Below are 144,179 nucleotides of genomic sequence, written 5' to 3'. Positions count from 1 at the left end.
GTGCGACCCTGGGGTGACGGCGGCGTTGTCCACGCTACGCAAAAAGCTGCGGGAACTTCTGAAACAGAGGTGGGACGGCCTGCGAGCAGTGGCCCGTGCCGAGCGATGGCAGATGGAGAGCTGGTGCTCGCGCCAGCTGCTGCGTAAGCGCCTCGCGAGGAAGCACGTGTCGCTCTCTGCAGTGCTCGACCCAGCCTCTGGGGACACTATAGAGCACCCGGACCGCGTCCTCTCGGTAACCAGAGATTTCTACGCAAGGCTGTACGGGCGGGAGGAGACCTCACCTCACCTCTGCCCTCTGGATCCGCCAGACGAGCCGCCGAACATAGCGGGAGGCCCCATCCACCCAGACGAGTTGCTGGCTGCTCTCAAGAGCGCCAACACTGGCAGAAGCCCGGGTCCCGACGGCCTTCCCGTCGAGTTTTACGTCAAGTTTTGGAGGGTGCTCGCCGTGCCGTTTGCCGCCATGGTGAACCGGGCGATGAGCAGAGGTGGGCTGCCCAGGTCGCTCTCGAAGGGCCTGATCGTACTGCTCTGCAAGGACGAAGTAAGACGCACAGATCTCCGTGCGTGGCGGCCCATCACCCTCCTTAACGTGGACTACAAGTTCGTGGCGAAGTGCCTAGCCAGCCGCCTAACACCGGCACTGGATGAGGTGGTAGGGTCCTACCAAACCTGCTGTGTTCTCGATCGGTCTGCGCAATTGCACGGACTGGCCCTGCGCGACATTCTCACCTGGGCGGAGCAGCGCCAGCTACCCGGCATGGTGTGCTCCTTCGACCAGGAGAAGGCTTTCGACCGCGTTGCTCACGCCTTCCTATTCGAGACACTCGAGGGGGCGGGTCTGGGCACAGACTTTGTAAATATGGTGCGAGCCCTGTACAGCAAACCAGTGTCCGCCGTTGTGCTAAACGGGCGAGTGTCGGAGGACATCAGGATTGAGCGTGGTGCCCGGCAGGGCTGTCCCCTGTCTCCCGCCCTGTACGTCCTCGCGATCGAGCCTTTACTACAACGGCTCGCCAGGGATCCAGAGATTGGTCGTTTCCCGCTACCTGGAGGGGTCGCGAGCGACGTCCCGCTGTTTGCCTATGCAGATGACCTCACCGTGGCAGTCCCAGACGAAACCTCTCTTGAGAGGGTTTTGGCTGTCATGGAGGTGTACTGCCGGGACAGTGGGGCGCGACTCAACCGCTCAAAGACCAAAGTCCTCTGTCTGGGGGGGACACCTCCATCAGCACAGGTAGCGGGGCTCCAGGTCGTCCCTCAAATCAAGGTCCTCGGTTACCTTTTTAACCGCCAGGGCACTGCAGCATCGAACTGGAGAACGGCAGCGAACACTCTGGACAGCAGAGTTGCGGAGTACGGAAAACTCCTGTGCCCGCTAACCGCCCAGGCGAACATTGTCCGGTCGCTTCTGTTCTCGGTGCTGACGTACGTGGCCACTGTCATGTCCGTCCCCACCGCCCTGCAGAAGCGGCTTGATTCAGTCATCTTCCACTTCCTCTGGAGTGGGAAGGTTGAGCGGATCAAGCGCGATGTACTGAGACTTCCTAGGGATAAGGGAGGTTTGGGAATCCCCAACCTCTCAGTCATGGCCACCGCGCTCCACATTCGCTGGACGCAGGTGGCCGTTAACTGCGACGTAGCCTTGACTAAGCTTTTCGCAACCTACTTCCTCAGTACCCGCCTTAAAGTTTTCTCTCAAAGCACCCTTTCCAACAGTACTGCCAGGGCAGGGTCACCACTACCGTTCTATGGGGATGCAGCGAGGACCCTGGAGGATCTGCTCCGCGTGAAACCAGGGTTCAACCTGCTTGGCACTCCCCTGAAGGACCTGGTGGAGGCCCTGACCCCCAGCCTCCCCCCTCATCTTAGCCAGTACGAACTCTCGTCTGCTAAGCCGTACTGGTCCATGATAACTGCCGCTTTTCTCGATAGCCGCCGCGCCTCGTTTATGTACCGATTCGTGAGAGGGGCGCTCCCCTTTCGCAGCCGGGCATTCAGGCGCACCACTTGCGGCCGCCGGGTGTGTCCACTGTGCAACAGTGTAGAGGACACCCCACACACCTTCCACTCCTGCCGTTAACCCCGAACCCTGCTCGCCCGCTTAGCCGAGCTTTTCGGCTTGCGGGAAATAGAATATAGGACAGTCAGATACTTGAACCCCCTACCTAAAGAGGCTACTAATCAGTTTGTGCTCTGCCTGGTTGAGATTTCTTACCAGGTATGGCGAGCCCGGTGCACAGCAGCCCACGGAGGCGAGACCCCTGCAGTGGAGACCTTGAGGGAGCGAGTGCGCACGGAACTGTGGCTGCACCTGCGGAGGGAGCAGCAGACGCTTAACAAGTTTGAATTTACCCGCAAGTGGTGCAGCCCTAACACTGTATTTTCCATTGCAGACTCGCACCTCACTGTCCTCTACTAGACGTTGGACGAAGACGCCGGGGCGTGTGGCGAGCAGAATTCCCTCGGGACTCTGATTAGCCCATTGCCTGGGTAGGGCCGGCAACCCGAAATCAAAAAAACACTCGGGGGCCCTCGGGTCCTTGGAGGAAGCTGCCTGGGGTTGTCGTTACTGAAGTGATGACGGACGCATAGCGAAAGCTATTTGAGACACCAGTCCAATCTGACAAGGCAGAAGGGAGCCCCGAAGGGACGGCCGCCACCCCGCGCCGAATCCCGGGCAACCCCCCCTTACCGCCCATGCCGGCAGTAGCCCCTGCCTACAATTCCGGTACGGCGTTCAGCAGCGAAGAGTTCCTTAAGGGTGAGCAGAACTATCCGTTTTGTAAATAGCCTGTACTATATAATATGGATATATTGTTTTTTTGTTGTTGTTGTCTTTGTTGGGCTCAGGGAAGAGCCGTGCTCTGAGATGGAACGAGGTGAACCCGAATCATTGACAGGCCAGGAAGAGCCGAAAGTCTGAGGAGGGGGGCGGCGCGGCCGCCGTGGTGTCCGCTAACAGCTCGTATTGATGTCGGCGCCGAGCACAAAGCAGTTCGTATTGCTGCAGGCGCGTTTATTTGTTGGTTTGATTGTTTTGCTTTTCTTTGTTTTGTGGTTGTTCTTTTGTCTGGTAGGTTACGTTTCTGCTCAACCTAAGGGGAACTTCTGCTGATTTACATCGAAGGAGGCCTCTGACCCCTTCAAGGTGGTTTTCTCGCGCAGTCTGCGAAGAGTGATTTTTGAGCTCTTTATGCGACTCGCGGGCGGCCGGTCACGTGTGCGGCCTAAGGCTTACATTTTAAGTTCTGCCACTCCGTGATTTGGCATGGTAACCTCGAATGTAGCGTGTGATACCGGTGGCGGCCTTCTGCCCTGAGCACACGAAATTTGGACCCGTAGCTAAGCCCATTATGCCCACAAGCTGAACACACCGACGGACACGGTTCTGGCCAGGAGGTCGGCCGCAGTCCCCGCGAAAGCAGCAGATGCGGCTTACGCGCGGCGCGGCGCTTGCGCGAGCGTTTGGCAGAAGCCATCGAGGAGGCGAACCGCAGCCGCGGTAAGGCCACGGTCGACCAAAAGGCGGCCTATGACCGAGCTCATCGAGACGTGGCGTACCAAGTGGGCGACACTGTCTTGAAACGTAACCACGCGCTGAGCGATGCCAGCGCAGGGTTCGCGGCCGGTATCGCACCCAAGTGAGTAGGACCGTTCGTAGTCGCCGAGAAGATCTCGCGGCTGAATTACAAGCTGAAAGACCCGAGGTCTGGTCGAATCAGCGGCCCCATTCACGTGGGCGAGCTGAAGCAGTACTTTCCAAGTGGAGAAACTGCCGACGCTCCCACTTCGGACTCGCGAGGTCGCGAGCTCGAGGGAGGCACGGAAGGAAGGTTCCCGACGCACCGCTTCAACACCCGCAACCGGCGAGATCGCTGACCGGGTCACCGCCCTCCAGAGCGCAAAGTTGCGCACAGGAGGGGTTGCCAGAGGAAGCTCCTCGAGGCGCGCCAACGGAACGCGCAGCCTACGCCGCGAGCACGCTGGAAGAATGTGGCCGCGAGGTCCAGCAATGGGTTGCGCGGGGTAACTCCAGAGGGCGCCAGCCGGCACGAGAATGTTCCCGTGGTCCCGGCAGGGGTGACGGCTTCCCGGGCGAGCCAACCGGTTTCGCGACCGGGCACGACTCTCCCGATCCGGTCACTCCGCAGCCCCGCGCCGACGAGTGACGATCGAGAAATGGCCCCCCCTGCAGTCAGCAGCCGCGTGTCCCGCGCCTTGGGCCAGCTCCAGCACCGCCGGACGCGTCCGCACCATCCTGCGGACGGCCCGCACCTCACCCCACGGCCGGCGACTGCGTCCACATCGCCAGGCGAGCAGGGGCCAAGCAGACGCCGCAAGGAGCGGCGGCACCGTTCGTGGCGACCGGCAGCCACGGCACCCCCCCGGGCGGAGACACCGTCCCGTCCGAAGGAGGGACGAAACGTGGCCACTTGGACGTCCCAGGAGGGGCACGCGCAGCCGCGCTGTTATTTCTCCGCTGCGGCGTGGGGCCACCAGCTGGTAAGTGAAAGGGACCTGGCGCCCAAGCAGGTGCCCTGGATTTTCCGCGGCCGCACGATCAGCGAGCAGCACGCCCGGTTCCCGGACGGCGTTGCGGCCACGGAGCCCGGCGCCGGCTACTGCGGGACTTGCGGGCTGCTGGTCGTGGCCAAGGACCACCACGAGGCGTCTGCGCGGCACCGTGCCGCCACAAAAGCCAAGGGGCCGGCATCGTCGCGCTCCAAGGCGGCGGCCCGCGTCGACCTCGCGGCCGTCCAGGCCCAAATGCGGGCCGATCCGACCTTCGCGGCCGCCATTTTGGCTTCGGCGGCGGCGGAGGTCAGCCAGCCCGTCAACGTGGCATAGGCGGCACCCCCGGTCGAGCTCCGGGGCCCGGGAGGGAGCGGCTTCTCCGACGGGTCGGCCCTGCGGGCGGAGGCGCTTCCGGGGGCCGACAGCCCTGCCCACGCAGCTCCTGCAGCCGAGGCGGCTGGTTCATGGGGCCTTCGGAGGGAGGCCTTGCCTCCGTTCTCGAACCGCGGCCGGCGGATCCGGCGGCAGCGACCCCCATGGAGCAGAGCATGGAGGACCAGGGGCCGACCCGGGACCTGCTGAAGCTGCTGGACGAATTCTCCAGGCGCTGAACGGTGAGGTCATCGTTCGCCGGATCCCTCGAGGTCGAGCGGCTTTGGTCAAAGGGGGGAGGGATGTGGGAATTGCGGAGCTCCGCCATCTTTCCTATCCCTCTCGGCCCGTCGCGGGGGCGAGAGGGGTGGTACCTCTCTCTCCGCGGTCGCGCGCTTCCCCTCCGGGAGGATGCCCGTGAGAGCGAGGGGGGGGGGCGCGGCCGAACCCCTCACCGTGCCTCACGTGACAGGTTTGCCCGGAAGTTCCGGCGGCCTGGTCCGGGGCGGCCGACGGAAGGGGGCTCTTTGGAGGCGAACCATCGTCGGGAGCGGCCATAAGTCCGACTCGCTCCTTTTTGGCCTTCCTTTGTCCGCCCTCGCGCCTGTCTCTCCCGTCCTGGCTAAAGTGGTCTTGGCGGTGTAGAGCGACGCGCCCGACGTCCCTTTATTGCATTGCAATAAACGTCGGAGTGGGCGAATTCTGTGTCCTGTGTTCCTTGCTGTTCACTGCCGCTACGCCAAGTTGGCGACCCGTGGCGGTGTTCAGCGGAGTTAAGGCACATTCCCAATGGCGATTTGCCTCGTCGCGCGACGGCGCGCGTCGCGCGATGAGGCGTTGAGGTGGTGTTCGCACTTGCGATGAGCGATGATGCGACTGCGTTCAGCGCAGCTGCTTCCCGACTTGTACGACCTCGTTGGTGCGTCAACCATTCGCAGTGAAAGAAAATGATGTTACGCGACAAAAGCAGGTAGAAATCAAACTAAAACACATGCTACTAACCTGGAGCAATGCCGAAAGCATTTGCGGGAGGAGCAGAAAATAACAAACTCAAGAAGGCGCTTTTCAACATATTATTGCACGAAGAAATGCACACGCTTGCTTTCACGCCAAAACAGCCGCACCACGGCCCACAAATGTCGCTTCTTTTCACAGGCGCAAAGTTCTGACGCCTCCGAACTCTACGCGTGTTTACCAGTCGCCGATAGAACGAAGAGGCTGCAAGTCAATCTACCGTCTCGCTGTCCACCTAAGCTCTATACGATGATTACTTGCTTTTACAATCCATACACGCTTCTCCACACTGAGTTCCACGCTATTCGTTGATTAGTGCACGCGTACGCGGAAGCCACTGACCAAAGAACCGATGCACTCGGGAAGTTGCTTGCCGGCCCGACCCGGCATGGCTGAGCGAGCCAGCGGCGGTGGCGGCGGCGGCTCGTCCTCGCCCGCCCGCCCGCAGCGTTTGCATACCGGATGTAAAGAAACGTTTCGTTTCCGGCTACGTCAGCCTACTCCACGGCCGTGATTGGCTTACCGGTTTTGCGGGGCCGTCGCGCGACGAGGGAATTCGGACCCGAGTCTGCTCCGCGGTCGCAAAGCGACGAAAAAACTCCCAAGCATTTCCCCGAGGGTGAACATGGTTAAGTGCGAATGCACGGGGTGATGCTATGAGGGGGAGTAAAGTTAAAATCCGTTGGCATTCGCCCGTGAGCGCGCGCGAGCCGACCCACGGAGGTCTGGCAGTTTATCGCTGCATATATAGGGGGGTACCCCGCGCCGAGCGCGCCGAGCCAGGTGGCTGAGAGAGGAGGCGAGCGTAAGGGGAGAGGGACAGCGGCGCACGGCAGCTGCAGCCGAGCGAGGGGGAGAGGAGAGAGTGTGACGTCACGGTGGAGAGAGAGGCGCGCGGCAGCTGCTGGGGAGAGGAGGCGCGCTGTGACGTCATACCATGACGTCACGGCGCGAGGAGCGGTGCGGGGAGCGGCGCGCACCCGCGCAGCCACGGCGAGGAGGCGGAGCGAGCGCGGTCACGTGGTGAAGTGACGTCACCGCGCCGTTGCTACCGACGCTCCTCTCCGCTCCACGCCGTTGCTAGGGAGAGGAGGACTGCGGACGCCGCCGCCGCCGGCGGTGGAAGGTTTGGGGTCGCTTATAAAGTGCATTCGCACTTAAAAGCGACGGCCGGCTCGTCGCTTTGCGACGTCGCTTTTAGTCGCGCGACGAGGCGAAGCGCCAGTGCGAATGAGCCTTTAGCCTTGCGACCGAATCTCGAGAATCGAGCTAGGCCGCCGTAAGAACCCTGGTCCCCACAACACACTGCCGTCGCTTTCTTTTGCATTGATCCATTTTTTCCTCTTTTTACTTATCTGTTGCGACACTTGCCTAAACAATGCAACCAGGAAATTGCAGGCGTGAATGCTGAGTGAAGTTCTGTAGAAACCCACGTCTACTTGATAAGACGCCGGGACAGCTGCGGTGTGCTCGCTGCACTTTCGTGAAACGGCATTCCCGCGGCCCGGTTTCTGCGTCAAGATGCAGTGCCTAGTTTTTTTCTCTTGTTTAGAAGTAGTTCTGCTGTTCAGACTTTCATTGCTCATAGCGCTATGTGTTAGGGGTAAAGTAAAATTTTCAGCGCGTAAGGAAAATCATGTAGTAGTGCCCACGAACATTTCGTACTTATTGTATACGTGCTGATTTTGTACAGTGTGGTAAAGTTGTTTTATGTTTATCCTGGAATAAAATTCAAATGTCTTGATTGTAGCATGCCTACGCGTTATTTCTTCTCTTAGAACAGAAGTACACAAACCGAGCAAGCATTATATATAGCCTTGATGTATACCACGACCAAAGGCACGCACGCAACCTGCTTATGTGCGTACAACCTGCTTATATGTGCGACGCAATTAAACCCAGCTGTGGTGTTGGTAGAAATTTGTATCGGGATGAGGAGTGGGCGCATTTTTTATATGAACGGGGGGAGGGCGGTGAGAGTGGTCAAGTGTCATTTTGTGCTCTGTATCCTATGGCAGAAAAAAATTCCGGTGGGGGGGGGTTCGTGCCCAGTTCTCGGTTCGCCACCTACTGCAATCAAAATAAACAACTGATTGCTTTTATACAGCAGTGGAAGGCATGAATACAGAATAAAGGTTCAGAGAAAATGCAAGATGTTTTTTTTATAAACACCGAGGCGAATCATACACTCTAAGAAAAAAGGTTAGAAAAAGGGAGGAAATCGAGGCTTTTCTCCCCCGGACCAGCGAGATTCTCCCTTTAGCTAATTACACGTAGTGCCCTCTGTACGGCCTCTGCGAAACACCGAAACGGGGGAGGAAATATTCTCCCCTGTCGTCTGCAATCTGCTGTCGGTGCCGACGCCGAAAACGAAACCGTTCATCGTTGCAATGTGGCTTTCGCCAACCGGGCGCATACGACGACTATGAGCAACACCTCCCCTGCGGTGTGCTGCTTGCTCGTTTTCTCGCTGTCTTTCTTTTTATTATTACTTCGTGCCCGCCACGCTAACGCACGGCTCGCCAGCCGTGTGTTTGAAGTACATTCTGTGGGCACCGCTGCATGCTTGCTGTGGGCGGGCGACTCGCCTGCGCCCTGTTCAACTTACCACTGCATTTGTGGACGTTTTATACTGACGCCCAAGAGTAAAAGAGGTCAGCGATGATAGCAAACTGCCCCTTTTTTCGTCAACGAGCACGGACCGCAGCATATTGCCGCATCAGTTACCAACAACAAAAGGCCTCCATTCGGTAACATTAACATCTTGGCTGAATGGTTGCCAGACCAGCGGTGCTCTCTACGGTAAAATAGCGAAGGCGGGGCAATGAGTGTCATTACACAAACATACCTGCCATACTGTTTCGAGAAACGTTTTCTTCTTCTTTGAGCTATTAGGGGCGAACCTCCTAAAGCCATGGGTCTGTCCATCCCTTGTGTCTCGTGGTACGTGACCGCCGCATGCTTTCGGAGATGTCGCAAAGTGGGCCGCGTTGCACGCGCAAGAACCGGCTGCAACCGGCAGCGCAAACTCGGTACCGGGAGCGCGAGCTTGTCTGTGTTCGCCAACGGAGGCGCGAGCGCACGTGCACTGCGAGGGGGAGATCACGCAAGAGATCACGCCACGAACGCAGGCAGTCGTTCTCGGAGATCGAACGAGACGCAAGGACCTTTGCTCGTTTCCTCTAGTCTTGTTCGGGCACAAGTTCGCCCTAAATAAAAGTTCTTTCTTCAAATACGCACTCAGATGTATCCATATGAACCCTACCACGATCCGAGGAACGTGTATAGACTTAGTGTTTGCAAACTTCCCATTGCAGCCAGTACAAGAACCTCTCTCGCTTCATTTCACAGATCATAAAGCCGTCGTAATGAAGGGACCTCGCAATCCAGTCATGACAACGACGAAATGAAAAGAACAAACGAAGAAACGAAACAAACGAACAAGAACAAAATAAAAGTTGATTTGTACAATGTACGCACACAGTCTTACGTCTTTCTTAAAGGGGCCCTGAAAGGCGTTTTGAGCACACTAAATTGACTAGCGCAATCGTTAGATTGGGTCGTCAACATCATCTGTGCCAAGTATTACTCTTTTACGCGCAGCGGAAAGCTCACACTTTTGTTGCAAAGTTTGTCGCTTTTTTCCCACCCTTTCCTTCGTGTTTTTGGACGCCGCCATCTTCACATGTCTACATCATCGATTCCCAGATGTTCGTCATGAGCTAGACATCCTGCTATTGGGCGGCTTTTTCACGCACTTCCGGCAAAGAGATGAGTCGTCTGCTCAGCGTCGACTCGCCGGCTGATCTGCCAGCGGAGTGCCGGAGTGCTTGGACATTTTACGACAAACGAAACAAGTGTAAACAAACGCTTAACCGTTTGTATTGAATGCAACAGGGCCATAACACGACATGAATATTCTCTTACTTGAGTACGTTCCATAAAGAAAGCGTTGAAGCCCCGTGGCACTTCTTTCTTGCAATTGCAGAGAACGCCCTGAGCAATCGCAGAGAACGCCCTGAGCCCGGGTTTGACGCATACATTTTATTCAACTTCCAAACAATCCAGAGATACGTTTCGAACGAACACAACGTCACAACATGCGTTGCAAGTCCGAACCGCGATTGACAGACGATGGGTTGCCTCCTCCTGCCCCTCGTAAATTCGGCACTCACCTCGCACGCGGTTTGCGGGGACGAACAGCAAGTCACTTAACTCTGGCGCGCATGCCGAGATGGCTTTTAGCCACGTACACTGCACATACCCCATGCGAGGTTGAGTCGTACGCCGCTTGAGAAAGATAATCCAGACCATGGGAAGCACCATCCACCCGCAGAAGCACAACGTCGCATTTCATCGCGAAACAAAGGCGTCCACAACACACACACCATCGCCTCCTGTAATGCCAAACGCATCTCGCACTTCCAAATGGGAGTGAGTAGTATGCCTGCAGTGCCCATATGCCGCGAGGTGGGGCCCCAAGCTGAACCGGGATCACGCAACCGTAACTGACTTCTAGAGCGGTTTGTGCCTTGTCTCCAGGGCAACCGATGTTTGATATTGTCAAAGAAATGGTGCTCGCTCCAGCGCTAGAAAGCTCAGAGCCGCGGAGGAGCATGTTTTGCCAACGTTGCTGCTCTCCACCACGCGTCGCCCCAAGCTGAACTGGCGTTTTGTGCACGGGTTCTGTATTGGTTTAAAATGTCTTTTTCACATGCCGCCGCCAGGAATTATCACCACCACAAAATAAGACCCGGCACCAGCGGGGCCACATCTGATACGGCGCTTTTTGGATAAACAGTGCGCTGTGCATCCATGCACTTAAGGATATGCACTTAAGGATAAGCAAGGCAATGTCATCACAAATAGGGATAAAATAGTCACAGTGGCCGAGGAGTTCTATAGGGATCTGTACAGTAGCCGGGACATACAGGATAATGCCGAACGAGACAGCAGTTCAGAGGAGATAGACATCCCACCAGTAACGACCGAAGAAGTAAGGAAGGCTTTGAAAGAAATGAAAGGAGGCAAAGCACCTGGTGAGGATCAGATAACAGCAGACCTCTTGAAGGATGGCGGAGAAATTGTACTTGAAAAACTGGCAAACCTGTATACGCAATGCCTAATGACCGCAATGGTACCGGAATCTTGGAAGAACGCGAACATCATCCTAATCCATAAGAAAGGCGACATGAAGGACTTGAAAAATTACAGGCCAATCAGCTTACTGTCAGTCGTCTACAAGGTATTTACCAAGGTAATCGCTAACCGAATCTCTGCAACCTTAGATTTCAGTCAACCTAAAGAGCAAGCAGGGTTCCGTAAAGGTTATTCAACAATGGACCATATTCACACGATCAATCAGGTGATAGAGAAGTGCGCTGAGTATACTGAACCCCTATCTATAGCCTTCATAGATTATGAGAAAGCATTTGACTCGGTCGAAACCCTAGCAGTCATTCAGGCATTGCGGAACCAGGGGGTAGATGAGCATTATGTAAGAATACTAGAGAATATCTACAGTGGCTCTACAGCTACCATCATCCTCCATAGGGAGAGCAGTAAAATACCTATAAGGAAGGGTGTCAGACAAGGAGACACAATCTCTCCAATGTTATTCACAGCATGCTTACAAGAAGTATTCAGAACGTTGGATTGGGAACAGGTGGGAGTAAGGGTTAATGGAGAATACCTCAGTAACCTCAGATTTGCTGATGACGTTGCCTTGCTAAGTAACTCGGGGGACGAATTGCAAAGCATGCTTTCCGCACTGGGCGAACAGAGTAGAACCGTGGGCCTGAAAATTAATAAGCAGAAAACTAAAGTAATGATCAATAACCTCGGGACAGCACAGCGGTTTGAGATAGGTGGCGAGGCAGTGGAAGTGGTAAGCGAATATATCTACTTAGGCCAAGTTGTGACCCCAGATCCCAACCATGAGGCAGAGATAATTAGAAGGATCAGAATGGGGTGGGGTGCATATGGCAGACATTCTCAGATAATGAATAGCAGCCTTCCATTGTCGCTGAAGAAGAAAGTGTATGACAGCTGCATCTTACCGGTACTCACCTACGGGGCAGAAACTTGGAGGCTCACTAAGAGGGTTCAACTTAAATTGAGAACGACTCAGCGGGCAATGGAGCGGAAAATGATAGGTGTAACATTAAGGGACAAGAAGAGAGCGGAGTGGGTCAGAGAGCAAACTGGTGTTAAAGACATATTAGTAGAGATTAAGAAGAAGAAATGGACGTGGGCAGGGCATGTAATGCGAAGGCAAGATAACCGCTGGTCATTAAAGGGACACTGAAGTGAATTTGTCAAGCTCCCGTTTTTGCTTGCACTGCGTAGACTGGCTCAAATTAGCACACTTTTCATCGTTTATCCGGTTGACAAATCGGTAATTATTTTACAAAGCGCGAAAGAAGAAAAACTACCATGCGCGGTTTGCGGCGGCCGCACCAACTAAGGCTGTGACGTTGAGAGGAGGGGCGCCGTGATTGGACGATGCCCAAGGTTAGCAATCACACAAGTTTCGGTTTCGGTTTCGGTTCTGTAAAACATAACCAATGGCTTTGTTGGATGGGCATTCTCAATATCTCAGTAATCATCGTACCGCGCTTCTGCCATGTTGTCGGCTGTAAACTGCACAAGATAAGCCTCCCAGGACGGCTTGTAGTCGTAGCATTCACTAGCCGAGACCTACGCAGTGCATGAACGCCCTCCGCGTACCCGCAGACGCCCAAATGTCATGCGCTTTTCCCCCATATTTGGAGCTTGCCTCCCTCATGCCTGTATCGTAAAAAGCGTGTTCGCACCAGCCCAAGGGTCTGTTCATTCTGGCCTGTGCCCACTGCCTGCAAGCAGTCGGTGCTTATGGCAACAGCACGCCAACGAGAACTCGCTAGCGCGCCAGTGCCAGCCTGCGCGCGTTTTGTGAACTAGTTCGTGTAGCCATGAACGTTGCGGCCCCAAAAAAGGTGAACTCAATATAGAAAACATCGGCGGAAAACAAAAAAGTTAACTTACAAAAAAAAAAAAAGCACGTACCCGCGGGGATTCGAACTCGTGACTCGCAAAACATTTACGGTGAATTCCTAGCGCCCCAGACTGCTAGGCTACGGAGCGGGACGCGATAATCTTGCTAATATAGGGTATATATTGTACAACCGGTTTACACTTTTATTTAGTTTTGGCATTTCAAGCCGTTTAGGTGACTATTTGTTGTACTGCGATCGTGCAGTAAGCGTCGCCCGAGTTTCCACAGTAGCTCACGTCTAGCAATTGCATTTCGTAGACGGAAAAGCGTTCGCAGATGCGTAGTCGTGCTGCTGACCGCTGTGCTTGTTCGCCCAGCGCAAAAAAGTGCTTCCCGCGCCCTAGTTTTACGCTGTACGGTAAAAATATCAGTTGATTTTATTTGCTTAGTACCTATATTGACTTCGCTGACTCTTCTCCCGCCTTCAAGAGGCCTTATATTTTCCTACTGGCGTACCAGTCAGCGAAGCGTCGCATGTGCAGCGCTTGTGTGAAGCGACCTTGACTTGGAGCTAGATACAGTGTACAAACAAACCAAGTAAAGAAAGGCACATTCTTCCATTCACAAACGTGTCCTGGCTTCGTTTCAACTAAGCGAACGAATTGCGACCAAGCAATTTTTTTTTAACCTCCTTGATTGCGACGACTCGCCGGCGGCCGGCGGACGAAGGGCCGACTGACTCTGTCGGCCGGGGAGCCGTGCAGTAGCGCAGCCGTGGCGCAGCCAATGGACCTTTTTCCAGTAGCGATCTGCGCATGCGCGGGCTGCTGGTCCGCCATTCTTGGCAGTAGCCTCCGGCAAAATAAACAAAAGGGCGCCCCCCCCAGCTTTCTGTTTGGGGAGAGGCTATGCTGTCCAGAGCTGCGCGTTTTTATTTTTTCTCTTTCAACAGCTCGAAGTGGGTTCGTAAGTGCACACAAAAAGGGCTTTCTAGGGAAAGGGGCAAATACATTTGAGGCTGACACTGGAAGCACATACAAGCCAGTGGGGGAGTAACAAAAATGAAAAAAAGTAAAGAAAAAGGGGCGCTTCAACCACTGCGAATTAGTCACGGGAACGACGCCTGCTACGGTGACATTCACGTGAAAGGCACGGGTGACCGGTTGGTGCGGAAGGGGCTACAGTACCAGGATATTTTTTGTGGACGAGTTCTACGAAAGCTCGACGTTTTGTGGGCGTGCATTGCTGCCAATTTTAGTTCGGCTTGGCGGCCGCTAGGAGGATCGGTACTGGAAAAAGGTCCATTGCCAGCTCATCCCCTCCTGACGTCACACGAAAACGCCACAGAAAATGGGCGAGCGTAAAGAGAGGAGGACAGCGTTTTCGAATTAGTTTTTCTACTAAATAAAATCGCGTAAACGCGCCTAGAGTGGTCGAAACATGGCCTGGGGACTCCGGACTACAATTTGCGCTAGTAATCCCGCAATGTTTACATATCACTTCAGTGTCCCTTTAAGGGTAACAGAGTGGATCCCTAGAGAAGGCGAGAGTTGCAGGGGGCGGCAGAAAGTTAGATGGGCAGATGAGATCAAGAAGTTTGCAGGGATAAATTGGTCACAGTTGGCATAGGACCGAGGTAATTGGAGAATAATGGGATAGGCCTTTCTCCTGCAGTGGGCGCAGATAGGCTGGTGATGATGATGATGATGATGATGTGCATCCAAGGGAGCGAGCGCAGGATCCTCGCCGTGCGGCTGTGAGTTCGCCGCCGATAAAGAGTCGCGTGCCGCCGATAGCAAAGTTCTGCAGCAACGTACACCGCGAAAGGGCAAGGCCAGGCCGCCGCACACATGCGGCCAGATTTTTCGTTCGCTTTTCCAGCCTTGAGCGGAGAGCGGCATTCATGGTGTCAACAAAGCTTGCCCGTAGCAGACGGCTGTGTGAGCAGCGCAATAGCGGAAGTACGTCACCGCCGAGGAGCGCAGCATCATGGGAGGGAAGGCTGCTCGCCGTCAACAGCGGAGAGTAAGATGAAAGGAGGAGGAAACGCGGCGCGACGATAATACGCGGTTTTTGATTTACGATTTCTCAGCTAATACTCATCGCTTCAACAATATTCTTGCGGGAGGAGATTGCTAATACATTGCTTTATTTGGTTACATGTACATCCACGCATCGGCGGAAGGTATTTCAGGACCCCTTTAATGATGTAATGGGCGAACTTTCACGGGAGAGTTACGGTTCCCGATGATCTCCCCCTCTCGAGCTTCGCCCCACTTATCATCATTCATTACGTGGATATGGCGTGATTTTTTTTACTGCTTCTTACAAAACCTCAAATTAATAAAACTTTGCAATTGAACGGGTTACATTTGATGAAATAACAAAACCCACCTAAGACTTACGCACTGCAGTTGCTGCAGTGGGTTATCGAAACAAGCAACGATCTCACTGTTCATACCTGCATTCTCGCGATCAGGGTTATAAATACTTTGTCGCCGTGTCAATGTTTAGTTGTGGCTTGTGACCATGCGGACATGTGAAAAGTGTACTATATGTTGTGGTGTGTATCCGTGTATTATGCTTGCGATGTTGTGTGTTGCGTGTATTGTACGTTGGCAGTGCTTTTAATGAAGTGTATGTCACTGTGTTGTGCGTTTCTTCCCAATATGTGCCCGCCCACATGCGGCCTCCGTGGTGTTGGCCGCATGTTATCCATAAAGGAAACCAAGGTTTCGCCTTGAAGTAAGTGCCCACTGATGGTGATGCTTCGTAGCTGCCCGTCCCCACCCCTACTTTTTTTTTTGCGTCATCTATCGGTCATTTTAAAACGTTTACGATTGCTTTCCTTCGAGCACGCTAGAGGGCGAGCATTGTCAAGGATGCGACAGCTACGGATACGTTTTTCGTGTTGTCTGCGTTGCCTTTACGATGAGATTTCCGATTGCAGACGATCCGCGTTCTGATGCATCGGTTGTAGCAAGGTAAGGCGACTAACAACAACTGGTTGTTCTCAAACGGCCGCATTGGATGATTGTGATCTCGTGTGAGGTGAACGGCGGGGTAACGAGCCTTTCGGAAATAAAGGCGGCATTTTGAAAGCAATCGGTATGACTTCTACTGTGTTTACGGCGGCGCGTTCGCTCTGAACGCGTAGGCGGGGCGCGCAGCGAGACGAATGCAAGAAGTCGCGCATATACGATTGGCGACATCGCTTGCTAACCGCAGTTCTGGTGCTCGGTAGGTAATTTCTTGGTTATTTTATCGCATTTTGAGCGCACACAACCGCAGTAACCTACTTATTTGTACTTCCTCGATTCTCAAACCGATCAGCTCGCTAGGCCTTTATCGCATGACAAGCATTGCTTGGGTGACGCTGCCAGGGGAGGAACGCTTCTCCATTAGCTCACGAAATGGGGAAATCTTCCTCCACTCCTAGGGGTAGAAACGCGCTCCTCCCTCTTAAAGGGACACTGAAGTGAATTTGTCAAGCTCCCGTTTTTGCTTGCACTGCGTAGACTGGCTCAAATTAGCACACTTTTCATCGTTTATTCGGTTGACAAATCGGTAATTATTTTACAAAGCGCGAAAGAAGAAAAACTACCATGCGCGGTTTTCGGCGGCTGCACCAACTAAAGCTCTGACGTTAGGAGGAGCGGGCACCGTGATTGGACGATGCCCAAGGTGAGCAACCAAACAAGTTTCGGTTTCGGTTCCGTAAAACACAACCGTTGGCGTTGTTGGATGGGCATTCTCAATAACTCAGTAATCATCGTACCGCGCTTCTGCCACGTTGTCAGCTGTAAAAATGCATAAGGATAAGCCTCCTAGGACGGATTGGAATCGTAGCATTCACTAGCCGAAACCTACGCAGTGCATGAACGCCCTCCGCGTACCCGCAGACGCCCAAATGTCATGCGCTTTTCCCCCATATTTGGAGCTTGCCTCCCTCATGCCTGTGTCGTAAAAAGCGCGTTCGCACCAAGCCAAGGGTCTGCTCATTCTGGCCTGTGCCCACTGCCTGCAAGCAGTCGGTGCTTATGGCAACAGCACGCCAACGAGAACTCGCTAGCGCGCCAGTGCCAGCCTGCGCGAGTTTTGTGAACTAGTTCGTGGAGCCATGAATGTTGCGGCCCAAAAAAAGGTGAACTCAATATAGAAAACATCGGCGGAAAACGAAAAAGTTAACTTACAAAAAAAAAGCACGTACCCGCGGCGATTCGAACTCGTGACTTGCAAAATAATTGCGGTGGCACACCTACCAACCCAGACCACTCGGCCACGTTTTTTTTTTTTTGGTAACAATAACTTTATTTACAAATAGATACAGAACCGTATGCAGTAATTACAGTGGTTTCCGAGCACATCAGAACATGGCTTCACTTAAACATAAAAATGAGGCGATCGGCTATCATGCGAGGAGAGGGTCAGAATGCTTTGCCAAGTAACTGTAAGCCAATCGGGGAGTATTGCCCGCGAAGCCACGGAGCGTTTGTGAAACTTAATTAAGCAAGAGAGATCGCGTATAGGGCTACTGTGTCATTGCACAAAGTTTGAAGTGAACGGGATAGAGGGAAGGGAGAAAATAGAGCTCTTGGGTAAAGCCATTTCTTGGTATAACTGGGCTCCAGCGTTACCCGGAACTAGCCCTCAAATTGCGTCCCATCTCCTCTGCTGTTGGGACTTGAAATCCATGAGAGCTCGCGTTCCCCGATCCAGTGCGTCGCGTAGCTCGGAGTCTGCCTCAGCCCCGTCGAGGGCGGCAATTGCCCATTGTGCCTTTTGGACAAAGTGCCGCCACGCCGGTCGGGGGCGTTCAGTACATTCGACGGCGTCGACTCTCGCCATCCATAGCGAGTGGAGCCCTATTACATGGACACAGTCGCGAAGGAGCGGGTGTTCCGAGTCCGCATCTAGGAACTTCAAGTTTGTCCAAGTGATTCTCCAGCGCGTGTTGAAGGAGCACTGCAGCTCATCCCAGAAGTAGAACGCCGTGTTACAGTCCATGAATACGTGCTCGGCCGTTTCCCTCCCTCCGCACAGCAGACAGTTGGCCCCTCCCGGCAAAAAAAACCGCGTTCCTCCTGTCTTGCCTTTGTAGGCAGTATACACGTGTGGAAGCGGAAGAAAAAGTCCTTCGAGCCGGTCGGGATAGGGAGCTTCCGTACTCGCCGCAGGACGTCACTTTTCGGCCGACCAAGGGGTGGCAGGCGGTACATGGGCGGTGGGAGGGTCTGCTCTACGAGGTCCCAATACAGCTTCCTTGGTTTCACTGAGCAGAGGTATTCCCACGAGAAGCGCTCCTGTAAGAGGGCCACCGCCCCCGCCACTTCTCTGTAAAAACCTGTTGCACGGGCACCGCTTAGGAGCTCCGCTGTTGTTGCGAGCCAAGGGGCGAGGTGCAACGCGCCTACATTTTGCACTGCCGCCTGGATGGAGGAAGCCATCACGGTGATCTCGGAAGTACAAAAATCGTTGCACGGTTAGTTTAAGCTCTACATTAACGAGCCCAAGCCCCCCGGCTTCAGCGCTCCAGAAAACGTTGGTGCGGCGCATGGGCTCATACGTGGATCGCCAGACAAAAACAGCGAACAACCGATGTAACTTGGCCACTGAGCCTGCGTCAATGGTCGAGACTCGGGCCGCGTACAAGATGGCTGGGTATACCACGGCGTTGCAGACATGTGCCCTAGAGAAGAGGGCAATATGTCGCGCTCTCCAGGGTTCCAAGTTCCTTCCAGCAGCTGCCAGTTTCGTCTGCCACCTGGGGGCGGTGGCTGTGCGGTTTTCTAGGTTTACCCCGAGGTAGCGGGTGATGGCCTCCCTCCATCGAACTCCGTAGAGTTGTTGTGGTTTGGTGGGCCATTCCGCTAGCCATGCGCCCTCTGACTTCAAAAGATTGAGTTTGGCCCCCGAGAATCGACAAAAAACCTCAGCCAGTGTGACGACCTCCCCTGCCTGCTCTCTCGAGGAGCACACAAACGCAACATCGTCCGCATAGGCCAACACCTTGAGCTCTTCGTCGCCGAGAACCAAGCCTTTGGTTGACTTGGACGCTATTGCCATCCTGCAAAGTGGTTCAATATACAATGCGAAAAGGATCGGGGACATAGGGCAGCCCTGCCTGACTGACCTTCCGATGTCGATGGGCGCCCCCACCTCCCCGTTTATGATGATGCTGGTGGTGATGGCGGTGTAGCAGATTTTTATCCACTCGACCATTGTATCCCCTACCCCACATTGACCGAGGAGCGTGAACAGGAAGGCGTGGTCAACCTGGTCGAAGGCCTTTTTAAGGTCGAGTTGTAGGACAGCTAAGGGGTGAATGCCTGATTCCGCCACCTCACAGATGGTCCGCATGCGGTGCAGGTTGGTGTTTATGGAGCGTCCCTTAAACCCGCATGTCTGGTGAGGGCCCACAACACTACTGAGGGCTGTCTCGAGGCGTTGGGCCAGGATGCGGGCTAGGATTTTATAGTCGGTGGAAAGAAGACTGATAGGCCTGAAGTCTTCCACGTTGGGTGGCGTGTTATGGTAGGCTTTTTTGGGAATGAGTACTAAGTTACTGCTCCGCATGGAGGGTGGTAGCAGTTTTGTGCTTTTGATGTTTTCAAAGACCGCCGCCAATACCGGGCTGATCTCTTCACGAAACACCTGATAGAATTCCGAGATTATGCCGTCAGGCCCCGGTGACTTATTCCTTGAGAGCTTCTTGATCGCACGCTTGACCTCTTCTACCGATATGGGTTCGTTTATTGTGGCCTTTACGTCCTCTGCAATCGTTGGCAGCGCGCCTGTGACTTCCGGTGGAGGAGCCTCAAAATGAGCGTGCGGGGAAAACAGCCTTGCGTAGTATTCACTGAAGGCCGTCTCCACCTCCTTGCTCCCAATAGCAAGCCCACCGGCGTGGTTCACCTCGGGAATCCTTTTAGTGGCGGTCTTTGCTCGTTCGAAGGCGCCGAAAAGCTTCGATGGCTGTGCCTCGGACTCCACTCGTTGCTCCCTGCTCCGCACAAGAGCCCCCCAATACCGTTTTTCGAGCTCAGCGCGGATGTCGTCTTTCACGTTACGGATGTCTTCAGAGAATTCCCCCGGCCTCTCCTCGTCCGCTTCTACGAGGGAGCGCAGGCACTCCACCAGTCGATTTACTTTCGCCCTTCTGTCTCTCGCCTCCTGTCGCCCGATTGTGATTGCTGCATCTTTGACATGCTGTTTGAAGCGCTCCCACGCAGCTCCATCAATGGGCGCTGTGCTCATTGCTTCAATTTCGCCTCTTACGCGATCGACGAAGGACGCGTGTTCGAGGACCGTGGAGTTCATCAGCCACCGGCTGCCGGCTTTTTTTCTGATTTCACGCTCAGCTCGGATGGTACATGTCACCAAGCCGTGGTCCGAGAACGCGACAGTAGTGACGGCGTAATCGATCACTAATGGCAACGCGTCCCCCGTCAAGTAAACCCGGTCGAGGCGGGCCTGTGACGTGCCTCGCCATCTAGTGAAGCGGGTGGTTGACCACCCACGCTGAAGGGCCACGTCGGCCAGGTCGCCCTCTCGAAGGACCGCTTTCAAAATCCGCGCCGACGCATCCACTACACCCTTAGCACCTGCTCTGTCACTGGCGTTTACAACGCAGTTAAAGTCGCCCGCTAGGACGACACGGCCCGGAACCACTAGGATGTTCCGAATAGAAGAGAAGAAGTCGGTCCGCGCCTGCGTATCATTAGGCGCATAGACGCATACAGAGCGTGTAAGCTCCCCTCCCACCAGGACGTCGACGGAGCAAAAGCGTCCGTCCTTCGCCAGCTCGCAGTCGATTACTGTTAAGAATTCGTGTTTCCGGATTAGAATTGCGGTACCACCCGCTCGGGTGGGTGTGAGGGTGTAAAAACACCAAAACTGGTGGCCGAAAAATCGTACAAAATTTTGAGCGTCCTCTCGAAGGCAATTTTGGTTTTCTGTAAAAAGGCCACATCTATTTTTTTTTTTCATTCAGGAGGTCAACTAGCCAATGTTTCCTTTTCTGTGAGGTTAGACTTACCACATTTAAAGTGGCAAGCGTGACTGCGTTCTGGTGTGATGCCATCGTGTGCAAAGCGCTTACCGGTCAGGACGTCAAGTCCGTCCGTTAGTCGAGCTTTCGGTTTGTTGGTGACTGCCGAGCCAGCTCCGCTGGCATTGGTAATATAGGGTATATATTGTACAACCAGTTTACACTTTTATTTAGTTTTGGCATTTCAAGCAGCTTAGGTGACTATTTGTTGTATTGCGCTCGTGCAGTAAGCTTCGCCCGAGTTTCCACAATAGCTCACGTCTAGCAATTGCATTTACTAGACGGAAAAGCGTTCGCAGATGCGTAGTCGTGCTGCTGACCGCTGTGCTTGTTCGCCCAGCGCAAAAAAGTGCTTCCCGCACCCTAGTTTTACGCTGTACGGTAAAAATATCAGTTGATTTTATTTCCTTAGTACCTATATTGACTTCGCTAACTCTTCTCCCGCCTTCAAGAGGCCTTATATTTTCCTACTGGCATACCAGTCACCGAAGCGTCGCATGTGCGCTTGTGTGAAGCGACCTTGACTTGGAGCTAGATACAGTGTACAAACTAACCAAGTAAAGAAAGGCAAATTCTACCATTCACAAACGTGTCCTGGCTTCGTTTCAACTGAGCGAACGAATTGTGACGACCCGTCGGCGGCCGGCGGACGAAACGCTGGGCCGACTGACTCTGTCTGAAGGCCGGGGAGCCGTGCAGTAGCGCAGCCAATTGCCAGCTTATCCCCTCCTGACGTCACACGAAAACGCCGCAGAAAATGGGCGAGCGTAAAGAGAGGAGGACAGCATTTTCGAATTAATTTTTCTACTAAATAAAATCGCGTAAATGCGCCCAGGGTGGTCGAAACATGGCCTGGGGACTCCGGACTACAATTTGCGCAAGTAATCCCGCAATGTTTACATATCACTTCAGTGTCCCTTTAAAGGGAGAATCTTTCTACCTTTTAGGGAGCAATATATGATGCATTCCTGTTTCACCCTTAAGGGAGAAACTACCACACCCTTTTTTCTTAGAGTGTACGACAGTATGCTTAAGTACGTTTCTCTAGTCACGAGTCTGTACTAGTTAAGCTGGCGTTGACTTGAAGCACACACGCCAAGGGCTCGCCAACTTGCGTCAGATGGCGATGACGTGAGCCCTCAGCGATCAGAGGGGGGGGGAGAGAGAAAAAACTTTATTTGCACAGAGCCATGGTCGGGCCCGCTAATCCGGGGCTGCCAATGGTCGACGAGTAGCTCTCTCAGCCCGGTCCGCAAGCCATTTCTGGCAAGCTGGATGCGGGTTGAGCAGGGTGGCCTCCCATTGTGTTGTGGATCTGTTGTTCGGTGTGATGTTCTTCATGTTGGGGTTTTGTGTGCAGTGCCACATCGTGTGGAGTAAATCTCCCGTCTGGTCGCAGTGCGGGCACTGTGGTGTTGGGTAGATGTCCGGATAGTATTTGTGTAGGGTTGCGGGAATTGGAAGTGTGTTTGTGGGAAGTTGTCGGAGTAACACCTTCTCCATTCTTGTGAGCGAGGGATGAGGGGCTGGAAATCTCCTCCTGCCGAGCCTCTGTTCAAGCAGTATCTCCCTGTAGGCGGTACGCAGTGAAGGGGGTGAAGGTGATCGGCTGGCTCCCTTGCCTGGGGGGCAACCAGCGGGGGTGAACGCCCGGAATAAGGAATCGCGGGCTAACGCGTGCGCGGCGACATTCCCCCCGGTCTGTCCCTGATGACCCGGGAACCATATGATCTGTGCCCCCTCAGGCGGCTGATTCGTAATTATGCGAAGGGCCTGGCGACATATCCTGCCTGTGAGGAAATTTCGGCAAGCCTCTTGGGAATCGGTTAGTATAATGGCGCGAGGATGGGCAGAGATGGCCAGGGCGATGGCGACCTCTTCCGCGCGGGTCGGATCCGTCGTTTTGATGGATGCCATTGCAATGGGGTTACCACTGGACGAGCAGGCTGCTGCTGTGGTCACCCCATTGGTGGGGCCGGCACCGTCCACGTAGATTGTAGCAGGGTGGGAGTCCCACGTTTTGGAAGAAAGGTATTGGGCCCGGAGTGTTCTGCGTACTTGATCGTGTCCCGGGTGCATGTGTCTGGGGAGGGGATGGATGTGAATGCGTTCTCTTATTTCTCGAGGGATGTCGAATCGATTTTGCACCGTGGTCGGAGGGGTTATGTCCAGTCTATTTAGGATGGCTCTGCCTGTTTTTGTCCTCGTGAGGCGCACCTGTTGCGCTATTCTCTGAGCATCTATGAGCTCTTTTGTGGTGTTATGGACCCCCAGAGCCATTAGGCGCTCATTGGACGTAGATACTGTGAGGCCCAAAGATAGTTTGACGCACTTGCGAAGAGCCCGGTCTAGTCTGTCCTCCTCTCTGGGTTTGAGGTTCAGAAAAGGAGCGACGTATGTGTATCTAGAGACCACAAAGGCCTCTACCAGCTTAGTGGTTTTAGTCTCCTTCATTCCGTGGTTTTTGGAGGTCACTCGCTTGATCATTCTGGCTACCTGGTTGGCCGCCGCTATCAGGCGACTCACCGCTGTGGTATTGTGTGCCATGTTGGAAAAGTGCACGCCGAGGACACGGATCTCCTGCCTGGCGGGGATAGGCATGAAATCCACGTGCAGCTTGATGGGGTCTTGTTTCGGGTATTTGGGCTTCTTGGGCTGGACCACCAGTAGTTCCGACTTATCCGGTGCACACTCCAGGCCACGGGACCGGGCGAAGGTCTGCACGATTTCTATCGCTCGTTGGAAGCTGTCCTCTATGTCGGCCCTAGTTCCTTGATTTGACCATATGGTGACGTCGTCCGCGTACAGTGCGTGACAAATTCCTGGCACCCGGTTCAGTCTGGGCGGCAGATCCTTCATCGCCAAGTTGAAGAGCAAAGGGGAGAGAACTGCACCCTGGGGTGTACCCCGCGATCCCAGCTCAATTAGATCTGACTCGAGTCCCCCTATAGAGAGCTTGGCCTTCCGATCTTGTAAGAACGCCTTGATGTAGTTGTAGGTTCTGGAGCCGCAATTAGTCTCCGCTAAGGTGCGTAGTATGGCCGAGTGCAGGACGTTATCGAAAGCCCCTTTTAAATCAAGGGCTAGCACCGCGCACGGTTGCATGCGGTCTGGGTGAAGGTATACGTCCCTGTAGACCTGCAAAAGCACACATCGGCAGTGCCTAGGTGTGGTCTGAAGCCAAACTGTGTGTGCGGAAGTTGGTCTGTGCCGTCGAGAAACCGTTGCAATCGAGTGTTGATTACTCGCTCGAAAAGTTTCCCCAGGCAGGATGTTAGCGAGATGGGCCTAAGATTCTCTACCTTCAAGTCCTTTCCCGGTTTCGGGATAAACCGAATTTCCGCTGTTTTCCACTGTTGCGGTAATGAACCGGCGATCCAGTACTCCCGATTGAAATGGTCGACCAAAGCTTGAATGTCTGCTTCACCTAGGTTGTAGAGGGCTCTCGCTGTGATTTGGTCTGGTCCCGGGGCTGTGGTCTTCTTCATGTTGGCGAGCTCAGTTTTGATTTCGTGTATAGTGACGGGTTCGTCCAAGACTTCGTTGGGTTCTCCTTGGTAATCTGGGTAATCACCCCGGCGGTCCGTTCGGAGATACTTGGCCTTGAGGTCGTCAATAAGTTCTTGGTCCGTCCTGGGGTATTGGTGCACCAGCTTAGCAAGTCGATTGGCATGCTCAGTCCTCGTGGCAGTCGGCTCCATCATTGCTTTAAGAACCTTCCACGTCTTCGCCACGCCTAGCTGGCCCGACATGCTGTCGCAAAACTTTCTCCAGTTTTGATTAGCAAGCTTTATGGCGTAATCTTCTGCCTCCTTACTGAGCTGGGCCACTCGGCGTCGTAGCTTGCGGTTGAGGGGCTGTCTCCGCCATCTCTTGGTGAGTGACTCTCTGGCATCCCAGATATGGAGAAGGTGCGAGTCGACAGCTGGCACGCCGTCTGGAGCTTCGATTTTTCGCGTGTGGTGTTCCACGTCCAATAATAGCTCTCGGGTCCAGAGCTCGATGTCCACTATGTTGGGTCCCCCCTGTTCCCCAAGCCGTCTTTCTCTGGCTTCTCTCCACTTGTGCCAGTCGGTTAGTCTGCAAGCTCGACGTCTTCTCTCCCATCTGCCACAAGCGTCGTCCATGCTCGTCTGTAAAATAAAGTGGTCGCTTCCGAGACTCTGCCCTAAGTTTTCCCATTTCTCCTCCCTAACATTTCGTACGAAGGTCAGGTCCGGGCATGAGTCCCTGCTGACGCTATTTCCTGTCCTAGTAGGTTGCAGTGGGTCGGTGAGTAACGTGAGATGCTCCCTGGCTGCCAGTTCTTCCAGCTTCCTGCCTTTTGCGTCCGTTCGCTTGTAACCCCACGCCACATTGTGAGCATTGAAGTCCCCCGCCACCATCACACGGGCACCACGGCCGGCCGAAGTAAGGAAGGATTCGATTAGATAGTCCAAATTGGGGTTACGGTTGCTCGGGCTGCTGTATACGTTCAGGATGTGTAGACTACGCCCTCCCCGTTTGGCTGGGTGTATCTCCACATATTCGTGAGGGGTATCCGAGTCAAATGCATCATGATGGCACACAGCTAGTTCCTTTTGCACGAGAATGGCGGTATTTTTGTTCGTTTGAAAAGTGTTGTATCCCTTAAAGGAGTACTGACACGAAATTTTTATGTTACGTTTTTTTCGCTGCTATGCGTGCCTACCAGCCCACTAATCATAGAATGACAGATTAGACGGTCGAGCGCAGCGTAAACATTCATTTACGGCGTCGTTTATTCGTGCCAGTTTCGGTTTCGACAAAAAAACGCCGAGCGGCCGCCATGACAGCATGTATGACATGGCGTCACCATTCTTGCCGTATCGCTGCCTCTCTGGAAGCGCGCGCGAGCGAGCGCACGCGCGCGCCCAGACCGGCCGAGGTCTTCGCCGTCCCCACAGGCCCGGGCAGCATGACGTCAGTCCCAAAACCATGACGTGTACACACGCCCGGGCAGCGCGCGCCAACCACAGCCAGCGCGTCGGCTTCGTCACGGGAGCCCCGACGTCGGCAGTTTGGGGCACGTAGCAGATGATGTCACGTCGGCCCGCTCTGGGCTTTCTCGTGCGGGCGAAGATTAAAATGGATTTTAAATATGTTTCGCTGAACGGTTGCTGTTGAAACTTGCTGGGAGATATCTCCTGATAAAAAGGAAGCGTTTTACATAGTTATCTCAGCTTTGAAATTTCGTGTCAGTACTCCTTTAAGCTTGATGGGCATTTTGTGCGCTTCCTGTATCAGCATGACTGCCGGGGAATGTACAGCCTTTTCTACATATAGTTGGAGGGACGACTGCTTCCGATTGTACCCGCGGCAGTTCCACTGCCAAATCCTCAGTTCGCGGCTGAATGGCATGTCGAGTCCGTATCTGACCATTGATCCTCTGTCGGTCGTCGCATTGCCATGCGCTTCCTGCGTTTTTCCTGCATCTCACGTCGAAGTGCCGTTATTGCTGTTTCAGTGTAGCGCCGGTTACCTCCAATTTGCTCGCTCATCTGTCGGAGTTGAGTTTGCACATCTTCTTGATGTTGCTTTGCTTCCTCTTTGAAAGCCTTGAACTCCTATAAGACAAGTTGGTACACGTCTCCCAGAAGAGGGGATTGTGAGGTATTAGGGAGGTGACTAGGAGTTGACGCAGGGGCAACGGGATCTCTAGGTGGTGACTGCGTGCGGAGTGGTTGGGATTTTGATAGTACCGCCATTTGAGCCTTTAAGGCTGAGAGTTCTGCTCGCAGCGCTCTGATTTCTGCCTTTTGCGATTGGTTTTCGGTCTGGAGTGTTTGTATTTCTGTGTGTACAGAGAGTGGGGGTAAGGGAGGCCAGTCCCTGCTCACCTGACTGTTCTGTGCTTTGGCTTGATCCTTGGCCTGAAGAGATTGCTGGATGCCTGAGGACGTCTGCTTCTTTTTCGTGTGCTGCTGCTGCAGCTGAGTGTTGCCCGGCAGAGAGCTGGCCCAGGCCCTGTCCCGGGTTTTCGCTCCGGTCCCTGCAGTTGCCCACTCGTGTGTGCGGCCGCATGACGTCGACCCTTTGCTCTCTTCACAGCAGGTGCTACTCGCTCCTGTCGCCAAGGGTGTATTCTTATTTCCCCGCGCCAGTTGTTGCTGGGATCCCGGTTCTTGTGCACTACCGTGATACGGATTTTGAACTACGTTCTTGTTTTTCCCCGGTTTGTCTGGCCTGAAGAATTTCTCCTTGCACTCACTGGAGTATGTCTTGTGCGGTCCCTTTCATAGTGCGCACGTGAGAGTGCACGAATGGTCTTCCATGGCGTTTTGTTGTCCGCAGTCTTCGCAGGCAAAGCCCTTGGGTTGCGGGCATACGTCCGTTCTGTGTCCCGCCTCTCCACAGTTGAAACATGCGGCACGCGTCTTCCGGTAGATAAAACACCGCTTCTCCAACCATGCGTAGCGCACCGTGTAGGGAACTCGTTTGCCGGAGAAGACGATCACGGCCGAACTTGCTTTACCCAGTCGCCTGGCGCCCAAAATGTCATATCCTGGTGCCAAAAGTTCGTGCTCGATTTGCGCGTCGGTCGCTCCGTCGTCCACCCCGTGAATGACTCCTCGGCATACTTCCTCTTGCATCGCTGAGTAAGTGCTGACTTCTAGGTCTTTTCCTTGTATACGCAGGTGTCCTATCTTCAGGAGTTCCTTCGCGTCATCGAGGTTGTTTGTGCAGATAAGGGCAATGTTTTGGCTGTCGTGCACTCGGATGAGCGGGCATTCTTGTAAGGGAGTTAGGCAGGCTGCTCGAACGCTGCGAGTCACCTCCCCCTCCACTTCACACAGGTTTATGCCTCCTCGTGGTTTAACAACAATCCGGTATTGGAATGGCTTGAGGCTAGGAAGGTGTCTTCTCACAGGTTTCCCACCTGTGTCAGTCGTCTTGCCCAGTGTCTCCGCTTCTTTCACGGGCTCACGCAGTCGCTCTCGACGTTTGTAGAGCCGAAGATTCCAGTCTTGGGTGTCTTCCCCGTCGTCCTTGACGCCACTAGCAGTGAGTTCGTTTGTTGGTGGTATGGGCGGTGTGGTGCGTCTCACCTCACAAAAGTCCATGGCCCCAGGGTCATACCCTCGTTGAGAGGTCCCTTCTGCCATTTCGTCGCGGTGACGTGCACGTCCGGTGCGTTCAGTAGTCTTCGCCGGGCATTCCGTTGCCTGAGTGCCGTTGTGGTGCAAGCACTAGGCCTAATAGGCCCAGCCCCTGCTCACAGGAGGTTGGAGTTCGAGGCCTTCTTGCCGGTAGAAAACGACGTCTTCTCTGATAAGACGGGTACCGGACGAATTCGTACACTTTGGGTCGTTAAAGCACCCCGCAGGGGGCACCTTGTGTACTCAAGGTGTTTTGGTGAGTAGCGCCACCACGGTCCCGAGCTCCGCAGGGGTGCCTACTGCTGTAGGCACTTGGTGTCTTGCAACACCACGGACCCGAGCACATGTGGGTTGGACCCACCCACGTCCCGGCTGTGCGTGGCTTTGCCGTGTCCGGGGAAAAGGGGAACCTGGTGGCTGAGCCAAAGTTGGGGTTGTTTTGGACCTTTACGGCCCCCCAGCAGCGGCAACACTCCACTTTGGCCCCCGCTTCTCGCAGACGGTACCCCTGGTCTGACCCGCCCGGGGGGAATCAGCCAGTCGCCTTTTCCTCTCTTTCTCTCCACTCTTTCACTTTCCTATCTCCTCTCCTACCCCTGTCCTGTCATCTCCTTCCTTCCTGATTTCTACATTTTTCCTGGCGGCAAGGGTTAACCCTGTGCAAGGATATCTACCTTGGTACCATGTATAGGGTTATAGCGGCAGGGTAACGGTTAGCGTGTACTTTAATGTCACGTTCCCTTGTTGGGCTCGGTGGTGGGCGACCGGCTCTGCCGCCGAATTGATTCCATGCTCATATGGCTTTTTCTATCACCCACCAAAAAACTGATCGGCCTTCGAAAAGGGGCCGCACCGAGGTAACACAATTGAAACCAGTCTCTCAAAGTGAAACTTTCACAAAATACCTTGTTATCCACTCCGAAGACGAAAATGCACCTCTTGCCAAAGAATCTGTCTTCCTCATTGCAAAGTGCCTTGAAAGCGTTGTCGGCCGGGATTACCAAGCAAAGAAACTAGCCTCTGGTGATCTGCTGGTAGAAGTGCAACGAAAGAACCAAAGTCAGAACCTACTAAAACAGAACACCCTGGCTGAACTCGCAGTAACGGTCACTCCACATCGTAGCCTGAATACAACGCAGGGCGTGATCTCTGAGAGGGAACTGCTTCACGAGACAGATGAGGATTTGCTTGAGGGACTGAGGGACCAGGGCGTCACGGCTGTGCGGCGGATCACCATGCGTCGCGCAGGTGAGGAAATTCGAACTAAGCATGTTGTTCTGACCTTCAACCGTCCAACGCTTCCTGAATCCGTCCATGCTGCCTTCATATCCTGTCCAGTATGCCCTTACATACCTAGTCCTCGAAGGTGTTTCAAGTGCCAGAAGTATGGCCACGGAACTCAGTCTTGTCGTGGCCGACCCACCTGTGCTCACTGCGCACGTGCTGACCAGAGTGCAAAAAAGAACAAGTGAAATGCCCAAACTGTGGTGAACCACACGCTGCGTACTCGCGTGCATGTCCCGCATTCAAAAAGGAAAAAGAAATAATCCAACTCAAAGTTACCGAAAACCTAACCTTTGCACAAGCACGCCTGAAGCATGCCCTGCGTTCAGGCAGAAGTTACGCAGACGCTGCTCGCCGGGGGGTGGAGCGTCGTCTGGTGGATGCCGGCACCCAGTGCAACCTGGTCCCGCCACAGCCCCCCGTTCAGCAGCAGAAAGTTGCTCCCGTGGCTTCTGCTGCTACACCCTCCTCCAGTGCTGTGCCTAAGGCCCCCAGTGCGAGCTCCAGTGCTGCGCCTAAGGCCTCCAGCACGAGCTCTGGTGCTGTGCCTAAGGCCTCAAGCACGAGCTCAGTCCAGATGAGTGATCTGGCTCCATCCCGGGCATCTGCAAAACAGCAGAAGGCTGCTCCTGCGGTCACTGCTGTTGCAGCAATGTCCAGTGCTGTGGCTGCGGCCTCTAGCACAAACAGTGTCTCCACTGACACTTCTCCTTCAGAAACCTTGGATGAGGCCATGGATGCCTCTCCAAGCACACCGCCTTCTGAAACACAACCGGAGCGCCGCAGCTCCGCTGGTCGGGGTAAATCAAACAAACCGAAGTCGTTCAAGATCACTACACCGGGACCTAACTCGGCGACCTAGGTAAACTACTGAAAGGTCCCCAAAAACAAAACTCCCTCACTAATGACCCTTTTAATGGAAAAAGAACATCTCATGATCTGTATTTCTCTTCTCTTGGTGTTTATGGCTGCTGAAAGTGTTATCCAGTGGAATTGTAGGGGGCTGTTGAACAACCTTGACGATATATATGATATACTCTCAAATCACAAACCAAACATACTGTGCCTCCAAGAAACACACCTACGCCCATCTCAGACAAACTTTTTAACACAATACACTATATTTCGTAAAGACAGACTGAACTACCACCATCCGTCTGGTGGTGTGGCAATAATAGTACAAAAATCTGTTGCCTGTCAACACCTGCAGCTACAAACTTCACTTGAAGCAGTTGCCGTTAGAGCCATAATTTTTGATAGACTAATAACAGTGTGTTCTCTTTACATTCCACCGGACTATCATCTATCCAGCGTCGAATTCGAAAACCTCACCAATGAGCTACCTGAACCCTACTTAATTATTGGGGATTTTAATGCCCACAACCCTCTCTGGGGAACTGCGCGAGCTGATGCGCGAGGGCGGCTAATTGAAAAGTTCATCACATCATCCGGCAGTTGCATCTTTAATAAGAAACATCCAACATACTACAACACGGCCCACAACACATATTCTGCAATAGACCTGGCAATTGGCTCCGCAATTTTACTGCCCACCTGTGAGTGGAAAGTAATTAACAACCCCTTTGGCAGCGACCATTTCCCTGTGAAACTACTAGCTACAAGCAATAACTCCCAAGACACCGATTCGCCTCGAACTTTTAAACAACATGCAGCTGACTGGAAAACATTCAAAGAACTTTCCAGGATAACCCCTTCACTAATAATAAGTCATTTAGATGTTGAAGCAGCCAGCTCACTTATTACGGCCCATATTCTTGACTGTGCTCAAAAGAGCATTCCAGAGACCACTCCTAAAACCCTCCCCAGACCTAGATCATGGTGGAATGAGGAGTGCAAGCGGGCACGTTCCGAACAGAATAAAGCATGGGCACTCTTACGCCGCTCTCCTACGGCAGACAACCTGCTTAAGTTCAAACGGGCAAAAGCCAAAGGAAAGCGGACACGGCGCTTAGCAAAAAACGAAAGTTGGACAAGGTTTATATCGTCTATAAACTCTTACACAGACTCTCGCAAAGTATGGACTAGGATAAAGAAACTAAAAGGCTACAATACCAACCCTACTCCCCTTGTAAATAGTGTCGGTAACACAATAAAAGACCAAGCAGATGCTCTCGGCAAACATTTTGAAAACGTATTCAGTTCCTCTCATTACACACAAACATTCTTACAGCACAAGAAAGCAGCTGAGCGCCAGCCCCTTTGTGTGAACAAACGCTCAAATGAAGGATACAATGCACCATTTACGATGCCCGAACTAATTACTGCATTGTCCACATGTGGTAAGTCAGCCCCTGGAGCTGACAGAATCAGCTATGAGATGATCAGGCACTTACACATTGACACATTTTACACAATACTCTCTCTCTTTAACAAGAAAGGCCGCTTTCCAAAAGCATGGAAAGAGGCAATCGTTGTACCTCTTCTAAAAGAGGGGAAAGAACCGTCCTTTGCTGCTAGTTACAGGCCTATTGCCCTGACCAGCTGTTTGTGTAAGCTCCTTGAAAAAATGATAAACCGGCGACTTTTTTACTTTCTGGAGTTTCATGGTGTTCTAGACAAAAATCAGACAGAGTTTAGGTCTGGGAGATCAACTACAGACAATCTGGTTGCGTTTGAATCGTATGTTAAAGACGCTTTTGTCCATAAACAGCACTGCTTCTCTGTATTCTTTGATATGGAGAAAGCCTACGATAGAACGTGGCGATATGGCATTCTATTGGATTTGCAGTCGTTTGGCCTTAGTGGCAATATACTCAATGTTATTCAAGACTATTTGTCTGATCGCACATTTCGTGCCCGTGTGGGGACTGCCCTGTCTAGAACATTTGTTCAAGAAAATGGCGTACCCCAGGGAGGAGTGCTGAGCTGTGCACTGTTCATTGTTAAAATGAGTTCTCTTAAAACTGTGCTGCCTCGGACTGTTTCATACTCTGCCTACGTTGACGATATCCAAGTTAGCTTTAAATCCTGTAATCTGTCGATATGTGAACGTCAAATCCAATTAAGTGTCAACAGGCTGGTTACATGGGCTGAAAGAAATGGTTTTAAGTTTAACGCTGATAAAAGTGCTGTTGTTGTCTTTTCTAGGATACGCGGTGTACAGCCTCTTCCTTGTATCACGTTAGGAGGTCAGCCCATACCAGTGAAAAAGGAACACAGGTTTCTAGGTATCTTGCTCGACCACAAGCTCACATTCATACCACACATTAAATTACTAAAAGTAAAATGCCTGAAAACAATGAACATTTTAAAGATACTATCTCATCAGTCCTGGGGTACGGATACAAAATGTCTGCTAGCACTTCTTAATAGTGTCGTTAGGTCAAGAATAGACTACGCCTGCATTGTATACCAGTCTGCAACCAAAACAGCACTCAAAATGTTGGACCCAGTATACAACTTGGGGCTTCGCTTGGCCACAGGGGCATATCGAACAAGTCCTAGTCCATCCCTTCATGTTGAATCAAACCAGTGGTCTCTAGGGTACCAGCGCGCCTACACTGCTCTGATGTATGCCGCAAAGATCACTTCCCTGAAGGAACACCCTCTGAAGACCATAATGAAAAATAACACAACTGATCATCTCTTTGAAAACCGACCATCCATAGCTCCACCTTTCCCGCTGGCAGTTTCACACCTCGTCAGCGAGTTCCAGGTTCCTCTCACTGATGTCTACTGTACCTCAGTTTATGATTTGGTCGCTCCGTGGGACACTTTCCCAATTCACTGTGACATGTCCTTTAGAGAAATACATAAGAAAAATGTACCAAACTTTGTCATCACTCAGCATTTTCTGTTCCTCCAAGACAAATACAAGGCAGTTGAATTTTACACAAATGCCTCAAAAACTACCACAGCCGTATCCTGTGCTGCAAATGGCCCCCTACTTAATGTGTCCAAAACGATGAACACGAACACAAGTATATTCACTGCAGAGGCGTACGGTATACTACTGGCTTTAAACCACGTTCTTCAAAACAAAATTAAGAACTCAGTTATATACACGGACTCTCTGAGTGTCGTCTCAAATCTTTCATCTCGGAAGGTCAGTAGAAACCCCACTTTTAATTGTGTTTTAAGAGCTCTCTACTCGGCTTATGGCCTGAAACTCGTTGTCACAGTCTGCTGGGTTCCTGGCCACTGCGGCATTGCTGGAAATGAAGCTGCTGACCGTAGTGCTGCAGCTGCCGCCCTTCGAAGCAGCATAGACGTAAACGAGGTCCTATATCAAGATCTGAAACCTTTTGTAAGAAGGAAGCTGCGGGACCACTGGCAGCAGCAATGGGACAGAGAAGTAGAGAATAAACTACATATCGTTAAGCCCAAAATAGAAAAGCCCCCTGCTGAAAAACATGACAGATTTGTAGAGGTAGCATTATGCAGATTAAGAATTGGCCACACACACATCACACACTCATACCTTTTAACAGACGCAAACAAGCCACAGTGCCATCGATGTGGGGGTCAGCTTTCTGTCCTTCATATACTTATTGAGTGTGACATGTGCATCACTGAAAGGAAACGTCATTTTAATGAAGCTTACACATATAACATTCCCTTGCACCCTTCACTATTTTTATCAGACCATCCAATGTTCCCATACAAAAAAGTTTTTAGTTACCTAGCAGATGTAGACTTTTTAAAATACATATCATATAGACCATAACCTCACCTCTGTTCATTATGTGTTTTAAAACAGTGGTGGAACCTGAGACTTTACACTTTAGGTGCTTGCACTCACTGTTTTAATATGACCCTATACACTATTTATCTTAGTATACTCACTATGCTTTAATTATGGCCCTATACACCAACCCCCTGAGTAAAGCTTTTTAAACTAGTGCCTCCTTTACAAATCTTTCTAATCTCTTTCATCATTGTCATGGCGCTCTTTGCCTTTGTCGGCCTTGCGCCATTAAACCCAAAATCATCATCATCATCATGGGTCGTTAAAGCAGCAGAGGGACACGCTGAAAAGGCATTTTAAACTGAACAAAGCGCAGAAAAACGGCGGAGCCCATCCGAAGTGCGACCTCTCGCGCTACGCATGCGCATTTAAACATTGCACTAGCTCCGATCAGAGGCCTGCTAAGGCTATTTTGAAGTCAAATTTTCCCCGCTAATGCCAGGCCTCCTAAGGCTATTTTGAAGTCAAATTTTCCCGCTAATGCCACCGAAATGACGTCACTTTCTGACCGGATCTTGCGTCACATCCTGTTTATTTTTTGTTGAGCCGGAAGTGTTCCCTCCTCACACAGACGGCGCTAAGCCCCATGAGCCATAGAGATAATATACTGACTCTAGAGGGAAAGCGCGCCGCTGAGCCAATCCATTGGAACCGTACGACACACAGTGGCAGACATGATACAACAATTTGAACGTTGCCAGCTGAGCTTTTGTTTACTAAAAACGGCGAAAGCGATGGGTTGTAATCTGGCAACGTGCTACTGTGGCGTTTCCGCGTCCGGCTAGCAAAGCATGCCGGGATTAATTGTAACATGGCGGACCGCTACCCAGGCGGATTTTCTTTGCGGTGTCGACAGCATTGCGTTGTTTATCTCCTGTGGGTAGGTAACCGACGTGTTTTCGGTTTAGCGTACGTGTGACTTTTATGTACAGTCGGTAAAACGCTTGTCTATAACAGCGATTTCAACTTCAACCAGCTACATCCGAAAACTGCCGAAACATACTCGTTCCAAACATGTCGGAGGCAAAAGCGAAGGGCTAATACTTCAGAATTCCGCAGTAGTTTAATTCAAATCCCGCTCCGGCGGGGCAGGATAGGGCTGAGAGTATGAAAGCTGTGTTATAGACAAGCCTTTTACCGGCTGTACTGAGACTATTTGAGCAAGGTGTGGCAACGCTCACACAACACTTGCGCGCAAGCTCGAATGCGACTGATCGCATGCACGAGGACGCCAAGGAATCAGCTGATCCGTACTGGGCGCACAGAAAAATGAATCTCCGTATGATCTGCGTGCATTTTTGCGCTGTGCCGCTTTATGTGCCATTCTGTGACATTTTGCGAGTCGCTCAATGCTTTTCAAACGAAGTGAAGTGGACTGTGGCTTTAGCTCAATGTAAAACCTTTATTGACGCACACAAAAAAACATCGCATGGGCCAACGCTGATATTGCAGGTGAGTCGCGGCGCTTTGAAGCACAGGAACGAAAGAGCGCGGTCGATCGCAGGCCAACGGAGTGGAAGAATGCATGCCAAGGGAGTATGCGAAATACAGTCCGGGGCGTGTCCCGTTTTCCTTTCTGTCTGTATTCGTCAAGTTCTAGCTGCTTTCCACCACTTCAAAGGGAGAGCTTGCGGGACTGAATGCGCAGTATTGAATGGGCAGATTGGGGGTGAGGGGGGTCAACGTGCTTTTTGCGCACATGCGCCGAATAATACATCAGAGTTTACTGCAACACCTCGGCTAAAAAAATTGTCGCTCATAAATGCTGCTATACGAGCAATGACGTGTTTTTAGAACCGCGATGCTCTGCCCTCTGCAGGAACTAACAGTCCATGCTGAACACCTGCCAGTTCGCAAAAAGTAGTTAATTGTCAATCGTCAGGCAGTATTTGGCGGGTTGCGGAGAACACAGGTGACAGTTCATTGACATTCAGAGGCACCCGCGCCAGATATAAAGCTCGGGGTGAATCAAAATCGTGGATAGCGGAACTAAAGTGCCTGCAACCAGAACGGCTCACCACATCGAGGTCACAGGTCTTGTGCTCGACCTGGAGCAGCAGTAAGTAAAGCAAAAATTACATTTGGCCGTTTAGAATCTTGCTTAGCTTCTGAATGCCTTTGAAAGCCGAAAGAGAACGCGAGAACATGATAGTGCAAGGCCAGACGCGTAGTCTCACTGCGCCAGACCAGCTGCGAAAGTATGCGAAAGGGCGCAATCGCGCCACCTCGCGGTGTCGACGCCAACCGGAGCGGCTCGGCGCCGCCGTTCGGGACACTCCCTTATTCTAGTTCACTCTAATTCGTACGGTCTCGGAGCTCGCTTTATCCCCCTGCCATGAGCAGCTTAAGAGCCGCCATTTTGTGAACGCATGGGCTTCTGTGGAAGCTTCGCTACCAGCAACGTTTTTAGATTGTCTAAAAACGTTGGCTACCAGTTACATTTACCTTGTCCCTCATGCTTAGATAAAAACTGGCTCAGGCCTCTTTATCGACTGTGGCTAGACTAGAGTGTGCTTCTAGTACACTCCAGCTAGACTACCAGGAGAGACTACGTGGCATGGAGGAAAAATGGGCCGCGAGAGTGTTTAGGTACCTGTATATGAGGAGCATGGACACGCGGTGGAGACGGAGCGGACAGCGATGGGAGTTTAAAGAAGCCATAAAGACAATATAAGTTTGTTTTATTCGAAAGATTTCGTGTTTTATAGTGCCCCCAGCGCTAGTCCGGATACAGACGATTCACTGAGAAATTAATCAATTTAAGTTAAAATTATGGTTTCCCCCGCTAAATCGTCTGTTTTCGTGGTCTGCAATGACATATACCGCTCTGCAGCCTAGGGAGCCTTGATTCACGCGTCCATCGTACAGGGTGGAGACACGTATACGCTGGCGCCGCCATGTTGGGCTACTCGCTCGCCGCCGAAACAAGACATTGTATCAAAACCGCGCTAAAATTATCGCCGCAACGCGGTTTACTGGCGGAGTTTGAATCATCGTATCTATTTCGCGTTGCTGGGTCTCGTGGGAAACGAAAAGAAGAACGCGTTGAGCACGCTGACGCAATGGACCTCTCCCGGGGTACGTCACGCGGCGGCCGTGACGTCACGGAAAGCGCACGTGCTGGGTGTGGCCGGGAGGTTGGTTGGCAAAACATTCGGACCGGCGCGCGGGGCGTATGCAGTGAGGCTGCATTAGACGCGCGCAAAAGTGGAGTTTTTGTTTATGTGTTGGCTTTTCTGATGCCGGTGGGCTGCTGTGCTCTCGGCTGCGCAAATCTTGCGAGAAAAATCAGCGGCATCAGACTTTTCGGAGTCCCCAAATAGGTAAATTCGGCGTGTATTGTGGATGCGCGCAATGTGCCGAAGAGGCTGGCAGCCAGAGCAGCGACATGGTCTGCTCTTACTCATAGCAACATTTCCCATTCTCGAACTTCTGCTGTTCTCCAAAGCGCAGTCATACCGTCTACATTGGCAGTCCGCGCTGATACGTGCCATGAAATGACGCTATTTATCAACCATCTGCTATCATGCAGGACCAGCAGAAATTTGGTCAAGTGAAATAGCGCCGGGGGTAGGGGGCAGACGGAAATTTTCTTGCTGCGAAATATTGTCATGTTTTGAGGGGGCAGAGTACTGTATTAAAAACACAATGAATGCCTAACCTGCTTAGACGACGCGAAATGAATGTTTCGACGAGGGATCCGCGATAGCCGCCTGCCGCCAGATCCACAACGACAAGTTTGGTCTTATGGGGGATCTGTTCAAGACAAACGAAATTCATTGCTTGTAAGTACAATAAATTTTTACCTTGATCAATTATATTCTGCCTTGGGGATGCGGCAAAACAGACATGCTTGCCGTGCTAGCATCTTGCTCTTGGCGCGAGATGGGCCGCTCACGCGACTCGAAAAATGGGTTTGCCCTAAGCGAACAGAGTCAGTGAATGTATTCTTTTGTTGCGGCCTCCCGACACTGGCGTATGCAGCGGGCGTGGACACTAACTTCAACTATCATGAAATAATGACTACCGAAAATTATATCAGTGCACTGCCGCAAGCTATACGCAATAACCATATGTGGCTGCTATATGTTACTCTCACAAAGACGATGAAGCGTTTCGCGATTTCACTGGGGGAAAAGGTAACAAAACAATCGGCAAATCACGTAGAGAACGACATCATCGCGATATTTTTATTGGAATAATTTTTGGCTGTAGCTCTTCATATTTTTGTTTCGTTGCTGCTTATTTTACCTTTTAATCCTTTCATGCTTTACCTTTCCTTTTTCCCCTCGACATGAAATCGTGTGTACGCCACTGTCTCCGGGCGACGCAAAGCGAACAGGGAGTGTATACGCTGCCTGCGGCACCGCGCTTAGCTTAAGCGGTTACCTCGAAAGCAACAATGAATTAGCTTTCTTTGGTATGTGTCCGAACACAAAGAATCTTAAAAACAGTCTTGGAATGCGTCGCAACAGCACCAACCTTCAGAATGACTCGTTTAGGCTGTTCTGTCGCGCACTGATTATCCGAAAGCGTCGCCCTTCAGTTGACCGAACGGTAAACGAAAGTGTTGCGGAGGTTGTAGATGCGGAAAGCTACATGGAGGTGCGACGGCCACAGCTAGGATAGCTAGATCTCCCACCTGCATATAATGTAGGCGGCCAGTGACGGACCGAACCAACGGCACATCGTTCCTTTCGGGTTCGGGCGCCGCGCGGCCAGGGCGGGCCGTCGGCGCAGGTAGGGAGCCTACATAAGCCGCGCCTTCGTCGTTTAGGGTGGCGACAGCAGAGTCCAAGGTTTCCTAACGGTGGCTGCGGCGGCCGCCAAACTTGACGGGCCGCCATATTGGTACCCCCAGTGCCCGCCCGACCCAGGGAGCCGGCATGCGCCGCGCCTATGGAGGCGCGGAATGGGCTATCTCTAGAACGACCTGCTTCGAAACGATAGTGCGTGGTTATCGCCAAGCAGCTTTCCAAAAACTTCCTGCTGCTGGGAACAGTTGAGATCGTGGGATCATTCGTTTAATCGCCAAGCAGCTTTCCAAAAACTTCCTGCTGCTGGGAACAGTTGAGATCGTGGGATCATTCGTTTAATGCGGCATTCACGTCCTTGGTAAAGGCTTGCCAATGCCTCCTTTGGAGGCCCTAGCTGTACGTAGAAGCGCGCGAATACGCGATTTTTTGTGCGTGGAGCTCGATGTGGCGCATAGCCGGTGTATCTTGTTTTTCACATGCAGAATCGTGCTACGGTGCAATTATTTTTCGCAGGTCAGTTCGGTGGCAAGCACGAAATATATCTCAGAATTATCTGCTAATACATAAGCATTCTTCCGACGCTTGTTGCACGAACGTTTCATTTCCTTGGTGGCATTGAAGGAACACGTCTCTTTTAGGGGCGAAGCCCCTTAATGGCTCGGGCTGTGGCCGTCTCATGTCGTCGTCGATGTAGTCATGGCACTAAAACACCGGGACCCTTGTTTACGCCTTAGGGTAAAGCGTAACGCGTACTAGGAAAACACACCAGGTCACTCGTTTTCCAATGCCTCGCGCTAGAACGCGCTGCGCTTCAAAGCTGTATCCTTCTACCCCCAACGGTTTCACCTCCGTGGCAAAAACGCCAAAGCGCCGAGGATACACTTGTACACCGCACGCTTCGCTTTTCCCCAGGTTTCACGTTAGTGGAAATGGTCGGGGATTTTATGTCGCCTTACCTCGCCGTCATTCTTAACCCGGGAAGGTTCTGTTTAGGTAATTGCACGATGACGCCCGATTAGAGAGACGGTAATTTCATTTTCAGTTTTTGGCTTTTATATCATTTTTTAATTGTTTTGGCACTATTACCCTTTTATTTTTTATGCACTATTATTCAATTGAATAGGTTGACTTTTCAAATTACGCATTTTTGTGCAGATACAAGGCACTACATGTTATTAGGGTACCCCGCAAATGCTATAGCATAGAAAATATCGGTGTAGTAGTAAAGTTTCCGATACAATAAAAATGGCCCGCACAGACTAAACCACTGTTGCCTATAGAACCTCCCCAGCCTATGCTTGAATCGTTCTGCCCAAACTGGGCATCTTAACGTGCCCAATGTGTAATTTAACACGTTTACACACACTAAAAAGAATATTGTTGAGGTGGCAACACAAAATATTACATCTATGGCTGAACATACACGTCATCATGCCTTGAAGCGTACTTTCATTACACGCATAAAGGAAGACAAACTTCACGTAAAATTCTTTTATTGCACTGCTTGCGTGACATGCAGATGCCCCCTTCTCAAACAACAGGCGCACATGGGAAATACAACAAAACACACAAAGTAAATGTGTCCGAGCTAATAAAGGCATCGAATTTCAAGAAGCACTTTACGTAGCAGACTAATGCATGTAAAAGTTACCACTCATTCGTGACTTTTTTCCAATGGAGCTGTTGAAAAAAAACTGAACACACAGGCAACGAGCAAGATTAAAGCCCAGATGGGCTACACAGGTGGACAATGCTGATGAGACAAACGCAGAGATAACTAATGAAGGAGAAAGCAAGTAGAGAAGAATACGGCTTGCTTCACTGATGACAGTGAGAAAGCATTTTACACGTCTGCATAAGTAGTACTTTGAGCAAGGATACATACATGAACCAAAATATTGGGGAATAAATCAATAAGAAAATTCCCCAAGCCCCACTGGGTTAATTTAAATTACCCCACTGAAAATTACATGACATCAGTCGAGAACAAAAACACGTCGTGAGCAACTGACACAATGGAGAGCAACGTCTCGAGAGAAAGGTGCAATGTGAACGAAGGCACACCACTGTTCTTGGTTTTGAATGCCTTTTTCGGGCTGGTACTGAGGAACAGCAAAAGAAAATGTTAGCAGTAAAATATTTTACAGCTATTTTGAACACACTATAATGTAAATTATACAAATAAGGCATCAATTTTCCTTTATCATCATTGTACGGCAATGAAGTTGCATAGAGTCCTTAACAAAGGCAGTCCTAAATTATGATTGAACGTACCACACCCAAGTCTTGAAGTGTCCTCACATAAAAAAAAATTTATCGCAGCTGCGTACGCTCTACGGTTCTAGCTGGCTGCTGAACTACTCCAAGTTTGCTGCAGCACAGGTTTTGCTTGCTGCCCCATTTACTCTGTGTTCATGCTGCTGCCTGAGGTAAATCTTTAGTCTTGTTCGGACATATTTTTCGAGAAGCAGCTTCTCTACAGTAGGCTTGTGCAAACTGCAACATCCCAAGTGCATTTTTACAGACTTCTGCAGGGCACTCAGAATGCTTGAAAATGGCTTTTTCACCTTCATGACTTCACCCATTTCAGCAAACGTTTTGAAGTTTTCTTCACAATCCATCAAAATTGTCATTACAGACATGCTTGGCTGGATCAGATTTCCAGCATTTTTCACGTACTCCTTCAACTGGATGAGGCTGCTGTATTTCCCAGGAGCACTGTCAGTCAGTACTGCTTTACAGCTTTTGCAGTTACCTATAGATTTTAAAACAGACCTCAGAAGGAAACCACCGATGTACGCTACGATGTCGCACTCTGCTTCCGTCAGTCCAATCACAAACAAGTTCTCTAACTCCTCAGCCTGCTGAATGGGGTCTTCCTCTAGCTTTTTTAAGCTTGGGTCAAGCAAGTCAGCCAGATGACTGCTGTCGTCAATGTTGTAGCTCGAAGTCTTAGGGGTGTGTACAAACTGGCTGACACAAATGGCCTTCAGTGCACATTTAACATCATACGCACTTGGAACTGGCTTCTTCAACCTCACAACTGAAAAAATATTTTCTAGGCAATCTTGGATCAACCTAGCAGTGAGGAGGTACAAGTACCCGCGCCTCACCAGGAGCTCCTCTGACAGGCGCAGCACAACAGTTGTAGACACCAAAAGACCGGCCTGCGATGGCTTCCAGTGTGCAGTTGCTCCCATGTTCATCCGAGTGAATGTAGCACATGCCAGCTGCAATGTCCCAACTGCTTCCTGGTGCTTTGCGCGGTCAAAATGACTTAAAGCAACGATGGGGTGTCGTGATGACATCAAAGTGTACCACTTAGTGACAAGGTCAAAAAACCAGGCAGTTGCTTCAGCTTCCGGCTTCAAGATTTTGAGCTTGATTAGATAGCGAATGGCAGGAGGTGCTTCACGGAACAACTGCACTGCGATGTTTACTTTCATTTTTGCGAAATGTCCATCGCTGACATGAATGTCCGACAGCTTGTTAGCGATTTTGAGGTCATTTTTTTTATCATATTCGAGAACAGCCTCAACATGTTCAAGGGTAACAGTTTTTCCTGGGATGCAATGCTCCTCTGTCGTCTCCTTCCCCAGGGTAAAACTTCCTGAGCGGAGAAGCTGCCCACGTATGTTTTTCAAAACGTGAGCAGGATCAGCCATGAAATACAGCTCCCTACCATCCAAGTGAGGGTGTGGTATAGAGCAGACAGTTTGCGAGTGCCTGTGGCTTGAAAACTCCAGCAGCTGCCACACTTTCCTGTTGGCACTTCCCATGTCACTTGTTACAACAAGAACTCTCAGGGACACCTCAAAACAAAGCGCAATTAAATGAAATATAAGCTCCTTTAAAAGGCTTCCGTCAGTAGAACGACCAGTGAAGTGGTAAGCGATGACCTGTTTCCACCTCGTGTTTAGACCTCCAATCATAAACACGAGGGCATGGTTTGCAACGTTGTCAGTTGACTCTGGAAGTGTCGTACCCCCAAAAAGGCAATCCAGAGAGCGGTCATGTTCAAACCCTTGACTAATTTCCATCTCATCCATGAAGAGGACGCAATCTTTCTCAATGTCTTCCATTGTTTCTGCCTTACGCTTTAGAACATCCAGCACTTCAGTAAGTACACCAGGCAGAAAGCGAATGTTTCGCATTCTTCGAATCAATGTCCGGTTAGATGGCAGTGGGTATGACAGAGACCTGAGCAATTCGTAGCCTGTTGTACCACATGCGTGCTTTATTTGGAGGGCTACGCGTATAGTCTGAACTGACCACTTGCGAACCCTGCCTTTTGTTGTTAGAGCCTTCGTTTGATCTGCAGCAAGAAATGTCGATGATCTTAATGCGTTCAGTTCTTGCTGAACTAACCTTAGTTTCTTGTTTAGACTACGTACTTTTGATCTCGTCTGCTCATGCAGTTTTACCAAGTTTTTACACCTTCTGCTTAAGTCGGCGTTTTTTTTCCGGAGCTCGGAATTTTCCCGATGCAACGTCGACAATGTGGGAGTTGTGCTGCCTCCAAACATAAATGCAGCTGGCATGGTTGACTGTTCTTGTGGAGGAGTGAGACCTGCATCATTTGCTACGGTGTTGGGAGGGAGCTGTTTCAGAATGGCTACGGATGAACCTGGAGTAGCGTTTGTGTCGCTTGCTAGATTGTTGGCAGACAGGTGTGGTGGAGAGGCGGCTACTGTCTCATGATGACACCCAAACTCACCAGTGCTGTCTGCGTCATTGGCTGGAGGAACAAATGGCAGGGGCACACGCACGGATGTACACTCACACCTGCACTCGGCAGCACTGTCCGCATCACTTTCTAGATTGTTTGTAGGCGGTAGAGGAAATGAGAAATCTCCCAATGCGTGAGCAAGCCTGGACTCAGGATCGCTGGTACCGATGCTTGCTGCCTTGTTGGTGGGCAAACTTGACAGCAAGTGGGCTTCTGGAGGATCACCTCTCGCGAATTCAGCAGTGTCATGAGGAAGAGCATCTGGCTGTAAAACGGCTGCTGAAATATGAGCACTCAACTGAACACCGTGCTCAAAACTCGTTATGTCGCAAGGATCCGTAGGCAGCTGTGGAATGTCTCCAGATGTGCAAACACGCTTGGTGTTAGACGAATTCGCAGGTTTCATGGCAGAAGTGCGCTTCTTCGCGGACTTCCGGTGTTTTGGAGCAGCTGGAAAAAATTAAACATACAAACATTACTACAATAACATGCTTGCCTATGCATTCTCACTCAGCAAACAGTTCCAATACTTATTTTCGCTTTGCAGACTAAAAATTACAAGCAAAATGTTATCACGCACTTTCTTGAATGGTCTGCACCACACAAAGCATATTACTATTCCTTATAGATGTTCTGAGTAAACAAAAATAAGAGCGAAATGCCGCAGTGCAATTGAAGCAATGCATTTAGATGAGTTTGTCTTTTCTCTGAATGACCCAAACTAGATTCACAAATTCAAAGGAAAATTAAATTTGTGTCCATTTTACGGCTTTATATAACGAGTTCAGATATGTTCTTACCACGATAGGGAAAGAGAGTTGGGACAGCATCCGGCCTCAACTTTTTCAGTCCATCTTGTCGGTGCTGCTCAAAACTTGAATCTTCAAAATGTGCCTAGAACAAAAAAAGTCAATCTAAACAATAATTGAAAACCACATAATGCATTTGAATTACTCGCTCGAGAAGCAGAATGATCGCTTTCGCGCGTTTTTTATCTTTTGGAATGGAAATTGATTATGCCCTCTAATTGCAGTACGGGAATTTTTATGGGGCGGCTCGCCACAGAAATCTTTGCAGACTTTAGTGACCCCTCATACGCCGTTTGGCAGTGTTGCATGAAAGAATCAGTCATATATTCCACCCCCGCACGGAATATCAGCACAAGCAACGCAGGGAACAATTGCCCGTCTACGGTAGGGGGGATTTCACAACACCTACGAGGCGAGTCTACGGTAGAGGGGGAGATTTCACAAAGCCTACGGGGGCGCCAGCCAATTTTTTCGGCGACCCGATGAATATCCAGCCCACGGCAGCTTCAAAATCGATTGCCGAACTCTGAATTGCAGCGCATTCGAAGATTTGGCAGTCGCTCAGTGACCGCTTTTGTCGCTTGGTCTCGACCAATTTTTGTCGCAGTGACGAGAATCGCGTTTTTTTTTTTTTTTTTTTTTTTTTTTGTAGCAAGCGTGAACGGTCCGGGCCTTCCGATTTCGAGGATGTTTTATAACCAGGCTTAGTTTTGAACATTCACGTTTCACGCATGCATAATCCGGCATAATCGAACCACGCAAAGCATCCACTTGCGCACACGCTGCATTCGCACGCTAAATTGCCGCTCGGCTACGCGCAGCCGTCGCTGGAAGCCATCAAAACAGCCATGGCCTCCGCTACCGGCGCGCAACGGCGCTGCGGCGACGTTGAGGACACGACGGCGCTCGGTGAAAGCGTTGCAGGTGCATAGCACTTACATAATAGAATATAGCTGCAAGTACGCGTGCGAAAAACATGAAGCGAGGTGCAATACTCACAGCGCAAACACGAGAAGCAGCAGTGGGCTCCCAGCGGTCCCTTTTCACTTGTACAAGCCAGCGCTTTCTTCGGTTCGGGCTGGCCGGGAAGCGGAACATCCGTGTGCCTTTTCTGCAATGATTCGTACATTGCGGAACGCAACAGCCGGGCATTTTTGGTGCTCACACAACTCCCCACACGTTCACCGAGCTGGCATGGTTACGAAAAGCTTCCCGTGGTCAACAAAAGTCACCGCGAGTCACGGGCGGCAAAGACGCAGCCTTACGCACACGGCGGCAGTGAGCCGACTGGGGAACAACATGGCGCCGTATCGGCCCCGTTGCTATGGCAACGTGTGCTGGCAACGCTGCCCGACGGCGGGAGGCGGCACGAGCTGTGTCAAAGCACGGCCTCCGCGATCGGCTGCCGGCGGCGCGCCGTTGCTCCGGCCGTCCCAATCGCCCGGAGAGAGCGTAATTCCGAAGAGGCCGCTTCGCCGTTTTCCGCCGCACCACGGCGCGCGGAGCCGATGGTTGAAACGACAGCCGGGTATGCTGCAACGCTTCTCGAAATGGCGCTTCGTCAACTTTCGCGCTTCGTATCGCAATAAAAAAAAAGCACAGCTGATTTTATGGATGCAAAGCGACTCATAGAACCTGATAATAATGAATTTATTTTACCTACAATTGCAGCTATGCGACTTCTTTAACATGTGCCGCATGACGCCTTCGACACACGGACAATATTCCCTACTACCAATGGAAAATTTCTGGTGCTTAAATAACGTTCGGTTCGCTAAAAGGTGATTATTAAGAGCGAATGCTCTTTATAAGCGACCCCAAACCATCCACCGCCGGCGGCGGCGGCGGCGGCGGCGTCGGCGTCCGCAGTGCTGTTTAAAGAAAAAACAGCATCCGGCGCCAGGTTTCGATCCGAGGACTTTGCGGGCCGCAGCGCGACGCGCTACCGACCAAGCCACAGACGCGACGGTGATATCAGTGTTAGACGCGCCTTATATCTTTAACGCATTCAAACTACGTCGTCAGCGGCGTGCGTTGGCGACTCAGCGGCGTTATAGCGGCTTGATAACTGCGTGGTGTACACGTGATACTACAAACCCGATGGAAGAGATGGAAGAGAAGGCGGCGAGGGGGTGGGCTGCGGGGGCCGAGCGCAAGCGCCGCAAGCGGGCCGACAACCGTGCATTCGCACTTTCACATTCTCCCCCTCGGGGAAATGCGGGGGAATTTTTTTTTCAGGTATTTATTATCCAGGCTTACCCACTTTATATAATCTGCATGGTCAATGCAGTTAAGCAGAGCGCGGGGCGTAATCGCGTCATTCGCACGACGGATGACTGCGCTCTTATCTGGCCTTCGAATTAATGCCTGTTGGGTGGAAGCACCCGTCATATTGTTAGGATTAACACGTTTAAAGAGTATTACGTTGAGCGATAGCCTCAAAGATATGGCAATCTATTCTAGACATGTGCGTTGAGCAAGTTACAGTTTCAATTTCAGTCGCAACAAATAAAACAACTTGAAGTCAGATGCACCCCGATAACATTGTATTCTTAAACGTATTTCGGTGACCACAGGCAAGCCCAATTTTCTCTATTTTGGACCCAAGACTGAAGGCATTTAATCTTTCAATTACTGATATCGAAGCCCATCCATGTGTAAAGCAATGATGACAGGTTTCATGTTTGCTTTGTACATGTACACACTGCAGCTGTTTTCAGAGGCCCGTTCTTCCACGCGAAAGTATGCGAGATTTGTACTGTATGAAAAAAAAAAAAGGTGGCGACAACAGTGTTTGCAAGATCATTTTAGTGTGACAGCGCACAACCTGCATACATAGAGATAATAGAGAGTTTTAGTATAGCGGAAAGCACCACTTTAGCGCGCCCATAGCGTTAGCGGGCACGCTAACCGTAGCATAACGAGGCGCTATCCGTTCGCGATTGCGGCCCGCAAAACGTTAACGATACAGCTAAAACGCTATACTAAAACTCCCTAATATACTCCTCGTAAGATTTTCTGCGTTTTGGGGGGCAACCGAATGCTTGTAATGCTGCTTTCTTTAGATAGTGACACTGTGTTTTTCGTTTAGAGAAAACTGCATAAAGAAGGAATACCACCATCGTAAACGGCGGCTAATTGTTATCTGGGTTGCACGCCGCAAAAAGCGCATATAAATTGAAATTTTGTAAATTAAAAAAGACATGTGTGTAAGAATATATTCAATAGGCTGCATAGCAGGTGTTCCTTGGACGAGGTATCAAGCAAAAATATACAAATGTTCAACTTCTAAAAATAACTGGCAAAATCAAACACGGCGCCAATATAAAAATGCAACCACTGCGCTCGATTGTTGTCCATAACCCACCCTATGCGGAAATAAAAATATAACTGCTGTTCCAACAAGCAAGCACCCGATAATTCTGTAGCCGAGAAGTTTTCGCACCCAAATATCCGCGCACCTGAATGTCCGCACGGAAATGTCCTGCACCGATCAAGCGCGGCAATCACAGCGCGATTAACTTTTCAGTGCTGTTCCTCGAAGCTTCTGAGACAAGCGGACTTCATGACCCAGTAGTTCGGTTTGTCACCTCAACAAAAATAAAGCTTCAACCCAGTAACGCGAATTCCGGCCGTGAAAACACGCAGCAACTCAGGCCCCACAAAGCCGGCCAGGGGAGTCGGTGCAAGCTGCCGAACCATCGGCTATCACCGCCACCTCACGGCGCGTTGCGGAGTTAGCCAAATTACATGTTTTTGCTGGGGGACGCGCCGAATGGGACGGCCGGAGCAACGGCGCGCCGCCGGCAGCCGATCGCGGAGGCCGTGGTCAAAGAGTGGCACCACCCTAAACGACGAATGCGCGGCTTATGTAGGCTCCCTAGGCGCAGGCAGCGCAGGCGCGTTCTGCCAACCGCCACCGCACTTCGCGGCCGCCAGCAGACGCCACCCGTCGCGCACATGCGCTTCATGACGTCACGGTGTTTACATACAGGGTAGACCTGTGCGCCGGTCAGAAATCGCCGGCGGCGGCGCGCCGGTGTTCCCACCTCCGGCGGCGGCGTGAAACGGCGCGGGGGTCCCCGGAGCGGCGGCGGCGCGGCGCGGAGTGGTGGTGGTGGTGGTGGAGGAGAGAGAGAGAGAGAGAGAGAGAGAGAGAGAGAGAGAGAGAGAGAGAGAGAGAGAGAGAGAGAGAGAGAGAGAGAGAGAGAGAGGATTTTGGGGAAAAGAAAATATGCAAAAACCGTGGGGGATCCGGACATGTGTAGGACAATTCGGTGCAGCAAGTCTCGCTGCGGACATTTCGGTGCACGGGATGTCCCAGGCATTTCTTTAAACATTTTAGCTTTAATACTTTCGTTTCGTCAGACGATATAATTTTACGTTCGAGAGCATTAGCGCCTAAAACCCAATTTCGAAATTAAATGTTAAAAATTAACGTTGTTAATATACTTCCCTTCTACCATTTTTATTTCAGCATTCATGTGAACAACTCTAATATTTTAATTCAAGTGTTATCGAAAGGCTTCGATTTCACTTCACCCACCGCTGCAAGATGCTGCTGCTTTTAGTCACTTCCTACCTCCCCCCCCCCCCTTCCCCGTCCGCCAAACCACCGCGAAAAGAAAGAAAGAAAGGAAACGAGCTAGCTTAAGCACGCGTGCATCCATTTTCATAATTCATAATTTTCTCTATCGATTTATTCCTGCAGTCGGTGTTGATTCTACTCGAAAACTAGCCATTGATCGCACGGTGGAGTGGCTAAACGGGTGGGGGTGGGGAGGGCTAAGTGCTTAGACCAGCCCCCTTGGTAGATAGAGGGGGGTGTCACTTGTGTTTCTTCAAAGTGTAAACTGGGCATCGAAAACGTGAATACGACTGTCGCGGCTCTCGCAAAACCAGCCTATTCAAAATTTTCCCCTCTTACAATGGAAGAAAAGGAGGAATGTCTGGGGTGTCCATGATATGCGCGACTTCAAGAGTTAATTGTAGGTGGGGCGACTGAAAGGAAAGAGCGATTCCTGGAGAGGGGCGCCTTCCGTGTGGCCGCGACGCGCGGAAGAATGCAGCCAACGAGCTTGTTCCTCGATGGGGGCGACAGGCGCGAACGATCCTGGTCATTGTGTCCTCAGCGGCTTTTCGGGTGGCTTTTTGTTGAGCACTACAGAGGTCATGTGAGCTCACGCCGAATGTATCGCTTTTTCTTGCATCAATGCGCGGACTCTTTGGAGAAGGTGATGGCCGCTTTGCCCGTAAGATTTCCACGGGAAATTGAACATAATACCCATAATATTACTGAAAAAGAAATCTGGGATTCTGGGAAGGCTAAAACTTACAAACAGACGGAGGGGGAGGGGGGGGGGGGCTGCGAGAATTAAAAGGAAATGAAAGTAAGCATGTAAAGCTAAAACTGAGGTTGGTTTGACCGACCAGAATTGGTGGTATTTGTACGCACAACCTGTACGCGCTTGATCAGCATTGATGAGATATAGAACCTGCAGCTGTTTTCAAAAGGCCCGTTCTTCCTCCGCGACAATATCCTAAACTTGTCCGTAAAAATAAAAAGCTGGCGAGAACAGTGTCTCCAAATTCATTTAAACATGACAACGCAGCCTAAATAAACTTTTCATAAGATTGTCTGCATTTTTAGGGGCAACCGAATGTTTGGAAAGTTGAGGATTGTGAGAGTGTGCATTTTATTTAGAAAAAAATACATAAAGAATGCGTTAGCCATCGAAAACATCGGCTAAATTGTCTTTGCTGATTAGCATGCCCCCAAAAAGCGCGAATATAAATAACGTCTTGCCGTAAATTAAAAAAAAACATGTGCAGAAGAATTTAATCAGCTGGCTGCAAAACAGGTGTTCCCTGAACTAGGTATTAAAGAAAAATACAAAAATGTTCAGTTTCTACAAATACCTGGCAAAAAATCGCGAACACGACATCAATATTAAAAGGCAATCGCTGCCCTAGATTGTTGTCCAAAACCCATGTTAAGCGAAAATAAAAATATAACGGCTGTTTCAAGCAAACAAGCACCCGATAATACGGTCGCCGAAATGTTCGCGCAAGGAAATGCCGTGCACCGAAACGTCCGTACTCCGATATGTCCGTACACCGAAATGGCCTAGACCTGGGACGACGCTGTGCGCTTCTTTGGTGGAGCTCCCACGGCTTCTAGTTCAATTTTCACCGATACTGATTACACCTCGCAGCGTAGAGCTTCTATGACATTCCAGACACTGAGAGGCTAGCTGTGTCCGACTAAGCTACTAAACCGACGGTTCCATGCTTCCTGCCTTCGCAATTGTTGTTTGTGTGGTTTTAATCCAACTACTTGCATTAAATTTTTTTATCGATGCTCAGCCCTACCATCCATCCATCCATCCACCCATCCATCAAACCGTCCGTCTGTCGACCCAATTTGGTTTGTTAGGTTTTAGCCTCCATGGCGTTAATTTGTGCCCCTATAGGAATATTAAAGCATTCCATCTCTTCCTCAACCCTTTGGCTAAAACGCAAAGGGATAAAATCAAAAGCGCAAAAAAGTTCAAATCTAACTTGAAGGGAAACACGTCGACTGGAGTATGGGACCATTTTTTCCGTTTCCGGGGTTCACCCATCACAGCCACGGTGGCTGCTTTTCAGATTGAGTGGAAAAGCGAAAATCCCATTGTGTTGAGATGTTGGCGCACGGTAAAAATCCACAGGGGATCAAAATTAATCCGAAGCCCCCCACTACAGCGCGCCTGTATATCCCCATGGGGTTTTTTTTATCACAGGTGTCAAAAAACACATGGGCTATGAGGCGCTTTGGATTAATTTTGATCCAGTGCGGACGACCAGCTTCGGTTGGTGGAAATGGCCGTCGCAGCTGGCACCACGAATGGGGTCTTGAAATGAGGACACTACTCCGCAATTTTTGTGCTGACGAAATTTATTCTCTCTCTGTCTCGCTCTCTCTCTCTCTCTCATAGCTCATGTGTAGCTTCGGTGCGCTAAACCCCACAATCAATCACGTTCACGTCACGCAGCACGCGCTATTAATATACAACTTTTACGTTTCAAAATCATAGCTTTCTTGCGGAGCGTGGACATTGCTCGTCGAAGCTCTGTTTGGGATAGCCTAATTCGGCTGTAAAGAACTCGCAATGAAGACAAGAGGAGTAAGAATGCATTCGTAGACAACCCTCTGAATTTCTGTAGATTTTCTTATGGTACCTTTCACCATTATTTCTGAATTCTTTTTCTCCAAATCGTCTAGTTAACTGGCCTCCAGCGACAAAGGGCAGCATGACGTACGCTCCTCTGCCCTCTGGGACGCTATTTTATCACAGTGCTCAAATACGACATTGGTTGTCTGAAGTTGTGCGGGTATTAGAATTTCCTTCCAATTTCGTGTTTCACATTAGTTTAAGTAATGCATTGCTGACGTTTATGAGTTGTGAATGCTTGTGCCAGGCTCACAGTTCCGGAGATCCTAGCTGCGCTTTCATTGACCCTTCCTGCGTACCTGGACAGTTCATTTATTGACCCACTTCCCGTGCACTCTTCCCGTCATGACGCTGCCCATTCAAGCTTGCGCGCTACTGCGGCGGTTTCTTGTGCACTGCTCCCGTGCTGATTATGGTGTTTCATATATTCTTCGATGTTAGCCGCTTGTCCCCTTGAGAGAATCGATGAGTGGTGGGAGGAGCTGGCGCACTGATTTTGGAGACTTGTGTACTTCGGTCGTTCTCTTTCATCCGCATTTATTCTTATCAGTCGCTCTGAGACCGCATCTTTTGTGTTAGTGTTTTATTTTCCTTGCAGTGTATACTTTTATCCCCGTTGGATGACTATGTTATTAATACGCCAAGGGACGGGCCTTTATTAAGAAGGAAGGTGTTCAAACACTTTTGGTCATGTTTGTACAGTAGAAATAATATGGCTTGAGGGGCTGAAGTTTGCGTTCGCTCCTGTCCTCCATCCTACTTCCCTTTGGAGAAGAAAGAAAGAGGGCTATTGACACAGAGAGAGTCGGTTGGGCCTATTTAACCATGGGGGCCTGGAGTAACATGGGTGCGTGGTCATTTTAGAGTTTCTGAGAAAGCGGATAAAACAAGAAACATGTCGTGCTTGCTCGGCAGAGGGAAAAGCTGGGATGCTTCAAGAGGATTCCGAGTCAAGCGCGTCGAGACGGTAGGCAATCACGCATTTATCCTTTGTTAACAAGGTCGCGGGACGCATTCAAGAGGCTTGGTATGGGGCGGACGGGCGGGAAGAAAAGGTATTCGGAGAAGGAGGAGAAGGAAGGGGACTAGAAGTCTCCCCACAAGAGCAGCAGAATGACTGATTCCAGGTTGAATGTACAAATAATCCGTTTATGCATGGTGGATCGCGATTATTTCCCGACGAACAGCACCGCTGAGAGAGGCATTTCTTGCAGAGGGAGAAACGACAACTTCCAGCGAAGCGACGTATTTTCCTTTCATACTCCTTCGTTCTTCAGAAGAGTCGCATAATAGGCGGGGCGCGGGGCCGGCGGCGCGCCGAAAATTTTGCCCGGCGGCGGCGGCGGCGTACTCATTCCCGCGACTTCGGCGGCGGCGCAGACGGCGCGACCAAAACAGGCGGCGGCGGCGGCGTGGCGCGGCGGCGCACAGGTCTAATACAGGGAGAGCGAAGCATAGAGTTTCTTATAGTATACCTACTAATAGCATCCTCGATTAACCGCACCGGTGCACACCGGGGCACACCGGTGCGCCTTTTCATCCTCGATAAACCGCACCGGTGTGCACCGTCCGTCCTCGATAAACCGGGGTGCACCGTCGCGGGGCAATTTTTGGTTGCACCGCCGCGCACCGAGAGAGTCGACGGTGCGCCAGCGTGCAGTCCCGAGATGCATCGCGGACGATGCCGGCGAAGGAGCTTCCTCCGCCGTCTGCTGCAGCGACGGCGCATCGCCGCACTCGTGTCAAGGCGGACGGACCTATGTATTGTTGCTGACAAGGATGGCGTGCTTGTGAATTCATCGGGCAACGATGCGACAGTCTCCTAACGGCGGTAACAACTACCAGTGATTGTAAATGAGGACGCGAACTTTGTGTACTTCAAAGACGGCTGCATGCATTGCCAGAAAGTTGGGGATTGACATTCGTTTCGTTCGATCGAATTATCATGAACTGTTACCGGAGTGCCCAGACGATGAAGACCTACTTGTTTTGCTGTAACGGAAGGGCGGAACAAAACAGGCACTCGCATTGTGGCTCAAACGAAGATGAGAAGCAGCTTGTATGTACCTGTTTAGTGGAAGCGGTGGCGGTACGTTGTTCCGCATGTGTGACGGATTTAAGTTGTGCGTACATATAATCATTGGCCTTCAATAAATACCACTTTCAAATAGCGCTGTGTCTCATTACAGTGCTGTATTGTTACTTGTGAACGTTTTTATGAGTTGATTTCTTAGATTAAGAGATGGCGCCTGTGTAGAACCGCCCCGTTTGTCCTCGATCAACGCTCCGTGCCGGTACGCACCGTCGTGGGGCACTGTGCACCGCGCCGGTTTTGGGGGCAACACCGGTGCGTGTTTATCGAGGACGCTATAAGAAACTCTATGCGCTGCCCCTCATGGCTATGCTGGCAACACTTGCAACGCGCCCGGAACAACGACCGTGTTGCGGGCGGGTTTTAGCCACGACCGGCTCCGGTCGTGGGTTTTAGTCGCTGCGGTCTGCTGTGATGCAGAGTTGTATAGAAGGCTCTGCTGTGATGCTGCCCAGCACGGCCCAGCACTACAGAACCTAGAAGCGGGTATCGCGCATCAGCCGATCTACAGAAGAAGCCCATCTCCACTGTGCATCTTGCTGGTTGCTTTCATCAAACTGCTGCTGAGTGTTCTCCGTGCGATCCTTGTGTGAAGTTGGCTCACCTTGGTGCCTTTGGTGCAGCACCGCCACCCGTTTGTGCCAAGGAATCTGAGAGTGGAAGGCGAGCTTTACGCTCCCTGCAAGCTTTCGACATTGGTGCCTGTGCTTCTTCGTGTATTAACCGGCGTGCTTCCGGCCGTCACTTTTATCTCGTAGTTGTGATGGAATATGCCTAGCAATAGTGACTAATTACTCAGGACTTCCATGAATAACCTAATTCTACTAGAGCCTGCAAGCTCCGCTTCGGTATGTTTGTAGTGTATCAGCTTGTCAAGTCTGTTTGAATTTGTAGTGTATGTGGGATCTTTAGTCGTTGCATAATTTGACGTGTGCCAGCATTTGTGTTCCGTTTAGAAGAATCTAAAAAAGCATGTAATCTTAAGTTAGTGCGAAGGGTGAACAAGGAAACGGACAATGCATTTTAACTGTACATAGAAGCTCTAGTTAGTGCATGTGGCTTGTGCTACCCACTATGATGCCTGCATCGCTTATTAATTTCAGCAAGGTAGCTACAAAGACATACACAGCAGAAAAGTGCTGCGCTGTTTTATGCTTGTATTTGGCGTTAGGATGAGGTGCTGTTTTATACCAAATCGCCCAGGATTGAACTAACAGGATGGACGCTACTTGCAACTGATTTATTTAGGGTATGTCCATCATGTATGAGAGAAGCAATAACAAAAGGCCACAAGCATTCGACCAGAGCACACACAAAAAGAACTTATCTAAGAAGGCACATTCCTTGGAGTAGATTGATAAAGAGCGGTCTCACTCACACATATTGTTCTTCTTCATTTGATACAAACTTAATGTGCCATTACACCACAGCTTCCTTCCGCTATTTTTGATTATCAATTTGGGTACACAATTACAACCTTTGCAATGAAACAGCCTGGGTAATTTTCTACCGAAAGTGCGCGTTTCCAAATGGTCCCTAATACATTAGGTCATTTGGCTTATGTAAACTTGTCAAGTCAAGGGTGTCTCATCACACACTTAACAAGGAGCTTAGCATGCTTCTTACGACAAACTGTTTGCTAGTGTGCTGAAGAATGGCACATGCCCACTCGAGGTTTCGCAAGGGCAGGGTATTATTAGTGCACACGCACTAGGGAGGCTGACCACGATATATTCATGCACGTGTCTGGTGCCTCAAAAGCCGAACCCCTCGGACGGAAACGCTTGAGTTTGTGCTAAGCATTTCCAAATTGGCCATTTAAAGAAAAAAAACTAAAGGAAGAGCAACTTATGCTGCGTCTCATTCACACACGCTAAAGACAAGCGGGTTCCATCTGGGCCCACTTAGTAAGGGCTGTAGCTGCACAGGATACACAGAGAACGACAGTAAGGAGAGCAGGGTAGAGCATATATACAGTAGATGCTCATTAATACCCGTCACACGGGCACTTTCAATCGCGATCGAGTTTTCAAGCGCGCTCGACGCACTGCCGCTGCTACACGGCCCGTTTCAATCGCGGTCGAACAGTTGCACCGGTTGCACTCGTGTACGCTAGATGGAGCTAACATTGTACTTGCGGCCGGCGTCTGGTAACTTCTCGCAGTCGTAGGTATACGTAACTATGTAAATGTTACCTCACGCTTATTTGGGTCAAGTTATTTGACGCAGTTTGTAGCGTTAGTTGAAGTTTTCACCTTCTGTGTCATTACTGAGCGGGGACGAGAGTATCGCCGCTTTCGTTCGATTGCGCTTGGAAGCCTCGATCGTGCTTGAGAAACCAGGATCGAGCTCGAACACGATCGAGCTCTATCGCGATTGAAACTGCCGTGTAGCATGGATCGACTCAATCGCGATTGAAAGTGCCCGTGTGACAGGGGTATTAGACAAACTCGAGGAAACCGTAAAAATATGTATTACCGGAAATTGTAAGCTGAGGTTTTTGCGTTGTGGATGTTACAAGCAAGCAAAAGTGTTGTTCATCCTATTCATGGAGTTCGTCTTGACCGGAGTAGAGGCGTGAAGGTTTGGGAAAAGAGAGCTGAGCACAACCAGTGGTCAATTTACTAAGACAGCAAAGAGGACAGCCGCCGACTGTGAGAAGCGGGGAGTTCAAGCTCAGTTTTCTTACAATATATATATATCCGGGTTCCGGCCTTTGCGGCTTTATTGCCTCGTATTCGTGCCGTGCATATTGGCTCTGCAAGCTAAATAGTCTCACGGGTGGACAGGCAAAGTATTTCAACTGATATCACTGCTCAGTGTCACACTCGTCAGTCTGAACAAAAAAAAATCAGAACGATATTCAAACTGTGCTTCCCCCGCTCAAGCGCTACTACTCACACAAGTCAAACGACTGCCAAATTCTTTTTTTTCTATAATGGAGGGTATGTAATTTACAGAAAAAGCATGCTGTGTGTGCTGCTTCAGATTGGGGAAAAAAAAACTTTCACTTCTTCCAAAGAAATTAGATTTACTACTCCTGCGATACACCTTTTTGCAGGGGTGTACAAATATCAAATTTTGTACCGCAAATCACACACGAATAGAAAAAGTGACTGCAGATGGAATAAAATATGTTCGACTGAATATCATTGCCTTTAGCGTGTTTACAGCTTTGAAAGCAGAGCTCAAAGAGAGAGAAAAGATAAATTGGTTAATCACAACCTGACATGTAGAGTTTGTGCACTGATTTAGAAATGGTACAAAAAAAAAAGATGAATAAGAGACAGTGGATTAGTGAAAAACGTTTGGCACACATTTTCTTGGAGACATGTGGGTTCTTCAACGTGCTCTGAATAGAAGTGTATTTGACGGGCTGCAGCCCCTCCAGTCATTGAAATAAGGCCCTTGCTATGCATGCCTACTAGGACCAGTATGCTACCGAGGCATAGCCAACAAGTAATAACTTAATTTCTTGTTCATGCCATCCCATTGGCCGGGCACTTCTTTCCGGCTTATTAACTTTGCACAGGTAACATTCCACTTCAGTTACTGTACACCAGAGTTACCACTCTGGCTTTGCTCAAGGTGTTGCTTGCATTAGGCTTTCTTGCAAGGCTTAGTCGTCGTGCAGAAAAGCCGACCCAAACAGGCGTTCGTTGTGGTGAAGCTTGAAGGATTGCATGTTGTATGGCAGAGCAAGCTTTTATAGCTCTGTTCGTAAATTTTGAATACCTAGAACGGTAAAATTGCACTTCGGATAGAAGAAGCGTACAGCATAAATCTGCCATTTGCTCTCTATAGTAGCAAAATAGCGTTAACTGAGGTATACATGCGTGGCACCTGTGATATCCAGCCGGACGTCACATTTGCAAGCTGGCTTTGCTGACTAAATGTGGCCCTGCCTGAGGCATAATCAAAATAGGAAAAACACAGCATAATTTATGCTAGGTCACTCACTTTAGAGGTGCTGTTAGAAGTTTCTGGGCTATTGCGTTCATGTGTTCCAGGGTATCGCATTTTCTCACTACTTACATTTTGAAAGCTCGGTCCATATAAGTTTGGATAACACATTTGCCTTAATCGTGGGTCTCTGTTTTGCGATCTTCTGAAAAACGTCTTCAGGATCTGCCATGTGTTCTATAGCTGGATACAACTTAAGGAGCTGTGCGTTCTGTAGGAAACCTTAGCAGGTTATTGATGCAAGCAAAAATTACCAAAAGCACTTTTTGATCTGTTTTAAATTACGTTTCTGCTAACAAGAAATAGATCCAGGTTAAATTAAAACCATTATGTACTACCCACTGTAACGGCCCAGCGGCTAGGATGTTTCACTGCCATGATCGAAGATGTGGGTTCAATCCCAGCCATGGCAGCCATTTTTATGGTAGAGGCGAAAAAGAAAACCTGTGTGTAGAGATTCTGCTGCACATTTCAAGGTCCCCAAGTGGTCAAAATTGATCCATAGCCCCCAATATGGTGTGCTTCAAGGTGCATGTGCAGCTTCGGCACACAAGTTGAACAAAGCCTCTCTCCCCCCCCGCCCCCCCCCCCCCCACACACACACACACACAAAAAGGGTAAGTTTCAGCTGTCGGGGTTGCTCAATTACATGGACCAATATAGGACCTTTACCTTCAGATTTTGTAATATTAAGACTCAAAAATTTACTGCTGCTTTGACAGGCCAGTGTTATTTTATTGCAGCCTTTCAGAATTAGGGATATTGTTTTCAACAGTGAGCAAACCATGGTGTACACCAGATATTGCCTTTTCAGACAAAAATAGCAGACAGGTAGGCAACGCTCTTTGTAGCAGTGCAAAGTCGTGCCACCTCTGTAAACATTTCGGTCGAGTTGTTGTCCCAGTCATGTTACGAATGGGAGCTCCTTCAATTTGTAATACTTCCATGGAGGCCTTTCCGGCCAGCTAGTGTACACAGACCAACAGACAGTTCTTCAGTGAAAATTTTCTGTATGCACTTAGTGAAAAATAAAGTAGGTTTGATGGCTTGCTTTGCTGCCATATTTTCATTTTAATCTGTTAGGCAGGACCTGGCGGTGAAGGTTACTCGTAGGACTGACACTTGGACAAGTAGATACAAACTATATTGAAAAGGTGCAACACAAGAAAAGGAATCGCACATGTAAATAAATTTTATTTACACAAATGCACTGTACACGCCATTTGTGTGGTTACAATGAGGTGTACAAAACAAAACTATAGGCACCAGAAAGAATAGCAATGGCCATGAGAGGTAAACACGTACCCATTCAAAATTATATCCTGGCATGCTGCAACTGCACTTCCAACAACAATACACATATAATCCATGCGGATTATGTGTATGGTCAGTTGAAGAGGATGAATGAAAGGATCTTTCGTCCTGCGCTGTTTTTTTTACTGCGCTGCGGCTAAAACCGGCTGGCTTCATAGATAGCGACCTTCCCATGTTAGCTGGCGACAATGAGGGCCAGCGTGCTGAAAATTGCTGGGTAGGGATGGCGCACTCCATCAGGTGGTGCTAAATAATGTCCAACCTCACCAGCTTCACTTTGCTCACAGAGTGACTGTTGGCATGAAATGCAGTGGCTGTACCAATAACAACCGACCGTTCTAGTTAGTATTTATATCACCGGTCAGCACCTAGAATACAATGGCTCGTCCAGACCTGACTCTCACCAATGGAAAAGTCAACGTATACAACTAAACCACACGGGTACCACACTGTCTGGCTCGACTACCATTATTAATTTTTGAGCATTCCCATTAATTCAAACATTCGTAACCTTTACCGACCTTGGCTCTACATGGAGAAGCTTTCTTTTGGCGTGACGGTCATTTGTGCACATGCGAAATTTGACAGGAAACGCTTGAGTTTGTGCAAAGCATTTCCAAATTGGCCATTTAAAGCACGGAAATGCCGTCATTCTTGCGCGGGAGCATAACAATTTTCCAGCTGCAGGAGCACTAGTTGATCCAAACTTCTTCAGGGGCTGCGGCTCTTTCACATAAACTGTGCCACTCATGTAGCACTGTCCTCAAGGTGGCTCGCCAGCCCTACAAATGGCAAAGTTGGGTATACGAGAGTTGGCCCTGGTCAGGGCCGGCGATGAGAACCGTACACAGTTATCTTCGTGATAAATTTTGAGCCACGCCCGTATACCAAAGCGATAAGAACCAAACAAAAAGAAAATGCTTTTGCCATGCCGCTGCTGGCCTTGCTCAGCTGTATGCAACAGTAAACCATCGGGTTGACTCAAAGCGCAACGCAAGAAAATTGCGCAGGATCTCATCATATTAAACAGGATGAGAGCGCGACAGCGTCTTTTATGGCTCGGTTTGTTGTCGAGCGTTCCGCCAATGCCGCCTATAGCCTACAATCCCGACAGTGCACTCAGTGCAGCCACTCATTACAGAATCACTATCCATGCTGCTGCAGCACTGCCTCGACTGAAGCAGAGGGCCAACAAAGACTGCGGGAGCAATTTATTTGAATGCACATTTATTTTTGTGTTGCACGTCTTACGGAGCGTGTCGCAAGGAAATCGGAATTGACCAAGCGCCAAATGTTTCTTTTTCTGCAGCAGTATATGCAACAGTGCACACCAAGTGCTTCTTGTTTATTTCTTTCTGGTCCACGCCATGGAACAACCATCCATGGAATACCATGGATGTGTGCACCATTCTGTGACGTGGAATGTTAGGAATGCATTAGGAAATTGTCAGCTGTTGTGGTAGCAAGTAATATTTTCGCATTTAGAAAGCGATTCCCTGAAGCACACTCTCGAGCCCACAGGTGTACTTGGCGCAGTGTCAATGAGCCTATAATAAGTGCAACAAACTGAGGAGGAGGCGAAATACCATTGACAACAGGCTGGACAAATCGTTCACAATGCTTCAATGGGGATCACAAGCAGCACAAGTTGGTGCACTGGCATAGGAAAGAACTAAAAAAGGCCAAACAAGGAGGAAAAAAACATTTGGCATCGGCGAGCATGGGAGGTCACGTATATAAAGTCGGTCGGAGCAAAACTGTTTATCATAAACCCCCTCTCAATTTTTTTTAAAACTCATTCCTCACTCCGCCGCTGTCATTAAAACAATTGCACGAGGTGTGCATTTCTAGAGCAGCCGTTTTTCTTATGAAGGCAAACAAAATTGCCTTCGTGCGCAGTCTTAGACAACATTAATGCACCAACTGGTTTAATTAGCTGATAGTCTGCAACTACGGTATGCATTACAGCTCAAGTATGGCTTCCGTGCATTAACCTACAAATTTTAACTGCTGTACAGAAAAGAAAGCAAGCTTTATTAAATATACATGCTGACAGCAATGTAAACTTGAAATTCCTTATAACAGAGCTAGAAATTCTTTCAGAGCTAAAATGATAAAATTCAGTGCTGAATGATGCAAGGCACCACTAAGTACTGTCATATGTACACGCTAAGAAAAAAGTTTAGCAATGTCAGTAACTCTTCGTAAAACTTTTCTTTGTGCCCTTTGGCAGGGCATGAGCAACACAATGTCCCTGAATTGCTCCACAACAATCGCTTTCTTCTTGTTGCTCTGCAAGTGCCATGGCTCCAGTCCACCGCTCAAACAGATGAGACATTCTACCCCGCTGACCACGAACAGAAGTTCTTGGCTCGCTCCAGGGACACAACACCAGTGGTACCAATCTGCACCAAGTTTGTTGCTACCTGGCTTGTGGCTCCCTGCTGGCAAAAGAAAAAAAAAATGTGCAGTGAGAGTTAGACAAGGGATTGCAGGGGGAAAAAATCAATTTCTCCTTTTAAAGGATTGCAGGGCACACTGCGATTTCACGTATGCATAAGCAAACACACATGCACTCCTTAATGGAGGCTTCATGTCAATGAGGCATGGCTGACATAAAATTGCCCCTTTGGAAGGGAAGTGTGTTCTCTTCATCTTGCTGGATGGCATGGCCAGCATGACAAGGATGACAAGACCGAGGGAAGGAATGATGATGTGGAACAGAAACAGTGGCATTCTACTAGTTCGTAACTGTTGAACATAAGAAGCTGCACTACTTCATGACTTTCTTACATTAGTGAAGTCCACATCTTCTTGTAAGCAAAGTTGCAATCCCGCCCATTGTTCCCCACCCTCTCCTTAGCGGGGTGCGGCTCCTGCCCCGAGTCAGTGGCGGCTTTGACGGTGTGTAGTGATGCAAGTAGTACGGATAAATTTTAGCCCAAGCTTGGTAGGTGCCCTACCTTATCGAATCGCAATCTGTCATTTTATCAAAGTGTGGAGTCAATGGGCATGGAACAAAAAGTGACGTGCAAGACAGAAAAAAAGAGTAACAATGTTAGACCACACAGAAAACACAGTGCAGTAGAAACAAAGGACAAGGTGAGGCCAGGGCAAGAGCTAACTTTCGACAAATGCTTTATTGCAGGACCTGCACGTATAAAAAAATCTGGCTCATAATAGGAGAGAAAGAAAGGAAAACATCAAAACGAACAACGAAAGATGAGACAAAAACCACCACGCACCGCCTCTGCCAAGAAATAAATCTCTAGCTTTCGTAAAGCCATAGATGGTGTATTGATGCGTTGATCACCGGAACATGCCATCTCAGTTGCTTCCACAAGTTCTTTCGTCAGTCCAGACTGGTGGTAATGCAAAGCAATCATCTCGTCGTGCAGGGGATAACACAGGTATCCCGATACGCACTTTTTACAATGGTCAGCCCGCTGGCCGTCATTGGCAACGCTGCTTACTTTATTCTTGTACTCTTAAATGGACATTCAAATATCTGCTTGTTTGGCCAGTATAGTCGCTGCCACATGAGAGTGAAATTTTGTAGACAGCATGATGCCCACAGCGTACCAGCTTAGAGCAGACCGGTTTTTGCACACGCGTTAGGCAGGTTAACCTGCACAAGCCCAAAAGCGTGTTCGGGGCTGTGAATAAGACATTGATCCCACTAACAGCCACCTGGCTGCCCATTGTAAAATGTGTGTATCGGGAAACCTTTGTTATCCCATGTACGACCAGACAATTGTTTTGCATTACCACTGCTCTGGGCTGACGAGAAACTTGTGGAAGCAAGTGAGATAGCATGTTCTGGTGATCAGTGTGTCCGTAGACTGTCTATGGCTTTATCAAAGCCAGAGCTTGATTTCATGGTGTAGGCGGCATGTGGCGGGTTTCGTCTCATCTTTTGTTTATTTATTTTTTCTTTTCTCCTCTTATGAGCCAGATGTCTTTATATGTGTTGACCCTGCAATAAAACATTTGTTGAAACCTTGCACTTGTCCCGTCCTCGACTTATTGTTTTTACTGCGCTATGTTTCTCGTGAGAGTATGAACCAACACGCCCAAACATTTTCCCTTCTGTTAGACAGCATCCAGGGCATAACAAAAGTTCACAGAGTGAAAGAATGTTAAGTGAGCAAACGAGCTTTTCTAGGCAATGCCCAGGGGCATCGGGTATGCTAGGTACAGCAGTTGCTGCAAGAACCAACGGAGAGTGCAGTAACTGCACAGAGACGGCAGTAAGAGGAGGAGGCTAGGGTATATATAGTCAGGATCCAGCTTACATGGCCTTATCGTCTGGTGGTAGAGCAGCGTATTGCCTTTATCACCTTCCAATAGTTTCAGGGAGAGAGGTTATGTAATTCAGCTGATATTAGTGCTCATTATCACGCTTTTAGAACTTCGCAGAGTAAACAATGCCAAGGTAATCATGCAGTGTTGAACCCAGAATAGTGGCTAAACTAGTTGCACAAAACAAGATAAGTAACAGTCACTAAGCAGTGCTTAGTGACTGTTCGAGCGCTACCACATCGATTCACATTAGGTAAACAAATTTTTCTCATCCGGCATGCATTGCATTCTGTAAGCAGATATGCTGGTGCATGTATATATGTGTGCCAGCTTATGTTGTATACATATGCACTAGTGGCATAGGCAAGATACATAAACTTGTGTATAGCTTCCTAGCCAATGCATTTTGGCCTTGGCAACTACAACACACCCGAAGGTAAGACTAGCCAGATTAAATTGTGGTGGAGGAACTCCTGACGTTTGTACTGTGGATACAGGAAAATTTTGATATAGTCAGGTACACATCACATTTTCTGATAAAATGTGGCACTCCCAGCATTCAGCCGAGCGACAGTGGGGTGCTGGTACTGGATGAATTGCATGGACATTGGAACGTAACGAAACCCTGCAGAGTATGAGTATAGCATTCCAGGTTACTCCATGTGAAGTAATACGTGATAGCTTAAGCAAAAAGCACCATATTCGTTTGGTCGTGGAAGTCAACCAATGTGTAAGCAAGGTGCTCACTGCATGTTCCAAAACATGCAAACGTCTATTGCAATCTCGTCCTGTCTATTATGCTCGGCTATTACGCACGCTTTCATTGTTTAATGAACTTCTTATTTTCGCTACTTACGCCCATTGAACGCCCGCACCACAGCCACCGATGCCGTGAGCAATTTTTGCGAGTGTCGCCCTCGCCTTACCGCGGTCCAATAGGATCACACGTTAACACAAATTTACTCGTAAATTTTAACCCCATAAAAATCAGATTTAATCAAATTTAAATGTTTAGAGAATTATTCGATCACTGACTGATTCGCACCTCCATGGCACAATCGTTACTCGCAAGACATCCAATCGTCATCGCATCGTCACTGCAAGTTCTTGATCGGAATATCGGCACATCGTAACGGTCATTCTACGTAGTTTTTAACGAAATCGATGCCACAAAGCAAGTTACACTGGCTGCAAATCATGCCTGAACATCCAAGGAGTACTATCAAAACAACGGCGCAACCGCAAACAGTAGGGCTCTTTGATTTCCAGTCTCGGACTCGCCGCGGACTCCCCGAGAAGCAGTCCGGCATTAGATTTTCCCATGTATCCCTATGACTTCGGGGAATCCTCGGACTACCCGCGGACTACCCACGGTGAGTCTGAGACTGTAAATCGAAGAGCCCCAATGAAGCAACCAAGTTACAGTCACGGGACGTGCGACAATGCCGGTAAGCAGTTCGGCCTCTTCCACTGGCTAATATTAGTACTTTACACAGGTTAACTGTACAGAACCGCTAGGCTCCGAAGCTTTTCCGGCTTCGGGTGCGTCACTTAAGCTCAAAAACAGCGTAATATAGACCGTAACTAATGAATAAGAGGTATTTGAGTTCGATAACGCAATTGCCGTAAGCATACATGTAGACCTGTGCGCCGCCGCGCCACGCCGCCGCCGCCGCCTGTTTTGGTCGCGCCGTCTGCGCCGCCGCCGAAGTCGCGGGAATGAGTACGCCGCCGCCGCCGCCGGGCAAAATTTTCGGCGCGCCGCCGGCCCCGCGCCCCGCCTATTATGCGACTCTTCTGAAGAACGAAGGAGTATGAAAGGAAAATACGTCGCTTCGCTGGAAGTTGTCGTTTCTCCCTCTGCAAGAAATGCCTCTCTCAGCGGTGCTGTTCGTCGGGAAATAATCGCGATCCACCATGCATAAACGGATTATTTGTACATTCAACCTGGAATCAGTCATTCTGCTGCTCTTGTGGGGAGACTTCTAGTCCCCTTCCTTCTCCTCCTTCTCCGAATACCTTTTCTTCCCGCCCGTCCGCCCCATACCAAGCCTCTTGAATGCGTCCCGCGACCTTGTTAACAAAGGATAAATGCGTGATTGCCTACCGTCTCGACGCGCTTGACTCGGAATCCTCTTGAAGCATCCCAGCTTTTCCCTCTGCCGAGCAAGCACGACATGTTTCTTGTTTTATCCGCTTTCTCAGAAACTCTAAAATGACCACGCACCCATGTTACTCCAGGCCCCCATGGTTAAATAGGCCCAACCGACTCTCTCTGTGTCAATAGCCCTCTTTCTTTCTTCTCCAAAGGGAAGTAGGATGGAGGACAGGAGCGAACGCAAACTTCAGCCCCTCAAGCCATATTATTTCTACTGTACAAACATGACCAAAAGTGTTTGAACACCTTCCTTCTTAATAAAGGCCCGTCCCTTGGCGTATTAATAACATAGTCATCCAACGGGGATAAAAGTATACACTGCAAGGAAAATAAAACACTAACACAAAAGATGCGGTCTCAGAGCGACTGATAAGAATAAATGCGGATGAAAGAGAACGACCGAAGTACACAAGTCTCCAAAATCAGTGCGCCAGCTCCTCCCACCACTCATCGATTCTCTCAAGGGGACAAGCGGCTAACATCGAAGAATATATGAAACACCATAATCAGCACGGGAGCAGTGCACAAGAAACCGCCGCAGTAGCGCGCAAGCTTGAATGGGCAGCGTCATGACGGGAAGAGTGCACGGGAAGTGGGTCAATAAATGAACTGTCCAGGTACGCAGGAAGGGTCAATGAAAGCGCAGCTAGGATCTCCGGAACTGTGAGCCTGGCACAAGCATTCACAACTCATAAACGTCAGCAATGCATTACTTAAACTAATGTGAAACACGAAATTGGAAGGAAATTCTAATACCCGCACAACTTCAGACAACCAATGTCGTATTTGAGCACTGTGATAAAATAGCGTCCCAGAGGGCAGAGGAGCGTACGTCATGCTGCCCTTTGTCGCTGGAGGCCAGTTAACTAGACGATTTGGAGAAAAAGAATTCAGAAATAATGGTGAAAGGTACCATAAGAAAATCTACAGAAATTCAGAGGGTTGTCTACGAATGCATTCTTACTCCTCTTGTCTTCATTGCGAGTTCTTTACAGCCGAATTAGGCTATCCCAAACAGAGCTTCGACGAGCAATGTCCACGCTCCGCAAGAAAGCTATGATTTTGAAACGTAAAAGTTGTATATTAATAGCGCGTGCTGCGTGACGTGAACGTGATTGATTGTGGGGTTTAGCGCACCGAAGCTACACATGAGCTATGAGAGAGAGAGAGAGAGCGAGACAGAGAGAGAATAAATTTCGTCAGCACAAAAATTGCGGAGTAGTGTCCTCATTTCAAGACCCCATTCGTGGTGCCAGCTGCGACGGCCATTTCCACCAACCGAAGCTGGTCGTCCGCACTGGATCAAAATTAATCCAAAGCGCCTCATAGCCCATGTGTTTTTTGACACCTGTGATAAAAAAAACCCCATGGGGATATACAGGCGCGCTGTAGTGGGGGGCTTCGGATTAATTTTGATCCCCTGTGGATTTTTACCGTGCGCCAACATCTCAACACAATGGGATTTTCGCTTTTCCACTCAATCTGAAAAGCAGCCACCGTGGCTGTGATGGGTGAACCCCGGAAACGGAAAAAATGGTCCCATACTCCAGTCGACGTGTTTCCCTTCAAGTTAGATTTGAACTTTTTTGCGCTTTTGATTTTATCCCTTTGCGTTTTAGCCAAAGGGTTGAGGAAGAGATGGAATGCTTTAATATTCCTATAGGGGCACAAATTAACGCCATGGAGGCTAAAACCTAACAAACCAAATTGGGTCGACAGACGGACGGTTTGATGGATGGGTGGATGGATGGATGGATGGTAGGGCTGAGCATCGATAAAAAAATTTAATGCAAGTAGTTGGATTAAAACCACACAAACAACAATTGCGAAGGCAGGAAGCATGGAACCGTCGGTTTAGTAGCTTAGTCGGACACAGCTAGCCTCTCAGTGTCTGGAATGTCATAGAAGCTCTACGCTGCGAGGTGTAATCAGTATCGGTGAAAATTGAACTAGAAGCCGTGGGAGCTCCACCAAAGAAGCGCACAGCGTCGTCCCAGGTCTAGGCCATTTCGGTGTACGGACATATCGGAGTACGGACGTTTCGGTGCACGGCATTTCCTTGCGCGAACATTTCGGCGACCGTATTATCGGGTGCTTGTTTGCTTGAAACAGCCGTTATATTTTTATTTTCGCTTAACATGGGTTTTGGACAACAATCTAGGGCAGCGATTGCCTTTTAATATTGATGTCGTGTTCGCGATTTTTTGCCAGGTATTTGTAGAAACTGAACATTTTTGTATTTTTCTTTAATACCTAGTTCAGGGAACACCTGTTTTGCAGCCAGCTGATTAAATTCTTCTGCACATGTTTTTTTTTAATTTACGGCAAGACGTTATTTATATTCGCGCTTTTTGGGGGCATGCTAATCAGCAAAGACAATTTAGCCGATGTTTTCGATGGCTAACGCATTCTTTATGTATTTTTTTCTAAATAAAATGCACACTCTCACAATCCTCAACTTTCCAAACATTCGGTTGCCCCTAAAAATGCAGACAATCTTATGAAAAGTTTATTTAGGCTGCGTTGTCATGTTTAAATGAATTTGGAGACACTGTTCTCGCCAGCTTTTTATTTTTACGGACAAGTTTAGGATATTGTCGCGGAGGAAGAACGGGCCTTTTGAAAACAGCTGCAGGTTCTATATCTCATCAATGCTGATCAAGCGCGTACAGGTTGTGCGTACAAATACCACCAATTCTGGTCGGTCAAACCAACCTCAGTTTTAGCTTTACATGCTTACTTTCATTTCCTTTTAATTCTCGCAGCCCCCCCCCCCTCCCCCTCCGTCTGTTTGTAAGTTTTAGCCTTCCCAGAATCCCAGATTTCTTTTTCAGTAATATTATGGGTATTATGTTCAATTTCCCGTGGAAATCTTACGGGCAAAGCGGCCATCACCTTCTCCAAAGAGTCCGCGCATTGATGCAAGAAAAAGCGATACATTCGGCGTGAGCTCACATGACCTCTGTAGTGCTCAACAAAAAGCCACCCGAAAAGCCGCTGAGGACACAATGACCAGGATCGTTCGCGCCTGTCGCCCCCATCGAGGAACAAGCTCGTTGGCTGCATTCTTCCGCGCGTCGCGGCCACACGGAAGGCGCCCCTCTCCAGGAATCGCTCTTTCCTTTCAGTCGCCCCACCTACAATTAACTCTTGAAGTCGCGCATATCATGGACACCCCAGACATTCCTCCTTTTCTTCCATTGTAAGAGGGGAAAATTTTGAATAGGCTGGTTTTGCGAGAGCCGCGACAGTCGTATTCACGTTTTCGATGCCCAGTTTACACTTTGAAGAAACACAAGTGACACCCCCCTCTATCTACCAAGGGGGCTGGTCTAAGCACTTAGCCCTCCCCACCCCCACCCGTTTAGCCACTCCACCGTGCGATCAATGGCTAGTTTTCGAGTAGAATCAACACCGACTGCAGGAATAAATCGATAGAGAAAATTATGAATTATGAAAATGGATGCACGCGTGCTTAAGCTAGCTCGTTTCCTTTCTTTCTTTCTTTTCGCGGTGGTTTGGCGGACGGGGAAGGGGGGGGGGGGAGGTAGGAAGTGACTAAAAGCAGCAGCATCTTGCAGCGGTGGGTGAAGTGAAATCGAAGCCTTTCGATAACACTTGAATTAAAATATTAGAGTTGTTCACATGAATGCTGAAATAAAAATGGTAGAAGGGAAGTATATTAACAACGTTAATTTTTAACATTTAATTTCGAAATTGGGTTTTAGGCGCTAATGCTCTCGAACGTAAAATTATATCGTCTGACGAAACGAAAGTATTAAAGCTAAAATGTTTAAAGAAATGCCTGGGACATCCCGTGCACCGAAATGTCCGCAGCGAGACTTGCTGCACCGAATTGTCCTACACATGTCCGGATCCCCCACGGTTTTTGCATATTTTCTTTTCCCCAAAATCCTCTCTCTCTCTCTCTCTCTCTCTCTCTCTCTCTCTCTCTCTCTCTCTCTCTCTCTCTCTCTCTCTCTCTCCACCACCACCACCACCACTCCGCGCCGCGCCGCCGCCGCTCCGGGGACCCCCGCGCCGTTTCACGCCGCCGCCGGAGGTGGGAACACCGGCGCGCCGCCGCCGGCGATTTCTGACCGGCGCACAGGTCTACATACATGGGCGCCGCCATCTTGAATGTTTGTTTACATCAATGTTACCAGACCAGCATCGACATTTCGCTAAATTTAGCGGCCACTTACAATTATTGCGATCTGAGTACTCATTAAGCTTCAAAAAATATGAAATGGTAATAGAGAAAGCCAAATTAGCATGATATTACTCCACAAAAACGCGAAATCCGCTGTAGCAAATCATGGTGCACTTGTAGCAATTGTAGAATGTGCTTGTAGCAGTTGCTTCAGCATGTAGATTGGCGGCAAATTTTAAATGCATACAAGCAGATTTGTCTACAGTGTTCGACCTAATCTCTTGTTAACTATTGGTGACAACATATTGTTATTTAGGTACGCTGTCTTTCGGTTGGTAAGCGCGCTTTTTTCCCGTCATGCCGCTGCTGCTGACTGTGTGGCTTGCTGCTAGTTTTCTTTTAAGAAAGCCCCGCATTTATACGTTCCTTTCTGTGTGACCAGCCATTGGTAACAGACACGTTTTCACTGTCTTTTTCATGTGGTGCAAGCTATGTTCCATCAGGTGTATGTGACACCTGAGGTAAGCTTCCACAAATTTCTGCATTCTCCAAACGGGTGAAATAGAACAAGCTATGAATCTGACAAAAACAAAAAACCGGCGGGCAACCAAGAATAGCTTGTTTTTTTTTCTTTTGGTTCAGAAACAGCGATTTCTTGTGTATGGTCGGAGCATTGTTGGAAAAATACACTGGCACATTGGAGTCCAGCCTGATGACACCTTTGCCCTCTGTGCACATAAAGCTGAAGTATCATTCGAAAACTCGGAATGCAAAATAAATGTGCTGAATACTGTCGGCAGACCAAGTGTGTTTTGTTCTTCAATTGCAGTGAGCTGTTTACGGTGTGTGATTTTGAGATTATTGGTAGCAGCATATCTGCATTGGGTGTGCTAAAAGTAAACATGATACAAAACTAGGATACTGCAAACTTTTCTGAACACTGCGCTAGGAATAATCATCGAAGAAAAAAAGACGGCTCAAGAATACGATAATCCCTAATGCAAAATTTGAGCGCAGTGCAAACTGCAGTCTTCTCGGTGACAGCGTGTAGCTGCTGTGTCTCAGGAAGTGATCGTGTCATCAGTGAACACACGACGGCGGACGCTACTCTGGCATTTTCTCACAGCGCCTCGGTGCCACTGAGCATGTCTCGCGTGGCCTCTGCGTACTGCCCTCCCTTTCACACTTTCATTTTACTTTCCTCCTCCGCCTTCCTGCTTGCTCTATTTCATTTATCTCCAGTGCCCTCTTCTTCGTTCGTTTACAACAAAGTCGATGGCCACACGAAACCACAGGGGTCAAGCGGGCACTTAAAGCCAACTGCATTCAAAATTTCGACCTCTTGAAAACACCATTTCCGTATATTCTGCTGAAAAAGAAAGCAAGATGCAATATACAACGGCTGAAATACGCGTGTGGACGCCGCAAGCGGTCAGCAAAACTGGCGATTTTGAAACCGAAAACGAGGAGAGCGCAGTCATTAAAAAGTAGTAGAATAATTAAGTGAAGCATCAGTTTTACAGTTAAAAAATGGATGAAAGAAGTAAGTCCACCATGGGTATAAACATTTTAAAAATGAGATGTCTATTTATATGTTGTATTAGCTGGCGCAGAATCTAGCAGTACACCCGATGTCGAACCACATTCCATACCGAGACACGGTGCTAGTAACTCCAATACCTTCGACAAACATCACGTAAACTGATAGGTTCGCCTGGTGCACTGTCGAGGCACGAGTCATGAGGTCCCCAGACAGCTCCGATGAAAACCACGCAATCTGATGGCTTCAGCTGGGAGGCTATGGAGCCCTGCAGTGTTGTGGAGCCACCAAGGACTTGCTTTCGTTTTGTATGTTATTTCTCCTTGTAAGCCATGCTCCATGTGTACCCAGGGAATATAGTGGCTCTTCACTGCTTATAACACTAAATATTTATCCTCATGGAGCAGATAAGGTTTGCAGCTCATTAATACAGAAATAAATGTTGGCTCTGCCACATGACATGCAAACTTCCAAGCTTCACTGCATGGCATTTTTAGTGTTAGCTTTTTTGGCACGACGCCGAAGCCATGCAAGAAAGCCTACCACAAAAGCCTTGCACAAGAGTGGAACTCTGGCAGCCAATGTTGGCTGAGGTGCAATGCTACCTGGGCATAAACTGGAAAGAAGTTTCCTATCAATATGGTGGTATGAGTGAGAAATCAAGGTTTATTACTTGCTGGAACTGCTTGCATTAAACATACCAACCACTAACGTACCTAACCTCTTTTCAATGCCTGGAGCAAGCCATTCAAATGCAGTCGACTCTTGATCATCACCTAATTGGAATTTTCGGGTAATTGGAAGCAATGCTCTGGTCCCACCAATGTTACATTCAATTCAGTAGAAGAAATTGCTTGGTAATTTAAAGCTGAAACCCAATTTTTCAATTAATTGAAAGTTATTTCGAATAAAAAGCATCAAGGTGAACATCACATCTTGATAAAATTGGAAATTTTAAAGCGTCAAAACACCGCCGTGTCCTGCAATGTTGGCACCATCACAACCAAGGCAGCGCATAGCTGATAAAGCAGCCGGTCACTTGAGACTTGTGCCAGTGTAAGCATCTCTCTTTTGAGGCCCTCAACCTCCTTTGTTGCGCACAGCTCCGTGCAAAAGTTTGCGTGGTGAAAGCTTCAGGCTTCGATTTTCACCACAAGTCTGAACTATCACGGCAAGCTGTGTCACATTCGAATAGGCAACAAAACAAAACCAAGAAGAGAAGATTGTTGCGGACCAATGGCAATGCGCTATTGTGCCTTCTGTTTTTTTTGTTGCGGACTTTGTACTAATGGTAGGCAACTGTATAATTTCTCTGGTCACAACATGTTGAGGAAACCGCATTTTCCACGGCAGGGTGTGCCAAATTTCATTCCGCTGCCTTGCCATACTGTCTTAACCCCTTAAGTGCTTTATTTTTTTTAGAATTTCCCGACCAAAAGTGCCTATTTTTTTTATTGCTGATTTCGAATCTGATTGTACTAAAAAGTAGCTAGTCGATGTTGAAAAATTATTTGTACCCCACAGTTAGTCAAATCAACACAATAAAGTTTATTTGTGAAGAATACATAGGAAACCAGGTACCTGCTGCTAACAAAATTAAAAACTTTATAAATAGAACAGTTGCAGATGCCACATCTTTATTCACTTGTGTAGGCTAAGCACCTTTGCAATAGCTGGAGTGCAAGGAATACCCACATCTCTTCCTTTGTCACTGGTACCCATTTTTTGAGGCGGGAGTGATCACTGGGAGGAAAGCATTTCAACTTTTCAACCGCTTTGCGATTGGTTTTGTCTACAACATATTATATAAGTTCATCGTCTAGAAACTGCTGAATATATTCCATAATGTCACCCGGCGATGACAATATGAAAGTCTTGCCTGGAATGGCCAAGAATGGAAAGCGATGAGCCTTCACAGGAGGATTGTCCACATAAAGCAGGATCCACTCGCGCGCAGTCGCGATGTTCGCTTCCCCGCTGTCTTTGTTATCACCGGAGGAGCTGCTCAATTCACCGTCATCGCTGTCTTCACTTCCAGAGACAAGATAAACATCTGTATCCGAATCAGCATCACTTGAAGAAGATGACGAAAATGAACAGCTTCTTTTTCTAGTTGACGGGCCAGCTATGCATGGGTCGGCGCCAGCGCACGCCATATTTTCATAAAAAAAGCGCGCCTTACCGCAGGAGAAAACTAATTCGTCGAGCAAATGCTGCCATCTAGTGGACGGCACGCAATCTAAGCCGCAGACGAGCGCTTCTCGTCCTGAACAGTATAGGGCAGTAGCTATTCCGCTAAGACGAGCTCTGCTCGTCCAAAGCAGTTTGGTGACAGTTTGGGCAGGACGAGCTCTGCTCGTCCAAAGCACTTAAGGGGTTAATCTTTTAAGGGGCAACCACACGCAGCGACAGCGAAAAGCGACGTGAAAACTGTAACTCAATGGGTACACCAAACAGATAGCACGAGTGACAGCAACAAGTGAAAAAAATGATCAAACTGCCGCCAATGCGCTCCGTCGTCGTCGTTCGTCGCTGCTGCTCACTTGTGGGCTGCTTCTGTACAGCAAAAAGCAAGCGGCAGCGTCAGCCCGTCGTCTTCTGCTGTCGACTCCCTTAGCAACCTGGTTATAAACATTTTCGCTTGTCACCATCATCCACACTACCAGTTTGCTGTACCCATTGAGTTACGTTTTGCCGTCGCTGCATGTGGTTGCCATTTACTTGCCATTTTTTGTACCATTTTCCTAGCGATACATAAATATTCTAATGCCTCAGGTCCTGACGACTGCCTAAGTTATCTTTTTTGTCACTTTGTTTTAAAAACTCTATAAACAATGAAAAAGATATCTGTATTCGAATATATTTGATTCATTCAATCCAGTCAGTTTTTGCTATTTGTATTTTATGCACAGTTCGAAATTTCCTGTTTGCATATCTCTTGTTAATATATTATGCAAGATTAAATGAATGAACAAGCTGACCAATTGTTCAAACTTTCTAGGGAATGTGAGAGCAGTTGAAAAAACGAATGTACACAGAGAACGAAATCTCACTGGTAATAATCGTGTGTAGAAACCAGGGTCGGAGCAAAAAAAATGCCAAAAGCAGATATCGAACGCACAGTAAATGCCCACAACGAAGTAACTTGTGATGTTTCCATGTGAAGGAAGAGAAAGAGCAGGCTCAGAGGAGGTTGGCACTGGACAACTTCTTCTGAGCCTGCTCTTTCTCCTCCTTCACATGGAAGCATCACAAGTTTCTCCGTTGTGGGCATCCTGACTACCTGTGATTGTGTACCCCTTCTCTCTCTTCTACCGTCTTATCTTTTCTTCATATGCTGCATGGCCAAAATATGAAGTAAAAAAAAAAAAGAGGTTAGCAGAGGGTGGTACATGAAAATTCTAGTTGAAGGCTGTAGGATAAAGCGAACAGCAATAGGGATCCTGCGGTTATTGCCATTTTAACCTCTCGTCACGGCAAACAAAAAGTCAGAAAAATCAGATGGTGAATGGCTTCAGCATATTAAGTTTCAGACGTCGTTATACACTGGCACAATAGGGTGGACGGCAGCGCCACTGACGTGTCTGATGATTGGACAATCTAAAAAATCAGTCTGTGACTGTGTACAGGTGCCGTCATAAGTAATTGGAGCACAGGAGCTGTGGCCGAACTGTATCGGAGCGCCGTGTAGCTGCACCGGCGGTAAATGAAAGGACGAAAACACACATGCGTGCCTGCTGACGGCGGCCACGGTGCTGATAGCAGACGATTCTGGCAGCGTCTCTGGCACACTTCCAGCTGCCGGAAAAGCGGCGCGCTGTCACGGGAATTTGTAGTGAGTTTTTCGTTCAAATATTTTTACGTGTGTACGCTATCAGCGCCATCGCTGAGACCAGTATGCTGCAAACAATGCTTGAAGCCAGGTTAAAAAAAGTGGCTTGAGAAGTACAGATGGGCTATCGCCGTCGGCAGGCGCACATGCGTGTTCTCGTGCTTTCATCTACCGCCGGTGCAGCTACACGGCGCTCCGATACAATTCGGCCGCAGCTCCCGTGCTCCACTTATGACGGCACCTGTACGTAAAGATCGAAGTCAAACATTGCTTTCAGGATTAATTTTTCATCAAAGAATTTGGCATGACCTACTCATTCGAAAGCACCTTTCGTCGCATGAGAGCTTGCTCACACCTATGACAATGCCACCAAGGAACGAGAGACCTGAAGAAGACACCACTCAGTGGAGGGGTGTGAGAGAAGAAAACCCAGGGGCAACAAATGGATATGGACAAAGCAAGATAGCAGCAATCGGAAATGCAGCAGGCAGGCCTTAGTTCTTGTTCTACAGTGTACACAAATGGGCTCAGGACGATGACTATAGCATGAGCAGTGCGAGACAAATTCTCGTCTAGTGATGTGAGACCGGCCAAGAAGTGCCCCGTGTTAGCGAAAAGTAGCGATTGCTACCTATTCTTTGATTACCTACAAGACTCCTGGAATTTCGAAACCACACTTGTATTGATTGAGAAAATTTCTGCTGAAGTGCAATTACGTTAGTAAATTGCAATCTTTAGCAATTCAATAACCTACAAAACGACCATGCTCAGCAACCCTTGTAGTGCGATTATAGCAATTGAAAAAGAGAAGCAGCTGCATTACGCACACTCAACACCAACTGTCGGGAATCAAACGTGAGTGTGTTAAGTGGTCCCACCACATGCTACACAGTATTTGTTCATTGAAAGCATCAAGTATCTCTATTGCACTTTCCCTCCAACAGAGTCATGACATGCATTCCGTGAAATAAATTCCATCTTCCAACACCTGCATACAAACGCTGAAAATTCTCCATTCTGTTTTTAAAAAAAATTAGAACAGAAATTGTGAGGACAGGTGCAAATTGTATCGACACACACACACACACGCACGCACGCACGCCACATATATATGTGGCTCCTCAACAGAAATATACTTGCACTGCACGGTCTACGAAAAACAGGATCGGGAGCGCAGATTCGGCGAAACACTTACATCCGGAACGAGAACAGTGGCACCCTGTATGCCAAGGCATGGACAAGCAGTCTCTTGAGGCAGGTCTGGCTCTTAGAAACGGAGCAGGTCACCGATCAGCCACTCGTACACATGCTGGGACTGTGGTGGAAATTTATCAGCCCCTGTAACGAAAGCGCAGTGAGCGGCGTCTCGATGACACGATACGAAATAAGTATACCTCCGAAACATTGCTTGCTTTACATTTGTGCGTGCAATCTAAAACCCCTGTTCTGCTTACTACAGCTGTTAATGTAGTAAGCCTCCATGTAATAACTGTCACTAGTGGTAAGCATAGTGACACCATATCAGATTCTAGCCAACAGTTACGCATATGAGCCTGTAAGTTAAAAAAGAAAAACATTACGACACTAGCGTATGTTTCGGGTGTGCTTTCGCAAGAAACGGCACGTAGCTTATCCACTTTGAAATTAGCCTACACTTCTACCACGAACACTAAAGGCAACATCACCTTGTGTGTTTTCTTCTCCGTATGAAAAGGACGATGTGACAAGTCTAAACACTTACCTCCTCACGAGCTTGTTGCTACCACCGACGTTGACGGCCACGAAACCGAGCTAGCGAAGTCTCAGACTTTGCGCGGTCGAAGCTGAGGCGCAGACTGACGTTAGGCTCGGTAGGACCCTAGGAACTTCAGTTGGAGTAAAAGCTGCGATTCCAAACCACGAAGGCACACAGGCCGTCCGGCCGTTCAGTGGTTCAGTCGAAACGGTGCCGGAGAAGCACGGAGAAGCACGGCCCGCGCGGACAGACAAGCAAGAAATGCGCAAAACAATGTTGTCAGCACGGCCAAAGGCCCTCGATTTTTCAGACCAAAGTTGGAGACGTTTTGAGGCAAAAACGACAGCGTTGCCAGCATAGTTTGGTGCGTTTAGGCCGATTTGGCGGCGGTCGCGGGCGGGTTTTAGTCGGATGCCAGGGAGAGGTCCATTGCGGCGGCACGGGACCATTCAAAGGGTGTCTCCACCCGTACGGTGGCGCTGCCGTTGAGGTACCATACGGCGGCCGCCGCGCGTTTGTTTACGTTACTGAACCTAGATGGCGCCACCATACCATGGCAAGCCGTATATAATCCTGGCTTGTTTTTGTTCTGGGAGAAAATAATCATTTCATGAAACATAGTGCTCGCTCGACAAATATGGTCACGTACGTAATACACCGTGGCTTGCGTCAATAAGCCAGTGTCATCTAACCCCAAAGCCCCACAGTGCTGCGCAGCAAAATTAAGCATAATGAGCGCAGTACCAGCAGCAGTATGCATCAGTACTTCTATGTTTACTGTGCTTTCGTAACTTCCACTGTTTGTCCCACCATTCTAATTGCTTTAAAAAGAATGTTCCCTAAATTAAAACACAAATACCTCATTCTGCAAGCTTATAAGCTCAGCCTAATTTGCGTTTGCTTTTGCCGGCCTCCGCCAATCGCAGAGCAGGCTGGTATGACATCATAGGTTCTGTTGCGGGAAATGAGCATGTGGGTCGCATGGCCATTCCTTATTTTCCTAATTATATAATTGAGCGAAGTTTACGTTAAAACTGGTTTCAGTATGATTTTAACGAGGCAGTCGTTTGACTGACCCAAACTTGTGTTTTGTCACCATGCCTCCTTTAAAACCGGGTAGGGGTAGGCGGGATAACCCATTAGGTTAGTGAAGGGTAGGGCAAACAAGTAGAATAACACAGGCAAGTCGATTGGTGACAACCGACGTCCCGATACAAATGGAGGGATTCTAATCATCATCATCATCGGTGGCGGTTTAGGTAACTCTGCTCCTTTCCAGAGTGCTTTATTGTGCAATTATTAAATGAACAGATTTTGTTTCGCTCGTGCCGTCCATACCTGCCCGCCTTAATTGTATATCGGTTTTGTCGTTCTTTGGCGTATTTATGGGCCACTTCTAATGGGCAACTGATGGGCAACTGCAACTCCTATACGTAATCTATTTTCTGCACAGTTTGCTGCTCTCAGATGTTCTGAAAAGTTGCGTTAATTTCACGCATGAAACTGCAGCGGTGAAGCTGCCAGTCTCATTGGGCAACGATATAAGCCTAGCGCTCGTGTGTGCGTGCCTCGCGACAACCATCCAGTGTTCCCTGAGCCCGTTTGTCAAACCAAGCATACCCACTTGGAGAAATCGGCCAAAATTGCGGCGGCCACCCAGCAGTTAAAAAAGCAAAAAAATGCCTAGCACTCGTGCGTGCGTGCCTCTCGACGACCGTCCCGCATTTCCTGCGCCCGTTTGTCAAGCCAAGCATATTAAACTTCTTTTTCCTTCAAGACAACTGTGTCATCTTTGGCTTCGTGACAATATTGAATACAAGTTACAGAGAACAGAACCACACTGACTAGTTTATTTAGTGTATATAAATCACTAACACTGTCTGCTGCACATGCCAGTACCAACAACATACTGCCAAGATCTGGATTTCATTTTTTTTTTTTTCGGGAGGGGGAACGGTTTCTCTTACTCCACTAAGATATACAAAGGAGTGGCTCTAGAGCACTTCAACATGCCCGACACCCCCCTCCCATTCGCATCCTCCTACACCACTGTAACAGTGTGAAAACATGCTTACAATTGCTTTCACTCGTCATTTGTCCTAGGTTGGAAACAGCATTATATTTTTTGTTGCTGTTCTCCAGCGAATACATGCTTCCTTTTGCTGGGCCGTCAAAGTTTTAGATGAGAACATGACTCACTCATACAGGCCTTCCCCGACATTTACGAAGCCATCGCCTCCTGTATTTTTTCAATGACAAACGCATTAGCCCTGAATGGCCAACCAAGCCCATTCCTGCTACTCCTGCCACTCTCCACCAATTGCTAGCCTTCCCAGTTCTTCAGTCATGTGACCGGTTACTGTTGGGGCGACGCGTGGTGCAAGCAGCAATGCAGGCAAAACAAGCTCCGCAGCGGCGCTTACTGTTATTTCGCTGGCCAGAGCGCCGCTATTTTGGTGGCCTCGAACATCGGTCGCTTGGCAACGAACAAGGCACAAGCCAGTCTTGAATTTCGGACAATCGGTTTAGCGCAGTTACTCTTGCAGCCCCATCTTATGGCACGTGGCCGAAACAGGCGTCCCATCACTCCCATTGAAAAGTGGGCAATGATTTGCCATAGAAAAAAATTAAAGCTGTTCCACTCAATGTGAAGGCTGCCAGAAGTGCAGAGCAGTGATTCGCCATAACGGGTGGGGGCGCCGTTATCCGCTCACTGCTACCACCCATCACGCTCTTCGCCACTGTTTCACTCCTCTCTTGATGAATATGCAATTCAAATTTCCCGCATTCGCCCTGCTCGCGTACAACTGCGCCAGCGGGGGTTCTGTTCTTTTTGCGGTTGCTTTAATTTCGTATGCTGGAGCTGCTTTGCGTCATTTTGAACGTGCAATTTTTTTCTTGTGTGGCTGGAGCTGTGTTGCATCATTTCGAACGCGTAATTTTTTTCTTGCGCAGCTGGAGCCTCTCTGTGGCATTTCGAACGCGCCATTTTTTTCTTGCGTGGCCCCTAGTTTCGCTCACTGTCGTAAAAACCAACCCAACGAGCGTTCCTAACCAAATGAAACGCGGGGGCTGCCAGTAATATACTCAGATTTTGCCTCAAATGTACCATGTATGACAGGCACCAGCGGTTCACGAGGTTCGAACGGTTATGACTATTTACACTGCGTGGTTTTCGAAGACTCAGCATGACTCCCTGACGTACCTCGGAAAAGTTGGCGCGGCTCACTCAAACTCACTCACAATTTTTTTTTCGAATCACCACTCACTCAAACTCACTCAATGCTAAGCAGCACATCTGCGCTCACTCAAACTCAAACTCACATTGAGTGCAAAACTCAGAACTCACTCGGACTCAAAACTCAAAATGTACTCAAACTCAAAATGGACTCAAAACTCATATGTACTCAGATCAAAATGTCTCAAACTCAAAATGTACTCAAACTCAAAATGTACTCAGAACTCAAAATGGACTCAAACTCAAAATGTACTCAGAACTCAAAATGGACTCAAACTCAAAATGGACTCAGAACTCAAAATGGACTCAGAACTCAAAATGGACTCAGAACTCAAAATGGACTCAGAACTCACAATGGACTCAAACTCAAAATGCACTCAAACTCAAAATGCACTCAAACTCAAAATGTACTCAGAACTCAAGATGGACTCAGACACAAACTCAAAATGGACTCAAACTCCAAATGTACTCAGAACTCAAGATGGACTCAGACTCAAACTCAAAATGTACTCAAACTCAAAATGGACTCAAAACTCAAAATGAACTCAGAACTCGAAATGGGCTGAGAACTCAGAATGAATTCAGAACTCAAATGGCCTCACAACTCTTTCGTGCTAGGAATTTACTGTGGCTCAGACGGACTCTGATTTCATTAGCATTCAGTGTTGTCAAATTCACGCGTGGTAAAAATATTACGGGTGCAAATTCGTGAGCTCAAACTCTTGCATTCGGCACGACATGACACCGTAGCTCCTGTGAGGTCGGAAACAATTTTCGTTGCAGATTTAATGCAGCTATACCTGCTGCCCATGATGACTAGCGCTGGTTGCAAGCAATTGTACGTATATATTGGATACCAAACTCTTGATGTAGGCTCTGTGTTCGTGTTTATGACAGAGGCGGTCCAGACTTGATGGTGTGCTGGGTCCCTGGGTCGAAACAAGCAAGATTGGGCGAGGGGATGTGCTCTCACTGCTCCGTTCATTTATGTCGAAGCTGTTTAGGGTTACGGTTCCGTGCATTCTTGCTCTGCATCCTGAAAAAACGCCTTGCCTCAAAGCGAACTGTCCCCGCGAATCTCTGAAGCGTGAGGCGTTCATAGATATGCCTTTGCTTTTTTAATGCGTAACATTCTTTGCCGAGTACCCCCCTCTCCCTACCCCCCCCCAGGATCGTGTAACGCCCTGCATTTACACAAAAATGCAGATACCACAGAAGTTCAACCTGTAATAATTATAAAAGCGTAAATGTAGACAATTGATCAAACTGAATGTTAAAAAACTAAAAAAAATAATAAGAAAAAATATCGAAAATGGCGAACCGTGTAACACGGGAGTCATGGATAGTCTCAGATTGGGTTAAAATTCAGAGATGTGGCGCTAAAGAATGTGGGGTATCAAATTGAGGGTCTCGAGGAGGGAAATCACGTGGGACAAACAGAAAAGTGCCTTGTTGTTTGCTGAGGCACTTGTATTAGTTTTTATTAGCATTTGCTAGGTGGGATGAGCTCGCGTAGCTCGGCTCAGCACCACGCTATCGTTGTAAGCAATTACCGCGACCGTACCCAGCTGTTAATTTCCAGCATGCACACGTGTGCGTGTGCGAGTGGGAGTGCGTTTGCGTGTGCGTGCGCCTGCGTGTGTGTCGCGTCAGTCATCTGTTCTTTCATTGTGTTTGAGATGTAGTCGTTGGAGAACTGCAGAGCCCGAGTTAATTCTTTTCCTTTACATTGTCATCCTTTGATATCTTGCGCTGATTTCTCATTGTAATAAAATCAGTTCGAACGCACACACAAACTGCGCTTGCTTATTTTTCTGAAGTGTTTTCCTTCTGTCACAATGTCTGTTTATGTCTTGGCGGCTCTGTTGCCTCTCTATCTCCTACGCTCTAGCAAGGAGTCAATGTCTCACATGTAATTGGCCAATTCTGGATTCGAGTGCACGTTGGTACACTGTGGGAAGGAAGTTACGGACACGAAACGGGGCCGCAAGGCTTATTCATAAACAAATGTGAAATTCGCCTTTCTGATGAGCTCTGATGCCCCGTTACCTATGGTGGTCCACAATTTCCACAACACCATATGTGTTGAAGGATTTGCTTGCTTGTTGGGATACGGGGAAATGGAGGAAGTAATTTTTGAGTCGCAGCTATCAGCAGAGAGTTTTTGAGTCTGGTGATTTAAGTTCGAGAGCTTGGCATAGCTTTTTTTCTTAACCCATGTCATCCTGCCTCGATGATTCAGCAATTAGACGCCAATATTTTTATTACTATATACCGCATTGATGGACATCTCTGGACAAGCCCTCGCATGTATATAGCACAACTGCCTACGGGTTGGCAGGGAATTTTGGTTAAACCCTACCCAGCAATTAAAGAAAGATACCATTTGCTATATCCTCATAACTATAATCAGAAAGCATTTTTATATTTGTCCCACGTGATCCCCCTCGACAAGACCTTTAATTTGATACCCCACACACCCTAGCAGGATCATATGGAATTCATACCAGTCAAACTAACCATGACTCTCATGGCTGTAACCAGGACGCATTATTTAAATGTCCGACGTGATTCCCCTAACTGAAACCTTCAATTTGGCACCCTACATGCTTTAGCCCCTCACCTTGAATTTAACCCAATCTATGACTCATAATGACTATCTCATGATTAGAACCACGAAGCCTTTATTTGTACCACGTGATTCCCCTCATCAAGACTGTAAATTTGATACCCTACACGCCCTAGCGGGGTCACTTCGAATTTGAACCCAGTATTAGACTCGCCATGACTATCTCATGGTTATAACCAGGAAGCATTTTTGTATTTCTCCCACGTGATTCCGCTCATCAAGACCATTAATTTGATACCCATCACATCCTAGCGGAATCAATTTGAATGTTAAACCAATCAATGACTAACCATGGCTATCTCATGATATAGCCATACCGCATTTTTGTCCCACGTGATTTCCCTCATCGGAACCTTCGATTTGATTCCCCGCACACCCAGTGGCGTCATTGTGAATTTTAACCTAATCTGTGACCCACCTTGATTATGTCATGATAATTATCAGGAAGCACATGATTACCCTCATCGAGACCTTTAATTTGATACGCCACACGCCGTAGCGCAATGAACTTAAATTTTAACCGAATCTATGACTACCCATGACTATGTCATTATATAACCATAACTAATTTTGTCCTGAATGATTCCCCACATCGAGAGCTTGAATTTGATTCCCCAGATGCCCTGGCAGCGTCATTTTGAATTTTAACCCAATCTATCACTCATTATGACTGCCTGATGACTACAATCAGGAAGCATTTTTTTATTTACCCCGCGTGATTCCGTTAATCGGGACCTTTCATTTGATACCTTACACGCCTCAGCGTCATCAGTTTGACATTTCACCCAATCTAATGCGGTCATTATTCTGTTTTAAGGGGCGTTGCCCAGTCAATTCAGCTAATTCATTTGAAACAGCAGAAGGGACAGCCCCCGCCCCCTTTTCCCCCGGCTCTCACCTCTTCCTTTGTGACCCCTAGTATATCAAGCCGTTAACAGTAGCAGGCGAACAAGCAAGCAAGCGCCGCAGTGTGCTTTCCCACCACCCTTTCCCACCCTCTTAGTGGATCCATCAGGAGGAAAAGTTAAGACAACCCTTTTTTATGACCTCACCAGTCAACTATCACTCACGCGCCAGCCGCGAAAACTTGGTATACAGCAAGTGCTTAGGGTCATGAAAATTCAACAAGTAAAAAAAATCAGACACCCCTTCCCTCCCAACCGATCACGCGGATCGCAAATGGTGCCGTACCCGCAGGTAACCTGAATTCCGAGCCCACAGCGACGCATGAAAATTAACAGCCAACCATAGCTGTCTGCTAGGCTACTCATATGTACTCAAACTCAAAATGGACTCAAAACTCCATATGTACTAAAACTCAAAATGTACTCTAAAATGGACTCAAACTCGAAATGTACTCAGAACTCAAAATGGACTCAAACTCAAAATGTACTCAGAACTCAAAATGGACTCAAACTCAAAATGTACTCAGAACTCAAAATGTACTCAGAACTCAAAATGTACTCAGAACTCAAAATGTGCTCAAATTCAAAATGTACTCAAACTCAAAATGTACTCAGAACTCAAAATGGACTCAGAACTCAAAATGGACTCAGAATTCACTAGGTCTCAAGCTCAAACTCAATCGGACTCAAACTCAGTCGGGCTCACTCGGCTCAAACTCACTCAACCTCGCGGTGGCTCAGTGGCTAAGGCGTTGCGCTGCTGAGCACCAGGTCGCGGGTTCGATTCCCGGCCGCGGCGGCCGCTTTTCTGATGGAGGCGAAAAGCAAAAACGCCCGTGTGTACGAGATTTCGGCGCACGTTAAAGATCCCCAGGTGGTCAAAATTAATCCGGAGCCCTCCACTACGGCGCGCCTCATCGCCTGCGTTGCGTCGGCGCGTTAAACCCTACAATCAATCAATCAATCACTCACTCAACCTCAAACTCACCATGCCACACTAGCCTCGCGCTCGAGTTTGAGTCCAAATGAGTCTGAGTGAGTGGACTCATGAGTGAGTTCACCGACCTCTGCTCCCTGACGACGGTACACCAGGCTCTGCTTGGGTTTGTTATCTCACTGCGCCACCCGATTCCAGCTGCCACTTGACATCGACCGTTAGCAAGCTACGACGCCCATAAAGTGCTTTGCACTTAAAATACTGGAGGCGATGACAGAGCATGCTGTTAGCTCGCCTCGCCATCTAACAAGCTGTGGATCATAAGGTGAGATAATGATGGCAGTAGTTGTTTATGCCCAACGTGGATAGCAGTTGTTTGTGACGTAGCAAAAGTCAATGCAGGATGCTGTGTTCGTAATTTCTTTTCTTATTCTACAGAAAATGATGGAGGCAGCAATAAATGCAGCCTAATTAACAACTCAACAACACATTGCTTCGGACTCCCCTACAAAGGAGCAGAACTGCATGGGCAAAAACTGCAGTTTCCCGGGCTTTGCACTTTTCCAGACGTCTTCACCTTCAACGAAGTCTGTCGTCATTCCATCTTCCGTGCTGGGCTGCTTATGTGGCACCTGTAAACATAGCATGGTGTAAGCACCTAGATACCTTATTTTTGAGCATATAACCCGCCCCTGCATATAACCCGCCCACCCACTTAGTCCATGAGTAAAAAGAAATATCCCTGCATATTGCCCGCACATTTTATACAGGAAAGACTGGACCAAACCTGCTAAAGCCACAGGACACATTTGTTGACGCAAAAATGTTCCTATTTTGCATATTGAATACAATTTCTGCACGGCCTAAGTCACAATCACTTATTGTGACTGCTCTCGCTAGAACTATCGCTTGAGCCACAGTCCATACTGCTTGTATTGAAGCATTTCTTAAAGCTCCTGCGAACCCTCTCACCTCAAATTGCCTTCCATGCCTTGACGATACACTTACAAAACGGCGCAGCATTAGGCCTACGGACGCGGCCTGTCGGCATTAAAGGGGCACTGACAAAACTTTTGCATTTTGCTTTTTTTTGTTGCGATAAGTAGCTAATGACCTATTTATCACAGGTGCAAACCTCATTTGCTTCAGCGTGTGACAGTTGTTTAATTAGAGACGTTTTTAATGGGGCCAGTTGCAGTTTCGGTTTCAGCGGGTGCCGCTAAACGTGGGATTTTGTATAAACAAAGCTGTCCACGTGACCGTCGGAAAGGAGCAGAGCAAAGCTACCGTAGCACTCTTGATTCCGCGTCGCCAGCAGTTGCTGCGAATGTTCCTACGTACTCACCTCGTCAGCCACTTAATTAAAAAGTGACCGTGGACGTGATGCAGGCGCTCCGAGTGCAAATTTCTGCCACGGCTAGAGAACGACGCGTGACGCTCAAGACAGTGGGTGGGGAGACGTGCGCTGGGAGCAGCCGGCCGGTCTGCCTACAGGTGTGTTAGACTTAGCAGTGCGGCGTATATTTGATTGCCACTCTCGTAAGCGGTGCAGATGACGATTTTTAAATGCAATCCGCCATCGCACCATCAACTCCTTTCTTGCATGTGCTGCCTGGTTTGGGGCTCCAGTCCCATTTCGTGCAGCAGTAACAAGCTATTGTTTGAGCTACCTGCGCCGGCCTGCGCCACTTTGTGGCCCCACCGCCGGCGCAGCAACTGTGCGGCTCGCTCAAGTGCGCTTTTCGTGTCCCCGGCGCGTGTTCGCGTCCAATGTAATAAAAAGCAATAAAAATAAAGTGCCTGGAATCGCTGGAGAACTTAGGTCACAGCCAAATTCCCAATGAGCTAACGAAATCCCGGCGTGTCCGCCACCAACGATCGGATTGTTCGTTGCTTGAGAGCAGAAGTGCGAGACGGCGAGAAACACCGCCAGTGTGCAAGCAGCCAACACAAATTTGTGATGTGTTTGGATAAACATAGTTACTCAACATCCAGGGAATGTCGATTGCGCGAGGTCCTCCGCTGGCTGCTCGGTTGCGTTTCACAAACTTTAAAATTGATTTTAAATATGTTCTAGGCCGTATTTTCCGCTGATATTTTGCAGATGATGTATGTGCATTCACACCAATCTATCTTCGAAGTTATCTCGCCTTCAAAATTTTGTGTCAGTACCCCTTTAAGCCAGAGACCTTCATCCATCCATTCAGCGTACAGACGCTTGACATGTGCTTTGATTGGCCTGTTCAGTGAAACATCACAAGGCGTCGCCACCTGCCATTCTTGGATGAATGCAAGGATACAATTAAAGGTAACAGTTAGAAACACTTTACAACAAATTAAGCCTCTAAAAATAGACCAGTGTGGTGGTGAAAGCCACCGCCTCATTTCAAGCAAAATTCAACTCATACCTATCATCATAACAGTATGGAATGGTGTTTTCGTGGTGTTTTTGAGTACTGGCACTCACACTCTTTACTCTTGAATGGTGCTTTTCCTCTGCGGAAAACTCCAGCTGACCTTCCCAATATTTTCTCTCAGGTTGTTATATTGTTGAGCTGCGTGTGAAAAATGACCACTACCAGTGGGATAAGAGTGCCTTCGTTGCTACTGCTGCTGTGGGGACCTCACGGCATAATGTTCCGAGTTGTGAAGCAGCACCGGAGGAAATACCCCACATAAAATCCGCACCTCTACTTTACTCCTGATATTTTTCCTATTTTTGGTGCGGGTTATATGCGCAAAAATACGGTGGTCCTCTGAGTTTTAACATGGGTTTTAACATGGGAGGCCAAATGCGTCAACTCATAATGTGGTGCACAATAGTGTGCCTGCAAAAACTTGTTCACGCTTCATTTCACATTTTGCTGCACAGTGCGATTTTCCTCAGCCAAGAATAAGCCACCAGAGGAAAGGATGTGTTCAGCTAGGAGAATGGTATAACTAAGTATAAATACAGTAAAACCTCGTTAACTCGAAGTCATAAAATCTGCTGAAAATTTCGAGATAAGCAGAGTTCCGAGTTTAGCGAAATGCTGAAAATTTGTGGCCAGGTCACTGAACTAAGAGGTAGAGCTTGTAACAAAAGGCCTACTGCAAAGCGGAGCTTTCACAATACAGGCAAAGCGATTCGCAGGAAAAACGAATTTTTATTGTTGCAGAAGAACGAAGTGCACGATGCTTGCCTGTTTTGCGTTTGCATTTGGTCCTAGAAAAGCGTTCTCGAGTTCCTGAATGCATCGCATCAATCGTTGGTCGCCACCGCTACATTCTACCTACTTTCAGTGAGAACAAACCTCCTTCATGCACTCGCAAGGGCTGGGTCTGGCTGTGGTCCCACTTACCGACAAAAAACCCGTGATCATCTGCGCACAGTGATCATCATGGGTGCCACAGTGATGCACACTTTATCACTCCCACAGTTGCATGGCACGTTGGATAGAAAACCACTGGGGCGGCAGGAATTTCAAACTTGCTGTTCACGACTGTGTTTGGCACGCAGTGGGAGCTAAGCGTTTGAGTGGAGACCTTAGCAGCTGTAGCGGCCTCTGCCTATGTCCTTTCTGTCAACATTTCGAGATATCCGTGGTGCCCCAAAAACACGTTTTGAGATAATGGGAGCAGGTACATTGCACCTATGAGAGGGAAATGCACGGCGAGAAAAATTTTCCGCTTAAAGGGACAGACAACTGTTTTTTGTCGAGTATATATTCTCTATCCCAAATGAAAAGGCATCACGTAAAGCACCTTGACGAGAAACGGTTTTGCTGATAACGCCTCAGAAGTTTTTAAATCGAAATTTTTAGATCTACGAGCAGTATGTGTCCCTCCCCAAAATAACGCTGGCAACCATGACATAGAGTAGCTCGGCAACATACTTTTGTCTGTATGTGAAATGAAAAACGACACCTAAAAACTTGTCCCCAGCTAAAAAAGTTTGAATCGCAGGCTTTCATGCAATGAACCAACTAGCCCAGTTACAAACCCTCCTACAGTTACTTTCCTGCTCGTTTATGTGTTTTTTTAATGCAATGGTCTATTTTGCACGAATGCGCCATCTGTTGGGATAGACGATAGGTAGAATCTGGCTTCACGTTGTGGAGGTGGGAAGTTCGATTCTCCCCGGGCTTTATTTTTTATTTTTTTTTAATCTGCCGGTGGCGTATTTGGAAACTGAAATCAAATATTTTGGCAGAACAAACGCCCCTGACTGAGGCAGAATCGTCAAAGCTCCTTCACTGGGTCTGTTTAGTGAACGCTGCCGTTGATTCTGGGCATGGAGGCTCAGTTAGCCACACTGAGAGCAACCCAGCGACGGAGGGCGGCGTGTCTTTTCAAAATTTTCAAAATGATGTTTAGAAATACATATACAATTTAACTTTGTACAAATACTTGTGTTGAAAGGTTTTCAATGCGTAAATAAACGTTTCAGCAGTTACAGTAGCTGGTAGGTTTGCAGGTCACGTGACAGGGACACATATTGTAATGTCAAGTTTCGACACTACGAACCGCCACCCTTCCAATTTCAGGAAGTTTGCTGCCAAATTAAAATTATTTCCGTCAATTTGTTTAGAAATTGCTTGTGGTTACCGGGCTATATAAAACGCTGGCTTTAGTCATTTCTCTGCCTAGCGACGGGGTAATTGTCATTGTGTATAAAGATGTTATTTCGTAATTGTGACCCAAAATAATGACAATTAATCAAATTATCTAAAAAAATAATCAACTTGCAAAAAATCTAACTGCAGATTTGAAATCAGCACAAAAAACTCTATAATGCTGTGCAGTTTCATTAAAATTGGTTAGTAAATAAAAAAATAGCTCTCAGACCAGTAATTACGCAAAAAATATCAAAATAAGAAAGACCACAATTGTAAGGTGTTTTGATAATCATTTGAACGCTGAAATCATTATTTTTGTGATCCCAGACTGTGTTGTACAAATGAGGGTAGAGCCCCGACAAAAGTTGCGCAAAGTGAGGTGACAATCGCTGCCCCCCACCAGCTGAGTCTTGCGACAGCTCTGCGAAGGTAATTAGTAGTATGGTAACTCAAAAAGTAAAGAAGATATTTTTAAACTGATTTAAGTTGTTATTAGGTTAGTTAACTACATGAAATCTCCTAATTTGACTAAATTAGGCCCATAGTTGACAAATATAGTTTTACTTGCCACGTCCCCCCTTAAGTTGTTCACTGTACACGCAGATGATGAACCTTCCAAAAATGTCAGCACTACACCGATCAGTTGACTCTCACTCAAAAGCACTGCACTGCATTACCTGCAGGACCTGGCTGAGTGGGGAAGGCAGCAGGGAATCATCACCAACAGTTCCCTAGAGAAAGGAAGCTGGGATGAAAGATTTCCTCAGAAACAGAAGCCTATGCCTCCATACAGACTGGCCTTGCAGACACAGGTACACACAGCCTGGGCAGAAACACCCATAAGCCAACAAAAAGCAGTGCAACCATCAAAATTACGAATTTGTCGTGCTGTGCCTCGTGTCACAACAGTTCACCTATGCATTATTGTATCCAGACTTGCACTGGTCAGCCTATGAAATCATTGCAGACACTTACAGGTCCCTTTCTAAAAGATGCTACCACGTGGCTTGCCTTGTCAAGATTCCCTAGGGAACAGCGCGAAAAACTCGGACAGAGAGAGGGCAAACAAGCACGAGCACTCTCTGTGTCCGAGTTTTTTGCGCTGTTTCCTAAGGTGTCGTGTGTACCCAACTGACCCAAAGTCAAACTTGTAAAGATTGTCGCTCAAGGTTCACGTTTAAAGGGGCCGTGAAGACAGAATAGAACTCCGTTCAATTGGAAAGGACTAGCCCATGGTAACTTGCTCAGTTCCATTACAGCCATGAAAAACAATCTTTTAACAGAAAAATGCAAGAAATATTTAAAAACCTTAAAATTTCGCACTACAGTAACATAGTATGGGCATGAGTGACATAATGCAGGCCAGCACTCAAAGTACTTTTACCAGTGTGTTAACCGCACGTTAGTATTCAAGTGATACAATCAAACAGGGCTACAGGCCCCACTATAATTACCCAGTCTAGAGTCTTGGCGGCGGCATAGATCAGCAGCCGCCAATCACACGAACAAAATTTCCTGACCTAAAAAAAAAAAAAAAAAAATCGCTTGAAAGTGGCCGGAAAGTTCCCGTTGCTTCACCCGTACTCATTAAAATCTCCACTACAGTCGCCGACCGTTTATTCGGACGCCGAAAATTCCGACACGCTCGTTTATTCGGACACCTTCGCGGCACGGCCACTTGTCCCATTGAAGTACATGTATATCCACGACTGATAGTTCGGACGCCGCACAGCACGCCGTTCGATTGTTCGGACTCCAGCTTCAATGCTCTTGGAATTTTTGCCACCGAATACCACCAGTGCGTTGCAGCCCAAGCTGCACTACCGATGGCGCCTTCTGAATCGTGTGCTGTTGTATGTGGACAGTGACAAAAGCTACGTCGTAAATGGGCTGTCGGCAATCAGCATCCTGTCTGATGCTTGGAGGGAAATGTCGCAGGACACCATTCGCATGAGGGATTTGTGGTTGGCAGTGAGGACGAGCATAGTGACACAGTCCAGAACCCCACAGCTGAGATGCCGCCTGCCGCAGCATCTGACATTTTCGATGACCTCCGTGCTAGCGGTGTCGATGTTTGCGCCACTACGTTTCAAGATTTCACCAACATCGATAGTGCCGTCCTGCCGTGTGTCGAGTTGGATGAGGCCGAAACCGTACGCCAGGTCCTTGAACCGGCGCAATTGGACAGCGACTCCGATGATGACATGCCACCAACGCCAGAGGCATCAAATACTCATATCGCGCGAGCCCTTACAGTGCTATTGTCTGCCTACAGTGACCGACAAAAGCTGGCAAAATAGAGGCAGATTTAGTGGCGCGTAGGCGTGTGTGTGTACAGACACACACGCCTACACGCGTTTTTCCAGCCGTTGAAACAATGGAGGGTTTTTTTTTTTTTTTGTTTTTTCCCCCGGTGAATTTTTTTTTTCGGACTCCCGAATATTCGGACTTATTGGCGGTTCCCGTCGGGTCCGAAAAAACGGTCGGCGACTGTATTTGTTGCAAGTTAGCGATAAAATTAGCATCACTCTCATCAGTACAGAGCAATGTTTTTAGCGAGCCAGACGTGTGCCCCTTTAAAGGATAACCCCAAGCAAGAACAAAACAAGGTTCACCCGCTGGCCGTACAGACTCCCGCCCAAATCAGGAGCTTGGTCTTCATTCCAGCAGGCCTGCAGCAGTGGTGAGTACATGAGCTGGTCAGGATCCCATCTTGAAGGCCAGCCGCTGTCGCAAGCGGTCAGCGACGTCCTTGAAGGGCGTCTGGCTCTCGGACGCCGTGATGGGGATCGAGCAGGCCCGCCGAAAGCGCGGCGCGGCCATCAACATGTTCTGGCCCAGGGCAAAGCTGCTGGAGCACAGCCAGTACAGGGTCACGTCCTGCACAGGGCCCGAGGAAACGGGTTACTGCACGCCGAGTCAGAGTTTTTACCAGTTGCAAAACTCCAATTCAGAATCGAGCTGGCGTGGGCCCCCCTGCTCCATTGAAGGGGGCAGACTGGTCTTGGAGCTATTTTTTAAATTTACAAACCAATTTTAATAAAACTGCACAGCATTATGGAGTTTTTTGTGCTGATTTCAAATCTGCAATTAGATTCTTTGCAAGCTTATCATATCTTGTGGTAATTAATGATTAATTGCCGTTATTTTGGGTCCCAATTACAAAACCCCTCCATGCAGAATGCCGATTACCCCGTGGCTAGGCAAACAAAGGACTAAAGAATACAACATTGGAAGAATATTTTTGATTGAGCTATTTTTGGTCATTTTACAACACAATGAACTTCACTCCTCCCGCTCTTTGCCAGAAATGGCACACAGGTGGTGTCAGTTGAACACAATAATAATTTTCCAAAGCCTCCATTCGAAAAATTTGTTTCCAACATTGTATTCTCCACACATTTAGGTATCGGAAGCAAAACAAAATTACAGCTGCACCTGCTCTGGGTGCACCGATATCCGAGGGCAAAATGCTAGCTTTGCATTGCAAGAAAAGTACCGTTTCACCATCGAATTCTGCACGAACTTATCTGTACAGAGCACTTCAAAATTCTATTTAGAATAAAATGCAGTGCCTTTTAATGAGGAAATTTGCAGACTGATAGAGAAATGGCCGTGGATGCCGAAAATACCTTTTTCAGGAGACGATTTTTTGGCCGTTTTTCGGCCCCAAAGACCCACCTGTCCCCTGAAGCTGAGGTGCAAGTGTAACAGCGTGGAACCTAGGGGACAGAGACTGAACAGTGCTAAACGTTTACGCAGTAACACAAATGAAGCTTGCTGTTAAAATCAGGAAACACTAAATTAAGTAACGTTTACTTATGTTTCCATAATTTTCTTTTTTAATAACTTAGGGCAGCCGCCGCAAGCACTCGAGTACTACATTTTTCCGACGGCCAGCCAACTTGCCCATGCTTGCCCCCACAGCAGGTGGGCCGCCCGCGGACCAGTTTTTGATACATGGGGCCTATGGGGAGCCTTGCAACCCAAGTAAGTCTGCGCCAAATCACATTCTCCTGTACACAAGCTTCCCCAGTTTGGAAACAAGGTAAAGCAAGAGCTTCCCGCATTTTTTTCTTACTTGAGCACAGCAACGAGTTTGCACAAAGTGTGACAGTGCATGGAGACGCACCAAATAGCTTGAGCACCCATCAGTGTCTTGCCAACCATTGACGGCCCAGTTGACAAGCCACGAGAGCCCTTTGTGACTCTGCCAGAGCGCCTTGAGCATGATTCTAGGGCCACTACAGAGTTGCTTTTTACGTCCGTCTGTGTGAGGGGCAGGCCAAAATGCCTCTTCACATCAACAGACGTTGTATTCCTGCCTTACTGAAGCCACGTGTAACACTTCACCACCGCATAACTGAGAAGGGTGCAAAAGTGTGCAAACTTTTTTTAACACTACATTTGTACACTCCGTTCTAAACAAAGTAACAACCTCCACTGCCTGAGCACCTTCTTATTAGGAAGAAACAACACCCAAACAGAACTCATAAAAGACGCACATGGTCAAGAAAAAAGCGCCTCTTCATTTTAGTTTCTCAGATTAAAGTGGCAAAACCTGCGATGACGTGGCCATCTTCAACGCCCAGGTATGGTGTGGAAATGGCAGAAACTACATGGGAAGAGCCGCCAACGCACGGCCCCACGAGCTCTCCCCTCCGCCTTCATTTCGTGAGGCGCACGTGAAGCGCACGTATTACTTCTTGACTCTTTCATGCATCCACATTTCAGAACCACACCTTCACGTACATATTATGGATATGCAAAAACACAAACTTCGACGCTTGCCACTGGCGGCTACTGGCCTCCCTATCGGAATCACTCAACAAGACTTCAATCTCGCATTGCGATGAGGTAACATGTTCAGCTGTACCTCACTCTGTAATTTTTTAAAAGAAGGCCCTGCCATTAAAGTGGCTGGATTATTTAAAGCCACACCTGCCAGGAAAGTTTGGACCTCTCAGGTGCGACTTAATTCGGGTATAGCAGCACAGGTAATTTACTACTATTCAGATGATAACTTCAGAAATTAACTCTTTCGTCACTATGGCTATTCAAATTGCTGATGATTGATGCTTCATATTGCCAATTTCAACATTGTGTAGTTGCTTCTCGTACACCTAATGCACCCCAGTGGTTAATCTAGGCTCTGCACTTTGAAAATTAGTTTAAATTGTCCTGCTCCAGCGACACAGATTTTTGACGCAATTTTTTGTGAGCTGTGGGTGCGCATTTTTGTGAAAGGGGGTGTGGCTGCTGCTGCACTTGACAAAAAACATCCTCCTGGTTATACTGCATTACCACTGAATTTTTTTGATCAAACGGCTCCTAGCAAGTGAAATACCAAATTGTGTTGTCAGCTTTGTAATCTGACAGCGTTGAGAGGTGATAATTACCTGAAAATGACAACAGCAACCTTTGGTTCAGAGAAAGTTAGCTTTATTCTGCCAAAGCTTATTTCTGAAGGTCCGTTGCATGTCTAACAAGTGGACCTGGCATTTTCAGCCAGTTTCCAGCAGTTTTGGTTTCATTTTTCAAAATTCATATTCGCCGCTACAGTCGAATCCCGCTACAACGAAATTGACGGGACGTGCGAAAAATTTCGTTGCAGCGAAAATTCGTTGAGGCGAAATCTGCCCCAACACACCACGGAAAGGCCAGAAAAATAGCCCCGTGCGTTTCCGCAACATTGGCAGCATAATACAATGTTTAGAAAAAGGAATGACGCGCAATAACTCATGTTTATTCGGATAACAAACATACCAATGGTTATCTGTTTTTTCACCACCCAAAGAACCACTCAAAGAACGCAGGCGCAAAACGTATCGCTGTACAACAAGGCGTGTCCACCGAGCTGATTACTTGCAGATAGCTGCTAGGCCGTGGGAAGCCCCCCTCTCGCTTGTGGCAGGAGCAGTGCCGTTATCTTATCCTCTGACAGGGCACGGCAGCTACTGACCTTGGCAGGCAAGACGCGCGCGCTTGCATTTAACATGACCGCGCGCTCGCGACTAAGATAGGATGACTAGGCTTCAAGACCAAATGCGCAAACATGATTTTCGCTCTTGGCTTTGAAGAATGGTAGAAGGAAAACGGCAAGGACAGCTGCTCACAACGCATACATGACGGCACCGCGCCAGCAGCGGAGCACATTCATGCAATTTCAACTGGATACGGATTGGCTGTAGCTCTGGGGCTCCGCCTTGGCGAAGCGGGCCTGCGCCTCGTGTAAAGACGGCCAGCCACATCGTTATCACCATCAAGCAATGGCGTGTGCCTATGAGTTATTTTTTGTTTTGTTTTGGGTGGCGGTGTGGTCGCAACGCGCTTTTTCGGTGAAACTAAGCGTCCAGAATGTATAAAAAGTTACAGATAGCTGGCGCTATGCTTATTTTATTGTAAAATAATTGTTCAAACCCAGCCCAAATCATCGAAAATTTCGTTGAAGTGAAAGCAAGCCTGACAAATGGTTCGTTGTGGCGAGGACTTTGTTGCATTGACTTCTATGGCTAGCTGACGGGGAATTGGAAATATTTCGTTGAAGCGGAAATTTCGTTGAAGCGGCGTTCGTTGTAGCGGGGTTCGACTGTACTACGCAGTTACCAACTGCAAGTCAATTTGCATGGCGCCTCCGTCGCCCACTACTGTTCCTCGAAAAAAAAACATGCCGCTCGTGATTCCACTTCACCCACGCCTTACTTCTGTGATAACAGTTTCAGCTGAAAGTCAAAAGACAACACCAAGTCGTCGGATATTATTTCAGACACGGAGAGCACTTCCAATCGACCTTGAACACTGCCAGTGTTCACCGGCCAGTTTCGTTTCTCTACGAAGGTGTTTCTGGAGGTCTAATGTTGCTTCTTAGTAGAACTGTCTATGCTGACAAATTCTCCAATAGGTTTTGCATTGTTTCTTTTTGAAAATGTTAGGTGGCGCTGCAATGCAGGAGGCTTGTAGTGCTGGAATCTTTTTATTGCATGGCAGTTGCTTGGTCAAAGCTTGCTGGCAGCATTCTAGTGCGTTGCACCTTATTCCTGCAAACAGGGCTACCATAGCGAGTCAGAAGATGAAAGTTCGGACGGATAAGTGATGATCAGAATATCACTCCAAACGGATTTCTTCGCATTGCTTGCTTGCCCCGAATTTCGCGCTGGCCGTAATCATTGACAAGGTGTTTTTACATCACGTGGGGACTAATTGGTGCCTCTAATAATGTCAAACCACCAGATTTTTCCCATAGAGCCATCCAAAATTGCGCATTTTGAAATTGAGGTTAGGCTTCACCACAAGGTGCGGGCACCATGCTTGTTAACATTTTCTTTCATATCTGACAAAGCGTTCTGCGCAACCAAATTCTTTTTCTAGAACAGGCTCTTGAAGCGTTTACCTACAAAATGTATATTTTAATTGTTTTCTACCACCCGTGGTTGGTTATAGACTTCCTTTTTTCATTTTCTTCGATGCCTGGACAAAAATTTTGAATTTGATAATTTTTTTCGCAATCATTATTTATGAAAAAATTATTAAAAGTGATGTGGATGGAAAGGGCGTTCAATCATCTGCATATTACGTCACTGCAATATGTGCCTAACCAGTATGTTTAGCACAAAAAAAAAGTGTCTTATTAAATCCCTAAAAATCGGTTAATTTCCCACAGTAACGAAAGAGTTAAGCACATCCTGCCCCATCGCTAAGTGACAACACATGCTACAAGCTGCCTCGTTTGCTTCCTGACAGGAAGGTGAACAAATGAACGACCACAGGTTGTCATTGTGGATAAGCACAAAGCGCACACCAGCCTGAGCTCAATTTCACCAGCTTCGTCTCCAGGGGACAGCGCAGAAATCACATAAAAGGCCCGATGAACCAGTCACAGTGATGGAGAGCCTTTGACATCTTAGATGCAATTTGTGAAGAGGTGTGGAAACGTGAAAAGATCAACTTTCCATTCTCTTCTTATTACCCACACAACTACTGTGAAGCAAGCAACGGAACCCTCTGCCTACAACCTCCTCGGCCGAGCAGTGTGGCCACAGGAGGCCGACGGGAGGGGGCGACTTACGGCAGGCATGATCCAGGCAATGGGCACACTGACGAGTGCCAGGCCACGGGTCAGGTTGGTCACCCACCTCCGCAGCCAGGCCATGCGCTTCTGCCTCTGCAGCACGTGGAACTGCACCAGAGAAGGACTCCTTGCACTCTCTGTATGCGATCCCTGGCACTGAGTTTTCTCCGCTCCTAGGTTTCCTGCGCCCTGTCCCAACCGTTCCCTGCCTGTGTCCTCCAACGGAGGCTGAGCGTCTTCTGTCCTGCTCGAATGGACTTCTTTTGAGCTAGAATGCCCTCGATGCAAGCATGACGGCTGCTTGATTCCCATCCTTTAGTGTGGCACTTATCACTGAGCAGAGCGTTACTGCTGCAACTGTAACAGTGTGCTTGTCAGTCTCTCCAGCAGCCACTCTTCTTCAAAATATGTATGTCCCTTGTAACTGCGCTGTTTCAGCGTGCTATTCCGAACTTTTTTTTTTTTTAAACTGTACACCATGGCCACGCAGGAATTCCCGAGCTCAGCATTACTTTTAAGCTAGGAATTTTTTGAACACTGTGTACGGGCAGCATTTCTGTTTTCGCCTCCCCTCAAGCTGCCTGCACTCAGCCCAAGGCACCAACATAGGAAGCGAGGCACTACTACATACTGATTCCAATAAACTTGAACAAGAAGCCACAGTGAATGTTGTCAGTCGGGCATGTTGCAAAACCCCAGATTTTTTTTGTGTTGTTGTGCCAAGTTATAATGGGTTAGGACTAATCAATGAACAATTTGAAGCCTAGTTTAGACAAAAAAAGATGTCAGGTAGATAGATGCAAGAACACTGATGTATACACCTGATTTCAGCTCATGCCGCTTCTAGGATCGCTGATTCTGAGTTAAAAAAGGCCGCCACTGAACAGCCTCGCGAGCAAAACCACATGGCATGATCGATTGTCCCCTTGCCACCAACCACTAAAGACCATCTTGCTCAGTGTGGGTGGATTTTTTTTTGTGTGCTATTGTCACCGAAAAGCAGCCCAGCTTCAAATCACCAATAATATAAAAAAAATAAAGGAAAGAAAGTACAAAAAAAGACATGCATCGTTCTTGTTTATTGCTGCCACCATGACGAAAAATGGTCAACAAGCCATTCTGAAAAATGGCACACTCCTTATGAACAACCTATGGAAAACAATTGCTCCAGTACTCACTGCCATCATTACTAAACACGCTATCGTGTGACTGAACTTCTTTGTTGTGAGTGTTTATTTATTTCTATAAAACTGTTTTAAATGTATATTTCGAAATTGTTTCGAGTGCCTCATTCATTTATTTTGTTTGGAATACAAAGCATAGTTTCCTTGCATGACTGCCTGTCATTGCATTGTTAGACGAAAACCTGAAAATGTTGGATGCTGCTGCTAAACGTTTTGTACATTTTTTAAATCATGTACCTTTAGTTTTATTTTTTTTAGCTTACAAAAATGTTTCTACTTTCTGAAAGATGTACTCTCAAATTAGGGGGCACAGACCATGTCAAGCCTGTCTGAATGTCATTTTGTCTGTGTACCTGGCATTTGTACCTGTAAACGTCAAGTAAAGCTTGATTGATTGATTGATTGATGGTACGAATTATTTTGCTTGGCAGCTCTGTGATGTTATCAATGAAAACCCCAAACAAGCAGGACTCACTATGAATGAACTCTAGAGGTGTTCAAACACCAATCTTGGGACTGCACATCAAAAATGAATAGTAGTAGCTGACTGTAAATCGAATAAAATATTTTCGAATACAAATATCCTAGCTTTAGTGCGTATAAAACTTGTAAAACACAACTGCAAGAAAGGCTAACTTAGGCTGTCAGGCCTTTGCACATGCAAGTGTTCATGCAGTCGACTCCCATTACTACGAAGTCCACGGGGACCACAAAAGACTCAAAATTGACCAAACTTCCAATTAAACAGAAAGCACAAAAAGAGCCCTGCTATTACTGTGCGACACGTCTCCCTCCTCGATTCCCTCCAGAATCTTGACTTTCACGGCCAGGTCGAGCCAGCCTCAACTCTGCGCTGCCTCAGTTGCGACGGCACTTTTTAAGCTTGGTAATTTTTAATTTTATTGAAACAGGATGCTCACCTCGATGCCTCTTATTTGATATAACATCCAATAAAATGATATACTGGGTTTTAGCTTCAAATTATCGAGCGTTTTCTTTTCGTTGGATTGCACGTAAAACTGCTCGGACCAGCATATCCCTTCTAATTAACCGAAAATTATAATTAAGCAACTTTGATTTATTGAGAGCTGACTGTACTACCACATTTACTCGTGTAATGAACCCACTCGCGTAATTAGCCCTCCCCCCACTTTTCTTCTTCAGAATTTACTTTTTTGTCGCATTGAATAAGAAATGCAGCGGGAAAATGTTTTTATCTCACCATGGTTGCTGATGCCGTAGACGATTGCAGTAACTGGATATGCTACAGGACGGGTAGAAATGCTAAAAATGCATTCCAAAAACAACAACAACAACAACAACAACAACAAGACCTCAACAGTAGCCAGAGACGTGAGCACGAATTCCGTGGCTCACAATTGAAAAATTGTGTGCGTGCGGAGCGCCACCTGTTGAACGCAAAAGAAACCTTTTTGCGCCATAGAGACGTTGCGGCGTGAGAAACAAAGCACAAAACGGACTCCGCAATCTTTCCCTGTTCTTTGCTGTTCCGCCTGGTTTTGGTATAGTACTGTCCAAAGTGTCGTTCCTGCACTATCCAAAAGAGCCTGAAAAACAAAAACCCAGCGCCGCTGCAAGTGTTCGAGGAGCTTAAATCCCCTTTCCAGCGGACAGCGGAGCCTGACCGAGCGGAGCCTTACTGATGTCCTTGGCAGGGAACAAGTACATTTTGGTCTTTGTAGACCACTTGAGTCGTTATGCTAAGGCTTTCCCGCTCCAATACCAAAAACCCAGCGCCGCTGCAGGTGTTCGAGGAGCTTAATCCCCTTTCGAGCAGACAGCCATGGATATAGTGGACCCCTCACCGACGTCCTCGGCAGGGAACAAGTACAATTTGGTCTTTGTAGACCACTTGAGTCATTATGCTAAGGCTTTCCCGCTCCCAGACCAAAAAGCCGAAACGGTCGCTCGAGAGTTCGTAGAGAAAACTGTCCTCAAGCACGGGGTGCCCGAGCAGCTGTTAACGGACCAGGGCATGAATTTCCTGTCACCCGTCGTGAAGGAAGTGTGCGACCTATGCAATAAGAAGCCACAGGCCACTGCATATCACCCTCAATGTAATGGGGCCGTAGAGAGGCTGAACCAAACTCTGGGAACAATGCTACCCACTACGTTGACCCCGATCAGAGGGACTGGGATCAATGGCTCCCTTTGGCAGTATTTCCTTACAGGTCCAACGTCCATGAGGAAAGTAACGAGACTCCCTTCTTCCTCCTTCACGACTGCGACGCATCAGTGCTGGATTTTATAGGCGCGTCTCCCGAGACGCATTATGGCACACTCGAAAGCTACCGCGCAGAGCTAGTTCAACGTCTCTCAGTTTCCCATCAGCTCACGTCTGAGGCACTGAATAAAGCAGCGGTAAGACGAAAGTAGTGTTTTGACAAGAACAGCCATGACGCGCTGTACAATATGGAAGACGGGGTATACATGAGAATAGAATACCAGACCCCTGGCCTTGCAAGGAAACTGCAAGGCACCAAAATGGAAGGGTCCTTTCCGCACCGTTGAGAGGCTCTCAGAGAGTGAAAGGAATCCGACAAGGGGATGAAAAGATTGTCAATGTGGAAGGACAGTGATTGTGAGAGAAAGGAAAGAAAACGGTAAAAAGTAGTTGAAAATGAATGAAAATAAAGAAAAGGGTTGAACTCCGTTAGCCGGGGTGGCTAGAGGTGTTGGTTTGGAAGGAAAACCGCTCTCCTCCGCCTCTCGCTTCCTCGTAAGCAGCGCAGTCGACCCGTTTTCTGAGGGGTGGAAGGGTGCGAGGCACATGCGCTGCTCGCGGTGCATACTGTCAACGTGGAGAGCCGACGCCGGCGGCAGCTCGAATTTTTGGTGCATGCTGTAACCGGATTCAATCGTTATATCCGATATCGCAGCACTGCAGCATTGCAATAAGCAGTTTCGTATAAAATGCATACGAAAGTGGACGGTGCCATCGTTGTTCATCATTATATCTGATATATTTTTATACACGGTATCGTTATAAGAGGACTCGACTACAGCTCCTTTCTTGGGAGTGCAGGGAAAGCCGTGAACACATCCTGTACCCTCTGCATCGTTGGCAAATCGATGACAAAGTGCCGGCACTGCACTTAGAAATTAAAGAAGTGAGCGCCGCACTGCTTGAATGAGTTCAGTGAGTGCAACCGAACAGAAGACACCAAGAGCTTCAAATATTCTCACTGCTCTAGAATTAATCCTTTGAGTCCTGTGTGACAAACAGAGGGCAGTTAACATCTGACAAGACCTGATAAAATCATTCCGTCTGGTCAAAGTGCCTACTGTGCCTCTGGAAGCCTCGAACATGCTTTGATCACACCAAACATTGTGAAGCACACACCTCAATGTTCACGAGGTTGGTGACACCGACGAGGACAGGAATGATGTGCAGTGGGTCTGGCACCGTCAGGTTTGTGAACCACAGGGCACCCCCCACGCTCAGTTCCATATGTGTCACCTGCGCGGCTGGAAAAGAGGCAAATAGGGACAGTTAGGAGGTACGGATGCACACAAGATTTGAAACTAGGGCCTGCTGACTGGAGTAGTGTTTCGCCTTCAGCATTAATGAGCGTCAGCTACACACCGCTTGCAATGTTGCTCCTCCTGCACCATTTGCACCAGTGCAGCATGTGGAGGCTGTTTCTTGAGACAAGCGAGGCCTTTCAATCTGCTCCTGCGGCACTAATCACTGTCCGACAGAGGCATTTTGACGTTGTCGCTTCTGCTAAATTGGGATCCGATGTTCACTTTCACCAGTCAATTTGACCAATTTCAGCACTAAGCAACGTGAAAATATGTTAGTATGCATGGTCATTACTGCTCTGTGCATCCACAAGTCAGGAACAGCAACTTTCTGCAGTAGAAGTGCATCCGTAGAATTCGTAATCAAGTTTTTGCCGACTTCCTGTCCTTCAGTTTCCGAGACACATTTAAAGGAGACACAGGATGGCCGAGTGTGCACCTATTTCACTAGTTTCATTGGCATGCAGTGCATAAATCACACTGAAATTTGGGGCTAATGCTCAAGAGCTCCACCAACATTTTGTCGAGGCTAATGGAGTGAGGCGCAATTCTGACATCACATTGCTGTCAGCTGAGATGAAGTAGACCTGCCGCAGTTATTTTTGCATCAGAATACCTGCTGGAGAAGCAATTCTTGCCACTGCGAGTAAAAAAGCAGGTCCCAATTTATGAAGCTGTTTCCTCGGACACGATATCGAAAAACAGCTTTGGTTAGCTGGTGCCTTGGCTGTTATCTTTTTTTTTTTCACGGGAACAAACCGTGCGTGGGTGGCAATCAATCACAGATTGTTTTTGCTGTGTGCTTACAAGCAAACAGCTTCCTGCATATTTGTTCAGTAACTTTCACTGCGCTGCACATCGAGAATCGAATTGTAAAATCGGTTTCAAACTGCATGCTACCTTCGAAAGCTAGATGATGCACTAAAACGTAAAAAAAGTTATCTATCCACTGCAGCTTGCTACTTTCATTAGGGACATTATGCAGTTGATAACATTATACTTTCAGGTAAACTAAATCTACCACTCTATAAAAGTAAACACTTTATTTTACGATTGAAAAAATTATGTAGTTTCTTGTCAGGAGGGGAGCAGTTTTGTTAGCTTTCGCAATTCGCGAAGACGATGGGTGACCTTTGTGTGGATATACTTGTTACCACGAGCAAGGCTGGTTTTGCGTCACTTAGCAGTGAGGAAAAGATAGCTCAAATGTTTAGACCGGCACGTAGAACAACTCAAGTTAGGCCGTCACACTTTTGGAGATCTCTAAGGGGCGGAGGTGGTGTTGGGCCAGCTCAAATACAGCAAAAATTTCCCACGGAAGTAGAAGTGGCCAAGAATTTATCAAAGATCTCTTCTGTTGTGACAGATGCAATGGGAATGGTAAATGTACGTGCAAGTGTGTGTTAAGCACTATTTTCACGAATAAAAATATTATTTTCAAATAAAAAAAGTTTTGTTAATTCTGGAAGCATCGCAAGCCTGCGTATATTCGGTAGGATTCTAATCTCTTTCACTGCATAAAAAATTGCGGATGTTGCACCTAAGTGGTTAAATTGAAATCACGTGATGCTGACGGCGGTACAGTGTGGCAGCGTAGCAGAAAAACCTCCGGCAAACACAAGCTTCCGCTCGGCAGTGTATTGTGCCAGTTGCTGGAGCAGCGCAAGCTACACAAGACAGGTTCCTCATCTTCGTCACAGGACATCTGAAACTTGTTTCGGCAACTCTCCGCCAGGTGCAAACGTTGTCTGCTACAGCTACTTTGAATGCTTGTAGTTATCAGGCTATGTGGGCATCGGGCTTAGAACCTTGCCATTGTGAATTTGGATCAAATTTGGGTAAAAAAAAATTTGGGTGCCGTTGGCCTTTAATAACCACTGAACTCACTAGGCCAAGCAATCTACAAGGTAGTGGTGTTTTGTCTCCAGCCTTTCCATATCACGTATAAGCCGCCACCATAACTGTTGTCTGGAAGTGAACGTGCTGCTCTCCAATACAAGGTTCCACCGGCCAAGGCCATCCATTTGCAGTCAGTGCGAGCGACGTCCCCACAGCAACCGATTGTGGAATTACCTACTTCTAGAGCAGATTCAAAGGGCACACCAACGAAACTGGATAACTTTTCAAGCCACAATGTAGCCATTTTGCTGGGGAGAATGCAAAGGCCTCCAATTTTACAAGCAAGCTGATGTACTGGGCACTTAGGCATATAAAAGCACACAAAATTTACAATGCGTAACTGCGGTCAGGCAGTTGTGGCTGCTGTGATCTGTATGGTACAAGAATGATACATTTTTTCTTTAGTTGTATAGAATGCTTGGCTTTCCAGAAGTAGCAGCACATTACTTTACGGCATAGCAACACATTTATGGACTGGGAAACAACACACCAGGGCAGCCTTCGTTTGTCACTGTCTGCTCCCACAATGCTCCCACAAATGCACTACTTTTAACTGCCCAATGGGCTCAGCAAAGATCCTCAGCAGCCTGGGGCAGCATCACTCAAACCATCCAGTGGTGATCAAACCTACCTAGGAGTGAGGGAGGGAGGAGAGGGGTTAATATGCACATGTTACAAATGCGAGAGAGAGAGAGTGAACCTGGAAAAAGAAAAAAAAAAGAAGGGGAGCAGTGACGACTTAAACTCTAGTGGAAACAAAAGGTGTTGACTCTTCTCTTGTGCATGCATTTGCGTGGCCCGTACTGGTGCAACATGTTCTCCAGGGCTTTGGACACCTGTGCAGCAGCTGCATTCGTAACACATCAAAGGTGGAGAGAGTAAACCTTATTTCAGCCACTCAAGTGTGAGCCGCCAATCACAGGTGTCGCAAGGTGCTGGCCCCAAATGCGACCCACAATCCTTTCCCACTGTGAGGTTAAACAGTAAAGCTGACAAAGCAATGTGGAATAAAATGGCATTAACGAGATGAGCCCAAGTTGTGGCAACGATTCAAGTGCCCAAAAAGTGAAAGCAAATTGGCTCTAAACCTGCTAAACATCTGCGAGCAAATAGCAACAACATGGAAAGCCCAGTGTTTGACGGCCTGCTCCGGTAAAAGCATGTTTGCAACGATGAAACGTAGGACACTGACCAAGTCAGTTTCTTTTCACTTGGTCAGCGACTGAGTTTCATCGTTGCAGGTGTGCCTGCTACTTGTGTACGGTGGTGTGGCTGTGAAGCGGGGGGCAAAGAAGCTAGCACGGACGCAACGCGCTCTTTGTCGCTAGGTGCCACCCCGAGGAGCACTTGCCCAGGTCCTGGTAAGGCAGCATGAAGGCCATGTTGCGGAGGGCCACGGACAGGCTGACCCACAGGGGCAGCTGGAACAGCACCACCAGGGCCCCCTTCATCGGGTGGCAGTTGTCCCGAACCACCAGCCGCTGCAGCTGCTTCTTCAGCTGCACAGCAGAAGGCCACAACAAACTGGTGCACATCGGCTTTCTGAAATTGCAGTTTATTCAATTAAAAGCGGTCTAGCACGGGTTGTTCAAGTGGGTCCTTCCCCCCCCCCACGAACCTGTGCCAGTTCTGACTCTATTGCGACCACCACGATCTGGCCCCTTAACTTCAGATTCCAAGAACTGGCCCACTTATGAACTCTACTGAGAATGACCGGCACTTGTTTATTTCCTCTTACCCTCCCTCCCCATCCCTTTCGTCCATCGTGACCAGTGGTCATCCTCTTCTAACGAAGGTTCTCTCTCGCGCTGCGTAACCACCACCCACCGGTATGCTCGCACTTTCTCAGCTTACTTTCTCGACCAGAAAACCTCATGCTTTACCTCTGCCACTACAAAAGCCGGCACCCCAACATTTTGGGAATTTTAAGCCTTCTAGTTGGCCTACACAAAATTTTATATCGATAGGTTGGCATACATAGGTGACAGATACGCCAGCCCCCGTGACAACATTTCTATGATAAACTTTCACTTGAAAATGTCAAAAAAATTTCCCCTAATTTTTTTACATTTTCAGCAATTTTTTTCAGAATCACTGTGTTCTGCAAATGCCTCCATTCTTTGATGCAAGCTGCGAACTGCATTTGAAGTGAAATACCCCCACATAAATCCAAGCTGTTGCAGTCCAATGCCTCCTTCTGCTTTATCAAGGGTATTGAAGTCCTGGCTACACAGGAACAACTACGCTTCCCTTCCATGCCGATGAACTCCCTCACCTTCTAACGCTGCTAGGCCTTTCACTACTGATACTGCACATCCGTTTTTTCCCCCTTTCTTTGACCCAGTAACAATTTCTCCCCTGGTACTTTTGTTGCACAGCTCACTGTCAATGTTCATTCCTTCGAGGTAATCCTCCCAGCTGTCCGCTGCGATTTTTCGAGTACTCTAGCACCCCTAACCTGCTTGACATGGGCCGGGCCCTTTGCGGCATGGCACTTCTAGCGGTAAACTTTCTTCTACTGATGTTTCATACCCTTATATTGATTGATTGTAGTGTTTCACGCGCCGACACAACGCAGGCGATGAGGTGCGCCGTAGTGGAGGGCTCCGGATTAATTTTGACCACCTGGGGATCTTTAACGTGCACCGAAATTGTACACACGGGCGTTTTTGCTTTGCGCCTCCATTAGAAAAGCGGCCCCCGCGGCCGGGAATCGAACCTGCGTCCTCGTGCTCAGCAGCACAACGCCTTAGCTACTGAGCCACCGCAGCGGGTCATACCCTTATATGGTTGGATATACTATAGCTCTTAGCTGCAGCCCTTTTCTTTTACATTTCAAAGTCAACAGGCCTGCGCATCGAGTCCCACTATGCTTGTCGTATCTCTTCAAACTTCTCTAATTTTCCCAACATTACGTCCAGCCCTTTGGATGTCTTCAGTCTTCCTCACTGACACCTCCTGGCTATTGTAAGTGAGTGTTGTGTTTTACGGCACATAAGAAACTAAGGCTATCATGCACCAAACAGAAGCTAAGTGTTTATGACCATTTAACAGAGGGCTGCTTCCTTGCAGCTACGCAGCATTTCCACACCTTCCAGCACAGGTGTTTACTTTGCCTAATTTACTCAACTCAGACCCGCACACTTTGTTCAAAGCGAGCAGCGCAACAAAAAAAATATGCAGCTAGTATCGCGCTGTTTCGAGTAGGTGCAGCCAGAATAATCTACAGCACCACCCGCAGACTATGCAAGAAAGGGGGCGTATTTACAGTTGGAACTGCTCACCAAAACAGTGACTAAAGAGGCAACACACATTCAGTACCCAATGGATTTGCTTTTGCAAGGCATGCGTTCTACTGACACTGTGCGTACAACTGCATGTGTGCAATTTCGGATAATCCATGGTGAATATTTTTGTTCTCAGCTTGTGCCCGCACTTAGGTTGAACGTGCCAGTTCTGCTGCTTGCTTTGCCCCTGCTCACGGCTGGGGTAAAAAATAAAAACTGAACTTGGACACAAGCTTTGCTTCCTGCATGACGCCAGTCTCGCACACGTTGCCACTCGTGTTTACTGCACTCTACATTCATTTCACCCTTGGATTCTAACAGAAGGTGCACTTGCAAGTCGCGATTTGCGTACGGGCTTGGCCGGTTGTTACTAGCTACATTTAGCTGCTACTAGCTAAACCTTAGACGACGCACAGCTGACTGCAACTAGCACTGGCTTGAGCTCAGACGTCCTCCACAGGATACAGGGTGCTGATTGCAGAACGTGCGCAATGAAAAAGCAACGCTCGTAATGATACACATAAAGGGCAATACATAAGCAATGTAACCAATGTCTAGCCACCCGCTACACAGGACTAGCGCTGAACACCAACTGAATTCTTTCGCCCCACACGTTCTTCTTCAGCGCATTAAGTGTTTGTCTCCAGAATGCGCAAAGCGCGCGGGAAGCGAAGGAGAGACGACGCACGCTTCTCTTGTAGAGGTAGAAGGCCTGCTTCTCGTTGAGGTTGAACATGCGCACCGCCTGCGCCGTCTCGCGCTTCAGCTCTTGCGCAATGCCGGCCATCTCGCGGTCCAGGTTGGCGAACCTGGCAAGCACGTGGTGCTGGTAGACGGACAGCGGCAGCGTTATTACTACCCGGAGGACCAGCGACGTGGCCACGATGGTCGAGCCCCACGAAAGTCCGCTCGCCGAATGCACCGCGTCCAGCAAGTCCTGCGCGTACGCCACGGGCGCCGACTGCGACAGCGTTTGCGCCCATGTCTGCAGCGAGAATGTCCGCACCGCACACACACGGTGGCACGGCACTGAGACCCCCCGCGGCTGTGAGTCCGGCCCCCGCTGAAGGCAGGAAAACAACGTGTGTGCCGAGTAGCTTACGCTGCGATGAACTCTCAGACCGCCAAATCGAAGCATGTCGTTCGTTTATTTACCATACCCAGGGTTACCAGATGCTCCAACCAAACACCACAGAACAGGCAAACACCGACCAAGCGTCGCCAAACCATCGCCTCCTTTACTACTACAAGGCCTGCGGCGTTACCCCAAAGCGTGCGCCTTGTGCTCTCTCATTGCGTCTGAATTCCGCATGGACTGGACAGTGAACTGGACAGCAGTAGAGGTTAGTAAAAGAAGGTTAGAATGTTGGTGGGAAAAGAGCAGAGAACAGTCTGGGAAGACATGCGAACAAAGAAGTCAGACTAGCACAAAAATTCCGTAAAAGTATTTCCTTTTTATTTTGACGTTATTTTTTATTTATTTTGTTCGTACTTTTTTTGGCGAGGCGATTGTACAGTGGCGTTGCGACTAAGGCCGCTGCAACGTTTATATATAAACGTTGGGCCGCTGTGCAACGCCACCCCGTTACAAAAAAGGGGAAGCCACTAAGCATCATCATCACCCGTCACAGAGTTTCTCTAAGGTCTCTTCGATTTTCGAGTGCAGCGCGCGGCGCCTGCACTTTTCTCTTCGATTTACCGACGGTGCAGAGAGTGCAGGATGAGTTCACGCTTTCCCTGCACCTCCCAGGGAGGAGGTGCAGAAGCAGACGACAAAAGTGCAGGACCGGTTCTGCAGTGGCGGCGAGCATTGCGTGCACTGAGCATTCCCGCTTTTTGCCAGTGAAAGGCTCTTAAAGGGACCCGGAAAAGCCTTTTGTAAAAGTTACAAAAGGCCTTTATTGTCGCGTAGTACCGATATAGCTACGCAATGCCGTTGGAATTATTGCATGAAATTTTTGTTTTTTGCTCATTTTATGCGCTAGCTGGAGCCAGGCATTATTCTAGCCACATGATTCGAAATCAAGCGGATCGCGAAGCACGGCAGGCACCCATAGTGAAACCGGTGGCATTCATGACGAAGCAGAAAGCGGACCCCGCTGAAGATGAAGCTGCCTTCGCTGGCTCTGCGTAAACAGGCCTTCGTGAAGCTCCGAAAGCGCCCCTGCCGAGCCGGGGTGGCAGCAGCGCGGCTTCGCTTGAGCCGACGATAAGACGAGCGTCAGAACATCAAGAGGGGCCAGCCGGATGTGCCCACGCTCTCTCGCTATCTGCGGCGCATCTACGCATAGATCGCGCTGGCATGCAGTTTTGCGCGCTCCGGCCACCGCTCCCGTGCTCCGTATTATTTTTGGGGCACCTGTACGTAGTCGACGTAGTTCTTCACTGAAAAATGGGTAGCAATCATATAACTGCGCATTGCTGACTTCGCACGGGAGCTTAAAAAAAAAAAAAAGCTGTTGATTGGGAAGCACCAATTTGATGAGCTGAAACAGGGCAGACGCACAAACTCGATCCCGTCATAGCTGCGGCGCATCCCCGCAAAACTTTCACAGAAAAAGAAAGCGTTTAAAGGAGTGCCCTTCCGCATTCACGCAGGTAAAGCACCAACTGATCAGCTGACACAAACGCATCTTCGAACACAAGTGCTCGCCACCGCATCACCCACTTCACGCACATATGCTGCCGTCGACTGAAAGCACCAACTGCCAGCTAAAACAAACAAGACGGACACAGTACTGCCCACAGTACCCACGGCGCGCCGAGCCAAGTTTTGCCCGCGCCGCGCCGCCACCTCTTGTAAAAAAAAAACACAAAAAGCAAAATATAGTGACGTCATCATTGACGCCCCCTCACGGATTTGTGCCAACTTCACTTTTATGATTTATGCAGCTATCAATACACCTTGCCAAACCACTCACTTTATATTTGTGCGTTTTCTACATGCATTTATTTTTATGGTTTTCTTTTTTAAATACATTAGCGCAAAGTGAGCTTTACTTTCCATGGACATTCGCATCGTCATCGTCCCCTCTAAGGCTCCTTTCTCCATGTGTTTGGGCACGTGGTGACCGTTGGCACCGCCGAAGCGGGAACATTTTCGTCTTATTTTAGTGCAGGTAATGTACCTTGGCCTGGTTGAAGATTTTTTTCTTGTTCACGTTTAACTCTTGCACCTTACGCCTAGTTGAAAGGCTTTATGAAGAGGGCAAGCGAGCTGTAGTGCGTGCAAAATGCCTGTTTTCAAGAACTTGCACTATGTTGTCGGCTTTCAGCGCACACATTTCGCGCTTATTAATGCGGCCCGGTGTTTTCGTGAAATTCGATGCAAAGAATTTGCATTGCATTGCACAACAGATTTGGTAGTGAAGTTCGTTGGTCGAAGCAATCGCTTCATTGATCAAGATCGTGTGCGTGTTGGTGTGCGCGAACTCGTGTAACAAGTTGTTTGTAAAGGAACTAAAATGTGTCCTGCCTAAACTACTTGCCCCCGTTTTATGGTCCGTTGCATCGGAACCAGATTTCGTCAACATCGCTTGAATCTTGCCGCGTAATCTCGGCAAACGCCCATTTGGGGTTGTGTAAGTGTCTCAGCTCTAGTAGCTTCACGTTGGCAATGGCGTCGTGGAGGTTTTGCAGACAGTTTATCGAACGTCATTTTATCGAAGAGGTGTGTGTTTCATGCAACGCCGGTTTAGCGAACTATCTACGTTCGTTTTATCGAAATTGCGGTTTCGTTGCTTTCAGAGCCATTAAAGCAAAGGACTGAAAAGTCCTTTGCTTTAGTTTTGTCTAGCCAAGCCTTCAGATTTTTTTCGTTTGGTCATGTCTCTACAACGCATTATACATGCAGAAGGCTCCCAATATATATTTACATGTTTTTCGTATATCAACTTTTCCCGGCTTGTTGCCCCACCTTTGTTTCAGTGGGAATCTCTCCCGGGCGACTTCATTTATGTTCTCGTTTTCAATCTAAATTTATGTGCTTTAGTTTTTGTATTATGATATTTATCGCCATAATAGCAATCTTTGCGAGGCACGGTATTTGTTAATTCTATTTGGAAGAATTCAGAGCAGCCTTGGCGCAATAAGCGGGATTACCTTACTTGTAGTCCGGAAATTGCCAAGTTATACCTTTCCCCATTGTTCATGCTCAGGCGATTCAGAGCCTTGTCCTCCCCCAACGTTTGTGGTGATATGATATTTGCGCTTTGGCAGTGCGCTTTGTCCTTTAGCAGAAATAGCTTGCTAAGTCGTTCGAAAAGATTGGTGCATGGATTGATGCGAGGCCTTCTGACGTGGATAGTGTGGTCAGAGAAATCAGTGTGTTCTGTAACCGCTCTCCCTTAAGTATTGACGGAGCTGTTTTTGCAGCCGCTGCTGTTGTGTGGTACATCTGGAACCATCTTCATTTGCCCCTTCAACATCAAACGGCAGTGTTAAAAGTTGTGGGTTAAAGCTTGGTAGCCAGTAGGAATGAAAAGCGGAGTTATTGAGGCAAGAAGAACGCGAAAGTTGAAGGAGACAAGTTGCTGTCTTGCACATGCAGCAAAACAGAGAGACAAGCTAGTTGGTGAACATCCATGAGTGGAACTTAAAGGGACCCAGAAAAGCTTCGTGAAGGTGGCAATCAAATGCATTCAGGTGGTAGAACACATAACGGGGGATTTTTGAGCCAAGTGTGAACCCATACGTTGTACGGATAATTTGTAAACAATTTTTGAAGATAGCCTTTCTCGGCCGATGAGCGCGCCGCCGCAGCGAGCCGACCGCGGCTGACGCAACGGCGAGGCGCCCCCCTGATTCGGCCGATCGTTGGTCGCCGGCAACGTCACTGCCATTGGCTTCCAGTTGCTCTTCCGCCTTCCTGCACGATCCCGAGGCAAAGGGAGGCAAAGGCGGGTCTGCAGCGATTGACGCATGCCTAGGCGCAGGAATGTAGCTAGCGGAGAACGGAAGTCGAGCGTCGCGATGTCACATGGCTATTCCCAGTGTTTCCAGCTGCTTTGAAAGTAGCAGAGAGGGAGGAGGAATTGATTGGCAAGGGGGGAAAGGTGCACTTAATTGCTTCTCGCCCAGCTAATACTGAATGTAGATCAATAATTCCAACGGCATTGCATCGCTATATTGGTACTACGCGACAATAAAGGCCTTTTGTAACTTTTACAAAAGGCTTTTCTGGGTCCCTTTAAGCGCAAACTGACACAGGTACAAGAAATGGAAACGAGATCTCGTTTCCCTTTCTTGTCTTTGTGTCAGTTTGCGCTTAAGTTTCACACATGCAGCATTTTGCTTTTAAACACGTTTCAAGAAGTTCTGTTCTGGTTGGGAGCACTGCATAAAAAAAAAAAAAGATACATCTGGTCTGAGCCGAAAGATAGAATTAAACTGTGGGATTCTGAAATCACTTGATATGCTTGGGTGAAAAGAGACAGAGATTGATGCAGACCAACCTGCATTATGGCTACTAACTTTGTTCCCTTCAGCTTCCAAGAAAGGCGTTTGTAATGGTAGGACAAGGCTTGGTAACCCGTGGCACTCAAGTGCAGCGCTGATAAAGAAAGAGGGACACAGGTACAAAGGATTGGCTTCCAATTTGCTTCTTGACATTGGACACACTAGCACCGAGAAGGGCCATGCGGATGTAGTGCAACGGGAGCGATGACTTAGAAGCAAATGTGTGAAAAAAACAGTCGAATAAAAAAAATAGTACAGAGGTAGCCTGTAATGCTGTGTTGCTATGGTTCAGAGGGAGGCTTAGAACGGGAAGGAGATTGAACTAACACTTGGAACTGGTACAATCAACTGAGTCAAATTATTGCTCACTACAGAAACAACAAGCACGGAAGGGCTTTTTTTTTTAAGCATAAAGGACTGGCGTAAATTTTGTTTAACAAAAAACCTTGGTGAAACACTTGTGATAAAACGGCTTCGACAAAAATCTCGTTAAAGCTGTTTGTATGTTGTCAATGAGTGCTGTGGAACAGCGCAAACCAACTGTGCTTTCTTAACAGTCCCAAGACATTAGGCCCAGGTGAATTCTCATGTCTGTGACATCAGAATAGCTTTTCAGGTTCCTTGATATTTTGCTTGCTAATTTTTGTAATTTTTCGAAGCCCTTTAATAGTTTCGAGTGAGCAAGTCACTGCATGGCCAATTGCCTAGGGGTGGGCAGAGGGTTTTCTGCTAAGAAAACTGTTCTTGCACATTTTTGGCAAGTGTAAACAACTGTTGAGTGCTATACTTGGGTACATCTTCAGAACGGCAATAGCTCTTACCTGGAACGAACCTGGATGTCAACGCGGGCACGCGTTTTGAAAGAAGATTGTGCCTAATGTGCACCATCATCCACTTTTTCTCGTATAGTTTGTTTGTCGTTCTTGAAGTAGTTTGTAAGCAGATGAAGCCCAACAATTCATGGAAAAGTCTGTTGTCACATTCGAAATACTCGCAGTGAGGGGCAGGGGCAACTTCCGTTGTTGTTCTTAAAGGAGCCATGAAGACAAAACATAAGTTTTTGTTATCTGGAAGATTTCGTGTTTTATAGTGCCCCCAGTGCTTGTCCGAATCCAAACGCTTTATTCACTGAGAAATTAATTAATTCAAGTTAAAATTTTAATTTTCCCGCTAAATTGTGTGCTTTCGTAGTCTGCAATGACATTACAGGGCCTTGTTTACCGTTAGTGAATCTAGATGGCGCCACCACACCGCGGCAAGCCGTTCTCTGCCTTTGGTCTGTTTGTGAACGTATTTGTACCTGGCTTGTTTTGTTCATGGAGACAATCGTTTTGTGAAACATGGTGCTCGCTCGACGAATACGGTCACGTAAGACATCGTTGCTTGCGTCGATCGGCCAGTGTCGTCTGAAACAACCCCAAAGCCCCGCAGTCCTGTGCAGCTAAACCAAGCATAGTGCGCGCAGTACCAAAAGCAGTATGTGCATCATTACTTATATGTTTACGTGTGCTTTCGTAACTGCCACTGTTTGTCCCACCATTCTTATTGCTTTAAAAAGAATGTGCCCAAAGTTTAAGCGCAAATAGCTCGTTTGGCAAGCTTATAAGCTCTGCCTAATTTGCATTTGCCGCCCTCCACCAATCACAGAGCTGTCTGGTATGACATCATAGGTTCTGCTGCGGGAAATGAGCTAGTGGGTCGCATGGTCATTCCCTTTTTTCCTAATTGCGTAACCTATTTGAGCGAAGTTTACGTTAAAAGTGGGGTCAGTATGATTCTAACGAGGCAGTCTTTTGAATGAACCAAGCTTGTGTTTTCTCTTCATGGCTCCTTTAAGTTGCACCCGGGTGTAGTGCGCAACTGTTCAGTGGGACCACTGTTCAGTTGCACTTTTAGTGATGAGGTGCACTGTCCCACTCTGGGTTGTGCCGACAGCTTCACCGCAGTGCATATGCACAAGCAAATATGTAAACCAGCTGCACCCAGGCTCCCTACTGGCACACTGTTGAGACATTGACAGAGCAGTGTCGTTACTCATCATATTGGTAGTTTAGCATGAAACAGAACAGTCCAAAGAAAGCTGCCTGTCATTCTGTTGCCCCTACGCTGTTAAGTATTTTGAATCGGCAGTAAACAGGTTCAAAATAAACTACTTAAAAAGGGTTTCATCTGGCACTGAACGCCTCTACTACCCTTCTTTAGCTGCTAGCTCCGTGACAAAAGTTCTGCTAAAATGAAAAATTAGTGGTGATTTTATCGTTAGGGTTCTTGCGCCATGTCCAGTGATTGTGGTACATGGTTCAGGAAAAATTATGAAAACCGCAGTGCAAATTGTATTTGAAAAGCGATAAAGTGACGGTGCTTCCTTCAGCTTGAAAACTGGGGTGCAAAGGTTTCGGTACTACCTAAAAATGCTAATTAGATGTGGTTATGTTGTGTGCATGTGACCACGTCTAACTTGCAACTTAGTTGCTAGCAACTAAAGAGGCAACATTCGTGCATTTCGTGTAATGCCGGGCATTTCGTTCAGCATGCTCCGTACAAATGTAAAAAAAAATGTACCAATACAGTTGTTTATAACTTCATGATGTAATTCTAAATGTTGAGGCAGTAAATGTTGCAGCAAAAAAATAAATGTTGCTAGCACTCTGAGTTGTCGATCAGTTGAAGTTGTTGATCGACTGAAATGATTGAGTTAGCCAATTTGTAAAGCGTCAAATGCACCTCTGTTGGTGTGTGCCACTGTTAGCGAGCTTGATGCGAGTTGCAGAGGACATCTGCACTTGTGTAGCTTGAGATGTGGGTGTGAGAGCGCCATCATCATTTTCCCTTTGTGTCTTTCCTTCTCACCGTTACTACGGGTAACAGCCTTGACCAGTCACCCTTGTAAGGCCTGTGTTGACACGAAATTTTTGTTACATTTTTTTTTTTTTTTGCTGTTTTGGGTGCCTACGAGTCCAGTAACCATAGAATGGCACATTAGATGTTTGGCCGCAGCGTAAATAATTATTTACAGCCTCATTTATTCGTATCAGTTTCGGTTTCGGTGAAGTGAGCACCGAGGCGGCCGCCCTTGCAAGACGGCACTTAACGTCACTGCTGTCGTCGCACCGTGGCCAGTGTGGATGTGCGTGCTAGAGCGAGCGAGCATGTCGAGACCGGCTGTGGTCGCACATGTCCAGGAAGTATGACGTCAGTTCCAAAACTGATGCGATATGCATGGTGATGCGATGCGATGTAACTGTGCTGCGATATACGGTGATCATTCCCAACCATATGGGCGTCCGTCGAAGCCTTGATTTGAGTGCTTTGTGTGTTTAACTGATGGCTGCGTCTCGTCTTTCCCCCTCTGCAGGGCCATGAACACGAGTGGAAGCTTTGGTGGCGGCGGGGGCTTCCGCGGAGGTTACGGAGGCTTCCGCGGGGGCGGTGACCGTGGCGGCGGCGGCGGCGGCTTCCGTGGTGGCCGTGGCGGTGGAGACAGGGGTGGCTACGGCGGCCGGGGAGGTGGCTATGGGGGCGACAGGGGGGGCCGCGGTGGTGGCGGTGGTGACTGGGGTGGTCGTGGTGGCGGATTTGGTGGCCGGGGTGGATTCAGGGGCCGAGGCGGCTATGGCGGCGGTGGCTTTCGTGGAGGCTACGACCAGGGGCCCCCTGAAGAGGTTGTTGGCAAGTAGACACCCTTTCTTCATTTGGAAAGGTGGGAAGTGGAGGAGGAGGGGGGGGGGGTGTTCTTCTCTTGGGGCAGCAGTGATTTTTTTTCTTTTTCTTTTGTAGGCCCCTGAATTACAACTGGGTGCACATTGGCAATTTTAACATGGTGTTAAATTTTTTGCCCAGGCTGCAAAAGCAACAGGTTCCAGAGATGCCTCAGTTGCCCGAAGCAGGCTAAAAGAATTGTGGGCACTTGCCGCGGTGAACTATCCAAACCAACTGATTTAACTGAAAACACACCCGCCGCGGTGGCTCAGTGGCTAAGGCGTTGTGCTGCTGAGCATGAGGATGCGTTGATTCCCGGCCGCGGCAGCCACTTTTCTGATGGAGGCGAAAAGCAAAACAAAAACGCCTGTGTGTACGATATTTCGGCGCATGGTAAAGATCTCCAGGTGGTCAAAATTAATCCGGCGCCCTCCACAACGGCGCTTCATCACCTGCGTTGCGTCGCCGCGTTAAACCCTACAGTCAATCAAATCAATAACTGAAAACGCACTGTTTTGAAGTATTTTACGTCTCCAGTGCTTCCTTACATGATTGTGCTAGAGCAGTGCCATCAGCTGAGACTAGTCTGTGTGGTCTAACCATCCTCCTGATGTTATCTTGCTCAGCAAGTTTGGAAAACACCTGCAAAAAATGCTTCTGCAACAGTACTAGCGAAGAAACCCGGCGTATAATTGCTGGGGGTGATTCGGCAAGGAAACCCAAGTGAGGAACAATAGGCCACCCCTGTCATTGAAAAGAATGGCATACGACCGAGGGAGCAAGGGGGGGGGGGGGGTGAAGCATGGTTTCGAGCATCGCAAGGTAGGGGCGTTTGTCCTTTTGTCCTGCAGTAGACATAAATAGGCTGAAGATGATGATGTTGAACCCTTCTCCTGAAATTGTCACCTAGAATGCATGCAAACGTATACAGGGTGTTTACTTTTAATGCAAAACATTTTTGGTCTGCATAGTTCCCATGCAATTGGTGTCTGGTCTGAGCTAACTGAGGAGATGGGATTGGATTCCGGAGGTGAACTTGCCGAAAAGATGCAGCACAAACATCAGTAACAAACTTGGGCTTAAATAAATGAATGCCCATTCGCTTGCTGAGCAATTTTAAAAGTGTTGCCGGAAATGCAGTCCAGCTGAAACTCTCAGCGAACGTAAAACCAGAAGCAGCGGAACAGCATTGTAACTAACCTCTCAAATATCCAACAGAGTTGCCCAACAAGCATTTTGAGATTTTGGTTGTACCAATCATTTGTAAAAAAAAGGGGATGCGTTATAAAAGCGGGTTGCGAAATAAAAAGATGATGAAGAGCTCAGAACATTTTATTTGCACGCAAGCAAGGTCTTTTTACTGCTTATTTGTGGAAAAGAAGCTATAGTCGGTCGGCTTTGTTTGCTGTACGCGAAGCTGGTGCACATCTTTTTCAAGAGCACCTATAATTGCTTCACCTCGCTGAGTCAAAGGTCCTTGGCGCAAACGAAGACCCTGAGGGAGAGTGTAATGCATTGGGCCTCCTGCAAAGACACTACCTGAGTAGACTGCAACCACGTTGTGAGAGTGGTCACTGTCACCGCTGTCTGCAGCATGTATCTGAACGATCGTCTCTTCAGTGAGGCACTGGGACGGTTCCAAAACATCGGCCCTTACACCCCTTTGCGGAAAAACGGGCGTGGTTGAAGAGGCAACTAGGCAAATTCAAAGCCGCGCGCACGTAACACAGCAAGTGAACGCGGCGCGAGCGGGCACGGGGACGACGCCAGAGTGGCGGTGCCGGGGCCGGGAGGGAGGGTTCAGAAGATCAACTGCTGCCCCTCCTCCTCTCGCTTCCTCGTAAGTGACGTAGTCGACTCGTTTTCTGAGGGGTGGACAGGAGGGTTTACCGCGAAGTAAGGTGCATCACGGCGCATGCTGTCGTCTTGGTCGGCCCGGAGAGCCGGCGGCAGCTCGCATTTTCGGTGCACACTGTAACAAATTTCAATCATTATATCCGATATCGTGGCACTGGAGCATTGTACCTAATGAGCCGTTTAATTTACCATAGAACACATACAAAAGTGGACGGTGCCATAGTTGTTAATATCCGATGTATTGTTATAAACGGTATCGTCATCAGTGGACTCGACTGTATTCACGTTTCCCTGTGCTCAGAGTTTGCGTACCTGAGCCACCCGTGCCAGGACGACCTGGTTGCCAAGGTGACAGAGGAGCGGGTGCCCTTCTTCAACGCCCCCATCTACCTGGAGAACAAGCAGCAGGTGGGCAAGGTCGACGAGATCTTCGGACCCATCCGGGACTTCGTATCCTTGCCCTGGCACGTCAGTTTTTTGGAGGGGGGGGGGGAAGGGAAGCGTAAGAAGCGATGATCGTAGCCTAGTGGTCGGCACGTGTGCGAGTAGAAAAGGATACAGAAGGCAGGCATCGCACGACAGCGGCACAGCGAATGTCGACAGGCTCTTGTGACCTTGTGGTGTGTGTCACTGTACAAGACACTTCCAAACAGAAATGGTCCTTGAGTATACCACCATTCTTTCATTTATGCAAAGAAACTTTACCGCACCTTTATACAGAAATTGGTTCAGGCCCTACATCGAGTGGAGGCGGACACAGGAAGAGCTGACCCCTCACCCCACCTTTGTCTTCCTCCTCCCCTTTAATTTCGTGCTGCATTCTAAAGGGCTGAGGCAGCAACACGTGTCAAGGTAGAACAAGTTGAGGTGACTGGTGGACACGCAGAGTAATCGGGAAAGCCCTATAAAGGCTGTTGTGTTGGACTAGAGCTCTGTCAAGTGGCAGCTTACTTGACACTGTGACCAAACCTGCTCATCTGGCAACAGGTTGCCGACTGTCTGTGCTGCACTGTTGCACAGCTCTTGTGAGTAATACGAGCAGTCAGGGAACAGAAACACGTTTAATTTTCGGGTAGAAAAATATGCCTACTTCAGTGCCAAGTGTAATTCAGTGTAGTGCTGCGACTTGTTACGATTCAGCGCGCCACTACACTGTGCACGCATGATACAAGTTCGGTGCGCTGCGGCAAAGTTTTCGTGCGTGGCAGTAAAGCCCGCCCTCCTCAAACAAGTTAGACATGCTGGAACTGGTCCAGCAGGCTTGGCACTCATGATCAGTGACTCATGCCAGCGCCGACCGTGTCATGCATGGCCCATTGTCTCTCCAACTTCTCTTTGGGGAAGAATGTGCCGACTTCTGGGAACCTCAGCACTGATTCTAGGGACATTTGAACAGTGCAGCTAGGGAAGATGTATCTTGCGTATTTGTACTTTTTTCGGTCCGTGCACAAAGCGCCGGAAAGGCTGTTGTCCGTTGGCACTTCTGTGTATAAATTCCACCCTTTGGCGACCCGTGTCACATTGCTTTGCGGCTCTTGTGAGAGCGTTGGTCTGCCCGACTCATGCTGTAAGCTAGCTAGCGGGCTGCTGTTCCTGTATCATTGCTGCTGTCATATTGCCATGCATTGAACAGTTAAGTTTTGCTCTCGGTTCTTCGCCGTCCGGAACAGAGGCAGCTCTCCTGCTCACCACTTGTTCACCACGCTACCACTACATGATAGAGGCGGCAGCGCTCGGGTTCAGGACGCCTTCGCCAATGTAGCAAACTGCAGCTTATGGAGATTTGCTAGCGTAAATGTTCAGTAGTCACTTGAGTGGTTTTTAGAGGTGTGCAAATATCTAGTTTGGGACTGCGAATAAAGCGTGAATAGTAAAAACTGACTGCAGATTGAAACAAATATTCTTGAATACCAATACTTTAGCTTTAGCGTGTAAATTCTCACACATAGCTACAAGAAAAATGATAACTTAGGCAGTCAGGACTGGCGCATTTAAGTGTTCATATGCCGTATAAGCCGTAATATACCCCATAAAGCGGAATATAGGTCGAGATTTTTACCAAAAAATTTGCCAAAAAGTCACCCCTCAACCTATGTAGTGGTCACTGGCATAATTCTAGTCGTTATTGGGCAACCGGGCAGCCCATCGAGCCCATCCAAACCGCAAAAGCATCATCACCAGCACCATGTGATTTTTTTTTTTGGCGCTTCTGTCGCTGTTGGTGAATGTGTGCTGCGTACCATTTTTTTCTTGCTCAAAATGAGTTTAATTGCTGTGCCACTTCACAGCAGTATTTAAACAAAAATTTGGAAGTTTTTCACAATGTGTCTGCCTTGCGTCAGTTCGGTGCCGCCAAAGAAGTGTACGCTACTGGCGTTAGCTGAAGGGGCAGCTCTCGGTATGTAACACTCGGAAGACCTCGTTTTATGGGCGCTGTACACAGCGGCGACTTTTGTCTGCGAGCGTCGTGCGATGTTTCTACGAATGGATACCCCAAGATGTTTCCAGCCACCTGCACGGACTGGCTCTAAGTATGGTCTGCACATGAGTGTCCCATGCTTTGCTCTCGCTTCATGATGACACGGTCTTGTGAGTGTTTAAGAGGTACTGCATACGCAATTCCCTGGACTGCACGGAGGATGACTTGCTGTGTGGGCGACAGCCAGCAAGAAGCAGTCGTTCAACAACATTTAAGACAACCCTAACGAGTAATCTGAGATAAAAGAAGTTATAGCCCCAATAAAACGGATGTTGTGTACCTTTTTTTTTTAATTTTTTGGCCACAAGGTAAGGGGGTTGACCTATATTCCGGCTCAACCTACATTCCTCATTGTACGGTAAGTCGAGTTCGAATATAGGTCGACCCCCTCACCTTGTGGCCGAAAAATGTAAAAAAAAAAAAAAAATTGGATACACGCTATCGTTTTATTTGGCCTATAAGCACTTGTTTTTTCTCAGGTACTTGTTAGAGCTGTCTGAAATCTTGTTGGGCGACTGTGCTGTCTCCCACACAGCAAGTTGTCCTCTGTGCAGTCTGGGGAATGGCTTATACAGCACTTTGTAAACACTCGCAAGACCATGTCATCGTGAGAACTGGTCTGTGCAGGCGGCCAGCAGGTGCCCCGGGGGTTGTCGCTGGCCTTCCATTGGCAGAGAGGTCGCATGACACTTGCAGACAAAAGTCGCCACCTGGTCCTTCAGTTTCTGGTGCAATGTGCGGTGCTTGTGAAACAAGGTCTTCCACGCGTTGCATACCGAGAGCCGCCCCTTCAGCTTATGCCAGTAGCACTTTTTTCGGCGTCACCGAACTGGCGCTAGGCAGGCATATTGCCATTTGGTTTGGCATACAATATAATGTTTCCTTTAAAAGCTGCGGCAAACTGGTGCCCAGTGCCTGAACTTATCTTGAGCAACAAGAAAATAGCACGCACATGCCCACTGACAGCAAGAGATGCAACAAAAAAGATGCTGCCACGTCCAATTGATGGCGGTGGCACGTTTGCAGTTTCAATGGACCCGATGGGCTGCCTGGTTGCCAGATGACAACTAACATCATCAGGGTGTCTACCAACCTGGAATTCTCAGGGATTTTGAACAGTCTGGAAGAACTCGGGGAAAACTCGTGGAATTTGTCCTTCTATCAGGGAAAATGAGCTATACTTCATAAAGGAAGTGAAATTCACGATAATGCTGGCTCAAGTATCAGCAAGTCAAAAGTGGACAGCTCTCCGGAGCCGTCGCTGATGGCGCCATCTGAAGTCTATGGTACCAGTGAGAACTAGCTTCATACAGCTTGCGAGTCACTCCCCCCCCTCCCCCCCTCCCCCATCCTGACCCCCTGTAAACTCCCCTTGTGTCCTGGCATGTTTCCCAGACTCCTGAAAGGGGGAAGAGAATGTTGCGCGCCGCGGCAGCTTGTTGGGGCAGCGTAAGGGAGTCTACAGGGGCAGGGGCAGTAGTATCTTCCAATCCTATGCTGGAACACCTGACACCATCTACTGTGGTTTCTAGTTAGTTGACGCACGTTGCGAATCTTTGAGTTGTGAATTTAGCGCAATAATAAAAACACATTTCTCTTAACTTCCATCTTTAAAAGTTTCTGTTCAAAATACTTCTTAAGTATCAAATATAGAGACATTGTACCCTGCTTTAAGAGTTACCTTTAACCGCAAGCTGGCACTATATTCCGCTGCGTAAAAAGACAGCATGTTTCAGCTTCATAGCTTTCGCGGCACGCCAAAAGAACTTTACGCGGAGTCACAATGTGAATCGCAAATACTCTTCCCGCTTATCCTGCGCAGCGCTTTGATGCTAGAAGTATGGTGGCATTTAAGGGCACCTAACGTGACGGGTGTTTAAGATGCAGGTGTCCCTCATCCAAACCAAAAAAAAACTCTGAAGCAGTGAAATACAGCACTGAGCCATTGAGTGCGAGCTGACAACATGGCAGCATGGTGTTACCATTTTTTTCGATATTTCATTCACTGTGAATTTTACTACCAATCTGTTATGTTTTATTTTTTGAATGAGATAAAAGTTGGTTCTCATTCCAATGTCATATTTTATTTTATAAAGCGCTTTTTAGTGGGTGACAGCAACCGGTGAACTGGTGTCAGCCTGTGTTAACGTATAAGAGAGTTCTGTGTCACTCACGGAATTTATCAAAGACTCAGGGAAAACCTGGGAAACTCGGGGAATTTCAAAATGTCAACTTGGTAGACACCCTGATCATGCTAGTTACTGGTACATAGGTCGAGGTGTGTCTTTTCGGCAAATTTTGTGGCACGAAATCTCAACCTATATTCCGACTTATACGGTACTGGTGGGTCATAGAAAATAGTACCAAAAAATTAAAAAACAATTAAGATTGCAAAGCAGTTGAACAAAAATTTGGTGTACATTTCCATAAAGAAATGCAGGTTCCTCAGCATGCTGTGAATAATGTGGGAAGTATTCACAGCAGTCAGTAGAGAATTTTAGCTGACCGTTTTTGACGCTCCGCTATGCTCTCGACGTTCCGCTCAGCACAACCGGAGCGTCAGCAGCCGAAAGGCTTTTAGCTAAGCGATAACCGTATCTCCCTCGACGGGGAATGATTCGCGTGACTGGCCGTTTCGCGTGCACGTGTAAACCAAAACTTCATCCTAAAGGAAACATAAGAATTTGTATTTGGTTGCCCAAACAAAGCAAAATACCGTGTTTCTTGGCCTCATTTATCCTTTTTTTGTATAATGTTGTCGCTGACGTGGCATAATTTTTCTGAATCACAATAAAGAAGTCGATAAACTTTGGAATAGCCAAGCCAAGGCTACCTTTCTCGGCGCTGCATAGAAGCAGCCCCGCGCATCGGTCGACATTTTTCGCTTCCGTTCTAAAGATCTTTGAAAGATCTTCAGAAGCGCTTTCGCGGCTTCGTCGCTCGTGTTTCAACTGAAGAAGCGGAGTTCGCCGTCGCGCGCTCGCATCGCGGGGGCAGCCATGTTAGAATTCCGCACGGTACCGTGAGCTGCCGCGACGGTCCGCTAATCGGCCCCAGTTAGCGGAGCGGGGCCCCACTCCGGTATCTTCGGTAGCGCGCTAGCGCACCACGCATGCGCAATGGCGCTACTGCTTGCTATCGGGGCGGAGCGGACCGTCCGAGACGGTCAGCTAAAACTCTCTAATAACTGGTTTCTCCATTCACTGAAGAGGCCTTTGCCTCTTCAGTGAATGGTAGAGGCCTGGTATGATTTTACTGCTAGCAGTAACCCTTGATTTCTCACTCGTGCCACGATATTGACGGCAAACTTCATTTCGGCTTGATTTTTTACACTAGCAGCGTTTCACTTCAGCTGGCATACTTGTTTTGCCCAAGGTTTGCATGTTCTGCGGTACAGCCAATTTTTATTGCCATATTATTCGTAAATTCAGCATATTTGGAAACTTCAAAAACTGCATAGGTTGAAACTGCGCTCCGAATTGAGTAGCAAACACTATTCAGGAAGTATTAGAGGTTTCGAATATTTGCCCACCTCTAGTGGTTTTCATCTAGTAGTGGCAGCAGCCGTATTGAGGAAGCGGGAGGGGAGGCTGTGGTTGTCAAGCAAGGGCTGGATACCCACTGCCTTGGGAATGGTTAAAATCCTAACCTCCTCCTTTTTTTTCACCATCATGTCCCCCATTCTTACTAAATTCAGAATGTGGATATGCAGTACGACTACAATTTTTTTTTATTCAATACTGCACTGAGGCCATTGGTGGCCCAAGCAAGAGTGGGGGTGTACACAAAATATTACGTTTATTGCAGAAATAGTCATGAAGGTAAACATACAGAAGCGCATTGCACAAAAATGCAAAGGCGAGAAAAAAAAAAACAACAGATACAGGTATGATTGAACAGAGAGGGGGAAAAAAGAAAAAGGTGGGGGTCGGGGTGAGGGAGCATTATACAAATCTAATAAAAGCGGAGAGTCAGTCTTGTAACCGTTCTATAAGGGAATGTAAATTTTTTGACTGAAATATTTCAGGAGTCAGCGCATTCGAGTTGCTTATAGTACGAGGGAAAAAAAGGGTGTTTGAAGTTGTTTTGTGTGAGCAAATATCAGAGAGAATTTTAGAGGGTGATAGAGTTCCTGGTTGTCCGGGATGAAAGAGGCTGTAGTACAATGAGGGGTCAAGCAGAAATTTGCGGTTCCATAGTTGGTAGAGAAACTTAAGTCTAGCGATTTTCCTGCGAGCTTGCACTGTCATTATGTTGTTTATATTCATTAAATGACGATGGTAATGGTTGTAATTGAAATGTGCGGTCAGTCTCGGAATTCGTTTGAGCTAATTGATGTCCTTTTTAGTCTGAAAGATTCCAGGTGCATATTCTAGAAGGGGTCTTACGAGTGTATTAGAACTTAAGCAAGCAGTTTGACATGGGATGGCAGTCTTAATTTTGTGCCTCCAAATACCAAGTTTACGTCGTGCTAGAGCACAAATGGCATCTGCGTATCGACCTTGTAAGGTTACTCGTAAATGTTATGCTGAGGTACTTGAAACTGCTAGTTTGGGGTATTTGGACACCTCTAATTTGGCACTGGTCTAAAATGGACATTTCCCAGGTCGCGCACCAGTGACCATGTGCAGTTGAACCTGGATGTAACGAAGTCCATAAAATTCGTAGTTTACTTCGGTACAAGGAAATTCGCGGTTATAATGAAGTGTTCATCGCGTGAAGCGTTTCCTGCAAACGAAAACGTGGCGTGCATACACGGCTGGCGCACGGTTTTTGTTTCTGTCGGAGCTTAATCGTCTACGCGGGCATCAGCGTGAACCGCATGGAGCATTGTCTCCCCACAAAAACGCGCCCTACAAGCCACAGGCGCGCTGACGCAGCCGCGGAGACCAGCCGCGCGATGTGGGTAGCTCCGGCGACCGCTTCTTACCGCTTGCTGAAACGCAACTCGAGGGCTAAGAAGAGGGGCATGCGAGAAAAAAAGCGGACAACGCAGGCGAAATTTTCACTGCAAAACGTCATACGCGCCGCTTACGAAAGCGCCCATCAAATATCCCCCACGGTGTTAAGCCTAATCGTTTCTGGCGTGGCCAGCCGGCATCCCCGAGCGCTTCGAAGCTCCCGCCATAGGGTGCGCGCCTCCCCATTGGCGAAACTGGTCAGGCTCCTCCCACTGCCGCGCGCAGTGTGAGTCTTTTTTCTGGCCAAGGCAAAGGCGCCGCTGGCACGCAATCGCAGAGGCGGTAATGAAAAAATGTGCGTGCAAGGCTCAAAGATTCACAAATGCTTGCTGGAACGATGGAACCCATAAGCATGAGCAAACTTGAAAGCAAAGTGGCGGCATGTGGCGACGGCGGCCCCGCTAGAGACGATTAGGCTTACCACCGTGGAGGATATTTGATGGGCGCTTTCGTAAGCGGCGCGTGTGCCGTTTTATAGTGAAAATTTCGCCTGCATTATCTGCTTTTTCTCGCATGGCCCTCTCATTTGCCCCTCGAGTTGCGTTTCAGCGAGCGGTTGGAAGCGGTCGCTGGAGCTACCCGCATCGCGCAAGTGGTCTCCGCGGCTGCATCAGTGTGCCTATGGCTTGAGGGGCGCGTTTTTGCGGGGAGGAAACACTCCATGCGGTTCACGCTGATGGCTCTAGTAGAAGATTAAGCTCCGACAGAAACGGAAACAGTGCGCCAGCCGTGTATGTGCGCCACCCATTTTGTAGGCAAAGGGCTCGCTCACGGACTCCGTGGCTCGCATCTGTGGCATTGGGTGGCCGTGTCGCCGTTCGCGTTTTATTGAGAGCCCGTTTCGGCGCTTGCGTCTCCGAAAATCTTCTTCTACAACTGAAATTTCGTGCCTAAATTTCCATGAAACTTCGTTACATTGAAATTCTGGCAAACGGGACTTCGTTACACAGAGGGTGAAAATACATGGTGTGCGTACACTTGAAGTTACAAAAAATTCCGTGGTTCATTACATCGAGGGTTTTGTTACATCGAAGTTTAACTGTATACTCGCGTAAGGGCCGCACTTTTTTTTCCTAAAATATTGCCTGGGTGCGGCCCTTACACGAATCAGGCTGATGATGGCCCGCTGCCGCTTTGTGCTGTTTCCGTGACTGCGGCAAAGTGTAAGAGAGACTCAATTGACGCTACAAAAGCGTTTTGTTCTTACTCCATTTCGCTTCCACTTTCTTCGCTCGTAGAAGAGCTCACCTCGTCGGCGTCCTCCCATAGTAGGGGGCAGCGCAATGAATGGGACGAAGCGAAGATGAGACAAACACAAGTGCTTACTAACAGCCCAATGATTTATTGCATCGGGGCACTAGTTTTATACATGCTGGTCAACCACTCAAAACAGCAAAGATAAAATAGGAGGGCTAGGGGCGAAGGAAAATTGGAAAATGCACCAAATTCATTCCTAAAAAAAGTAGTATATCTGTTCACTGTATTGGGCCATTATTGGGAGCAGAAGGTACGCGAGATTTACGAGGCTCTTTGCATTGTTCGGCGCCGTGAAGATTGCATTAGTACACCGAGCGTCTCGCTCATCGAAAGAGATTCGCTATCTGAAAACCTGACTCGTGTCCTGTCGCCATTGCTGTGCGTTTTTTAGGAATGAATTTGGTGTTTTTTCCCTTGTTCGTTCTCCACTGCCCCTCTTTTCTTTCTTCCTTGTTGTTTTGGTGGTTGACCAGCGTGTATGAAACTGGCGCCCCGATGCAATAAATCATTTGGTTGTTAGTAAGTGCTTGTGTTTGTGTCGTCTTCGCTTCGTTCCATTCATTGCGCTGCCCCCTACTCTGAAAGTTATGTACCAGCTGGCTCAAGCTTCAACTCTTCTGAGGTCCTCCCAGAGGCGATCGTCACTGAGTGTGAAATGTCCGTCACCTTGAGGCTTTTCACAGCAGTGTCAAATGACACCACTCGCCACGCACTCAAGACCCGCTCGCACACTTCTTGCAGCTATGCCCCCTTCAGTCGCCCTGACGGGGTGTTCTCATGACCGCCTGCAGCCATCCACTCCGGGTAGCAACGGCTAAGTCCGTTTGGGTGGCTGTGAGCCGGACTTTGGTGGGGGCTGTCAGGTGACCTTGGAAGCTGTCGAGCACTAGGAGGGCTTTCCCTCGTAGCAGGCCTCCCGGACTGTTTGCCCAGACAGTCTTCACCCAGTGAACAAGTTCGTCGGACGACATCCAAGCTTACTCCTGCACGCCCACAATAATTTCCTAAGGGAACTTCTCCTTCGGGAGCATCTTCCTCCTGAACACAACATACGGCGGCAGCTTCCTGCCATCCGTCGTTATGCACAGCATCAAGGTGCGTCTCTGCCGCTCTGCACCGGTCGTGCGCACGGACACACTTCTCGCACCTCGATAGTCAATCTGGGTGTTTTCTGGTGCATCGAACCACATGGGGGTTTGGTCTGCATTTCCAATTTGGGACAAATCGTCATCATGCTTGCGCCTGAGAGCATTCACGAAGCGGTGAAACTTGAGGAGCTGGCTCTTGTACTCCTTCGGAAGCCTTTGGCATATCGTCGTTCATTGGCAGATGCACAGCCCGTTGCGCTTCGTGAACCGTGTAGTCCACCCCAATTTGCTTCAAATTCCATCGGCGGAATTCCCATGCGGCAGGCAATAGCGAGCGTTTTCACGCGCATCATTTCAGTTGGAACCGCATAATGCTGGTCCCTCTAAATGACGGGAACCTCAAAGGAAGTGCAAACAGAGTCAAGTGTGATATTTCTGTTCTGGCAAATTTCCACAGCTTACTTCCCAAACTTGATGTTATCGAGGCAATGGCAAGTGTGTGTTCAGCTGAAATTATTCTTGGCACAGATACCTGGCTCACAGACAGCATCAAAACCGAAGAATTAACACTATCACATAGCTTCGCTATCTTTCGAAAAGACCGGTCTGCTTCTTGAGGAGGAGGCGTTATCTTAGCAGCAAAAAGGGATTATCTGGCATCTGTTTTCACTCTGGACATACCTCTTGAGCTGCTGTGAGTGACAGTGCAATTTCTTTGGAGTAACGTACGCGATCGGTGTTTTGCTATCGTACACCACAGAGCTGTCCTGATTTTGTAGATCGTCTGCGCGCTTCACTTGATAAAGTTTGTGATCGATTTCCACGGGGCATTATCATATTAGGCAGCGACTTTAATTAGTGAGATATAAACTTAGAAACATCCTCGCCAAGCACACAGCCCAACTGACATGAATGTGCACAATTTCTTCATACATTGCAGCTGTTTCATTTAACGCAAGTCATGCATACAGCGACACGAGGCAACCGTACTTTGGATTTAATTTTCACAAATCAACCTATCAATACGAAGGCCTGTGCACTGCTAGCTCTTGCTGCCCCTCCCATCGAAAGAAAAAACCACAAAAACCATCTGTAACTATTATATGGCTCATACCGACGAAATGATGCGCATGCTGTCCAGTGTTTCTTTAGATTTTGAAGTTAATTTTGCAAACCGTACTGCCGACCAGAACTGGGTAATTTTCCGAGATAATCTTAGAGCGATAGAAGAGGCGTGCATTGCAAAAATTACAATTAGAGCAAGAACTAATGCCCTGTGGTTCACTGTAAGCACAGCGGGGTGCCTAAATCGGGAGAAAGGAGCGTGTAGAAAGGCAAAGGAAACAAACAGTCCTCAGGATTGGCAGCCTTATACAGACATTGCGACTATATTTGGTGCAACCTTACTAGTGGATAATTTTCCTTGGAAATATAAGGCACTCTTCAACATCGCCATTTTGAGCTTGAGATGAACCGACAACCGGTAGACCGCCAAGGTAACAGAATGGACAGCCAGAGACGGGTCTAAAAGAAGGGGAAGGCTATTACCTCGATGGAGGGATGAAATAGCAACATGCTGAGGCAAAGAGTGGACTCGGGCAGCGCAGGATGAGAGCGGTGACGGTCAGTGGGAGAGGCCTTCGTCCTGCAGTGGACCTAATAGGATGTTGATGATGGTGGCGATGAATAGGCCCTCGCATTGTGTTACCATGATGCTTTTGCAGAAATCAGAGAAACCAAACTCCAATAGAGAGGCTGGGAAAACAAAATCGAAACAGGCCATCGTATGAAGACAGGAACCCCTCTGAAAAGAAGCGACTGCGCACAATGATAGACATGTCACCGACACAGCGACTCTACATAGTAACTCTTCTCTACCAAAAATGTGGATCCTAAACTACACAAGAACAGGTGATATGGCAGGATCAAGTTCATTTGAGCAAAGTTCCAAAATCATGAGACCACAGTATTCACCGACTCTGGCATGTACAAAAGTACGAGGCATAAGTTGTCTTTGTTGACTACTTAGGCAATCTTTGTGACTGCATGGCCCTTCTATGTACAGGAACACAGAAACCGAAGTTGAAGACATCCTCTTGGCAATTCGAGTAGCGCAAGTATCGAATAGAAGTGTAGACATCTTTAAAAACTCTCAAAAGGCATTAAACTGTTATCTGCAGAGAGAATACCTAGATGCTTCGGTAAGACGCTCCCTACCACAATTGAGAAAGTTAATAACGTCACCTGGACACCCCTACACTAGGGTCTGGAAGAGAGCGAGGCAACTCGCATACTGTGCTCCTTGTGACCATGACTGCTGTATTTCCCTCAAACGAAAAACGTTGTCTCGTCATCCTATGCCTAGGAACACGATTTTTACCCATGCGTCAAGGCGGTCTCAACGCCGAAGTATCGCAAACTCTGTGGAGCATGAACCAACACAAATGTGGGCAAATACGATCGGTGGGAACATCACACATTAAAATCGGGTAAAACACCCACCCTCTTCCACGCAACCTAGCCATGTCCAAGCGTACGCTCAAGGGAGAACTCGCCCATTACATATTCTACTTTTATCGAGACATGGGAGATAGCTTTGGCCTGCTTGTTACCTCAAGATCAGCACAGTCTGATGAGAGGGCAAGGGAAGGAGCTGCTGCACCCGACGCCCTAGAGCTCCCTACCATATCTTTACCCCCGGTCCCTGAACCCCGACTATTGCTTCCGCAACAAAGATCTTCACTCTCTATCCTTTTGCAAAAAGCAAAAATGTTCAGTCCAGCGTAGACATCACAGAATAAACACTTTGCAACACTGCCACCCTCTTGCTCGTACTGACCGACACCCCACAGCCACAACCTTTGACGCTCTTATCTTAAGCCACAGAAGCGCTGAGGGCCTTAAGTTAGGGCCTTAAATGGTGATTAAACACCCTTGCTGCTAGTCTCTCTCTCTTCGCTGACCCTTAGCGCTCGTGAAGCGCAGATCAAAAATACAGCAACTGCGTTCGAAAACGCTCCCTAGGAGTCGAAATAACGCTTTCGCGTCTTACACCTTAAGACCCAAATGTAGGTTTCGCCTGCAACGTTTTCTTGCTGCAAGGACTGTGGCAGCGTTGTGGTGACGTTGTCTGAAGAGTGGCGTTGCTCCTTGACTGCGCCTGTTTGCAGTACGTCTCGGTCAAGCTGCAGGAGGACGTCAAGTCCAGTTCCTTCCCCAAGCAGCAAAAGGTGAGGCAGGACTTGAGGGGTCTTCTTTATCTGGCAGAGTAGTAGCGTGCAGTGCCCTCAACAACTGCTTCCTTCTCTCTCCTGCTTCCAGCTGTGCTTGGGATAACAGGGTCGCAGTAAGTGGCAAAAGTGCCAGTGTGCGCTTGGTCTATACTCGGTGACAACTTAAGAACGGCACCGGAAGTTGCCACTGTGCCTTATCACAATAGCCGGATGTTTCTCCACGCGGCGCAAGTAGGGCGTTGCTGGGAATATTTTGAACATGGCGTGAGCCGTTCCCGTGATTTTTTGGACTTAATATGCTTATAAAGGACTCCAGTGACGACAAACAAGCTGCGTGAGACAAGGCAGACGATATCATGCATTCATAGCAACCCCTTTCAAAACGCGCGCGCACTGACGTCACGGGTCCAGCGCTTTGGCGGAGTGATACACTACATGAGGTGGTGCCGTTCTTGAGTTGTAACCGAGCATAGTACAGGGCTTGCCTCGCTTCTGGGTCATTCCATGCCAAACGTGCCAGCCGTAAAGTTGACCATCGCGGATTTGTTCAGTAAAAATTGTGGGCCATCCTCACATGGCCCACAATGTGCCCTGAAAGTGTTTTTGTCTAAAAAAACGTTCTTTTTCTGGCCGCCCTTTTATCTCCAGGCTTTAAAGCAAATTTACGTCTGTCAAAGAATTCATTAAAAAATCACGTCTTTTTCAATCGCCATTCTTTCGTTGACACCATGATGAGCCCGTGGACTGCTTTTATGCCGCATTTAAAGTATTTTTGCATTTTTTTTTTTCATTTTCATCATTATGCCAATCAAAAAAATGCACGATGTTGAGCATTTTCAAACATTTTTAGCAAATACAAGCACATTCTCTCAGTCAATGAAGCAATTGTTTCTGTGTTTCACCGTTGTGGACAATTGATTAAAAATATATTTACACTGAAAAACGTAGAAATGTGCAAGAAAACATTTGTCAAATTTGGAAAAATCTCTTTTCTGGCCCATATTCACCCCAAAATTGCACATCGTTGTACTCGCAGTACAAATATAAAACACAAGGCATTGACTAGTAAAAATGGTCGCAGTTTATTGCAGAAAGTGTAATCAGAACAGTTTTTGTTTTAGCAGGCGAAAAAATTTTTGAATTTGTACACTGACACTGTTTTACCACGTTGTTCCACAGAGCGTCTTCTCTGCACGGCATGCGCCTGCCTGCACGAAAGACATTCGATTCAGCGGGTTCACGTTGCTAGAATACCTTTCCCTGCAATGGTATTTCGTAGTGTCAAAACGGGAAAAAGGGATAATCACGTGTTGGTGGGAAAAGTACAACGTGGAGCTAGCGGTGGTGCGCCCATTCTATGAGCACAAGTAGACTTAGCGGCTGGCTGGACATCAGATTTGCATTTAAAGCATTTGGTGTACGTGATTCCCGCTAATGCATACAAGTAAATCCACGTAACTGGATGACTCCACCGCTGTTTATTTCGCAATGTTTGGAATACATAAAAGACACCACGTATAACATGCCCTGACGCTTTAAATGCTCGTCTATGTCCTGTCAGACGAGCACGTGTCTACACGTGCTTATAGAATGGACACACCACCGCTAGCTCCACGTTGTACTTCTCCCACCAACATGCGAATTATCCCTTTTTCCTGTACTGACGCAACAAAATACCACTGCAGGGAAAGGTATTCTTGCAGCAAAGCGCATGCCGTGCAGAGAAGATGCTCTGTGGAACAACGTGGTAAAACTGTCGGTGTACAAATTCAAAAATTTTTCCTATGCTAAAACAAAAACTGTTCTGATTACACTTTCTGACATAAACTGCGATCATTTGTACTAGTGAATGCCTTGTGTTCTATATTTGTACTGCGAGTACAACAATGTGCAATTTTGGGGTGAATATGGGCCAGAAACGAGATTTTTCCAAATTTGACTAATGTTTTCTCACATTTCTCCGTTTTTCAGTGTAAATATAGTTTTTACCGATTGTCCACAATGGTGAAACACAAACAATTGCTTCATTGACTGAGAGAATGTGCTTGTATTTGCAAAAATATTTTAAAATGCTCAACATCGTGCATTTTTTTATTGGTGTAATGACAGCGAAAAAAAAAGCAAAAATACTTTAAATGCGGCATATAGCAGTCCACGGGCTCGTCATGGTGTCCACGAAAGAATGGCGGCGATTGAAAAAGACGTGATTTTTTAATGAATTTTTCGACAGACGTAACGTTGTTTTAAACCCTGGAGATACAAGGGCGGCCAGAAAAAACATTTTTTTAGACAAAACCACTTTGAGAGAGCATTGTGGGCCATGTGATGATGGCTCACGGTTTTTACGGACCAAATCCGTGATGGTCGACTTTATGGCGGGGACGGAATGATCCTTCTACACCGGGCATTTGAGCAAACAAGTGAAACGCCAGTTGAAAGCACTTTGGAGGAGGCAGCTTTTGTGACTGACTGATAAGAAAAATTTCACAAGGCCTAGCATTGTGTGACACTGGCGCAAAATGTCTCGGCTGTACATCTAACGGTAATAGCACGTGTGCAAGCTGACGGATTGAGACTGGCAAGGCCACAGTCTCTCTCCGTGAGCCCCTGCCTGGCCGCCATCACCACTGCGCTCTCTCCGCCTGTCCAGTTCTACATTGACCCCAACAAGCTGATGCCGCTTGCAAGGTTCCTGCCTGGCAACCAGCCTCGAGGAGGTGGCCGTAGGGGTGTGGGCGGCAGGGGTGAGTCGGCCTTCGCTTCACGTGCGGATCCACAGGTGGTGGTTGTGTGCACCGTGAATGCGGTGAGGCGTGCTGTCCCACCGGGCTGGATGGCTGCCAAGCCAATGTGGTCACTGCACACGTTTCATGCTCCAGGCAGTGTTGAATTGTTTTTGTCATGTTTAAGAGCGCCGACTTGCTGAAAGAGTGGGTGTCTGTGTTAGGTTCCATTTGAAAAGTTCAAGAACTTGACACCAGAAGCTTTTCAGGCTAATTTCATTATTTTTGTTGCCCAGTTTTGGTTTGGTTAACTTAGGCTTGCTTGGCTGCCCGTCGGTCCTGCGAAGCAAGTTTCCATTTCTCTCTTAATCCTTTTTCTTTCATGTTAGCTGCCGACAAAATAAAACCACATGGCAATGCTTTTGCGCATGTTCTGTGCAGCTGTGTTTATTAGGCATGCATTGTAGACAAGGTGCGTGCGCCAGGCTGCAGAGAGGTATAACAAATAGAGTACCGTATTTTCCTGTCTATAAGTCGCTTTTTTGTGTAAGTTGCATCCACTTCAAAATGGCAGTTTTTGCGGGAAAAAACATGTATAAGTCACACCGGTGTATAAGACGCACTGGTGTACAAAGTGCACTTGTTAATGAGGTAAACTGATACAGGATCAGTTCGTTATAAAGTGCGGCAAAAGTACATGGTTCCAGCGACCGCCGCCTCTGAACACATCCCCCGGTAAGCAGTGCTAGGCACAGGCATCTGCCGTCCAAAGACTAGACAGAACTAACTTCTCAAAAATGGTTTACTGATACACACAGATGGCATGTACTTACAGACGGCGTTTAGGCAAAACCACTGAAGCCTTCTTCCTCTGACTCGTCAACAAATAATTCATTCATTTAGACCATAGAGCTGTGTCTCTTAGTGTGCACTGACATCACGCAGCACACAGGCACCTTTTGAAGCGTGGCCCACGCGCGGCCGCCGCGTACAAAATTTATTCAATACATAAGTCGCACCGGTGGATAAAACGCACCAACAAAAATTTCAGAAAAAAACTGACTTATACACCGGAAAATAGGGTAGTTAGGTTAAAATAAAAAGCTTCAAAGGCTGCAGGTTGCCTATAGTATTGCAACTTTTATGCCGTTTGCTGTAGATTTGTGTAACGGAAGCAATTTTGGGAACAGATTTTCACTCGGGGCCCAAATTTTTTTCGTGCAGCCTAGATCTTTCCAGCTGAGCTGCTTTAAATAGGTTTGTGGCGAATTTCTGAAGAACAAAAAAATATTTCCTGGTCTCATGAAGTGCACAATGTGATTGAAAACTGCATAAAAGCGTGCTGCAGAACTAGGTCAAGCTACCACTTCAAAGAAATGCACATCTTCAGTGGTGAATGTTTGAAGCACTGGTCTTTGTACAGAAAGTGAATGGTAGTTGGTGGCTGTCAGGGTACTGCAGAGACAGCTTTCTTCAGCAAGTAGCGACAATGGCCAAAGAGGGTGAAAGAGTAATGGGCATGCTTTTTTTTTCCTTTCTTTCGTACTTTTTTTTTTTTTATGGGATATTGGGCCCTATGTTCGGGCAGTGAACTTTACATATTCTGTCAAACGCAAGCTTAAGGAATTCTTTTGAGCAGTACAACTCAATTCTAGCAAGTAAATTTCACTTATGGTAGTAACCTGGCCCAAGAAGAAAAATGTTGATTATTAGGGACTGCTTAGGACATAGTATGTCAATGCAGGTGACCACCATGTTTAAAGGGCAGCCTTGCAAGGAGTACAGGCCATTGTGAATTCTAGTCGATCTTGAACATTGGTTACCACAAGTGTACTTGTCTTCACATCAATCTTAAATTAGGGGTGTTTGAATATTGAATAGTGGCGGCTTTCGAATCGAATATCGAATACAAAAAAAAAATTGTTGCAAAAAGCGAAGGTGCTTCACATGTTCCGGAGTCATTAAGTTTTTACAATCTGAAGAAGGCTTTTTTTTTAAACTCATATTTGCTTGCATTAGTCGCCAAAGCACCCTGGAGTGGACACGATATGTACCGAATAATGACTTGTGCTGCAGTCGCAGGCAATGATGAGACAGCGCCCTGTAACTCCAGAGTGTGAGCATGAACAAAAACACGGAAGAACCACAATCACGAACTACGATGAGGCCCTTCTTCAGAAGCGCATGGCGAGCGTGAGCGATATGTTGTGAAGGAAGGCTCGCACTATCGTGGCCATACACAAGCCTGTGCTACACCGTGTAAGGGAAGCTTGCTATGGTATCACGATCAGGGAACCTGAGGCACTCCTTCGGAAGCCTGCGGCGAACATCAAGGACAAGTGATGGAGGGATGACTTGCACTAACCGCTCATTGGTTCAACAAAGGGATAGTAACAGTAGTAAGGCTATCACGCCAATTCTTCCCCTGTGGTACAGAACATAAACAAAAAAAATTCTTGCAGAAAGCATACACCAGTTTAGAAGAACTTGTTGGTGGGCGAGTTGGTGCATCTTCAACGTAAAGTAAAAAACTGCGCAATTTTGGACGGCCACAAAAAGGGACGAATCACAGGACAGGCGCAGATTTGCAACTAACATTTATTACACCAAAGTCACATATAAGTACATCGGGAAACACCGCCACTGCGCATGTGCAATATAACAACCAATAACGATAATAAAAACTTCGCATAATGATAATAAAAACCAACAAATCTTATACCCTAACCTCGGTCATCAATAAATTTGACTCACTGACGCACTCACGACCCAGCTTTTTTATGTAATATGCTTCGCGTATCTCTGTTGCCCGGCTATCCGGGCACTGACACAAGACCTTAACCTCCTTAAAGGGACACTGAAGTAAATTTTTCAAGCACCCGGTTTTGCTTGCACTGCGTAGACTGGCTCAAATTACCACACTTTTTATCGTTTATCCGGTTGATAAGTCGTTAATTATTTTATAAAGCGGGAAAGAAGAAAAACTACCATGCGTGGTCGGTGGCGGCCGCACCAACTAGAGCTGTGACGTCGCGAGGAGATGGCACCGTGATTGGACGATGTCCGAGGTTAGCATTCAAACAAGTTTCGGTTTCGGTTCTGTAAACCAACATGCTTGACCTCCGACGGCATCGTTGGATGGGCATTCTCGATATCTCGGTAATCGCCGTACCGCCCTTCTACCATATTGTCGGCTGTAAAATGCCTGAGATAAGCCTCCCAGGACGGCTTGGAATAGTATAAATCACTAGCCGAGGCCTACGCAGTGGATGAACGTCCTCCGCGTCACCGCTGATGCTCAAATGCCATGCGCTTTTCCCGCATATTCGGAGCTTGCCTCACTCATGCCTGTATCGTAAAAAGCGTGTTCGCACCAGGCCAAGGGTGTGCTGATTCAGGCCTCTGCCCTTTGCCCGCAAGCAGTCGGTGCTTGTGGCAACAGCACGCTAACGAGAACTCGCTAGCGCGTCACTGGCAGTCAGCGCACGTTCTGTGAACTCGCTCATGGAGCAGTGAACGTTACGGCCGAAAATGGTGAACTCAGTTTAGAAAACATCGGCTGAAAACGAAAAAATCAACTGGCAAAAAAAAAAAAAAAAACGATGTACCCTCGGGGATTTGAACTTGCGTCTTGCAAAATGATAACATAGCGCCTCAGACCACTCGGCCACAGGCCAGCTGTGCCGAGGTTGGATATATAAGGTATATAATGTATAACCAGTTTACACTTTTATTTAGTCTTATCATTTGAAGTACTTTAGGTGACTATTTGTTGTATAGCGCCCGGGCAGTAAGCGTCCCCCAAACTTCCACAATATTTCACGTCAAGCCATTGCATTTCTTTGACGGAAAAGCGTTCACAGATGTGCGGTCGTGCTGCTGACCGCTGTGCTTGTTCACCCAGCGCAAAAAAGTGCTTCCTGCTCCCTAATTTTGCGCTGTACGGTAAAAGTTTCAGTTGATTTTATTTCCTTAGTACCAATATTGCCTTCGTTGACTCTTCTCCCGCCTTCAAGTGGCCTTAGATTTTCCTACTAGCGTAAAGTCAGCGAAGCGTCGCATGTGCCCTTGTGCAGCGCTTGTGTGAGGCGACCTTGGCTCGACTTGGAGCTAGATTACGGTGTACAAACTAACAAAGTAAAGCAAGCACATTCTACCATTCACAACCGTGTTGTGGCTTAGTTTCAATTGAGCGAGCCAATTGCGACGACCCGTCGGCGGCCGGCGGTCTAAACGCTGGGCCGACTGACTCGATCGGAAGGTCGGCGAACCGTGCAGTAGCGCAGCCAATTGCCAGCTCGTCTCCTTGTGACGTCACACAAAAACGCCACAAAAAATGGGCGAGGGTGCAGAGAGGAGGACAGCATTTTCGAATTGATTTTTCTACTAAATAAATTCGCGTAAACGCGCTCAGAGTGGTCGAAACATGGCCTATGGACTCCGGACTACAATTTGCGCTTGTAATCCCGCAATGTTTACAAATCACTTCAGTGTCCCTTTAAAGAGTGGCTTACACGGCCTACACGCGCATGCCGAGCAGTGAGTGGGGAGATGCCCGCTCGCGCTTTTCTGTATCGATAATTCATGCTCTCGCAATTGCACATTAACACATCTTCCCGTTTGGCTCACGTAAACCTTGCCACAAGTCAGCGGTATTTGATAAACTACCCCCGTGCAGCAATCAACGTAGTTTCTTACTTTACGTTGAAGATGCACGAACGGCGTGCAAAAAAGCCTGCACCTCTAGTTTTTAAATTAACACAATTAATGTAAAAAACAACCAAAGCAGCGACAACATTGCTTTACCGGATGCTGCACAAACACGGAAACACCCGGTCGCAGAATTCAAAATGGCAGGCAAAGTCGGCGATCTCATCGATGAAGTTGCACATTACTCCGTGCTGCACAATAATATTTGCGGCCTCTAGAAGGCGCACTTTTCAAAAGCGCGATTTGGATTAAGCTTGCCAAGTAGACTGAAAATGAGCAGATAGTGCAGCAGCAGTGTCTTAGCGTGCACCGACATCTCTCGCTTATGCGGGGCCGGGCACATTCGAGAAAATTTATAAATATTGAATAGTGGATATTTGAATCGCAAATCGAACTATTTGATGAAGCACTGTTCAATTCATATTTGCACACCCTGTATCTTAATTTTTCCAATGGCACTAACAAAGCACTACTAGCACTTCTTCCAACGGTACTACTAGCAAAGGATTCTCACAATGTGTACAGTCCTAAAATTTCCGAAGCAGAGTAGCACTCCCGTTTTCCTGCGAGCAGGCAACAGCTATTGAGTGTCGTCTGTGCACCCTCGTGAAGTAAAAACGATGTCTGTAGTAAATTCAAAACAAACATTGAAAGCATCACGTGGTGGTTTAGAAGTGGATGCACAGTGCACAAAAGGAGAAAGAAATTAAAGCCGTTCCACTCCATGTGAAAGCTGTCGGAAGTGCAGAGCAGTGATTCGCTATAATAGGTAGTAGTGCCGTTATCCGCTCTCTGCTGCCACCCATCACGCTCTTCGCCGCCCTGTCTTACTCCTCTCTTGATGAATGATACGGAGGTTTGTCCAGTGCAATTCAAATTTCCCACCTTTGCTGTGCTCACGCACCCCCTGCCTGAAACTGCGCCAGCGGGAGTTCTGTTCTTTTTGTGCTTACTTTTCCTCCCGCATGTGCCGGCACCTTACTGTGCAGTTTGTAACGCTTTTTTTTTTTCTCTCCACTGCCATTTCCCATGCAGTCATAAAAATCAACCCGAGGAGCGTTCCTAGCTAAATGAATGCGGGTGCTGCCAGTTAGTTATGTATGTTTTGCCTTAAATGTACCTGCAGTTTTCTTTGCGCTAAACAATGGGGAGATGTATGACAAGTGCCAGTGGTCATGAGTTTCAAACGGCTATGACTATATAAACTGCTTGGTTTTCGAAGCCTGTGTGGGAGGCCGCTATGACGGTATGCCGTGGGGCTTTACTTGGGTCCAGCGAGCGAGCTACGCCGACAAGGCGAGCCCCTAAAGTGCTCTGTGCTTAAAATGTTGCCTCGCCGTGCTGCAGTGCCCATCTTTTGCTCCCCGTACAGGTGGAGGAGGCCGTGGTGGCAGGGGCGGCAGAGGCTTCCGTGGCCGCGGAGGATTTGGTGGCCGCGGTGGGGGCGGATTTGGTGGTCGTGGCGGCGGCGGCTTTGGTGGCCGTGGATTTGGCGGTCGCGGCGGCGGCTTTGGTGGCCGTGGTCGCGGTGGGGGCTTTGGTGGCCGGGGTGGCTCATGAGAACTGCCACTGCTCATCACACCATTCATTGTATAGCGACACTTTTATGCGAACGGGATCACTTTTCGTTTTCCGAGATGGCACGCTCGCCGTGAATAAAGGGTCCACATCACCATCGTCCATTTTGTCTCACTTTGCCTTGAGCAACGTGAGCTTGACAGTGGGTGCACACAAGTTGCCATGCACTGTTTGATTTCTGCACCGTTGGGTGAGCATTGCGGTGAATTGTGCTTGCACAGTCATGAAGATATTGTTGAGTAGTGCATGTGTAGGACTGAAATGCCTTTTTTTTTTTTTCAACGTGAAAGCAATAAATGGCCTGTTGAGCAAAAAGCCGGCAGATGCATCGGAAGCAGTGAAACAGCTCCTACACCCATGTGTATGCAAATTGTTCCATGACACATAAAAACGCAAGAAAAAGGCACACTGCTAGGCAACAAAGCGGAGAGAGTGCGTTAAGAACATATTGCACTGGCCTCAACCAGTGATGTAACAGCCACCAGCAAACCGGACAACTTATTGCAGCAGTAGAATTCTCAGCAATATTGTTACGTGGTGCGGAGAGGTATGCAGTCGAGTCAAATTATAACAGCCGCAATTATAACAAACGCTCGGTTACAACGAACGAATGCTGCATGACCGTCGCAGCATACATTGAGGCAACAGCATTTTGTTTCAGATAGAACAAGTTGGCGCAAGGGTGCAACTCGGGTACAGCAAACGGTCGAACACTACGCGACCGTGCCTGGTGTTCACAGTAGCCACTTGATCGGCTTTTTCCAACAGAACTGAGCACAGCCAGCGAAAGAAAGCCAGAGGGAAAAAAATTGTAAACAAAAAAGGACGTCGTCTTCGTGGGCTCCATGCTGCCCCTATCCCCCAACTTCGCCTGCAGGCGGATGCACGGAGGGAGGAAACGGCGGAAGAGGGGTGAATCAACAGCTCCGTTGCAGCGGTGCAGAGAAATTTCTGTGGTGACAGTGCAGTGCTCAGGCGTGGTTCCGCGGTGCCGTGCACCACGGCGGCTGAGTCGGCAGCGCCGCTGCGTGGTTACAATCGAGTGAGGTGCAGGCAAAGTCATCTGTTTGCCTAGTAATCCTCTTTTTGGATGATGAAACCAGTGCGAACTTAAACAAAGACAAAGGAAGTGGAACACAAGGAGAGCCACTGTACTGTTCAACACCCTTTGTCTTCACTTAAGTTTGCACTGGTTTCATCTGTTACCCGCCGCGCTGGCTCAGTGGCTAAGGCGTTGCGCTGCTGAGCACGAGGACGCGGGTTCAATTCCCGGCCGCGGCGGCCGCTTTTCTGATGGAGGCGAAAAGCAAAAACGCCCTAATGTACGAGATTTCGGCGCACGTTAAATATCCCTAGGTGGTCCAAATTAATCCGGAGCCCTCCACTATGGCGCGCCTCATCGCCTGCGTTGCGTTGGCGTGTTAAACCCTACAATCAAGCAAGTTTCATCCAAGAATACGTCTTTCCAACTAGCCCAGCTTGCAACCCTTCTGCTAATCATCCTCGCCTGTCGTCCTGCGCAACTCGAGTTTACGGCTATCTAGGTAGCGCCGAAAGCACAAGCGACGACACATAATTAGTCTCGCGTATCTTCGAGCTCGACGTACCGTTTCACGCGCTCGCCGCAGTTGGTGGCACCTGCCTGCCTACCCGCAACGCCCACACTACGGCGAGTTTTAGCATAGCGAGTACCGTCCGCTAACGCTACGGCGGCGGGTAGCGGGGCCCGACTGGGGAGAGCGAATTCGTTACGGTGGGTTGGATTAGTTCCGCGGGCCTGCCTTCGCCATGCCCGCTCATTCCCTCCGCTGAGGGGCAACCTCCTCGCACCCCTGCGCGCGCATGCGCAGTCAGGTCCCGCTAACCCGCCGCCGTAGCGTGAGCGTCCGCTAGCCGCTATGCTAAAATTCTCTAATGGCACCGGCTCGCTGCACCTCCGTTCTCTGCACTGTGGCGGCACGGAACCATTCCTGCAGCGGCGAATCGAGCGCTTTGGTGCAGCACACCATGCACCGGCGCAGGAGTTGCAGGGAATCGCGTCTGAATCGAATGGAGCTAACACCACCGAGATTTGCATCCGGGACACTACCTATTTTCCATCCCTAGAATAAATGCTCGTCGATTCCCACACGGGGCACCTTGAGTAATCCCGGTGACGATATTGGCGACAACGCGGTCCCCGAGCCCCCAAACATAAGTTGTAACCTACCGTGCCGATGTGTTTATAGGTGAAGGGTAAGAAACCACGACCGGTGGCGGTCGGAGTCGTGGCCAAGCCCCGGCCGATGGGCTCCCTGTCTACCAGGCAGGGAGCTCCGGGACCTCCTCAGCTATCGGGGTAAGGCTGCTGAAGAAAGTACCCCCGTCCCCTAAAAAACAAAGGACTGGGGAAGACCTTGTCGAGGTAAACAAGCAGCCTAAACTCGAATGGTTGATTTGGACATCAGTGTCACACCTCACCGGAGCCTCAACAGCTCGCAGGGTGTGATCGATCTGCCTGATCTGCTGAATGAAACAGATGCGGATCTTCTTGAGGGCTGGAATAATCAGGGCGTCATGGCCGTGAGGCGCCTCACCATCCGCAGAGACGACCAGGAAATTCCCACTTAGCACATCATCCACACCTTGGCCGCTCAGGCTTTATCCAGTGCACCATTCGTCCTTATATTCCAAGTTCACGGCGTTGTTTAAAGGGCCGGCGGTTCGGGCACGGTATAAACTTGCCGTGGCCGAACAACCTGTGCAAAATGCGCGGCACAAGATCACCCACTGACAATTGTTCTTCTGACATCCTGACTTGTGTGAACTGCCGGGGACCGCACGCGGCATACTCCCGCACTTGTGAAAAATTTCAACTCGAAAAAAAAGATTAACATCAAAGTCGCCGAGAGCACCACCTTCCCAGAAGCGCGAAAGAGGTTCGCCTCTTTCCCTGTGGGGAAGTACGCCGACACAGCTCGCCTGGGGGCGGAGCGGCGTCTGATTTCGGCGGCGACCCAGGTCAGCGCGGCTGATCTGGTCCCGCCCCTGCCCCCGGCTGGGTGGTCTACGGCAGCCCAAGCTGTCACCACACCACTTTCTGAGTCACCAGCGGTTGTGGAGACAAGTCTCTGTCGGGACCGGTGCCGCTCCTGTCCCTGCTTCCCCGGCCCCCAGTGCACTGGAGGCTGCCGAGGAGGTGGACACGGGGGACCCCGCACCGGCTCCGCTCCCGCCGCACCGCCCGTGTCACCTAGCTGTGGCGCTCCTGACGCCCTCGGCGGGTCGGCTCCAGCAAAGGGCACCCGAAAGGGTGCTAAGTCCAGCGGGCCCGGTCTGTCGGGCACCACCCCTAGGACATCCGATGACGAGATGGACGTTGGGCCATTTTTGTCTGCGTCGCAGTGGAAGGAACGGGTCCCTTCGTCGAAACCCGCATAGAAGCAAAAAAAAAAAAAAACCTATGAGAATAACAGCCCCGAATGACCTTACATGACCTTACTCCAGTAGCTCAGAACACTTTGTAATGGGAAAAGAAAATGTGGTTCAATAGAACTGTAGAGGCCTTAATAATTTTGACGATGTATACCATATACTTGGAGAGGTACTAGAGGGGGATATGTGGAAGGATCAAACGCGACGGGAGGATATGTTGATGGGAACGGTAGGGTTGATTCAGGGGCGGTGAAGGCAGAAGGGGAGAGGAATAGAGGCGGGTGAGGGGCAGGGAGAGGAGATCGTGAGTGTGGGGGTAGGGGTATATTCTAGTTCACTGTAGTAGGGGAAACGAGGTGCTAAGTGGCAGCCAAACCGCTATCGTCTTTTTACGTTCTTCGCGGCCATTTTTCGCCCTCTTGAGATGTTTTTCCAGACTACATAATCTACCAGCGAAGGCTCATCGATCAGCTATTAGAATTACCGGCGATCACTTTGCAAAATGTTGGTTGCAGCGTGAACACACCTACAAGTATCCCATACCCACCGGTGAATTGACCTGTGACAAGCGACAGCTTCCTTTAGGGGCTCGTGGCCAATTCCCAAATTCCCATTTATTCGCGACGTAAAGATACACACTCACAATTCCCGGCGTGTCCAATCCACAAAGTTTCATTTGGCTGTGATAGGGAGCCACCCTAGCTGTGATGCTAACGTATCCTCCTAGGATTTTCGCTTACCCACTCGGGGGTGCTGCTGCTGATGATGATGATTAGTGGATTTCCCTTTGA

The 144,179-nt window shown here is 48.4% G+C and overlaps 2 protein-coding genes across 4 annotated transcripts; one reads left to right on the top strand and one right to left on the bottom strand.

Moving 5' to 3' along the window:
* Positions 1-58,781: 58,781 nt before the first annotated feature.
* Positions 58,782-108,095, bottom strand: LOC144179388 (cytochrome c oxidase assembly protein COX18, mitochondrial-like). 3 transcript variants are annotated; one of them, XM_077707743.1, is made up of 9 exons: positions 107,621-108,095; positions 104,997-105,144; positions 101,565-101,689; positions 97,014-97,124; positions 91,564-91,828; positions 89,626-89,679; positions 76,648-84,982; positions 76,102-76,244; positions 58,782-61,365 (listed from the first exon to the last, which is right to left on the bottom strand). In XM_077707743.1, exons 1-5 carry the CDS (start codon positions 108,068-108,070, stop codon positions 91,649-91,651), a joined length of 1,014 nt encoding a protein of 337 aa, XP_077563869.1. In that variant the 5' UTR covers positions 108,071-108,095; the 3' UTR covers positions 58,782-61,365; positions 76,102-76,244; positions 76,648-84,982; positions 89,626-89,679; positions 91,564-91,648. The 3 variants fall into 3 exon arrangements, with proteins under 3 accessions (XP_077563869.1, XP_077563853.1, XP_077563860.1); XM_077707727.1 differs by lacking the exon at positions 89,626-89,679; XM_077707734.1 differs by lacking the exon at positions 89,626-89,679 and having other exon boundaries at positions 58,782-61,362.
* A 1,815-nt stretch (positions 108,096-109,910) lies between these two features.
* Positions 109,911-140,068, top strand: LOC144179378 (uncharacterized). Its single transcript, XM_077707716.1, has 6 exons — positions 109,911-110,051; positions 115,745-116,058; positions 118,247-118,395; positions 130,901-130,960; positions 133,614-133,707; positions 139,769-140,068. Exons 2-6 carry the CDS (start codon positions 115,749-115,751, stop codon positions 139,954-139,956), a joined length of 801 nt encoding a protein of 266 aa, XP_077563842.1. The 5' UTR covers positions 109,911-110,051; positions 115,745-115,748; the 3' UTR covers positions 139,957-140,068.
* The last annotated feature ends 4,111 nt before the right edge of the window (positions 140,069-144,179 follow it).

Source organism: Haemaphysalis longicornis, unplaced genomic scaffold (assembly GCF_048455015.1).
Source record: "Haemaphysalis longicornis isolate Haplotype H1 unplaced genomic scaffold, Haemaphysalis longicornis Haplotype H1 scaffold_1, whole genome shotgun sequence".
NCBI lineage: Eukaryota > Metazoa > Arthropoda > Arachnida > Ixodida > Ixodidae > Haemaphysalis > Haemaphysalis longicornis.
The sequence above is the reverse complement of the archived record's forward strand: the minus strand, read 5'-3'. Positions and strand labels throughout refer to the sequence as shown.

Excerpts from the sequence above, each read along its gene's own strand:
- LOC144179388 (XM_077707743.1), bottom strand. The coding sequence starts at position 108,070 with ATGCTTCGATTTGGCGGTCTGAGAGTTCATCGCAGCGTAAGCTACTCG. Across the intron at positions 101,690-104,996 it reads GCTGCCTTACCAGGACCTGG|CCGCGCAGGTGACACATATG; the intron begins GCAAGTGCTCCT and ends CCTCTTTTCCAG. Across the intron at positions 97,125-101,564 it reads CCAACCTCGTGAACATTGAG|TTCCACGTGCTGCAGAGGCA; the intron begins GTGTGTGCTTCA and ends TCTCTGGTGCAG.
- LOC144179378 (XM_077707716.1), top strand. The coding sequence starts at position 115,749 with ATGAACACGAGTGGAAGCTTTGGTGGCGGCGGGGGCTTCCGCGGAGGT. Across the intron at positions 116,059-118,246 it reads GCCCCCTGAAGAGGTTGTTG|AGTTTGCGTACCTGAGCCAC; the intron begins GCAAGTAGACAC and ends CCCTGTGCTCAG. Across the intron at positions 118,396-130,900 it reads TCGGACCCATCCGGGACTTC|TACGTCTCGGTCAAGCTGCA; the intron begins GTATCCTTGCCC and ends GCCTGTTTGCAG.